The sequence below is a fragment of the Oncorhynchus nerka genome, linkage group LG22, assembly GCF_034236695.1.
Source record: "Oncorhynchus nerka isolate Pitt River linkage group LG22, Oner_Uvic_2.0, whole genome shotgun sequence".
Lineage (NCBI taxonomy): Eukaryota > Metazoa > Chordata > Actinopteri > Salmoniformes > Salmonidae > Oncorhynchus > Oncorhynchus nerka.
Window position 1 is genome coordinate 17,073,753 of NC_088417.1, and position 110,602 is coordinate 17,184,354.

General features: G+C 43.1%; 2 protein-coding genes, 1 long non-coding RNA gene and 1 pseudogene across 4 annotated transcripts; all 4 read left to right on the forward strand.

Annotated features, from left to right (window-relative positions):
• The first annotated feature begins 14,345 nt into the window (after window positions 1–14,345).
• Window positions 14,346–91,077, forward strand: LOC115104909 (LIM zinc-binding domain-containing Nebulette-like). The gene is made up of 7 exons (XM_029626313.2): window positions 14,346–14,588; window positions 16,164–16,258; window positions 37,768–37,852; window positions 51,828–51,935; window positions 87,608–87,785; window positions 89,225–89,376; window positions 89,584–91,077. Exons 1-7 carry the CDS (start codon window positions 14,520–14,522, stop codon window positions 89,758–89,760), a joined length of 864 nt encoding a protein of 287 aa, XP_029482173.1. The 5' UTR covers window positions 14,346–14,519; the 3' UTR covers window positions 89,761–91,077.
• LOC115104911 (uncharacterized) lies at window positions 64,318–74,262 on the forward strand. The gene is made up of 5 exons (XR_003859823.2): window positions 64,318–64,459; window positions 64,758–64,868; window positions 65,077–65,184; window positions 67,004–67,114; window positions 74,016–74,262. It is a non-coding gene; the product is annotated as an uncharacterized LOC115104911 (long non-coding RNA).
• Window positions 83,783–87,601, forward strand: LOC115104910 (nebulette-like; annotated as a pseudogene).
• Window positions 91,078–98,646: 7,569 nt separating the features above from the next.
• On the forward strand, window positions 98,647–106,678 carry LOC115104912 (signal sequence receptor, alpha). 2 transcript variants are annotated; one of them, XM_029626314.2, is made up of 9 exons: window positions 98,647–98,853; window positions 101,599–101,732; window positions 101,824–101,920; window positions 102,250–102,512; window positions 102,807–102,883; window positions 103,024–103,102; window positions 104,171–104,264; window positions 105,119–105,133; window positions 105,561–106,678. In XM_029626314.2, exons 1-9 carry the CDS (start codon window positions 98,784–98,786, stop codon window positions 105,626–105,628), a joined length of 897 nt encoding a protein of 298 aa, XP_029482174.1. In that variant the 5' UTR covers window positions 98,647–98,783; the 3' UTR covers window positions 105,629–106,678. The 2 variants fall into 2 exon arrangements, with proteins under 2 accessions (XP_029482174.1, XP_029482175.1); XM_029626315.2 differs by lacking the exon at window positions 105,119–105,133 and having other exon boundaries at window positions 98,657–98,853.
• The last annotated feature ends 3,924 nt before the right edge of the window (window positions 106,679–110,602 follow it).

Sequence of the window (110,602 nt, forward strand, 5' to 3'; positions counted from 1 at the left end):
TATCTTGAGGATTTACTGAGTATGTCAGTGCTGCCAAATGAAAGCAGAACTAAAAAGGCAAAACACTTGTTTCTCAGGGGACGTATAATGAAAACGAACCATCGGTTTGGCGGGCCAAATTGAACGTCGCAACTAAATATTTATGACAGTTAGAATAACATTGAAGATGAGGTTCCGAGCAAAAATGAATGATGTTGGTTGCCTTAATCATTTCACACGTACGTCATTTGTAATGTTGCTCTTGTATGTGGTTGTTTTTGTGTAGCTAACTAGATACGGATAATCTACCCCCAAAATATGGTTCAGGTTCGGCACCGAGGTAAAGTTAGTTTTATATTGGATATTCAGATTTCTCAATTCCATAGCAAAACAGGGAAAGGGGAATACCTAGTCGGTTGTACAAAAAGTGTGTATATTCTGAATCAGAGGAGGATGGAAAATATTCACACTTTTTTTGTGTGAATTTCAATTTTTTTTCTATCTTCAATTTGTTTTTAAATACAAGTGTGGATTGTTCTCCATCTTCAGCTGATTCAGAATACACCTTTGTTTTTCTATTGATTCTACCGAATATCAACATTTAAAACTAAGAGCACAAGCTTTTTTGTGACTTTATCAAATCATCAATAGCCTATAGTCACATCATGCAGGCCATATACACTATATATACAAACGTATTTGGACACCCCTTCAAATGAGTGGATTCGGCTATTTCAGCCACACCTGTTGCTGACAGGTATATAAAAATCAAGCACACAGCCAGGCAATCTCCATAAACAAACATTGGCAGTATAATGGCCTTACTGAAGAGCTCAGTGACATTCAACATGGCACTGTCATAGGATGCCACCTTTCCAGCAAGTCAGTTCATAAAATTTCAGCCCTACTAGAGCTGCCGGAACTGTAGCGGAGAGGAGAACAGCATCAGGCAAGGATAACAGGATCTAATCGTAACAAGCGGCTAGACACGTAGACTGACTGCGCAATGATTACAATCTGGCAGTGTGGAAGTGGCAGGGCTGAGTATTTGTAGAGGTCTTGATTATGGAACAGGTTGCAGCTGGTGGGGATCTGCTCTGACTCCAGTACACCTGTCTCCACCCACACAATCACACACACACACAGAGAGAGGGAGAGCGTACTGGGGGAGTGGCGGCAGGTCAAGGAGACACAGGATGAGCAGTAGAGGGCGTTGCAGGAACAGATGTGACACTCATAAGGATACAGTATATTGTCCGCTAAATGAACAAACTTATGGCATGGCGCATAGCCAGATAACATACAGTAGGCCAACTTATATTCTGTTCTTCTGAAATACATGTTCTTCATATCTTGTTTCTTTAGACCTGCCTAAAATAAATAATGGATTTATTGTGATGTTGTATATTCAATTGATTTATTAGACTTTTGTAAATGTAGATGTTCCAAAGGAGCGCATCAGAGGTTTCTATGTGGCTTGTATACCTGGAGCCTGGAGATGCTAAACGTGTTTATGTTAATTAATGTTCAATTATTGTGAGCCGGCAGGCTTTTGCATGTCAATAACCTGCTAACAAAATTTCATGGCCGCAACAGCCCTACCCAGACACATCAAAGATACAGACGTCCTTCTGAACTGAGCTGCAGGACAGGAATGAAACTGCTCAGAGATGTTACCATGAGGCCATTGGTGATTTTTAAAACAGTTACAGAGTTCAATTGATGGATGATTAATGTGCAGGTAGAGATACTAGGGTGCAAAGGAGCAAAAATAAATAACTGTATAGGGATGAGGTAGGTGGATGGACTATGTAGAGGTGTAGTGATTTGTGAGCTGCTCTGACAGCTGGTGCTTAAAGTTAGTGAATGAGATATGAGTCTCCAGCTTCAGCGATTTTTGCAATTCATTCCAGTCATTGGCAGCAGAGAACTGGAAGGAAAGGCGGCCAAATGAGGAATTGGCTTTGGGGGTGACCAGTGAAATATACCTTCTGGAGCGCGTGCTACGGGTGGGTGCTGCTATGGTGACCAGTGAGCTGGGATGAGGCGGGGCTTTATCATGGTTGCATCATGGTATGGGTATGCTTGACATCGGCAAATACTGGGAAGTTTTTTCAGGATAAAAAGAAATGGGATGGAGATAAGCACAGGCAAAATCCTAGAGGAGTTCCTTTCTTCAGTCTGCTTTACACCAGACACTGGGAGATTAATTGACCTTTCAGCAGGACAAAAACCTACAACACAAGGCCAAATCTACACTGGAGTTGCTTACCAAGAAGACAGTGAATGTTCCTCAGTGGCCAAGTAACAGTTTTGACTTAAATCTGCTTGAATATCCATGGAAACACTTGAAAATTATCTAACCATGATCCCCAACACATTGACAGAGCTTGAAGAATTATGAAAATACATTGAACAAAAATATAAACACAACATGCAAAAATGTCAAAGATTTGACTGAGTTACAGTTCATATTAGGAAATCAGTCAATTGAAATAAATCCATTAGGCCCAAATCTATGTATTTCACATGACTGGGAATGCAGATTTGCAAAGATACCTTTAAAAAAAACATCTGAAAAAGTTGGCAAAAAGTGTGGCATGGGCCCTCAAAATACCTTTTGTTTATCCCATGTGTGTGTTGTTTTTGTCGCACTGCTAGGTTTTATCTTGGCCAGATCGCAGATGTAAATGAGAACTTGTTCTCATCTGGCCTACCTGGTGAAATAAAAAATCCTCAAAGTTCTACAACTGTACCATTGAGAGCATTTTGACTGGCTACATCAGTGCCTGGTATGGCCCTCAATCACATGGTGCTACGGAGGGTGGTGCGGACAGCTCAGTACATCACTGGGGCTGAGCTCCCTGCCATCCAGGACATCTATATGAGGTGGTGTGGTAGGAAAATCGTTAAAGACTCCAACCAGCCAAGCCATAGACTTTTTTTCCTCTGCTTTCGCACGGCAAGCGATACCAGTGCATCAAGTCAGGCTCTTGAGCAGCTTCTATCCCCAAGCAATGAGACAGATGAATAGCTAACAAAATAGCTACATGGACTGTGTTAACCTTGTAACTTTCTTGACCTTTTTATTTTTTGCACTGTCTCTATGCACACACACAATCATTTGATCACTCACACATAATATGCACATACATTTATACTGAATGTACACACACACACACACACACACTCAAGCTGCTGCCACTCTGTTTATCTTAAATCGTGTTGCCTAGTCACCTTACCCCTATACATATCTACCTCCATCATTCCAGTATCCCTGCACATTGTAAATATTGTATTGGAACTGACCCTGTATATAGTATGCTTACTTACATATTGTGTTCTTATTTCTCGTGGGTTTTGTGGAATGTTGTCTCACCCCTCTTCAATGGCCGTGCGGAGTTGCTGGAAATTGGTGGGAACTGGAACACGCTGTCGTACACGTCGAACCAAAGCATCCCAAACATGCTCAATGGGTGACATGTCTGGTGAGTATGCAGGCCATGGAAGAACTGGGACATTTTTAGCTTCAAGGAATTGTGGACAGATCCTTGTGACATGGGGCCTTGCATTATCATGCTGAAAAGTGAGGTGTTGGTGATGGATGAATGGCATGACAATGGGCCTCAGGGTCTTGTAACGGTCTCTCTATGACAGTTTCTGACAGTTTCTGCAGAAAGTATTTGGTTGTGCAAACCCACAGTTTCATCAGCTGTCTGGGTGGCTGGTCTCAGACAATCCAGCAGGGGAAGAAGCTGGATGTGGAGGTCCTAGGCTGGCGTGGTTACACTGTGCCTAAAATGACGTTGGAGGCGGTTTATGGTAGATAAATTAACATTAAATTCTCTGGCAACAGCATGCCATTTTCACACTCCCTTAGAAATTGAGATATCTGTGGCATTGTGTGTTGTGTGATAAAACTGCACATTTTAGAGTGGTCTTTTATTGTCCCCAGCACAAGGTGCACCTCTGTAATGATCATGCTGTTTAATCAGTTTCTTGATATGCCACACCTGGCAGGTGGATGGATTATCTTGGCAACGGTAAAATGCTCACTAACAGTGATGTAAACATATTTGTGCACAACATTTTTGAGAAATAAGATATTTGTGCATATGGAACATTTCTGGGATCTTTTAATTTAGCTCATGAAACATGGGACCAACACTTTACATGCTTTGTTTATATTTCTGTAATGAACTAATGTTGCACAACACAGTTGTATAAAGCTTTTAGGGTGGGTTGCACCCACATGGTTTAAATTAATCTATGATTAGAGCTAATGTAGGTTTTGTAAATCTAGGTTTATAATTAAGCAGAGATTTGTTGTACCACTTAATTTTTATGAATTTAAATTCCTCAGGTATGTCCTCCTCAGTCTCCTGCCAAAGTTATACAGAACTGCTACTGCAATAATGATTGTCAGTGTAGTGTCCATCCTCGTGCGGAGCCCCTCCTGTAGGCACTGTAATAAAGAAAAAAAAATCCACACCAAAAACTCTAAGACATCTTGCCAGGATATGAGATGTGTTGTATTCTCTCTCTTCAGATGTCTGGCAGTTTAAACAGGGAAGGCTAAGGTACCACACGACAGGCATATCCATTGTCACGGAATAGTTCTCCATTCTCGCCACCAGGGTTGGGAATAGGAATGTGTGTACAGTCTATTGCCCCTAGTACACCTGGGAATCTAGCTGTCTTGTAAAATCCAGCTGCTGTTTCTTCTGTAGGATTGAACCTTATGTACTGATTCTTCAGACTGGCAATAGCACTGGACACTCTGATTACAATCCTCCAGACAGTTGACTTGTGGAATCCAAAAAGGTCCCCATCCACCATCTGGAAACATCCAGTTGCATAGAACCGTAGGGCCACCAAGAGCTGAAGTAGTGGGGGTACAGCTGCTTTTCTATCACTCCCATGCTTAATGGTTGATCCAACCTTTCTTTCCAGTTGCATTACAGAGTCCTTGGAGAAGCAGTATCTCCTTGAAAACTCATCATTATCATAAAATTCAACAGGATTTAAACTGTTTCTAAATATTCTCTGAGGAACTCTATCGTTTTGGTCTCTCTGCAGTAGATATGCTGCCATTTTAGCAGTTGAACCATAGAAGGTGGCAGTTTAGAATTCATCTCCAATCTAAATGTATATTCATTTTTTTTTATTGAGCATTAGGTGTAAAATCTATCTAGGTTTAAAGTGAAAACAACTTATATTAGAGGAAGGATTTAATTTAACTATGATTAATTTAAAACTAAGTTTAACATTTGGTGCAACACGATTAATAGATTAACCTTGATTTAACCCAGTTTAAGAGTTAATCCATGTTGGTGCAACCCACCCTTAGAGATTTACCTAAGAAGGCTCACAGCTGTAATTGCTGCCAAAGATGTTTCTGACATGTATTGACTCAGGGACCTGATTACTTATTCAACGACTATATGTTAGTTATTTAATTCTATTCATCTTTAAAAATATATATATTTTTTTAAAGTCTTCCACTTTAACATTAAAGACAATTTTATGAAGATTGTTGACAATTAAATAAAGTTTAATCCCGCTTTGTAACAATAAAATGTGACAATCCAAATGTTATGAATACATTTGCAAGGCACTGTACACGCTTCGCCTTTGTACACACAGTACATTGTTTTTCATTTGACAATAACTTTTGTCTTGTTATGTATGTAGTATTGTTGATCACTTGTTGTGTTAAATGTAGTGAAACATTGGTTCAACTCATTATATATGGTAATAGAGGGAGATTGGGGGATAAGGACACTTTGCCCCTTGTAAAAGATGAGCTACCTGTCCGTCAAATGCATGTTATCTTGTAATAGCAAAGACATCCTTTTTAATTAGTACGCACAGTTGGTGCTGGACAGACCAAAGGACCTTAGATATAGAAGAAGAGACAAAGAAGGCAAAATATTGGATAATGCTCCTAGTATGAGTAAATATGCTTTTCATACGCTATTTAATGTGTTTTTATAGTGGTAATGTAACAATAATTATTGCCCAAGCAAAAGGCTAGTCAAGGTCTACAGTGGGAGGGGGCTGAGAAGAAACAAGGATTTCTGTAACTGACTGAACCAATGAAGTGTAATACCCACTGCGTTCGGACCAGCCAGGATGCAAGTGTCATCTTTTACTATTTATACCGTTCTACAGCGTTCACGTTTTGGATAATGGTTAGGGACTGTACATTTCGCACATTGGGTGTAGAATTGGATATATTCACATTTTATTTTTACGCTCTTACGTAATTTATGGTTAACTACATGTTAGGAATGCGTTTGCAAACAAAACCATACACCCGCGTTGCATGCTGGGAATGAAGTTGAATATTCATGAGCTGAAAAAATACACGCGTTTGCATTGGCTAGTAAAGTAAATTAGCGAAATACAAATTCGGTTTCGTTGTTAGTGGGGATAAATTGACGGCTTGACCTATACATATGGTTCTGGGTTTAGTTCGTTTTTGGGAGATTTAATGCAGGTAAATATTTGAGTATATATTGTTTTCTGAGGTTCCAACTATTAAGTATATGTGTGTGATAATATACATATCCGTCTATGCAAGTTACGTGAAACCGGTTACTTATATTTTCCAAAAGACCAAATCAAATTCTGTAGAGAGCGGATTGGGGTCACTATCAAGCACTCCTGACTGACAATTATCAATCGTATGAACCCACTGCAATCTGACCAGTTGAGAGTCCAATGCTGTGCCATGCATATTTATAAATGGACATGGGACGCATATAGTTCATTTTTCGTCATGGTTGGTGAAATTGTAAAAACCAGTATGGAAACTACATATTTGTTCCACCATTGCATTTGGTACAATTATTGCTGGCTGAAATTGGTACAATATTCTTTTGAAATATGTGTGATCTATTATTTGGAGAACTTGGCAGTGCATTAGAAATAAGCCTCTACCATAGACAGCCGGGACATCATAAGGCACACGTTGAATATAATAGCAGAACAGATTTCGTGAACTATCACAATGAATTCCCAACTTTTTTAATGCAATTTTTCCGAGATATATAAATAAGAAGGTGCCGTATTTGAGTTGTTGAACGAAACAGATAATGTAACCGACTGACGTATACGATGTATCAGACTCAATTATTTTACCATTATCAGCCACTCGGGAGCGCACCATTACCGTGTTATTTCTGAGAACACTGGTTTCTAGCGTCTCTGGCATTATCACTATTATGGGCTACAGTGCTGTGTCATGAGTGATGAGTCAAATGACAAATTAACATTTTAGGAACAGGTGGCTTAAAATAATATAGGGATAGACTTTGCTTTGCCTTGATTTTCAATAGGTTATAATATAACATCTTAGTAGGCCCTTGCCATGCTGCATCCTCTTCCATGGCTTAGATCCTGCTGCCTGTTACAATCAATAGGCCTATCTATTCCTCAATAACCTCTATTTACCATAACACTTCATGGATTGACTTCTGCTCTTATATCACTTTAGGACCTCACAGGATTAATCTTGTACAGCTCTCTCTGTCGAACTGTCTGGTTTCTCCACTACTATTAACCATGTTGACCAATCAATCAGCTCTGGTCCCAGAGACCCACAAGGTGTTGAAGGCTTTTTTTCCAGCCCTAAAATAACTGATTTTCTGCAAAAAGGCCTGCATGTCACGTATTTCTGTAGGACCAGGGTTGGGGAACACTGGATTATACAATCTGATGACAAACAGCGAGCTTTTACTGTACCAGTGAGTTACGGTGACCTCATCTTCTGTGATGCTTTATTGGATGCATCACTATATTATGAGCTGTGACGTGGACATAAATTGGAGTGTGACATTGTACGGTTGGACTAGTGTCATAAGAAAGAAACAATGTAAATTCCATGATTGCAGATCACTGATGAGCATTTTATTATCCCCACCAGACACTGTCCACAAAAGGATCATTAATTTGATTCTGCGGCACGAAGTCGTGTCCCTGCAATGCTTCATCCCAGCGATGGAGTTTGTTTTTCTTCTGGATCCTGCTGGAGAGCTACTGGGTAGGTAAGCTTTTGCTTCAACCCCATCATTACACACCTCGTTAATGTTAATCAAGGTTCTAATGAGCAGTAGAATCATGTGTCCTAGCTAAGGGTTGGGGAGAAAGCTTGCAGGAGGGTAACTCTTCAGAAGGAGGGATGGGTAAACCTAGACTACACATTTCCTACATCTGAGAAGTTGTGGTGTAGGCTTATTAAGATTATATGAAAAGGTGTTCAAATCTTATAAATCGACACCACTTTCATGCAAGTCCGAACTAATCACTGTGATTTATTTTCTCAGTGGATGCTAATGAATTTCATGCTTAAAGATAAGGGTGACTTCATCTGCTCGTGGGAAATGGGGAAGTGGGAAGTCCGACATGAATGTGTTCACCTTCCATTGAAGTCCGAAAAATAAGATTGTAGCTAGATAGCTAATACTAAAGTTAGCTAGCTTGCTTAAACTAGCAACATTCTCCACATTGATAAGGTTGCAATTGTCAAAAAATGATTTGTTGTCATCTTTTGGTTTACAGGGTAAAGGTCAGTGGTGAAACGTCACAACTCTGCAACTTGAGTAGGGTAAAAACTTTTTCTCAGAGGTTCTGACTTGGAGGGTCGTTCAAGTGAAATGATCCGCTGGGAACAGTCCTTGCTATCTGGGATTCTTGGGACATCCCCATTGAAGTAGAAATTGAAAATGGTTAAGTACGGGTTATGATTAAGGTTAGGTTTAGGGTTGGAGTTGGGACATCCCAGTGAACTACGAGCTTCCGATAACACGTGAACGTGGAATTTAGACCTGGAACAAAGTTTGTATATTCTTTATAGTTTACTCTTTTATTTAATATGGTTATAAACTTCTATGTACGTTGCTACTCTATTGCTTTTTTGCTGTAGGATACATAGTTTAATAATTCCACTCAAGATGTAGCTTTTGTACACACAGTACGTTGTTTTCATTTGACAATAACTTTTCTCCAGATATAGGCTATAAAAAATATATATTCTCCTTATAGATATCTTGTGTGATTTCTAGTGAAAAATTGGTTAAACAAGTCAATGTATATGGCAATAGAGGAGGGAGATTGAAGGATAAGGACACGTTAGACAAGCTTAAATAACACCTACCTATCTCTCTAGTGCGTTATGATAAGGGATAATCAACGAGGGGCTATTCGTTCTATGGAAAATAATGAACAACGTGGAAGGTGTGCCCCACGACTTGCTAGCGGAGTGGAACTGACCTTCCACGGAGTTGCATTATTTTCCATAGAACGCACAGGGCCCCAAGAAATAGACCTGCTAGTTTAGCTAACAAACCCATTCTAAAAATAAAATTCAACAATGCCAATGATGTTTTCAACTGCCAAACTATACCTTTGCTATTAGAATAATTTTTATACATGTATATATTTTTATTTTATTTATATGCATATACACTACCAGTCAAATGTGTGGATGCACCTACTTATTCGATGGTTTTTCTTTATTTGTACTATTTTCTACATTGTATAATAATAGTGAAGACATCAAAACTATAGGGAAAAAAGCTAATCAAAATATATTTTATATTTGAGATTTTTCAAAGTAGCCACCCTTTGCCTTGATGACAGCTTTGCACACTCTTGGTATTCTCTCAACCAGCTTCATGAGGTAGTCACCTGGAATGCTTTTCCAACATTCTTGAAGGAGTTCCCACATATGCTGAGCACTTGTTGGCTGCTTTTCCTTCACTCTGCGGTCCAAGTCATCCCAAACCATCTCAATTGGGTTGAGGTTGGGTGATTGTGGAGTCCAGGTCATCTCATGCAGCACTCAATCACTCTCCTTCTTGGTCAAATAGTCCTTACACAGCCCGGAGGTATGTTTTGGGTCATTGTCCTGTTGAAAACAAGTGATAGTCCCACTAATCAAAAATCAGATCGGATGGCATATTGCTGCAGCATACTGTGGTAGCCATGCTTGTTAAGTCTGCCTTGAATTCTAAATATATCACTGACAGTGTCACCAGCAAAGCACCCCTTACACCATCACACCACCTCCTCCATGCTTCACGGTGGGAACCACACATGCGGAGATCATCCGTTCACCTACTCTACGTCTCAGAAAGACACGGCTGTCTCAAATTTGGACTCATCAGACCAAAGGACAGATTTCCACCGGTCTAATGCCCATTGCTCCTGTTTCTTGACCCAAGCTCGTCTCTTCTTCTAATTGATGTCCTTTTTGTAACAATTCGACCATGAAGGCCTGATTTCACGCGGTCTCCTCAGACACATCGCAACATCAACTTTTCAGTTACTCTGTGAAGCATTTATTTGGGCTGCAATCTGAGTTGCAGTTAATTGGTGATGTCTGAGGCTGGTAACTCTAATGAACTTCTCCTCTGCATCAGAGGTAACTCTGGGTCTTCCTTTCCTGTGGCGGTCCTCATGAGAGCCAGTTTCATCATAACGTCTTTTGGTTTTGTGACTGCACTTGAAGAAACTTTCAAAGTTCATAACATTTCCTGGATTGACTGACCTTCATGTCTTAAAGTAATAATGGACTGTCATTTCTCTTTGCTTATTTGAGCTGTTCTTACCATAATATGGAATTGGTCTTTTACCAAATAGGGATATATATATAAAAAAAGTCAGTAAAAAAAAAGAAATGTCCCATTTTCAGGACCCTGTCTTTCAAAGATCATTTGTAAAAATCCAAATAACTTCACATTTCTTCATTGTAAAGGGTTTAAACACTGTTTCCCATGCTTGTTCAATTAACCATAAACAATTAAAGAACATTCACCTTTGTAACGGTCATTAAGACACTAACTGCTTACAGATGGTAGGCGATTAAGGTCACAGTTATGAAAACTTAGGACACTAAAGAGCCCTTTCTACTGACTCTGAAAAACACCAAAAGAAAGATGCCCAGGGTCCCTGCTCATCTGCATGAACATGCCTTAGGCATGCTGCAAGGAGGCATGAGGACTGCAGATGTGGCCAGGGCAATAAATTGCAATGTCCGTACTGTGAGACAGCGCTACAGGGACACAGGACGAACAGCTGATCAACACTTGCACAGGATCGGTACATCTGAACGTCACACCTGCGGGACAGGTACAGGATGGTAACAACTACTGCCCGAGTTACATCAGGAACGCACAATCACTCCATCAGTGCTCAGACTGTCCACAATAGGCTGAGAAAGGCTGGACTGAGGGCTTGTGGGCCTGTTGTAAGGCAGGTCCTCACCAGACATCACTGGCAAACAACGTCGCCTATGGGCACAAACCCACCTTCGCTGGACCAGACAGGACTGGCAAAAAGTGCTCTTTACTGACGAGTCGCGGATTTGTCTCACCAGGGGTGATGGTCGGATTCACGTTTATCATCGAAGGAATGAGCATTACACTGAGGCCTGTACTCTGGAGAGGGATTGATTTGGAGGTGGAGGGTCCGTCATGGTCTGGGGTGGTGTGTAACAGCATAATCTGACTGATCTTATTGTCATTGCAGGCAATCTCAACACTGTGCATTATAGGGAAGACATCCTCCTTCCTCATGTGGTACCCTTCCTGCAGGCTCATCCTGACATGACCCTCCAGCATAATGCTACCAGCCATACTGCTCGTTCTGTGTGTGATTTCCTGCAAGACAGGAATGTCAGTGTTCTGCCATGGCCAGCAAAGAACCCGGATCTCAATCCCATTGAGCACGTCTGGGACCTGTTGGAACAGAGGGTGAGGGCCATTCCCCCCAGAAATGTCCAGGAACATGCAGGTGCCTTGGTGGAAGAGTGGGGTAACATCTCACAGCAAGAACTGGCAAATCTGGTGCAGTCCATGAGGAGGAGATGCACTGCAGTACTTAATGCAGCTGGTGGCCACACCAGATACTGACTGCTACTTTTGATTTTGACACCCCCTTTGTTCAGGGACACATTATTCCATTTCTGTTAGTCACGTGTCTGTGGAACTTGTTCAGTTTATGTCTCAGTTGTTAAATCTTGTTATGTTCATACAAATATTTACACATGACAGTGAGAGGACGTTTCTTTTTTTGCTGCAGTTTGTGTGTGTGTATACCACCCCTACCTTGTCACAACACAACTCATTGGCTCAAATGCATTAACAAGGCACACCTGTGCATTGAAATCCATTCCTGGCGACTACCTCAAGAAGCTGGTTGAGAGAATGCCAATAGTGTGCAAAGCTGTCATCAAGGCAAAAGGTGGCTGCTTAGAAGAATCTCAAATATAAAATATATTTTGATTTGTTTAACACTTTTTTTGGTTACTTCGTGATTCTGTTATTTCATAGTTTTGATGTCTTCACTATTATTCTACAATGTAGAAAATAGTAAAATAAAGAAAAACCCTGGAATGAGTAGGTGGGTCCAAAGTTTTGACTGGTACTGATAGTATTCAGACGCTTTGCTATGAGACTCGAAATTGAGCTCAGGTGCACAGGTGGACTCCAACTTGATTGGACATGATTGTGTCGAGTCACAGATCTGGGGAAGGGTACCAAAACATTTCTGCAGCATTGAAGGTCCTCAAGAACACAGGGGCCTCCATCATTCTTAAATGGAAAAAGTTTGGAACCACCAAGACTCTTCCTAGACCTGGCTGAACTGAGCAAACGTGGGAGAAGGGCTTTGGTCAGGGAGGTGACCAAGAACCCGATGGTCACTTTGACAGAGGCCTAGAGTTCCTCTGTGGAGATGGGAGAAACCTCCAGAAGGACAACCATCTCTGCAGCACGCCACAAATCAGGCCTTTATGGTAGTGTGATCAGACGGAAGCCAGTCCTCAGTAAAAGGCACATGACCGCCTGCTTGGAGTTTGCCAAAAGGCACCTAAAGACTCTCAGACCATGAGAAACAAGATTATCTGGCCTGATGAAACCAAGGTTGGATGTGCAGCAACACTCCCAATCCAACCTGACAGAGCTTGAGAGGATTTGCAGAGAATAATGGGAGAAACTCCCCAAATACACATGTACCAAGCTTGTAGCGTCATACCCAAGAGGAATTGATGCTCTAATCGCTGCCAAAGGTGCTTCAACAAAGTACTGAGTAAAAGGTCTGAATACTTATGTAAATGTAATATTTCCGTATTTTTATTTGATTTATTTTTAAAAACCTCCTTTTGCTTTTTTGCTATGGGGTATTGTGTGTAGATTGATGAGCAAAAAACAAACAAATTTAATCCATTTCAGAATAAGGCTGTAACAAATTGTGGGGAAAGTCAAGGGTTCTGAATACTTTCCGAAGCCACTGTGGGTGTTCCTCTTGCCCAGATGTGTTACTGCCGTCTGAACAGTGATGGAAATGGCATCTTCCGTGGATCTGTTGGAGCGGTAGGGAAATTGGAGTGGGTCCAGTGTGTCTGGCATGCACTCCCCAAATGATTGAAACACAGGTCAGCCTGTTACAATCAATGGGCCTCTCTATTCCTCAAGAACCTCTATCTCCCATAACACTTCATTGATTGACTGCTGCTGTTATGTCACTTCAGGACAGACCTGTGGGGTGGAAATGGCTTGCAGTCGACCATAATGAGAGAGTGAGTAATTTGGTATGGGTATTGTACTGAAAATATTTTTAAAATGGGAAATTATTGCAAATTACAAATGCACATGGGGATGCACACCCACTTTTTCAAGTGGTTTGTTGTGAATGGGATTTCTAGATCTGTTGTGTATGTGGTCGTGCGTATATTTCGTGACTAACTTGCACTCATACAAACAAAAGCCTCAGTATGGGATCCTTTGATCTTCTTCCCACTGAATTTGTTATGTAATGCTGCCAGTCTCTTTGTCTTCACACAAATTACCATGGGACATTTTCTGCCTGTGCTCATCTTTCAGTTGTGCTGCTGGTCCACAGATTTAGGATTGTCATGGATGATGTAAACAAGGATGGTTCTACAGAGAATGATGAGTCTTTTTTAAATGAAAAGATTGCAAAGTAAAAGATATAGAATGAAGGATTGTAAAGATAACCGTTCATGTGATGCTTGGTCATTGACACAACATAAACAAGTCAAAATTGCTTATCTTTGGTTGCCTACGACAACAATTTTAGCCTACCCATCAGCTTTCAACAGTACATTAAATGGAATAGGCTTATGTTGAATTTCATTTGCTGCCTAGTTTGGTCTCTCTCTCTCTCTCTCTCTCTCTCTCTCTCTCTCTCTCTCTCTCTCTCTCTCTCTCTCTCTCTCTCTCTCATAAGGAACGCAGGAACATCATGGCTTGGCGCTGTCGCTGAATCAAGCAGCTTGGATCGTGGTAGGTGCTGTGTCACACAAGCAGCCACAGTTTACGTCTGTTCAATTGTAATGCGGCATCCGCTCAGGACAGGATAGTGACTGCGAACTCTGAGAGACGCGCTACTTTGTTTATTTCTACCGACTTGACCTCGGGATGTGAAGTAAAGCTGTTACCAGATTTCAAATAACTATTTTCACACTAATACATTTGATTTATTGTCGCGGGGAATAAGACGCATATTTGAAAATGAACCCTCCGTGTGCGCGCTGTGGGAAAATTGTCTATCCGACGGAGAAAGTCAACTGCCTTGATAAGGTGAGATAATCATATGAGTGCATTGAAATTGTGATAATGTCTATATCAGAATTGACTACAGTGTATTTCAGCAGCCTGTTGGTGGATTTAAAAAAACTTTGATTCAAACTTCTCTTTGGCCACATAGTCTAATTATACAGAACAACGAGTGCACTGCTAAACACGAAACCAGAATGAATAGCCTACATTTGACTATACCAAAAGTTTTTTAGTGTGGTTTTGCTTAGCTTGTGTTACTCTCATGATATGCGTATTATAATAGCATATCTATTGTAGTATACACTCTCAGAAAAAGGGTTCCATCTCCTATGAGGAAAGCTGAAGAACCATTTTAGGTTCTAGATAGCACCTTTTTTTCTCCTAAGAGTGTTGGAGGATATTGAGCATCATATTGACATGACAAGGGGATGGGCTAGCCTACAAGTTTACCCTTTATCCCCTGAAGGACATATTCTCAGATTTGCTCAATAGGGAATGACTGGCATTTTCTTGCATCTGATCCTTTAATTTCTTTTTACCTGCTCTTCCTTTTTGTGCACTTGAACAAAATATGAATTCTGGTTTATGGTTGAATGTGGCCTACAACTAGTTAATGATCGATTTAATATTCACTTTGCATTATTTGCACTTGCACTTTGCATTATTTTTGTCTATGTCAGACCTAGGTCTATACTACCACCACTACTACTACTACTACTACTACTATTACAGTTTAATAATAGAAAGGTCCTTTAGGACTGAGCGTCTTATGTCGAAGTTGTCAAACCCAACCCCTTTATCTTGACCCCTTTTGTAAACCATCAACCCTTGGCTCTACTTTTTCCGCAGGCCTGCCCATTACCTAAACCCCAAACCCTTGTCCTGGCCATATGGCCCTATGGAACCCATGTGGCCCACTTTCTGAGGACGTCACACACACATTACATCACGCACATGCGATCCACGTGAACACATCATGGGCACTGAATACCGTATGGCACCCATCCAAACAAATCCATGGTGGAAACGCCAGTGGACAGTCGTAGCACCAGTATATCTGCAACCAAATGCATGTCCTATTGTAGGCGGACAGCTCAGAACCCTATACACCAGAGACATATATTCTTAGTAAAATTATTTACTCAATTTAGAATCAGTAATTTACTCAGAATGAGTTGAAATAGATAACCTTTGTTTAGTTAATAAACCTTTCTTCTTGAGGACCTTATTAATTCACAAACTGGTCATTTCTGTTTAGAACCACTTGGTTGTGATAATAGAAATCTGGAATATCGGTCATCTCTGCGCCTCCCAACTAATTGAGGGGTGGCAGGTAGCCTAGTGGTTAGAGCGTTGAGCCGATAACCAAAAGGTTTCTAGATCAAATCCCGAGCTGACAAGGTACAAATCTGTCGTTCTGCCCTTGAACAAGGCAGTTATAACCCACTGTTCCTAGGCGGTCTTTGTAAATAAGAATTTGTTCTTAACTGACTTGCCTAGTTAAAATAAAAGCCATTATTCATTCACAATGATCAGATTTGAGCACCAGTGCAAGGTCAATCTGACTTGAAATATAATTTGTGTTTTCTTTTCCAGAATTGGCATAAAGGATGCTTCCACTGCGAGGTGTGTAAGATGACTCTGAACATGAAGAACTACAAAGGCTACGATAAGAAGCCCTACTGCAATGCGTGAGTGTCGTTGCTATAGCTAATTATTTGCTTTGGTTTTAGGGCTTGTCAGGGGTCTTAAATAGTTTTGTTGATTAAGTGGTAGATGTAGCGTCTGGACACGTGGGAATTAATGGGCAATGCATGTATAGTGTAGGTGATTTGGAATCATGCTCTCGGAATGAGGTGGGCCTGCCTGACACTTTGTCGCCCTCAGATGCTGAGGGTGTCCTCTTGGTCTAATAGTTAAGGCGTTGGGTTGGTGAGCTTGAAACCCAGATTCAATTCCCACCGGTTACACATGAACATAGAAAATGGAGGTGAGTCCAGATGAGAATTTCCTTTAAAAAAAGTCAGTGTTACAGTACAGGAGAGATAGTTCATTCATGCATGTGAGAGAAAAGGCCCTGTCCTCGTCTCCAAAGCCTGGGTGATCTACCAGTAATCTCAAGCTTGTTACATCTGAAACACACACATGATGTGTATGGTTTTCCCTGGCTCTTCTTTAGGGCAAAGCTCTCAGATGAGAAATAAAAGAGTAGGCTGGAGACTGGCCTGTTGCATAGAACAACATGGAAACTAGGTCCTTCTATCAGAGAGCACAACAAGTCTATTTCAGTCCCCCAGCATGAAAGGAGATGGAGAGCCAATGCTTCTGCCTAGTTTTCTGCTTTGTGTTTCTCTTTACCATTCAGAAAAACAGCCCTTGGCTTATAACAGGCTCTTGTAGCACACGATTCATACACAGGGAGGGAGAGAGGGGTGGATGGAGGGAGGGATGGATGGAGGCAAGAAAGGGAGGGATAGATGGAGGGAGGGATAGATGGATGGTAGGGAGGGAAAGAGGGATGGATAGAGGGATGGATGGATGGATATACACACAATTACAGGAGTGCAATTACTGTTTCTTCTTTCTATATAAAGCACAGCCCATGTGCTTGGTTACCTCTACCAAGCTCTTGTTCAGAACTGCAGGGTTACCTCTACCAAGCTCTTCTTCAGAACTGCAGGGTTACCTCTACCAAGTTCTTGTTCAGAACTGTAGGGTTACCTCTACCAAGCTCTTGTTCAGAACTGCAGGGTTACCTCTACCAAGCTCTTGTTCAGAACTGCAGGGTTACCTCTACCAAGCTGTGGTTCAGAACTGCAGGGTTACCTCTACCAAGTTCTTGTTCAGAACTGTAGGGTTACCTCTACCAAGCTGTGGTTCAGAACTGCAGGGTTACCTCTACCAAGCTCTTGTTCAGAACTGCAGGGTTACCTCTACCAAGCTCTTGTTCAGAACTGCAGGGTTACCTCTACCAAGCTCTTGTTCAGAACTGCAGGGTTACCTCTACCAAGCTGTGGTTCAGAACTGCAGGGTTACCTCTACCAAGCTGTGGTTCAGAACTGCAGGGTTACCTCTACCAAGCTCTTGTTCAGAACTGCAGGGTTACCTCTACCAAGCTCTTGTTCAGAACTGCAGGGTTACCTCTACCAAGCTGTGGTTCAGAACTGCAGGGTTACCTCTACCAAGCTCTTGTTCAGAACTGCAGGGTTACCTCTACCAAGCTGTGGTTCAGAACTGCAGGGTTACCTCTACCAAGCTGTGGTTCAGAACTGCAGGGTTACCTCTACCAAGCTGTGGTTCAGAACTGCAGGGTTACCTCTACCAAGCTGTGGTTCAGAACTGCAGGGTTACCTCTACCAAGCTCTTGTTCCAAACTGCAGGGAAGGGGAGTATGCACGCCCACTTAGCTGAACAAGTGTGGGTGAGATTAAGGGTCAGATTCTGGTGCTAGTGTGGAAGTGTCGATGTATAGTGCAGTTTGTTCAAGAAGAACACTTCCAGCATTTCAATAATAACATTTTAAAGTGAATTTCATCTGCTATCCTTGTATTGTTATTGATAGGGTTGTGTGTTAATGTGGTCCATACCACTCTTGCCAATGAGCAGATTCATTGTAGCCTTCATTTGAACAATATATACGGCATAGACAATATATATTTGCTGCATTAGAAATGCCCAAACAGTTTTTCATCAAAGTCTTGTTTTATGTCATTTCAACATATTTATTTAGAGAAGTCCCCAAGAAAATACTGTGTTATAGAGCCATACAGGTGAGTGTACCGAAACACAGCCTCTAAGTCTGCAAACAGAACACACTTTGTCCTAACCTCCTCACACACCCAATAGCATTTACTTTATGGCTGCTTTGGGTGAAAATGACTCTGACTTTTTGGGCCATAAAGCTGTTTCTTCTCCCAGTGGGGGAGACTAATACTGTGTTTCACCCAAGCCCACCTATTGAATACTATACCTCTCCATAGCCTCTAGAAGCCTTTAGTGTTCTGACTATATTCCCTACGTGACGGGGCCAATAGAAAGATCATAGCAACGGATGTTGAACTGTGCCTGAAAACAAACAAATGTTGTGTATGTCTGTGCATGACACCCTTTGTCATGGTGATTAGTGTCAGTGAAATGAAGCTGTTACTCAATATGTTGGAGTGGTTCACTCTTTTAAGCATCACCTCCATGGTTTCCAAACCTTGGGTCAGTACCTTAAAGGTTCTTATAATAGGGACTCTCTCTCTCTCTCTATCTCTCTCTCTCTCTCTCTCTCTGTCTCTCTGTCTCTCTCTCTCTCTCTCTCTCTCTCTCTCTCTCTCTCTCGGGAAAAGGTAATGCTACTTAGCCTTTGACGTCCAGGGTAAAGCTTCTCTTCCAGAGTCTCGGGACAGAATCTACTAAATTGCAAGAATGAATGCTTTTCCCACTGGCTTCCTCTGTGTCTAGGTATTATAAGCCCTTGGTTTCTCTAGTATCTCCCTATATGCATGCATCTGTTTGTCGCGTTTTAGCTCATGATGGGTTGTAATAAACTCTCAAATCTTACAGGTTGTGCATTTACATTTTCGGCATATTTTAGTCTCATACCGAGTGACTAACAGTCAGTCCTGGGTTGGTATGAGACCCAGGAGTCACTCACTCCAACGTTCACCTCCGCTTAAGCGTAGGTCAAGGAATACTGCGAGGTTAATTACATGTCAGGGGATGAGAAAATATATCATCTGCCATTCCTGTCTCTTTTAAATGAAGCTGTGTGACACTGAGTTCCCAGTTCATCATTCATATTTAAGCATCCACTCCTGCATATCATTATTGCAGTGTAGAGGAAGGCTTATGTTCAGTCATGCCAATTCCATCTTTTAAATGCACATTTCTCTATAAAATATTTACATTTAATTAACATATCTTTTTAAGTTAGAATAATTAGATCATGTTATGTAATCTGACTTCTCAATAGAAAGTGGTGATGCAAAGATGAATCCCATTTCCGAGTCTGTCTGGTGTACTGTGCCTTACAGTTTTAAACCAAACCAAATATTGTATTTCCATAATATATTTTTATTTAATGCCTACAGTACACCATAACTCTACCATATGAGCCAGTGATAATTGAATATCAATTGTATGAGAATGGTAATGATGACATTAGTGATTTTCAACTACTGCCATTGAGGGATATGACAAATACCCCAAAAGTATCATTTCAAATGTCATTGTTCACCACACATACAGGAGTTGACAATGCCATTTGTCATGCAGACAAGAGATATGAGGGAAACTTATGTAACTCTCTGACTAATCTTTTATGAGAGAACCCAGAAATGAAAAGCTGTGAAAAGGCAGAGATCTGAGTATCTTTTAGAGAAGATACGCTCCAGAATGTTATGCATGAATAGTTGAACAAATGAAAGCAAAGCCATTAGTTATATGTTGCATCAAAGTATGTGATTTTGACCCAATTAGGTATTTGATCAAATACAGCCAAGTTGCTCTTTATTTATTTGATATTATCCCCCCAATCTCTGTCACAAAGCTTTCCTGCTGCACAAGGGATGCATCTCAATAGTCAAAAGAGTCATCCTCACCTCATCTCTTTTCCTCTACTTATTAAACTAACATGCTGCTAAATGGAATATATATTATTATTATATATTATAACATCAAAGAATGAGACAGGTGAAAGCGATTTCCAGGTCATTCCATTCTAGCATCCTCCATATTGCTATACAACTATATTTTCAGATCAGCAAAGATGAAGGAAAGGAGACGAGGAGAGAAAGCCACTTAAGACAATTGAGAAACACCTGGGGACTAAAAGACGTACCAGTGAAGTGGCTCTCTTGATGGCTGAGCTCAATGATCAGAGAGTCTATATAATAGAGTGCTGTATCGTGTTCATTTGGATTACTGAGGCCTGAGCTCATTAAAGCAACACCTAACGCAAAACCATCCAACAGCCCAGAAAACATCAGAGACGCAGGCTCAGCACTCTCCTATCTGTGTGAAATTAGAGAAAACAGGTGACTAGCGAGCCATTGAAAAGGAAGGCATAGGGGCTTTGCCGCAAGGGTTTGAAAATGAGTTTTTTTAATCTACATATGTAGAATCTTAATTTGACCAGTTTCTCACAGCATGAAAATAATCCTGCAGTGTCAGGAAATGTGAATTATTTTGTGGATAATAATGGACATTTTTGTATTGGTTGATTATATTTTTTGTTTGGGCAAATCAAGTCTGACATTTAAAAGTGGAAATTACAAACGGCAGGTAGCCAAGTGGTTAGAGCGTTGGACTAGTAACCGGAAGGTTGCAAGATTGAATCCCTGAGCTGACAAGGTAAAAAAAAAAATCTGTTGTTCTACCCCTGAACAAGGTAGTTAACCCACTGTTCCTAGGCCGTCATTGAAAATAAGAATTTGTTCTTAACTGACTTACCTAGTAAAATCAAATTTAAACATTTAGAAGCCGTTTTGAACCTTGAATACTGTACAAGGTTGCATTTCTTGCTGTGCAGGAAATTTCCTTCAACAACAGGGTGATCAAATTAAGATACTACAACTGTATGATGGGATTTGACATTGCAGCTTGTTTCTGATGGGAAAGATTAGTTCATTTAATGTTATGTTCATTTTATTCTGCTGACCGCAGGTCTAAATGTCTATGCTAATGTCTTAAAAAGGGAGAAGGAACCGAATGTCAAACTTGCAGGTAAATCTTGCATTAATGGCAGTGAGAGTTGTTTTTATTTATATATATATATATATATATATTTCTTTTTTTTTGTACCCTTTTTCTCCCCAACTTCGTGGTATCCAATTGGTAGTTACAGTCTTGTCTCATTGCTGCAACTCCCGTACGGACTCGGGAGAGGTGAAGGTCGAGAGCTGTGCGTACTCCGAAACACAACCCAACCAAGCCGCACTGCTTCTTGACACAATGCCCACTTAACCCTGAAGCCAGCCACACCAATGTGACGGAGGAAACTCTGTACACCTGGCCACCGTGCCAGCGTGCACTGTGCCCGGCCCGCCACAATGGGACAAGGACATTCCTGCCAGCCAAATCCTCCCCTAACCCTGACAATGCTGGGCTAATTGTGTGCCGCCCCATGGGTCTCCCGGTCGCGGCCGGCTGCGACAAAGCCTGGACTCAAACCCAAAATCTCTAGTGGCACAGTTAGCACTGTGATGCAATGCCTTAGACCACTGCACCACTCGGGAGGCCCCGGCAGTAAGAGTTGTGTGTCAATGAATTAAGTAAGTGCAGATCTCAACCTCGCAAGGCTGCCGGTCCAGACGGCATCCCTAGCCGCGTCCTCAGAGCATGCCCAGACCAGCTGGCTGGTGTGTTCACGGACATATTCAATCAATCCTTATCCCAGTCTGATGTGCTCACATGTTTCAAGATGGCCACCATTGTTCCTATTCCCAAGATAGCTTAGGTAACTGAACTAAATGACTATCGCCCCGTAGAAGTCACTTCTGTCATCATGAAGTGCTTTGAGAGACTAGTCATAGTCAAGCACCATGTCACCTCCACCCTACCTGACACCCTAGACCCACTCCAATTTGATTATCGCCCCAATAGGTCCACAGACGACACAATCGCCATCACGCTGCACACTGCACTATCCCATCTGGACAAGAGGAATAACTATGTAAGAATGCTGTTCATTGACTACAGCTCAGCATTTAATACCATAGTACCCTCCAAACTCGTAATTAACCTCGAGACCCAGGGTCTCGATCCAGCCCTATGCAACTGGGTCCTGGACTTTCTGACGGGCTGCCCCCAGGTGGTGAGGGTAGGAAACAACATCTCCACCCCACTGATCCTCAATACTGGGACCCCACAAGGGTGCGTTTTCAGCCCTCTCCTGTACTCCCTGTTCACCCATGACTTTGTGGCCATGCACGCCTCCAACTCAATCATCGAGTTTGCAGACGACACTACAGTGGTAGGCTTGATTACCAACAACGACAAGACGGCCTACAGGGAGGAGGTGAGGGGAGGGTGGTGTCAGGAAAATAACCTCTCACTCAAAATCAACAAAACAAAGGATATGATCGTGGACTTCAGGAAACAGCAGAGGGAGCACCCCTCCATCCACATCGACGAGACAGTAGTGAAGAAGGTGGAAAGTTTAAAGTTCCTCGGCATACATATCACAGACAAACTGTAATGGTCCACCCACACAGACAGTGTGGTGAAGAAGGACAACCTCAGGAGGCTGAATAAATTTGGCTTGTCACCTAAAACACTCACAAACCTTTAAAGATGCACAATCGAGAGCATCCTGTCGGGCTGTATGACCGCCTGGTACGGCAACTGCTCCGCCCACAACCTCAATGCTCTCCAGAGGGTTGTGTGTTCTGCACAACGCATCACCGGGGGGGAAACTAACTGCCCTCCAGGACACCCACAGCACCCGATGTCACAGGAAGGCCCAAAAAGATCATCAAGGACAACAAGCACTCGAGCCACTGCCTGTTCACCCCGCTATCATCCAGAAGGCAAGGTCAGTACAGGTGCATCAAAGCTCAGATCGAGAGACTGAAAAACAACTTCTATCTCAAGGCCATCAGACTGTTAAACAGCCACCACTAACATTGAGTGGCTGCTGCTAACATGCAGACTCAAATCTCTGGCCACTTAAATACATTTTTTAAATCAATTTATTACATTTATCACTAGTCATTTTAAATAACGCCACAATAATGTCTACATATCCTACATTACTTATGTCAACAGTATATATTGTATTCTATACCATCTACTGCATCTTGCCTATGCCACACTGGCCATCGCTCATCCATGTATTTATATGTACATATTCTTATTCATCCCTTTACATTTGTGTGTGTAAGGTAGTGTAATGGTAGTGTAATGAACACAATGGGAGACAGAGAGCTGGTTTCAAGACAGGGCGCAGCAGATGTTTATTGTAAAGGATCACAGGAGGAGGCAGGTAGCTGGGTCCAGGGGCAGGCAGAAGGTCATACACAGGGGGTCCAAAAAGGCAACAGTAGAGGCAGGGAAAGGCTAGTAACGTCGTCCAAGAGGCAATAGGTTGATAACAGGAAATCCGATAAAGTACAGGCAGGAAATAGGCAAAAGGCGTCGTTAGTGAGGCAGGCAAAAACTATCATACACAGGAGGAATAAATTGCGGGGAAACCAGAGCTCCGAATAGAAGTGTGTCACAAAACAAACAATTCCTCACAATGGGGTGCAAAGAACTGAACTAAATAGTGTGTGATAATGACATACAGGTGTGTGAACAGGTGATCAGAATTACGTTACAGGTAGTCGTTCTGAATGTGTTAGATTACTCGTTGGTTATTACTGCACTGTCGGAACTAGAAGCACAAGCATTTCGCTACACTCACATTAACATCTGCTAACCATGTGTATGTGACCAATCAAATTTGATTTGATTTGAAGATTTGGCCCAGAATGTCCAAGATAATGTCATGTCACCACCCTTACTGGCTGCTCCAGTAGACCTAGTAGTGTCATTTAGAATAAGCCTCTCGGCTAAGCCTATATGAATAGCGAACGTCCTTCTCTGTGGCTTTCAAAGGGGAACACTGGCAAACATGTACAGAATCTGGAATGTTAAATCCCATCATATAGAAAGTATATATCATATTTTATTTGGTTTAATATTAATTTATTCAAATCAACTAAGTCTCAGTTAACAGTATTAGCTAAGGTGTCTTTAATGATGATGATGATGCAGTCTTAACAATGAATAGCCAACCCAGTATCACAGATTTTTGTGAAATATACACAAATTGGTTATTAGAAATTTGTGACAGGCACACGAAAATATACTTTTTTTGTGTGCAGTACACGATTTTGTATACAGTGAATTTCAATCACAGATAAAGACCAACTCAATAAAAGACCAATTTAATTTGACCCTTTTTAAAATAGATTTCTTAAATAATTTCCATCAGTGTAAGTGCTAAGAACCCTATTTAGAACCCCCCCTGTCACATTCTGACCTTTATTTCCTTTGTTTTGTCGTTATTTAGTATGGTCAGGGCGTGAGTTGGGGTGGGCAGTCTATGTTTGTTTTTCTATGATTTGGGGATTTCTATATTTCGGCCTAGTATGGTTCTCAATCAGAGGCAGGTGTCATTAGTTGTCTCTGATTGAGAATCATACTTAGGTAGCCTGGGTTGCACTGTTTGTTGTTGGGTGATTGTCTATGTTGATTGCTTGTTTCAGTGCAGTTCGCATTAGCTTCACGGTTGTTATTTAGTTTATTGTTTTTGTATAGGGTTTCAGTGTTCAGTGTTTTCTTTATTAAAATTAATGATGAACACATACCACGCCGCATTTTGTTCCTCCGATCCATCACGCCTCTCCTCTTCAGATGAAGAGGAGGACGGACGTGACCCCCCCCCTTCTCTCTCTCTCTCTCTGCAACTGCTGAGGTTGTGATGTGCTGTAAGGGAAAGGATGTACTCAGCAGGCACCAAGGGCAAGTTGGATTATTCGGTGAAAGTCGTCATTTTAACCTCTTATCTCAGAGTAAATCATCCCAAAACAGCTTTTAATCACCTCGGCAGCCGTGTAGATAATAATACGTCTCTCTGGCTCCCCAAAGCTTTTCTGTAAAGTAATTACATTCAACTGTTTTTATCCTTTTGGGTACGTTACTGTACCTGTTTAGCCTCGAGAAGAGAGCCTGTCTATGCACCACAGGTTCTCATTTTATCTGTGGGAATACATGGTTTTTGAAATGGAGTAGGGATATTTAAGTGGAAGTTCATACCCTGATGAAGGCTCTTTAGCAAACAACTTGGTCAAATAGAAACTCACATCAAGAAGAAATGAGTGTATGCAACTTTCTTATTCATTTGTATATGTGGAGGTCCTGAGATGTGTCTGTTTTGGGGGTCATCGCCGGGATGAAATTCTGTTGTAGAACATATGGACCAGCACAGAGTAGCTATAGCTCCAGAGTAGACCTGTCCTGTCAGGGGGAATACAGCCCAGCTTCAACAGCTCCGTTGTGGGGGAAAGGACACAGGGGCCATGGATTCACCCTTTGGGGGACACACGTTTGCTGGCTATAAGCCTGATGGGATATAATACATGTTATATGTAATGTACAGTCTACAGAGTGGCTGAGGCATAGTCCTCCCTTAGTCCATTCTATCTACTATGTACCCTATACAGTACCAGACAATGTAGGGTTTTATCACAATAGTGTTTTTGGAGCATTAGCCTGCATTCCTGCTTGGTGAAATACCCCTCAGGCAGTATAACATTCAGGAGGATTACTGTCTGCAGTGTCCACGTTTTTGTGTTGAGGTTAGTTACACGGCTGCCAGTTTAAAACCTTTTACAGCAGTGGGCTAAATCAGGGTCATGGTAGTCATAAACAAATCTACTTTCAAACAAAAGTATGCACCTCACACACATGGTTATGGGATCAAAAAAGAAGACCTGTACCATGTCAGATATAGAATTGAGATTTGAGTTTGCATCTCAATGTTACTCTTCATATACATCACAGGAGAAAAACTGTTTGACATAGAAACACCGGATTTTCGGCGGGTTAAAAAATCAATCGTATTAGAATTATAAATAGTAATAATATTATTTGTGACAAACATGAAAAATATTATTCATATTCCACCCATGAGGCAACTAGGTCATGTGACGGCAGGAAAGGGCTACAAGTCCTTGGCGATAGCTGATGAGAGGAAAGACGATGCTCTGGTCTTTCTATGCTTTTTGCAGCAACCAGCATAACGACACTTGGAGCTGACCTCATGTTTAGTCCGCATGGCTGAGCATCACACAACTGACGAGAGGGGTTCACTTGTAAGAGGAGTAGAAAGAGAGCATCTTGAATGGGCGGAGTAAACCACACGTCCTTGGGAGGTTTTATTTCAGCCGCCGGAAGCATACAGAGGGTGACTGGTCAGGATGGATGTGAAAGTCATATTCCATACATGCGATAACAGCATTAAGATCGTAATAAGCTGTTTCAGCGTGCACAGTCACAGAACAGCCAAGAGAGAGAGAGCACAGATTTAGCCTGTTATTGATTCAATTCATTCAGCATTGCTTAACAAGGTATGGATGATGGTTTTGGTGTACATGCATTTATTTGTGTGTGTGTGTGTTCAAAAATGAACATTAAGAGGGATGGCTGTCTGTCGCTTCCTCTGTTATCTCCCAGCAGGCCAAGGGAACAGGAAGTTGGAACCCCCACCCCTAGACATCAAAGCAACCATTGTTTCTCTTTCACACAGGAAAACAAAACAAAACATCCAAGAATAGGACCAACCTAGTGCTGCTGCAGACTGGGAGGGTCACCCACAGACAGCATAATGCCACAGTAACATTTAAACAATGTCCTCCACATCGGTCATCACAATCCGGCAGCCTCAGAGCATTGTAAATCTCTGCCGTTTCACCGGAAGGACAAAGAAACGTTCAACGTGAACAGGATGTCTCCGAGTGTGTTATTGGAAACATTGTTTGGAAATACATGGGGGTTATATTTAGGCCTGATGCGCATGTGAGAACCAAATGTTTCAGTCATGTAAACCAAGCGGTTTCTGTCTTACCAGGGGGGATGCAAAGACCCATTTAGCCTTTTCTCATTTACTCAGTGTTGATTTGATTTATTTATTTACCAGGGATTATGAGTGCAAGCATTGAAGTCTAAATGTATAACATTATCCGATTGAAGTGGTGCGTTTTGTGCAATTAGCTGAAACACCCCTCCAGTGCCAATTATCAACCAGAGTAATGAACTTGTAGATTATGATGCAGTTTTTACATGTTGGAGATGAGAAATACACTGAGTATAGAAAACATTAAGAACACCCGTATGTATCAAGAATGATCCACCACCCAAAGGACATCCAGCCAACTTGACACAACTGTGGGAAGCATTGGAGTCAATGTGGGCCAGCATCCCTGTGGAAACCTTTGGACACCTTGTAGAGTCCATGCCCTGATGAATTGAGGCTGTTCTAAGGGGAAGGGGGAGACTCAAACCCAAGGTGTTGAGTTCTGGGCAGAGGTAGACGGGTTGCCCGATTTGGTTTATATCGAGTAGCAGGCTTATTCGTGACTGCAGCTTGGCACTACTGTCCTCACACACACAGAGTTGAGTAATGAGTCAGCCCTGATAGATGGATGACCTCGAGACAGAGGAAAAGACAGACACTAGGAGAGAGTGACTCTGGAGTGAGCAGCACCCAGTCAACAGCAGCCCACATTGATCCAAACTCCTCTAATTAGACCCCCCCCCTCCCCCCACACACACACACACACCTGCGTCTAGGTTTAATTCTTGTCAACCCTATCCAGCTTTTGTGCAGGTTTAGAATAGGAGGCTCATTTGACAGTAAAATAAAATAGACTATTTTGAATGTGAATGGAATGGCTTTCTGATACTCTCCTGGCTGGCAGCCATGTTTTTCTGCCCTGCTGAGAGGAGCAAATATTGTATTGTGTGTGGAGAGGTACAAGAGAGACTTAGAACCCCCCCACCTAATCCATTCCACCCCTAACCTGCCCAATAAACTTGCTTCTAAAATAGTCCCTTTCAGGATACACTCTAATTCTCAGGGTTGAAAGAGACATGAGCGTGTGCGTGTGTGTGTGTGTGTGTGTGTGTGTGTGTGTGTGTGTGTGTGTGTGTGTGTGTGCCGTTGCTACGGAGACCACTTTCATCCCGATCATTCTTCACTTAGTGTTCATTTGAGAAGTATACTTTAGTTCTGAACTATCTACAACGGCAATCAACAATCAATTGTACTGTATGCCTCTTGATACAAATTCACATCTGGACCATTGATTGGGTTGGTAAGTGACCCTGATAATAAGCTCTCTTTGAGGACCTTTTTACTTCCATTGTCAGGATTATCAATCAATCGTTATTTGTGACTGTTCTCCTGAAGGTCTGATGATCCATTTTGAATGTCCAGCTCTGGTTTGCAGATGTATTGCAGAGTCCAATATTGAACACTAAGCATCATACAACCTGGCTTCTAACACTATAAATAAGACCCTGGGAATAATGACATTTTAATGCCTTGTTGACTTCCACATCTGCCCTTGTGGATAAGCAATATAATGCAGGCTGCAGCACTCAGAATAATACTGTGTGTGTGTCATTTCTGATAGAGGACATGCTAGTTAGTGCATATTTGTATGGTTGTATAGTAAGCAATATGTCTGTGCTTAAGCCAGCATGAAATGTGTGTGTGCCCTTGTGCTTCAATTGAACTGACTAGCTGTTTCCTGGGGTGGTTAAGAAACTCTCCCACATTAAAGGGCAGCAAGCCAAGTCATCGTATCTTTCCATACTCTGCAACCATCCCATTTCTCTGTCCTGAGCCAACACAGTATGCATTAGACATTATTTGACAAGGTCAGTTGATTGAGAACAGTTATTTTCTCTTTTTAAAGAACAACCTGGGCAACAGTCACAGTGGAGAGGAGAGGGGTGGAAGGAGACAATTGGAAGCTTGTGTTTAGAATTATGATTTTGTTATTGAAAGACCTCTATTAGATACTGTAGCGTTTCCCAAACTTCCCCAGTAAACCCTGTTGTTACACTTGTTTGATCCAGGACTAGGTCATCAAGCCCTGAATGATTTGAATCAGGTGTCCTAGGACTGAAATATATCAAATACAGGAAATTACGGAGGAGCTTTGGTTTGGTGTTCTTTCCTCTATTGGACAAGCTTGGTAAACCTGTCCCTCGACATAACAGTCCCCACAATGTACAGAGTGCAATTTAGAGATTCACTGAGTTAGAGCTAGGGCTGTTGCAGTGATGCCATTACCGCCACACCGGCGGTCACAAGCCATGAAGGCAGCCAAATTCCATGTGACCGTTTAGTCACCATAATTAGGCTTCTCCAAGCTCTGATGCTGCTGCTGGTCATTAGTAGCCTACAAAGCCTTCTAACTGCCTGGTACTCAGCACTCTATTGTCCCTCTACTCACTCTGACATCAATGCAAATGTAATCAAAAATTGAATCAAACACTTCATGAGAACCGATGAGCTCATGTTGCTCAACATTGCTATAGGCTATGCAAATGTGTGAGAAAACTGACTGATGGCCTCTAATAAAAAGAGGAGGATCCCATCAGCTTTCTATAGGCTAGGCCTAGTATATTTATTTCTCAACCTTCCTAATATTAAGCACATTGCTTATATTTACAATCGCCTACCTGGCTGGCATGAAAATGAACCACGGGTAAAGTATCCTCCATTCGCTATTTAAGTGCATAGATGGTATGTATTTTTTTCCCGCTGGCCCTGTTTTGATACAGGTGCATGATAATGGTTCATTCAAAATCAAAACAAATATCACATATATGTATTATTTAGTATATGTAAAGACCAGATTAAATCAAGAATAGTCTGATGAGTGAAAATATTAGCCTATCACTTGTGAATTATATATTATCACTTGTGAATGATGCCCAGCATTAGAAACGATGCCTTTTTTTGCGACTTGTTCTAATCATAGTCACACACCTCATGTAGCCTAGCCCAGAGGCCTATATGTTTTAATAAGGTTTGTATCACAACTAAAGTGGCCAAATAACTTTAAGCACATTCATCCGCTCTACAAGGGGTGTAGAGCAGTACGGTAAGCAGTACCGGAGCGCCAAGTCTAGAACCAAATAGGCTCTTTAACAGCTACCCCCAAGCCATAAGACTGCTGAACAATTAATCAAATAGCCACCGGACTATTTACATTGACCCCCTCCCTTCCATTTGTACACTGCTGCTACTCACTGTTGATTATCACCCCTACCTACATGCACAAATGACCTCAACTAACCTGTACCACCGCACACTGACTCGGTACTGGTACCCCCTGTATATAGCCTCATTATTTATTTATATTTTTTATTTAACCTTTATTTAACTAGGTAAATCAGTGAAGAACAAAATCTTATTTTCAATGACAGCGGGTTAACTGCCTTGTTCAGGGGCAGAACAACCAATTTTTACCTTGTCAGCTCGGAGATTCGATCTAGAAACCTTTCAGTTACTGGCCCAACGCTCAAACCATTAGGCTACCTGCAGTTATTGTTATGCTATTGTGTTACTTCTTATTATATTTTACTTCAATATTTTCTTAACTCTTCTTGAACTGCACTGTTGGTCAAGGGCTTGTAAGTAAGCGTTTCACAGTAAGGTTTACACTTGTTGTATTCGCCACATGTGACAAATAAAGTTGAATTTGTTTTTTTTAGGGTGCATTATGGCCACAAAGGGAATGGCTCCATGAAATTCGAGGCATTATCAAGTGCTTGTCAAATTGTGAATGAGAGACTGATGAAGTGTGAACAGCCTGCGCAAAAAAACGAAGCAGAGCTCATGCCTTTCAAATTACTTTTTTCAAATCATCATTAGAGTCTCATCATGCAACCTAACAATGTATTACACATCAAAACATATAGCCCAACGTTTGTAGAACAAATAAGTTACATTAATAACTCTAAATTAAGCATATAGGAGAACCTGTTAACCACACTACACAGAAGATTTGCATGTGTGCACTCCCTCAAATCATTTGGAGAAAATATCCTTTCTATTTTATTCAGCTTTGTTCAATTGTATTCTTCATACTATAAAATAATACAAAATAATGCCACGGAATTATAAGCAAATATTTTCTGCTATTGAACTAGTGTAGCCCACAGCCATTTGGCATAGCCACATCTGAACCTAACATAAGGACAACTCAGAGTATCAGAGTATGCTATTCTTTTCTTCTGAAATAGACTACATTTTCTTCATATCATGCTTGTTTAGAACTGTCTAAAATAAATAATGGATTTATTCTGAAGGTGTAGGTTATATTACATGGATTTATTATACTTTTTAAAATGGCTTGTAAGCTATGTCTGGAAGCCAGGAGTTGCTAAATGTGGTTATGTTAATTAACGGTCAATTACGATGAGACCGACAGTTATTTGCTTGACAATCACCAGCTGATGACATTTTGTGACCCGCCACAGCCCTAGTTGAAGCATCCCAAAACAAGGAGCAAATGTTCAATTCCTACTATGATATTTTGTATAGTGAGCATGCAGTTGATGTTGAAATCCACACCTTGCTCCCGAGACAGCGGCTATGCTGGGAGGTTTAACTACAAGTCTGGTTGGAACGTGTGGTTGGAACGTGTGGTTGGAGCGTGTGGTTGGAACTGGGCACACACTGGCTGAATCAATGTTGTTTCCACGTCATTTCAATGAAATTACGTGGAATAGACGTTGAATTGACGTCTGTGCCCAGTGGGTGCTGAAGTAAAAACAGTGTTACCATTGTGAGTGGATGTGCTTTGTGCTTGTATGTTGCTGTCCGTATATCCAGTTTGTTCCTTCAACAGAGGTGATTTGTGCTCAGCTGCAATCCAGACTATTTTGTTGTGCCAACATGTATTTCTTTGTCTCCATTCTGCTCCAATAAAGCAATATTACCACCAGATGGGGAGAAAACAGACATTGTCAGAACCTCAAAGTAGATGAAAACGAGGGACTTCACATTTCAGGAGGCTTTTTAGTGTTATTTTAATGGTGTAGTCCAGGGATAAACAGCTTATTGTAGGCCTACCTCTCATTTTTATTCTGGCTGAGGAAGAGGTACCTTGGCTGCTGAATGAGTGTATGACATCCCACAGAGTGGGCCTTTGTTTCAGGGGATTGGGTTGCACCGCCCGAACAAAGTGTCCAGAGTTGCCAATGGAGACTGGGGCCACTGAAGTGTAACTCTAGGCCTGGAGAGGGGGAGGTAGGGACAGAGCCCACTCTCTCACACACACACACACACACACACTGCCCCTCTCTCCTCTCCCCAGGGATTTTAGCTAAACTAGCCCAAGAGACGGTAACCAAAGCCCCACATGAAACCTTTCTCTGAGCCTCTGCTCCTGTGACAGAGAGAGAATGCTTGTTTTGAAGGTACTCTAGCTACAAGTTCGGTTTTCCGGAATAGTTCCACTTGGGCCAAGTTGTTTACTGTGGTTTACCTGTCTTTCTTGCCATCTTCTAGATGCCCCGTTGCAGGGCTATTCAACTCCAGGTCTGAGGGGCCAAACCTTTCTTGTCAGGGACTTATTCAGACCTGGGACACCAACTGGTGGTAGAAAAGAGAGCCAGTAGAATGTTGACCCTCCAGGCCTGGAGTTGAATAGCCAGGGATGGAACAATACTGAATTCTCATGCGCAGTACCAGTGGTGCAAATGGTATGGGAATAGAGGATGAGTCAGAGATACACTTCCTGGTCCTCTTGTTCCTGCTCCTCCCCCTATATTGTTTAGCATTGTTTACAGGAAGTAATTGCTGTGGGGATAGTGAGGCTACATACCGACGTACTATTGGCATCACCCCAAAAAAAAGTGACAAAGCCTGGGGTGTTTCATTACAACACAAGTTGGCTCTTGCTGAGTGAGTGTTCTGTGCGGTCGTTAAGGTCATACTTAGGTCATTTGATCATGTGATCAGAAGGGTCTAGAATTTTAGACAGGTAGCAGGACAACACATCCATGTTGAGGAAGGCACATCCATCAAATTCTATATTGTGTAAGACGGAAAAACACAAAAAAGGATTGTTATGTGGCTACTTTGAAGAATCTCAAAATGATTCCACATGTATTATTTCATAGTTTTGATGTCGTCACTATTCTGCAATGTACTGTATATCGGCAGCATCACCCTTTGAGAGAGATGGCAGGGAATGAGACTGAAAGAGAGTGGGAAGGAGCACCCCTCAAAACATCTAGAGCTCCGGTTGAAAAGAGTGGTCAAACTGAGCAGCTGAATATCCTCCGATCTTGCTAAAAACCTTGCCATCTGTCCAACACTGCACACTGTAGCGTCCAGAGTCTGAATGAGTGAGATTCTGGATCCAGGGAGATAAAGTAGTCAGTTGTAGTCGGCCCCGTAGTCCTGCAGCCAGGGGGGATTCTCAGGTGAACTGTTAGAAGTGCTCCACAGCAGCAAGCTCTCTTCAGCTGTCGAACTGAATAACAAACGGTAGTCTTTTTTATGATGAATAATGTCAAAGGTATATTGTTTCCCTGGTGCTTCAAAATGAAACGTATCGGTATGTAAGGTCCTGACTAGAATAGCCAGTAGAATGCTGAGCTTTATGACCGACGTCATTCTAGATATCTGTCGGCTGCTGTCTCTGCTTCTGTTTAAGTCGGCACACAATCAAGCCAGTGATCTTATATCAGTGATATACTGAAAAAATCTATAAACGCAAACATGTAAAGTGTTGGTCCCATGTTTCATGAGCTGAGATCCCAGGAATGTTCCATACGCACAAAAAGCTTATTTCTCAAAAATGTTGTGCACAAATGTATTTACATCCCTGTTAGTGGTTATTTCTCATTTGCCAAGATAATCCATCCACCTGACAGGTGTGGCATATCAAGAAGCTGATTAAACAACATGATCATTACACAAGTTCACCTTGTGCTGGGGATAATAAAAGGTCACTCTAAAATGTGCAATTTTGTCACACAACACAATGCCACTGTCATGCCCTGATCTGTTTCACCTGTCTTTGTGATTGTCTCCACCCCCCTCCAGGTGTCGCCCATCTTCCCCATTATCCCTTGTGTATTTCAAATCAAATCAAATGTATTTATATAGCCCTTCGTACATCAGCTGATATCTCAAAGTGCTGTACAGAAACCCAGCCTAAAACCACAAACAGCAAGCAATGCAGGTGTAGAAGCACGGTGGCTAGGAAAAAACTCCCTAGAAAGGCCAAAACCTAGGAAGAAACCTAGAGAGGAACCAGGCTATGTGGGGTGGCCAGTCCTCTTCATATTCCTGTGTTCTCTGTTTTGTATGTTGCCAGTTCGTCTTGTTTGTCAAGCTTACCAGCGTTCGTCCTGTCAGCTCCTGCCCTTTCCCCTGCCTCTCTCTTTCTTGTCTTCCTGGTTTTTGACCCTTGCCTGTCCTGACCTTGTACCCACCCGTCTGACCAATCTGCCTGTCCCTGACCCTGAGCCTGCCGTCCTGTACCTTTGCTCCCCCTCTAGGTTACTGAACTCTGCCTGTCCCTGACCCTGAGTCTGCCTGCTGTCCGGTACCTTTGCTCCCCCTCTGGGTCACTGAACTCTCCCTGACCCTGAGCCTGCCTGCCTTGACCTGTCGTTTGCCTGACCCTGGTGTTACAATAAACATTGTTACTTCACACGGTCTGCACTTACCTTGATTCCTGATAGCCACAGATGTTTTGAGGGAGTGTGCAATTGGCATGCTGACTGTCCAACAGAGCTGTTGCCAGATAATTTAATGTTAATTTCTTTACCATAAGCCGCCTCCAACATTGTTTTAGAGGATTTGGCAGTACGTCCAACCGGCCTCACAACCGCAGACCACGTGTAACCAGCCCAGGACCTACACATCCGGCTTCTTCACCTGTGCAATGTTGGTGACCAGCCACTTGGACAGATGATGAAACTGAGGAGTATATTATTCTGTAATAAAGCCCTTTTGTTGGGGAAAAACTAATTCTGATTGGCTGGGCCTGGCTCCCCAGTGGGTGGGCCTGGCTCCCCAGTGGCTGGGCCTGGCTCCCCAGTGGCTGGGCCTGGCTCCCCAGTGGCTGGGCCTGGCTCCCCAGTGGCTGGGCCTGGCTCCCCAGTGGGTGGGCCTGGCTCCCCAGTGGCTGGGCCTGGCTCCCCAGTGGCTGGGCCTGGCTCCCTTCAAGGCCCCCCCAAGCTGCTCCCCTGCCCAGTCATGTGAAATCCTAATTTATTTATTTAAATGTACTCATTTCCTAATATGAACTGCAACTCAGTAAAATCATTGAAATTGTTGCATGTTGTGTTTATATTTTTGTCCAGTATATTTGACTCTGTTTCATATCTATTTATCTCTTGAGTTTCTGAGATCAGGGCATGTCAGAGTAGAGTTTGTAGTCATGGTGAATGCCAGAAATGAAAACATGATCATGATGCAGGTGGGTTTTTTAAACTTTGTGTTCTGAAGATTCTGCATCTTTTTCATTTCCCTCCTGAGATAATCTTGCCTTGCCTGCATACAATATGCACACACAACAGTGTTGCTTGGTATGTCCTTGAATCAGAGTTCATCTGTGCTTCTCTGAAACTTCACAAAGAAACATTTGGCATTTGCCAAGGTAGGGAGGCCTGTGACAAATATTTGCACTGGGTTCCATGTTATTAGCTCCGCCCCTGTGTTCTATACACGTTTTATCATTTTCTCTCTCTCTCTCTCTCTCTCTCTCTGTTGCTCTGTCTCTCTTTTTCTCTCTCGGTTGCTCTGTCTCTCTCTCTCTCTCTCCATCCCTCTCTCTCGTTCTCTCACTCTCTCTCTCTCTCTCTGTTGCTCTGTCTCTCTTTTTCTCTCTCGGTTGCTCTGTCTCTCTCTCTCTCTCTCTCTCTCTCCATCCCTCTCTCTCGTTCTCTCACTCTCTCTCTCTCTCTGTCGCTCTGTCTCTCACTTTTTCTCTCTCGGTTGCTCTGTCTCTCTCTCTCCATCCCTCTCTCTTGTTCTCTCACTCTCTCTCTCTCTCTCTCTGTCGCTCTCTGTCTCTCACTTTTTCTCTCTCGGTTGCTCTGTCTCTCTCTCTCTCTGTCGCTCTGTCTCTCACTTTTTCTCTCTCGGTTGCTCTGTCTCTCTCTCTCTCTCTCTGCCTACTAATCTCCCTCAGTCATCTACAACAATCAACTAATCGCTCTCACTATCTGTTCCTCTCTTCCCGTTCTACCTCTACCACCCCATCCCCAACCAGTTCCCCCTGACATCCTCATTCACAGCACAACCAGGTCCCCAACCAGCTCCCCCTGACATCCTCATTCACAGCACGACCAGGTGCTCAACCAGTTCCCCCTGACATCCTCATTCACAGCACGACCAGGTCCCCAACCAGCTCCCCCTGACATCCTCATTCACAGCACGACCAGGTGCTCAACCAGCTCCCCCTGACATCCTCATTCACAGCACGACCAGGTGCTCAACCAGTTCCCCCTGACATCCTCATTCACAGCACGACCAGGTGCTCATCCAGTTCCCCCTGACATCCTCATTCACAGCACGACCAGGTGCTCAACCAGTTCCCCCTGACATCCTCATTCACAGCACGACCAGGTGCTCAACCAGTTCCCCCTGACATCCTCATTCACAGCACGACCAGGTGCTCAACCAGCTCCCCCTGACATCCTCATTCACAGCACGACCAGGTGCTCAACCAGTTCCCCTGACATCCTCATTCACAGCACGACCAGGTGCTCAACCAGCTCCTCCTGACATCCTCATTCACAGCACGACCAGGTGCTCAACCAGTTCCCCCTGGCATCCTCATTACATTTGCATTATACATTTGTTTTAAAATAATCTTTATTCAACCAATTTTCACTTTACACAGACCAACTAAAACATTTTAATGAACCAAACTTGCAATCTTGAAGTGCAAGAAGACTGATATTTTGTGCGTGTGTGCGTGTGTATAGTTTGCTTAGTTGAGTTGTCTTTCCATAATTCATATCAAAAGGTTGTGGGAAGAACCTATAGTGTTTCCCAGGAAACAGGGATATGTTTGTCACTGTTGTTCAATTCATTCAATGGCTCCTTTGTCATGTTTTATGAGATAAACGTCATTGGGTCATAGCTGAACTTTCCTGAGGTTTTGTTTAGTCATTTTCAATAGGCCATTGTTTTAGGAAGTTTCATCGGCACCTATTACGTTCCATTCCCATTCTGTTCTCAAAACAGCGCTTGAGTTTTTTTTTTTTTTGGGGGGGGGGTTGTTCCATGGGAGCATTTTTTATAATTGCTTCTAAAAGTTGGCCATATGCCAACTCAGTTTTTGTCATTTCTTGGTCTGACAAGCTATAGATTATTGTGAATAACCAAAATGTAAGAGATACCCTTGCACTCAATAGACATGGTACCTTAACTCTTGGAAATCAATTCGGTGACTTCCTACTTGAATATCAGGACGGTAAACATGAAATTGTCTCCATTCTTTGCCATTAGATTACAAGAGTGAATAATGTATGCAGAGGTGAGGAAAAGTCTTATCTTAGCAGTGATTTGTTTTCATTTAACTGCTTTTGGTGTTGCTCTTACTTTTCAGGGCTGTATGATCCACTTCTGTAAAAAGTCATGATGACGATGATACAATGACTCCTTCTCTCACTCCAGGCATTACCCGAAGCAGTCCTTCACCATTGTGACTGACACCCCAGAGAACCTGAGGCTGAGACATCAGAGTGAGTTACAGAGCCAGGTGAGACTCCCTGCATTTTGGTACATGTCGTCAAATGCACAACACTTTTGAGGGGCTGGATACATTGTGTAATAATGAAGGAACTAGGATCCAGACTTTGTCATCACAGAAGTGTAATATGTACAGGTGTAGGATCTTAATTTGATCACTCTCTTGTTCCTGAGAATGTTCTTGCAGAGTAGCTTGGTATTTACATAAATTCACTGAAAACCCACACTAACACACAGTTATACTAACAGTATTTCACTTTTCATGTAACCTACATTTAACCACCAATTTAAGAAACATTATGCACTAAACATTCAAATCCTGTTGTGCTATGACAACATAGGTCAAAATAGATCCTACATCTGTAGCCACACCAGTGAAAAGCCACACCTATGTTTTGTTCCTTTGTTATCCCTCCCTTCCTCCTTGTATTTGGCAGTCAGAACCCACATTACCTGTACAGGGACATGCAGCCAGTGCCCATCTGTCAGAGACACACACCACACCACACCACACCACACACACACAGCACACACACACCACACGCACACACACACCACACCACACCACACACAGCCCACATGCACACACACACACACCACACGTACACACACACCACACACACATCAAACCACAGCACACACACACACCACACGCACACACACACCACACAGCACACACACACACACACCACATGCACTGCACACACACACACACACACACACACCACACACACCACAGCACACACACACCACACCACACACACACACACACCACACCAAACCACACCACACACACACCACACCACACGCACACACACCACACCGCACACAGCACACAGCACACACACACCACATGCACACACACACATACCACACACACACACACACACCAAACCACACCACACACAGCACACACACGCACACACACACCACACCAAACCACACCACACACAGCACACACACACACCACACGCACACACACCACACAGCACACACACACACACACACACACACACACACCACATGCACACACACACCACATATACCACACACACACACACACACACCACACACACACCACACGTACACACACCAAACCACACCACACACACACACACACCACACGTACACACACACCACACACACACCAAACCACACCACACACAGCACACACACACCACACGCACACACACACCACACCAAACCACACCACACACCACACCACACACCACACCACACACACACACACACACACACACACACACACACACACACACAGGGTGTCCACATGCTGGGCCCCTGGGCAGCACACAGCCTAGTGCAGGAGACAGGAACGTCAAAGAGAGTGAGGAGTAGGAGTGCTGCATAGAGGAGGAGAGCTCACTCACAGAATCTGTTTGGTTTGCTTTACCCTGAATCTCTGGTGTACAGAGAGCTGTATATCTTTCATTCTACAGTCATATACACTGTGCCTGGATCCACAGATAGATAGCTTTACATTTATTCATTCACCTTTAAGTTTCATCACTGATCACAAACAAGGCTCTCAGCGATTCCTCTGTAATGATTAGTCTTCTGACTGTCAGAATCATCAAGGCACTCTCATCATCCTCTTCACACAGACTAAGGGATTGTATCACTTTTATTAATCATCAGCGGCTTTCATTTCCCCACTCTCATATGGGCTCGTATTCATAGCTGCTGATCAAATGATGTAATCTATAGCTGCAGATGATGATTGTTAGTTACTGATATGTACAAAAGCTGAAGAAAACACACACATCCAGGTAATATTTTGCAGGTACTGGAGTTACATATATATATATTGCATATACATATAAATATGAATGAAAACGCTGCACACTGCTGTTCATGCTCCCATATGATTTTATTGATACAGCGTTTCGGCCCTTAGGTTTTCATAATTGATTTATACAATGGGTGGGTCTCATCCTGAATGCTGATTGGTTAAAACCACATTCCAGCCGGTGTCTATTCCACAAGTTACCACCAACTAAATCTATGATGTTAACCTCTTACCTCTACCTGGGACGCTTGCGTCCCAACTAGAGCTCTGGAAATGCAAATGCGCTACGCTAAATGCTAATAGTATTAGTTAAAACTCAAAAGTTCATTAAAATACACATGCAGGGTATCAAATTAAAGCTACACTCGTTGTGAATCCAGGCAACAAGTCAGATTTTTAAAATGCTTTTCGGCGACAGCATGAGAAGCTATTATCTGATAGCATGCACCAATACACTACAACAGAAAAGCACAGCAGGGGATGTAAACAAAATAATTAGCATTTCGGCGTTACACAAACCGCACAATAAAATAGAAAACAGTCATTACCTTTCACCATCTTCTTTGTTGGCACTCCTAGATGTCCCATAAACACTATTGGGTCTTTATTTCGATTAAATCGGGCCATATAAAGCCAAGATATCGTTATATGTAGACTGTGTGATAAACGAAAAAACAGCGATTTCACAACGTAACGTCATTTTTAAAATTCAAAAAGTAGACGATAAACTTTCACAAAACACTTCGAAATACGTTTGTAATGCTACTTTAGGTATTAGTAAACGTTAATAAGCGATAAAAATCAACCGTAGGCGATGTACATATCATTAGCTGTCGTCTTGGAAAAAATTTCAGGAGAGAGCTCTTCCGGAATGATCTGGGCGGAGACCGGAGGTACGTCGTGCCCCTCTTTCGGTTCAACCAAGAATCAAAGAGGATTAAATTCACAAGATACTCGACTGCATGGGGATGCTGTGGGAGTTGAATGCTCGGTCTTATCTAATTCGGCTCACTGTTAACAATTGCTGGAAGTGGCGCAAGGATATTTATTTCCATTTTCTGTGATCAGGTTTTCCTGCGCTTTCCGATGTAACGCACGTTATGTAATAGCCACAGTCGTGATTTAACCAGTTTTAAAAACGTCCGAGGGTTTCCTATACACACATTCTAACCATATGAACGTACTATATTCCTGGCATGAGTAGCAGGGCGCTGAAATGTTGCGCGATTTTTAACAAAATGTTCAAAAAAGTAGAGGGTAGGAGCAACTAGTTAAAATGCCTATTTACTCTGTTCCATCTGACTGAGCAATCCACTGTCTCATCAGCCCAGCCAGGCAAGTTATAAACTTGATCTCCACTATAAAAAGCATCTAGACATTATCTCACATTTCTTTTAGACTAACATTTAGTTTTCAACAGCAGAGATTTGTATAGACCTTGTTGTCTGTCTCTTCGACATCTGCAACATTGTTTCAATATTCAAATTCGATCTCCAGCTGTCCCATAGTAATACACATATCGGGACGAGACAGACAGGCAATCAGCGTTTCTCATCCAGTCGAAATCATGAATCAGCATAATTGTTATGGATATATACAAAGAAATGTCAATTGAAAAAATATAGAACAAAACGTGCAGCTAGTTTGCAGTCTTTCCAGCTTCAGTTTGAAGTGATTGTGTTAGCTGTGTTGTTGGCTAGCTCTCGACCAACAGTGTCCTGACGAGAGAGCACATTTTCAATGCCAGGTGAAACCACGCATCATTAGATCATTGTTATGGATGTGTCCAAATAAATGTCACTAGAAAACAGCAAATGGAGCTACTTATAACGCTCGTCTTCTTCCTCCTCTGAGGAGTAGGAGAGATCGGACCAATGCGCAGCGTGGTAAGTGTTCATAGCTTTTAATGACGTACTAGAACACTGAACAAAACAATAAATAACAAACCAACAGTCCCGTAAGGTGAAAGACAAAAACACTAAACAGGAAATAAGCACGCACAACTCAAAAGTGAAACCAGGCTACCTAAGTATGGTTCTCAATCAGGGACAACGATTGACAGCTGCCTCTAATTGAGAACCATACCAGGCCAAACACAGAAATCCCAAATCATAGAAAAAAGAACATAGACAACCCACCCAACTCACGCCCTGACCATACTTAAAACAAAGACATAACAAAAGAACTAAGGTCAGAACGTGACACTTCTGTTGTTATTCTGGCTGCCCTTTGACATGACTGTAAGTTAGCTGTAGTAGGCTAGCTAGCAAGCAAGGGATAATTTTTAATTTTTTAATTTACCTTTATTTAACCAGGCAAGTCAGTTAAGAACACATTCTTATTTTCAATGACGGCCTTGGAACAGTGGGTTAACTGCCTGTTCAGGGGCAGAACGACAGATTTGTACCTTGTCAGCTCGGGGGTTTGAACTTGCAACCTTCCAGTTACTAGTCCAACGCTCTAACCACTAGGCTACCCTGCCACCCATAAGAGCGATGCCAGCCAGTATGGCAATGGAACATTTAGAACAAACGACTGGCTCAAGTCCGTAGATGCAGATCAAAAAGACTGAACAACTAGGTCGCGACTCTGGCAACCAAACCGATAGAACGAACGACCACCCGGCTTGGGTTGCAACCCTAGATTTGTGTCGGGACTATATTTTGTGGAAAGACTAAATAGTTTGAATAAATTAATCAAAAAACGTTTTTAATGAAAATATGTAAATCATTGGTAACCTGTTGTATAAAAGTGATAATGCCCTCGAAGCCGGTGCTTGGAGAATATATTGGATATATTGGCACAACACCGTTATCACTTAAATGGATGCCGATGAAGACCAACGGGTCAAAACATTGTGTCAATTAAATAACCTGGGAGCATACGTTTTCCTGTTTTACTAATATGTGTCATTTAGCAGAGGCTTTTATCCTAAGCGTCTTATAGTGCCTGCATACATCATTTTCATATGAGAGGGAATCTAACCCACAATCCTGACGTTGCAATTACCATGCATCTGAGCCATACACAGCCCCTTCACTGTTTGTCAACATTCATCCAACTTTATCAGTGGATCAGGGTTTACAATGTGCTGTGCACACACACATACACACACTGTGTGGATGGGAAAAGAACACCTTGTCTCTGCTTCGCACACCAGCAATTCATTCTTTGACCTGTTTTTCGGAGCACATTCTCAATGGCAGCGGCACGTCAGTAATGAGGTCATTTAAACTTGATGTAACTCATCTGAGGGGCCAATAGGGTCTCTGGCTCCGCTGGAGATTTCCCTGGGTAACGTATGGCTCTATTTACATGGCCCCCAAGTGTAAAGAGAGATGATCATGTTGAAAATCAAAAGTTGTTGAAGAAAGGAGTATCTCTTTTTATCCTTCTGCTTCTAGCTATAGATGGGCATACTGGATACACATCTAGTCTTATACATCACATTCTAATCTTTTAATGTAGTTTCTAACTACGCCAACCTTTGTCGCTGGATACACCTGTTTCTTTCTCTGTTTAAAGGATAACGGAATAACGACAGGATAGGAGGAGCAGTAGGGAGACAGAGTAGAGGGAGCACGAAGTGCGTAGGGCTCACAGGGGATCGAACCAGGATCCCCACTACAATATTGTGAGAGACCGTCTACAATCAATCATCTTCTACCAATAGGTTTTCTCAACCTTCATTTGGTAACAAAAATGTGGTATAATATTTGCTGTATCTTGGGCCTACATTAGAACATCAGACAGCCTATTAAGGGCGGGTTGGGAGATTATGTAGTATAGAGGACATTGTCAGAACAAGTTTTTGTCTTCTATGTCAGGGGGACAGTCATACAGCACTCACTCCCTCTAAGCTGGACTCTCTAGGTGTCTCCGTTAGCTGACTGTTAGCTTTTAGCCTGAAATAAGATAGGTTCTCTGGGTGTGACCGATAGCTGACTGTTAGCTTTAAGCCTGAAATAAGCTGGGCTCTTTGGGTGTGACCGTTAGCTGACTGTTAGCTTTAAGCCTGAAATATGCTGGGGTCGCTGGGTGTGACCGTTAGCTAATTGTTAGCTTTTAGCCTGAAATAAACTGGGCTCTCTGGGTGTGATCATTATCTGACTGTTATCTTTTAGCCTGAAATAAGATAGGCTCTCTGGGTGTGACCGCTAGCTGAAAAAATTCACCAAAACAGCCTGTCCTGTGGTGCATCACTGAGGCCAAGCTTCCTGCCATCCATGACCTCTATACCAGGCGGTGTCAGAAGAAGGCCCTAAAAATGGCCACAGACTTCAGCCACCCTAGTCATAGACTGTTCTAGTCATAGACTGTTCTCTCTGCTATCACACGGCAAGCGGTGCTGGAGCATCAAGTCTAGGTCCAAAAGGCTCCTTAACAACTTCTACCCCCCCAGTTCATCAAATGGCTGCCCGGACTATTTGCATTTATTTTACGCTGCTGCTACTTGCTGTTTATTATCTATGCATAGTCACTTTAACACTTCTTACTGTAGATGTACACTATCGTTCAAAAGTTTGGGGTCATTTAGAAATGTTCTTGTTTTTGAAAGAAAAACACATTTTTGGTCCATTAAAATAACATCAAATTGATCCGAAATACAGTGTAGACATTGTTAATGTTGTAAATGACTATTGTAGCTGGAAACGGCAGATAAAAAAAAAGAAGGAATATCTACATAGGGGTACAGAGGCCCATTATCAGCAACCATCACTCCTGTGTTCCAAAACGGGCCTTCTTTAGACTAGTTGAGTATCTGGAGCATCAGCATTTGTGGGTTCGATTACAGGCTCAAAATGACCAGAAGCAAAAACAAAACGTATTCTAAAACTCGTCAGTCTATTTTTGTTCTGAGAAATGAAGGCTATTCCATGAGAGAAATTGCCAAGAAACCTGAAGATTTGCCAAGAAACCTTTGCGCATGGAATAACCTTCATTTCTCAGAACAAGAATAGACTGACGAGTTTCAGAAGAAAGTCCTTTGTTTCTGGCCATTTTGAGCCTGTAATCTTACCCACAAATGCTGATGCTCGAGATACTCAACTTGTCTAAAGAAGAAGAGTTTTATTGCTTCTTTAAGCAGAACAACAATTTTCAGCTGTGCTAACATAATTTCAAAAGGGTTTCTAATGATCAATTAGCCTTATAAAATTATAAACTTGGATTAGCTAACACAACGTGCCATTGGAACACAGGAGTGATGGTTGCTGATAATGGGCCTCTGTTCCCCTATGTAGATATTCCATAAAAAGCCGTTTCCAGCTACAATAGTCATTTACAACATTAACAATGTCTACAGTGTATTTCTGATCAATTCAATATTATTTTATTGGGCAAAAATGTAGATTTTCTTTCAAAAACAAGGACATTTCAAAGTCACCCCAAACTTTTGAACGGTAGTGTACAAATTACCTAAATTACCTCAATTAACCTGTACCTCTGCACATTTACTCAATACCGGTACCGATGTATATATAGCCTCCTTATTGTTATTTTATTGCTTCACTTTTTCAACTTTATTTGGTGAATATTTTTTTAACCCTTATTTTTCTTAAACATGCATTGTTGGTTAATTACGGGCTTGTCAGTAATCATGGGGTGGCAGGGTAGCCTAGTGGTTAGAGCGTTGGACTAGTAACTGCAAGGTTGCAAGTTCAAATCCCCAAGCTGACAAGGTACAAAGGTACAAATACAAGGTACAAATACAAATCTGTCTTTCTGCCCCTGAACAAGGCAGTTATCCCATTGTTCCTAGGCCGTCATTGAAAATAAGAATTTGTTCTTAACTGACTTGCCTAGTTAAATAAAGGTAAAAACAACTTTTTTTTTTTTTTATCACAGTTTGGCCTGTTGTATTCGGTGAGTGAGACAAATACGATTTGATTTGACACCGTTAATTGTATGAAGAACTAGGATAATGGAAGTGACTCACTGACAGAATAGCGCCTGCATATTTTTGTATGTGTTTGACATGTTTGTGTTTGGTAACATGTTTGGGCATCAGATTATTGGCTTACTGGAGGGGAGGGACAGAATGACACACACACACACACACACACACACACAGAGAGAGTTCCACTAAGTGGTTTCCTAAAGGAGTCAAGCTATGTCACAGACCAGGGAGAGGGGCATCACACACACACACACACATACACACACACACACACACTAGTACGTGAAATACAGATGTCTATCAATCACTCCAGTCTCTCACTTTCAGAACTAGCTCTTGCACGTTGAGTGTTCATCTTGTCATTGATTCATCTTCATGTGTGTTTTGTCCTATGAGTGTGTCTGTTAAATACGCTCGTTTCTCTCTCCATGTGAGAGAGGAGACACTGTCCTGGCCTCGTGCCTGATGCACTTTCAGCTTTTGTCCGTTAACTGGCCGAGGACAATACTCCCTCTCTGTCCCCTAGCTGGATGAGTGACCCTGACACAGTCACTGAGCGCATATTTGCCCCTGCTCATATTGTCTGGTGGCCAAGCACCCACCACAATGGCTGTGTAGACCACTCTGTGTGACCAGATGATCTGAAATACTATGAGTCAGAGAAACCATGTGAGGTAGCCATCCACCCCTCTAAAATCAGCCCACAATTCTTTGCAAACCCAGTCAGTGTCACCAACTTATACTGATCCCAGTCCATAAAACCAACCGAGCGCATCCTCAGTGTAAAACAGCATCCTCAGTGGAGAGCAGCATCCTCAGTGGAGAGCAGCATCCTCAGTGTAAAACAGCATCCTCTGTGGAGAGAAGCATCCTCAGTGGAGAGCAGCATCCTCAGTGTAAAACAGCATCCACAGTGTAAAACAGCATCCTCTGTGGGGAGAAGCATCCTCAGTGGAGAGCAGCATCCTCAGTGTAAAACAGCATCCTCAGTGGAGAGCAGCATCCTCAGTGTAAAACAGCATCCTCTGTGGAGAGCAGTATCCACAGTGTAAAACAGCATCGTCTGTGGAGAGCAGCATCCTCTGTGGAGAGCAGCATCCTCTGTGGAGAGCAGCATCCTCTGTGGAGAGCAGCATCCTCAGCAGCCATGTCTTTGTTTTTTATTGCTGTCTCTATCGGTGCTGTCCACAGTTGCAGTAATAAAAGAGACCGTTATTACCCAACATTGGCATTTACCGGCCAGTGTCGTGTAATAACGGACTCTTTCTCTCTTCCTCCCTCCTCTCTCTCTTTCTCTCTTCCTCCCTCCCTCTCTCTCATTCTCTGTTCCTCCCTCCCTCTCATTCTCTGTTCCTCCCTCCCTCTCTCTCATTCTCTCTTTCTCTCTCTTTCTCTCTTCCTCCCTCCCTCTCTCTCATTCTCTCTTTCTCTCTCTTTCTCTCTTCCTCCCTCCCTCTCTCTCTTTCTCTCTTCCTCCCTCCCTCTCTCTCTCTTCCTCCCTCCCTCTCTCTCTTTCTCTCTTCCTCCCTCTCTCTCTCTCTTTCTCTCTTCCTCCCTCCCTTAAAATTAACAGTAAACATTATACTCACAACAGTTCCATTTCAAATGTCATATTATATCTATATGCAGTGTTGTAACAATGTGCAAATAGTTGAAGTACAAAAGGGAAAATAAATAAACATAAATATGGGTTGTATTTACAATGGGGTTTGTTCTTCACTGTTTGCCCTTTTATTGTGGCAACAGGTCACAAATCTTGCTACTGTGATGGCACACTGTGGTATTTTCACCAAATAAATAATTATTTATGGGTTTGTGTAATCTAAAGGAAATAAACTCAGCAAAAAAAAAAAATCCTCTCACTGTCAACTGCGTTTATTTTCATCAAACTTAACATGTAAATATTTGTATGAACATAGCAAGATTCAACAACTGAGACATAAACTGAACACGTTCCACAGACATGTGACTAACAGAAATGGAATAATGTGTCCCTGAACAAAGTGGGGTCAAAATCAAAAGTAACAGTCAGTATCTGGTGTGGCCACCAGCTGCATTAAGTACCGCAGTGCATCTCCTCCTCATGGACTGCACCAGATTTGCCAGTGCTTGCTGTGTGATGTTACCCCACTCTTCCACCAAGGCACCTGCAAATTCCTGGACATTTCTGGGGGGAAAGGCCCTAGCCCTCCCCCTCCAATCCAACAGGTCCCACCCAGACGTGCTCAATGGGATTGAGATCCGGGTTCTTCGCTGGCCATGGCAGAACACTGATATTCCTGTCTTGCAGGAAATCATGCACAGAACGAGCAGTATGGCTGGTAGCATTGTCATGCTGGAGGGTCATGTCAGGATGAGCCTGCAGGAAGGGTACAACATGAGGGAGGAGGATGTCTTCCCTGTAACGCACAGCGTTGAGTTTGCCTGCAATGACAACAAGCTCAGTCCGATGATGCTGTGACACACCACCCCAGACCATGACGGACCCTCCACCTCCAAATTGATCCTGCTCCAGAGTACAAGCCTCGGTGTAACGCTCATTCCTTCGACGATAAACGCAAATCCGACCATCACCCCTGGTGAGACAAAACCATGACACGTCAGTGAAGAGCACTTTTTGCCAGTCCTGTCTAGTCCAGCGATGGTGGGATTGTGCCCATAGGCGATGTTGTTGCCAGTAATGTCTGGTGAGGGCCTGCCTTACAACAAGCCCTCAGTCCAGCCTCTCTCAGCCTATTGCGGACAATCTGAGCACTGATGGAGGGATTGTGCGTTCCTTGTGCGTTCCTGGTGTAACTCAGTTGTTGTTACCCTCCTGTACACCTGTCCCGCAGGTGTGATGTTCGGGTCTCATAGTACGGATATTGCAATTTATTGCCCTGGCCACATCTGCAGTCCTCATGCCTTCTTGCAGCATGCCTAAGGCATGTTCACGCAGATGAGCAGGGACCCTGGTCATCTTTCTTTTGGTGTTTTCAGTAGAAAGGCCTCTTTAGTGTCCTAAGTTTTCATAACTGTGACCTTAATTGCCTACTGTCTGTAAGCTGTTAGTATCTTAACAACTGTTCCAGAGGTGCATGTACATTAATTGTTTATGGTTCATTGAACAAGCATGGGAAACAGTGTTTAAACCCTTTACAATGAAGATCTGTGAAGTTATTTTGACATTTTTACAAGTTATCTTTGAAAGACAGGGTCCTGAAAAAGGGACTTTTTTTTTTTACTGAGTTTGTGTCTCTGATATGGTCATACATTTGGCAGGAGGTTAGGAAGTGCAGCTCAGTTTCCACCTCATTTTGTGGGCAGTGTGCACATAGCCTGTCTTCTCTTGAGATCCAGGTCTGCCTACGGTGGCCTCTCTCAATAGCAAGGCTATCCTCACAGAATCTGTGCATAGCTTTCCTTAATTTTGGGTCATTCACAGTGGTCTGTTTAGGGCCAAATAGCTTCATCTCTCTGTAAGTGATTTGTTATGGAATGTTTGCAGTCCTGTTAAGTACTTAATTTAAAAAATGTAAGTTGTTTTTTGGGGTATCTGTACTCTACTAATTTATATTTTTGATTACTTCTACTCCACAACTTTTCTCTCTCTCTGTCTGTCTGTCTGTCACGACTTCCATCGAAGTTGGTCCCTCTCCTTGTTCGGGCAGCGTTCGGCGGTCGACGTCACAGGTTTTCTAGCCGCCACCGATCCACTTTTAATTTTCCATTTGTTTTGTCTTCATTGTACACACCTGGTTTCCATTCCCATAATTATAGGTTCCTTATTTAACCCTCTGGTTCCCCCGTGGTTTTGTGCGTGTTTGTTCATTTGTAAGTTAGTCTGTATTTGTGAACTTGATTATTTTCCTTCTTGGAATTTTGTTGTTTTGAGTAAAGTTACGTGAATTATTAATCTCTGTGTCCTGCGCCTGACTCCGCCTTACCTGCTACACCTAGACGCCTTACTCTGTCTGTCTGTCTGTCTGTCTGTCTGTCTCGCTCTCTCGCTCTCTCGCTCTCTCGCTCTCTCGCTCTCTCGCTGTGCTTACTGACTGTAACAGGGGAGCAAAGCAGAGCATTTCTCATCACTACCCAATAGACACAAGCTTCTTCACACCAACTGAGATGCCCTGTTAGTGTCTATATCTATATATCTGTTTCAATCAAAGCACACTGGTACACTTTGAAATGTCTGCATAATGGATGTATTACGCAATGTACGAGTTCTGTACATGTGACATTTTAATGTGTGTATCAGTGAGTCACCCAGCAGAAGCAAGCGCTGAGAAGACTGGGGGTGGCAGGTAGCCTAGTGATTAGAGGCATCAACTGGAGGGATGCCAGTTCATATCTGGCGGGAAGTGAGCTGGCATCCGGAGGGTTGCTGGTATCAATTCCTAGATTACATTTTGCCCTTGAGCAAGGCACTTAACCTCCCACAGCAACAGCTCCCAGTGCGTGGCAGCTCCCGCACCTCCTTAAAACCTGTATGTGTATGTGAGAGGTTTGGTTAAAAACAGAAGTCAAATTTCGGTTGGACCTTGGGTGCAATTGACCAATAAAGTGATATTAATCTTATGAGAGGACCTGAGAACGTATTTCATTCATATGATGTGTAACATAGACCGTATTTATGTGAGCTTCTAGCTCCTGGTAGTCGGTATGCAGACTTTTGCTCCAGCCCTGCTATGTGTGAAATCTCAGAGGAACGAACTGCCCCTTCGTCCCAGCTGTTTCCTTGTGCTGTCAGTATGACATGACATGAATGGCGGGCATATTTATCAGCCCGTGTTTTTCAAGCTCTAATTTGATAGGCTAATGATATGAGTAATAACTCACTGGTTGAGCCTTACATAACGGTAGCAAAGCCCCAGGATAAAAGACTATTAATACTGAAGGACAGAATATCGCCAATGATAGGCTACTTTGGGGTGAAATCCGTGAGAAAGTTACAGTTGCACAAATATCGTGCCCCCAAAACATGCTAACCTTTCACCCTTAACAATAACAGAGGAGGTTAGCATTTTTGGGGGGTATGATATTTATTTCTCTATAACTTTCTCACTAATGATTATTCATGATTTTATTCATGATTATACGTAACCATGGTAGCATCCACATTAATGTAGAAGTGTTCAGAAACATATTCTATTGTTATTTACAATAACAATGACTCCAAAATGACATAATACGTTATTTACCATTAATTTATATTGTGCACAACCTAACCCGAAACACAACCAAAACAAACTACTAATGCAGCCAACATGTTTGTAGAGTAGTCATTGTGTGCTAGGAATATGGGACCAAATACTCAACTTTTGACTAAATGTAATACACTATAAGTGAATTTGTCCAAATATTCATGACACCTTCAAATGGGAGGACTAGATAGATAAATTGCTTTCATTTCTAAATGGTTAAACAGATGTGTATGAAAATACCCTCAAATAAAAGGTGACATTATGTACTGTCACTTCATAGAAATAATTTGATCTCACATCCAAAATGCTGCCGTATAGAGCAAAATGAAAGTTTTAGCTTCACTGTCAAAATATATACGTAGGGGAGTGTATGTCAAACGTTTTCATGTGTCCTGCACCACACCCAAATTGCCCTTCGGGGACAAAAAAGTTCTAGTGAATTGAATTGAGGCTATATAATTATGTTAAGTTTCTTTACAATCCTATATAGCAGTCTAGTGATGTATAAATGATTCCTAGTATAATTATTCTGCACATTAAGATAACGATCAGGTGTGAACATTAATACTTTGTCAGAGCTTATGTGAGACTACAAAGTGTTGGAGAATTAAAGCTCTTGAAACTCCAAGAGGCTAGTCAAGGATGAAGATTGGTCTAATTTGTGTTTAATATGTTCCCTACATAAAACTATTCTATAGCATGTGGGTTTCTACAACATGAAAGGCTTTGAATCAATAATCATTTTGTTGGAATTGTTGTCTTGCTCTTCAGTGATAAAAGGAACTGCAAAACAACTGCCAATTTCAATTCAATTCACCCCCTTTATCTTCTGTTTTTTTTCAGAGAATAAATGGAACCAAGAACAAACTTAAATTGACCAGTTTATTTCCAAACAAAACATGTATTTTTAGACTAAGCTCTTTTTACCCCGGTATCTTCACTTCAGAACAGTAGGCTCTCCACTTTCCCATCACAACACTTGCCAGACTATTGTGCTGAAGTTTAGAATCACTGTCGAAAGGCAGCATTTTCAGATGGCAAAGTTTTACAAATAAGTACTGTTTTCAAACCTCATCCCTGTCTCTTGTTTCAGGTGAAATACAAAAAGGACTTTGAGGATAGCAAAGGCAGAGGCTTCAGCATTGTATCGGACACGCCAGAGCTGCAGAGACTGAGAAAGACACAGGAGCAGATCAGTAATGTATGCTTCGTGAGGTCACGTTCTCTATACCCCTTGGTCACCATGGTTACCCCTCCTTCCTCTTCCTATCCTTGTGTTACCTCATCAAACCTCTGACCTTATCCGGGTGTGGGTGTCCTGTTTGTATTGCTGTGGGGAGTCTGTTACAATGTTACATAATGTGGAGGAATGGAGGAGAGGAGAGGAAAGTGTGTGTGTGTGTGGAACGAAAGCCTGCTGGGAAGTGGAGCCTGAAAGCTGGACCAGTGTGTGAATCAGAGGGTGTATTTTGGTCACTGAGCGAAATCACGGGTTTGCACCACATAAGCACTCAATATACACTGAGTGTACAAAACATTAGGATCACCGTCCAAATATTGAGTTGCACTCCCTTTTGCCCTCAGAACAACCTCAATTTGGGCCTCCCGAGTGGCGAACTGGTCTAAGGCACTGCATCACAGTGTTTGAGGCGTCACTACAGAACCAGGTTCGATCCCAGGCGGTGTCACAGCCAGTCGTGACCAGGAGAACCATCAGGCGATGCACAATTGGCCCAGCGTCGTCCAGGTTAGGGGAGGGTTTGGCCGGCCGGGATTTCCTTTTGCGCTTTAGAGACTCCTTGTGGTGGGCTGAGCACCAGCAAGCTGACTTCGGTTTCCTCCGACGCATTGGTGCGGCTGGTTTCCGGGTTAAGCGAGCAGTGTGTCAAGAAGCAGTGATGCTTGGCAGGGTCGTGTTTCGGAGGACGCATGGCTCTCAACCTTCGGCTCTCCCGATGAGTGATGAGACAAGACTGTAACTACCAATTGGATATCACCACATTAGGGGGTAAAAGTTCAAAAAAGAAATGAATAAATAAAATAAAAAAGAACAGCTTCAATTCATCGGGGCGTGGACTCTACAAGCTGTTGAAAGCGATGCTGTTGACTCAAATGCTTCCCACAGTTGTGTCAAGTTGACTGGATGTTCTCTGGGTGGGGGACCATTCTTTATACAAATGGGAAACTGTTGAGCTTGAAAAACCCAGCATGGTTACAGTTCTTGACACACTCAAACCGGTGTGCCTGGCACCTACTACCATACCCTGTTCAAAGTCACTTAAATCCATGTCTCAATTGTCTCAAGGCTTAAAAATAATTTTTAGCCTGTCTTCTCCCCTTCATTTATACTGATTGAAGTGGATTTAAAAGGTGACATCAATAAGGATCATAGCTTTCACCTGGAGTCACCTGACCAGTCTGTCTTGGAAAGAGCAGGTTTTCTTAATGTTTTGAACACTCAGTGTTTGCTGCTCTTTCTCCTTCTTCTCTTATCGGCTCATATGGTCTCCTATCGACTCCTATATTCTCTTTACGACTCATATCGACTCTTATATTCTCTTAATGACGCCTATCGACTCCTATATTCTCTTTACAACTCCTAATCTCTCTTCTGTATTGCAGACTCCATTGAAATAATACAATAACAGAATGTCTGTTTACCTTTTTCATAATGACACACACTACAGTATACACACACACACAGTACACGCACACACTACAGTACTGGTAAGTGCACGAGGGGCCTTCATACGGCCTGTATCAGTTTATGTAGATGACACAAAACATGTAAGCGGTGCGAGTGAACATCCTTGTCCAATCCCTCCAATCAAGAGTGTGCTGAGACCAAATGTGTTGCTAAACGAATTCAACACTTCTATCAGGTGAGCAATCTCAAGTGCTTCAGTTACCTCAGGTGCATCTCAATAGTATAATGTGGCTTCGTCTCGTCTCCATCAGCTACATAAGATAGAGTGGGTGAATGCACACGGTGGATTCCTACCAGGGACTTACTTTCTGCTGTTATGTGTTTTCACATCAGTGCAAAGGAAAGGAGAGGACACTGCTTTAAACTGATGATATGCACCGCTGGTCTTGGGTCGCTAGCGTACCTGTAGACGTCCAGTCATTGCACTAACGCTAGTTAGCATTGGCTCGCGAAACTGCCTCCAACTTCCTTCATACTGCAAGCAGACATAAAAACGCAGAGACACAAAATGAATTGCCAGAGTGGTGTAGTATCCCTTTAAATACAACACACTCTTAACCTTCCCCATACTGTATGTGCTCTCACTTATCTGATCTGATTTAAGTGCACACAGGTCCTTCTGGGGGAAGAGAGTGTTACGGACGCCGTCGTCCCAGAGGCATATTGACCCACTGCTGAACCAGGTAAGTGAGCCCCACTCACTGCCCAGGGCCACCATATTATTTACATTGACCCCCCCCCATTTAATTTTTACACTGCTGCTACTCACTGTTTATTATATATGCATAGTCACTTCACCCCTACCTTACATGTACATATTTCCTTGACTAACCTGTACCCCCGCACATTGACTCGGTACCGGTACCCCCTGTATATGTCCACGTTATTGTTATTTTATTGTGTTACTTTCTTAACTCTTCTTGAACTGCACTGTTGGTTAAGGGCTTGTAAATAAGCATTTCACGGTAAGGTGAAAGGTGGCATTTTGTATTCGGCGCATGTGACAAATAAAGTTTGATTTGAACTCTCCTGACTGCATGATCGTGTTATTCCACTGTGTAAACCCACCCGGAGGGTATTACCATAGCTACATCTACCTCCTTCATTAGCTAACACATCAGAGAGCGAGGAGGGCAATCTGAAACCTATGTGTGGTTCTGTTATTAGCCAGCCCTCTCACAAGGCTCACCTGACAGGGAGGTAAGGAACTAAAGGAAACGTGGATGGAGAGGAGGGAGGAAGATAGAAAGGAGGGAGGGAGTGGGGAGAGGTTTTTATCAGGCCCCTTTAGGTCAGTGAAGTGCTGGTTCATATAAGGACCATATCATAGACTCTGGTATGACGTCTGTGTTGCCTTCGGCTGCTTAGAAGAGAAATCAGTGAAGAGTGAGTCTCAAGGCCCTGCAGCACTACAGGCATCGGGCGTCCAGCATTGAAATCAATGAAAGCTGCTGTTTTTCTCTCATTGCGTCGACAGCGCCGAGCTCAAGAATCGCAGAGGTTCAGTTCTCGATGGCTGACGCTCGCGTTAATTTTATCTTGTGAATTAAAATAATGAGAAATACAGTTGATTTTGGTTGGTTTCTGTGTAGCAGGAGCGTCACATTGAATGAAATGTTAGTCTGCAGAGGTTTTTTTATTGTCAAAGTGGTATTTTATTTTACGTTTCAAGGCAGTTTGGTTTGATTTTAATTAACTTTTTAAAATTTCATATTACCTCTGGAGGCTTTAGAAAATTCTGTTAGTTGTTCACTGATGAGGTATCCTGAAAAGTGGTTTCAAATATGAGTATGTTAATGCTGCTGAATTTAAAAGCAGGCAATTTCATAATCTAATCCAAATACAAGCCTAATAAATCTTTCTCATTCAACATCCATTGAATACCTTTGTGTGTCATCTAGCACTTGGCAGGTTTTCAGGGCCTGAAGAAGTAAATATTTGTTTCTGCTAATGCTAGTTAGTGGATAATGCTACATTAGCTTCAGGTTTAGTTGCTAATGCTAGTTAGCAGTTAATGCTACATTAGCTTCAGGTTTAGTTGCTAATGCTAGTTTATTTACCTACCCTTCACACAAGTACAACAACTACATGGTTGACTTGTATATGAATGCTGTGGTGGTACTGAGACAGGATTGAATGGCTTCTGTTTCTTCATCATGGCTAATATGAAGCTAAGAATACAAGCCACCCAAAATACACATCCACTCCCCAGAATCGGTCCAGAATCCTCTGGTGTGATTTGAACCACATCTTGGTTGTTACAGTCTGTGTTTAGAAGCACCACGCCTACCAGTCTTACCCTGTTATCAAATCCCAAACATCATGGGAAAACATGAATGTGGCTATTTATAACCCCCCCCCACACACCCACACATGCAACAACAACTTCATCATACATACACATACAGTAGCTGTTATGAGTTATCCCTAATTTGAACATAACTGGATAGCAAGTTAGCAACTAAATCCTTCTCATGTTGCATTGAGTTTATGGGACTCCTTTTCCTTCAATGTAACCAGGATACAAAAACAGCTTTGGGATTGGTTGTTTATTGTGCTGCTGTCCATAGGATGGGTGCTAGTCTTACTAGTTGTCCCATCCCTGTTTCCCCCCTCAGTGATCTCTATGGCTACTTTCCCATAACTCTCCTCTTACCCCCAGCAACTAGTTTGCAGTGTGGCATTTGGGACAGGTCTCCCTTCTAAAATATAATTTCAATCTCAATAGGATCACCTGTGTGAATACAGGATGAATAAATTATGAATAAAAATACATTTGAGCTGTTGTCCAAGTCTATCAAGAAACAAACACAAGGTTAACTTTGGTTGCTGTAAATCCTTGCTTCTCATACGCAGGGCCATATTAACCCAGAGGCTTACAGAGGCCGAGAACTTGAAAAACATAAAGGTCCTTTAATGACAGTAGATAGCCTACTGCCACTCTGCTGATAATCAGACAGGGAGAGGAGAGGAGGCCCAAGTGGGTTCCACGAACCTGCTGCCTTGGTTGGGTGCATGATTTATTAGGGGGAAAAAAGAGAGAAAAAACATCATAGCTGTTAACCAATTAGGGCACAGATGTAAGTGTAACAGGGGTGATACGGAGTCCCAGCAAAATAAATAGTGGGGGTACCCCGTAGTCCTACCTGTGAAACATGAGTCTATCACAATCATTGAACATTAAAAAAACATAATGGTCTTGTTCATGCCACATTAAAAGGTAATACATTTTTACATTTAATTGACATGTTTTTACGATAAGACTAGGCTCTAAAGCCCCGGGCCTATGATTTCTTAATCCGGCTCTTCTCATACGCCATCCCCAATGTACTGCTAACGGACCAAGGCAGTGCATTTACCATCAGTACTTAGTAAGTAGTACTGACGTGATCGAAAGCACAGACTTTTATGGTTCTGATGTTAAATGGGACTAAATGCAATGTGCAGCACTGACCACACGATCATCCCTAAGGGATTTTGTTGAGTTTTTCTCCAAATGATGTTGACAGAGCTTCAAATGAGACATAATGATGGGTCAAAACTTTTACATTTGATCTCTCGATTTTGGCTGTTTGTTGCCCCTATAAAATGGTTGAGTGAACGTTGCGGCCAGATGGTTGACCTATTTAGCCAACATCTGATGCCCCCCTAAAAAGCTAATACAAATCCTTTTGGCTCATGCCACCCTGTTCATGCTCCTGTATTGACAGGCACAATTCCTAAGGCCCAAACCTCCGTCCACAATGTACAATCCAGACCTGCTGGTTCAAATAGTATTTGTTTTCTTCCAAATACTTTGAGCCTGTCTGGAGTGCCAGGTGGGTGGGGTTTGTAGTGCACATTTGGGACTATTCCAGTGGTTCCATTGTGCCGGGCAAGCTCAATCAGGTGCAGCTAAAGTATTGGTAAGAAAACAAATACTGATTGAACCCAATTCTCATGCAATCTCATTGTCTTCATAAATCACCCTGTAAAGAGCAGTGCATACTGTGAGCCACATTACCGAAACATCATTACCTCCAACATATAATCTGCCGAAGCGACCTGTAGTGCAATGTAGGAGAGAAGCCTAATAAATGATTGTCACTGTGGGGCTCATCTATCTCTGGAATGTTGTGTGTCGCAGGAGAACCCAAACAGCACAGGAGAACCGAAACTCAGATCTACAAGGTTCCTCCTCTGCTAAGATGTTCTTTGCTCCATAGGACTACAGCCAATTAACTACAGTGATTGATGGTTGTATTGCCACTCAATTGGCTTCTCTGGGCCGTATGAATAACGGTCAATGACAGAGGGAGGTTTAGCCCACTCAACTGTAAATGAATATTGATGAACTTGCAATATCATCCCAGTTTACCTTTGTTGGAAGTTGTGGCAGAATTGTAAAAGTCTGTGATTGGCCGGCAATGACACTTGGCTGTCAGTGATGACGGTTTTCCACAGTAACGGCTTTGTCTGTGTTGAGTTGCCCAAAGCTTTTCCTGCTGTTTAGTACAATCTAGTGCTGATTGGAGAGTAGCAGTTGTGGTTAGGAGGGTGGACATGAGGTACTGATGGTGATGACGGATTTCAGTCAGAAAAACTTAACCCTTAACAGTATCCTATAAAATTGACAGTGAAAGCATGTGGTTGTATTAGATATGTTAGATGTGTTATTTTTCTTAACTGCATTGTTGGTTAAGGGCTCGTAAGTAAGCATTTCATTGTAATGACACCTGTTGTATTCGGCGCATATGACAAATACAATTTGATTTGAATTGACCCCACTAATAGCCATTCGATGCTCGACAAATAGTGTTGCATTGTTTTGAGCCTTTTTGTGTCTTCTAAATCAGCTACCATAGCTCTGCTCAGTGCCTTTGAGATAAGAGCTGAGGCACATGGCCACACGCAGCAAGAATAGAGCCTCCTCTGACTGCCCATTGACTTTCATTTTGCCAATAGGGAGTGCAGACATTGTGCTAGAGCTATTGACTGGCTAAATGTTATGCCCACGGCATCTAGTTTTGAAACAATGGCATTTTTTCAGATTAGAATGTCCATGTGTTGTATTCGTTTGCCATCTCTTTCACTTTTCGGGGTAATTTAAATGGATGAAAGCAAGGGCACTGAGAACAATGCAGAACAACTTGATTTGTTTGTCTTTTTGAGAATTGTCATTGCTGACGACTTTACACCTACAAGTGGATTTCCTCATATTACATCTTGGCAGGATACATAATAACGACAAGTGTTGCTTGTTGCAACATGAGTCACTGGGCCGAATTGTATTTCCTCAATAGACTCACTGTGATATCAGGACTCCAAATCTAGCTGCTCTTTGTGCCATACAAACCCAATGCAACCCTATAGTAGTCAAGTCTAAATGAGGGGTATTGAACGTTAATATCCATTATTCGTGTCCTGCTGCATCCAAACAGCTTATTTGGACACTTGAGTGGGAGGATGGGAGTCTGGTCATGTTCTTTTCATGCCAACTCCTCCAAATCTGCTTTATTGACTTCAACAGTTCACTACCCTCCCCTGGTCTCTTCATGCTGTCATTGTTACCCAGCTAAGGCTGCTGAAGGTTAATGAGGGTGTTGCCTTTTTGGACTTGCACTTGTTATCTCAAATAATAAAAATACGTTAAAAAAATGCTTTTGAGACCAAAAACTAGTGTGACGATTGACATTTTAGAGGGGTTGTCTGGATTGAGATATTCCTTCCAGTGTTCGACACCTTTTCGGAACTTCCTACCTTTAAGACTGGCCCTCTGATACACATGTACAGTATCACCAACAATAATGCCCCAAGTGGGGTCTAAATCGGAAAAGCAGAGATGATAAATGAGTACCCAACATCGAGTCGAGAGGGAGAGTTGAGCAGGGGTGATAAGGAGTACCCAACATCGAGACGAGAGGGAGAGTTGAGCAGGGGTGATAAGGAGTACCCAACATCGAGTCGAGAGGGAGAATTGAGCAGGGGTGATAAGGAGTACCCAACATCGAGTCGAGAGGGAGAATTGAGCAGGGGTGATAAGGAGTACCCAACATCGAGTCGAGAGGGAGAATTGAGCAGGGGTGATAAGGAGTACCCAACATCGAGTCGAGAGGGAGAGTTGAGCAGGGGTGATAAGGAGTACCCAACATCGAGTCGAGAGGGAGAGTTGAGCAGGGGTGATAAGGAGTACCCAACATCGAGTCGAGAGGGAGAGTTGAGCAGGGGTGATAAGGAGTACCCAACATCGAGTCGAGAGGGAGAGTTGAGCAGGGGTGATAAGGAGTACCCAACATCGAGTCGAGAGGGAGAGTTGAGCCAGAAAATAAAAGCATTCTGACTCTTTTTTTTGTTATTATTTTTTAAAACATTTATTTCACCTTTATTTAATCAGGTAGGCCAGTTGAGAACAAGTTCTCATTTACAACTGCGACCTGGCCAAGATAAAGCAAAGCAGTGCGACAAAAACAACAACAGAGTTACACATGGGATAAACAAACGTACAGTCAATAGAAATAGAAAAAAATATATGTACAGTGTGTGTAAATGTAGTAAGATTAGGCAAGAAGTAAATGTATGTAAATGTAAATGTAGTAAGAAGGCAATAAATAGGCCATAGTGGCGAAATAATCACAATTTAGCATTAATACTGGAGTGATGGATGTGTAGATGATGATGTGCAAGTAGAGATACTGGGGTGCAAAAGAGCAAAACAAATATAATAATAACAATATGGGGATGAGGTAGTTGGGTGGGCTATTTACAGATGGGCTGTGTACAGGTGCAGTGATCGGTAAGCTGCTCTGACAGCTGATGCTTAAAATTAGTGAGGGAGATATAAGTCTCCAGCTTTTTTGCAATTCGTTCCAGTCATTGGCAGCAGAAAACTGGAAGGAAAGGCAGCCAAAGTAGGTGTTGGCTTTGGGGATGACCAGTGAAATATACCTGCTGGAGCGCGTGCTACGGGTGGGTGTTGCTATGGTGACCAGTGAGCTGAGATAAGGCAGGGCTTTACCTAGCAAAGACTTATAGATGATCTGGAGCCAGTGGGTTTGGCGACGAATATGTAGCGAGGGCCAGCCAATGAGAGCATACAGGTCGCAGTGGTGGGTGGTATATGGGGCTTTGGTGACAAGATGGATGGCACTGTGATAGCTACATCCAATTTGCTGAGTAGAGTGTTGGAGTCTATTTTGTAAATGACATCGCCGAAGTCAAGGATCGGTAGGATAGTCAGTTTTACGAGGGTATGTTTGGCAGCATGAGTGAAGGAGGCTTTGAAGGAGGCTCTTAGGCTGGTCACGTCCATCACCTGCCTCAAAACCACCGATTTTGTGTATTTTACTTTGTTTTCAGTCACCTGGATGGAAGGTACATCGGAGGAAACGGTCACCTTGATGGAAGTAATGTGAGAGGAACGATCACCTTGATGGAAGGAACGTCGGAGGAAACTATCACCTTGATGGAAGGAACGTCGGAGGAAACTATCACCTTGATGGAAGGAACATCGGAGGAAATGGTCACCTTGATGGAAGGAACGTTGAAGGAAATGGTCACCTTGATGGAAGGAACGTTGAAGGAAATGGTCACTTTGATGGAAGGAACGTTGAAGGAAATGGTCACCTGGATGGAAGGAACGTTGAAGGAAATGGTCACTTTGATGGAAGGAACGTAGAGGGAAATGGACACCTGGATGGAAGGAACGTTGAAGAAAATGGTCACTTTGATGGAAGGAACATTGAAGAAAATGGTCACTTTGATGGAAGGAACATTGAAGAAAATGGTCACTTTGATGGAAGGAACGTCTGAGGAAACATTGTCGGGAGATGCAGCGGTGAGTGAATGTGGCGCAGGTGGTAAAGCTGAGGTGAGAACGCTGGCTGGCATTGCCCCGGCCAGTGTGTCTTTCTGATGAAGCTGAGGTGAGAACGCCGGCTGGCATTGCCCCGGCCAGTGTGTCTTTCTGATGAAGCTGAGGTGAGAACGCCGGCTGGCATTGCCCCGGCCAGTGTGTCTTTCTGATGAAGCTGAGGTGAGAACGCCGGCTGGCATTGCCCCGGCCAGTGTGTCTTTCTGATGAAGCTGAGGTGAGAACGCCGGCTGGCATTGCCCCGGCCAGTGTGTCTTTCTGATGAAGCTGCGGGGGGAATTATACCTACTGTAGCTAAGTGCTTTGTTTTCCTGTCAGACCTCGGTTGCTAAGCACGTCTTGCGCAGACACAGTGTGTACGTCTCCAGGAGGTGCCGTGTTCTGACAAGCGACATAAGTAGGATTCCTCCTCTGTGTTCTCTGATGTATCCTGTTGTTGTTGTGGGAGGCTGTGGCAGGATTCACTGCAGTGTCCAGTAATGAGATGTAGCCACCTGTAAAGGGTTTGGAGGAAAGCCCTTGAGGGATTTAGTCATGCCTACACCTCAGCACCACAGATGAAGAGGCGTGTGGCCTAGTCTGGGGATAATTCATCTGGACTGAAATGAGTGTGAGCCCTATTTTGTGCTCAACACCACTAGGAGAGAGAGTTATATTGGAAGGTAAACTCAAAGAGAGGTGTGTCTGGAGGCTGAAGGGGTCCTAAAATGTACACTGTAGGCAATACAGCCCACTGGACACAGACGTAATTTCAACATCTAGTGCTTTGTAGCATTTGGTTCAGTTGTGAACCCAAAAATATGGAGACGGCTACTTCGGTGCGCTCACACAGGAGTAGTAAAGGCCCAGTGCACTACTTTTGTGAAAAATAAAAAATTTAACATTCTGATTTATCAGGGGGTGCTGCAGCATCCTCAGCACCCCTACGTGGAAATGACGTTGATTCAACCAGTGTTTGCCCAGTGGTAGAGGACTGTCTCTTCTATAGCTAGAGAGCAACTGGGAACCAAAACGAGCATAGAAATGTGTAGATTAGATCATAATTCCGTCCCTCTACTCCAAATCAGAAGGTCATTTTAGAGTAACTATGGTGATACGATGCTTTAAATGATTTATGTTCTTTATGGCTGTCAAAGTGAAGGAGTGTGTGCTTCCCTCCCATTAAATAAGAAGAACGAGATCTAGAGAAGTATAACGTAGGCAGCTATTTTGGATTTCAGTTGCTTATCATTCAGACGTCCCCACCCCCTCATTTCCCCTCTTAACTTATTGAGAAAAAAGTGTGTGTGGGGGGGGGGGGGCAGGATGGTTAGAAAGGTTTTGAATATTTCCTCGTTGTCTCTTAACATAATAGACCAATTAGTTTGCAACATGAATCTGCTTAATTACAAAGTGTCCATCTGTGATGCAGAACAATTCCGACATGTCTCAACATGCTCCCTAATTAAGACACCCACAACTAAGTGGAGATAAAACTTTTAGCAACTGCTGGCCATAAAATGTAACACCAGAGTGGAGAGGCACTCTGGCTTTTTGAATACTTTTGGCAGGATGAAAGACATGGTTGCAGGACATAAAGGATTAACACTATATTACTTCATTGTAACTTTCTTCTGTTGCATGTTCAAGAGGGGTCTCTTTTCCTCCCTTCAGCTTCTGAGTTCCCTGGTTGAATAAATGGAAAACCTGCTTCAGTCTGCTTCACACCAGACACTGAGTGGGGAATTCACCTTTCAGCAGGACAAAAACCTACAACACAAGGCCAAATCTTTTATTTTACCTTTATTTAACTAGTCAGTTAAGAACAAATTCTTGTTTTCAATGACGGCCTAGGAACAGTGGGTTAACTGCCTGTTCAGGGGCAGAACGACAGATTTGTACCTTGTCAGCTCGGGGTTTGAACTTGCAACCTTCCGGTTACTAGTCCAACGCTCTAACCACTAGGCTACCCTGCCGCCCCAAATCTACACTGGAGTTGCTTACCAAGAAGCCAGTGAATGTTCCTAAGTGGCCAAGTCACAGTTTTGACTTAAATCTGCTTGAATATCCATGGTAACACTTGAAAATTGCTGTCTAGCCATGATCTCCAACACCTTGACAGAGCTTGAAGCATTCTGAAAAGAATATAATGGCAAATATTGCATAATCCAGGTGTGCGAAGCTCTTAGAGACTTACCCAAGTTATTTGATTCAGGGGAGTGAATACTTATCTAATCAAGGTATAATTCATTTGTAAGAAATGTTAGACTGTTTTTGACATTTTGACATTACAGATTATTTTGTGTAGATCGTTGACAAAAAATGACAGAATCCCAATTTTGTAACAAAATTACTTATGATACCCACTGTAATTCAGAGGAAACGCTTCGTTACTGACATACATTCATTACATCAGTATTAAACGTCAGTGTACCTGTCCATCTAATGGAATAAAGTCTGAGCTTTCTAAAATTAAGCAAATCTCTGCCTTTGTTATCTGACTGATCCAAAGCTTTTTTACCATGAATTAGTCCACTGTCAGAAGTTTATTTATTTATTTTCTGTTGTTGTGCAGCACTCCTCCTATTCTCCTTTGTTTGCTGAACCACAGAGGACGACCTCAACTCACATCCATTTCTTTGCTTTACAGTTCAAGGACAAAGGTGAGAAAGTCTCCTCTGGTTCGGCTTACTCTCAACTCCCTGAGACATTTTACATTACATTTAAGTCATTTAGCAGACGCTCTTATCCAGAGCGACTTACAAATTGGTGCATTCACCTTATGACCTCCAGTGGAACAGTAGTGCATCTAAATCTTTTCAGGGGGGGGGGTGAGAGGGATTACTTTATCCTATCATAGGTATTCCTTAAAGAGGTGGGGTTTCAGGTGTCTCCGGAAGGTGGTGATTGACTCCGCTGTCCTGGCGTCGTGAGGGAGTTTGTTCCACCATTGGGGGGCCAGAGCAGCGAACAGTTTTGACTGGGCTGAGCGGGAACTGTACTTCCTCAGTGGTAGGGAGGCGAGCAGGCCAGAGGTGGATGAACGCAGTGCCCTTGTTTGGGTGTAGGGCCTGATCAGAGCCTGGAGGTACTGAGGTGCCGTTCCCCTCACAGCTCCGTAGGCAAGCACCATGGTCTTGAGACGATGGAGACAGAGAGAGCTCAAGAGCTCACAGAGACGCAGAGCAAGGTGAGCGCAAATTTTCCTCAGAGACATGAATATTAATGCTAATGGGAACATTGGAAGTTTTATATGACTAGTTATAAAATCTTTATGAATATATGACAGTATCCCCAAACACGCCAGACACATTTTTGGTTGTATTATTAAGCAATAAGGACCGAGGAGGTGTGGTATATGGCAAATATAGCACAGCTTATGCACGACGCGATGCGGAGTGCCTGGACACAGCCCTTAGCCGTGGTATTTTGGCCATATATCACAAACCCCCATGATGTATTCATTGTCTTTTCTTCTACCCTCCAAGTACAAAGAGAGCGGGAAGAAAAATATCTCCCATCCGGTCTAGCTGATACCATGGATACCCAATCTGTCAGAAATGTGTCTGAACTGCAAAGTCAGGTGAAAAGAGCAGCAGGTATGCCATTCTCTTTTGGGGGATAGTTCACCCACAGTTCACATACATGTTCTTACTTTAATGACAATGTTAGAGAGACAAGCAGCTTACAGATTTTTACACTGTTAAGATGTTTACACCTCTGATACGGACTGAAGTCTATCGTAGTTTATGTCATTTATCTGTGTTGGTTTGAATCCCTACATTGGTTTCAATAATTGTCTTTCAGACGAAGTACAAAGAAGGCAGTGAAGAAGAAGGCAAAGTCTCTCTACTCTGTGATGCGAAAGACTCTGGAGACCCAACATGCCAAGCGGTCTCCCAGCTCCAGAGCCAGGTACAATACAGTAGCCCTACAGCGCTGACCACCACTCATCACACTTAAAGGACATCTCTGTTTCATCAGTAGCACCGCTAATGAAATAAGAGCTTGGGCGTGAACCCTAACTTCTACTTATTTTCTGTAGTCATGCATTGATGTCAACAGCTACTGTACAGTCGTGGCCAAAGGTTTTGAGAATGACACAAATATTAATTTACACAAAGTTTGCTGCTTCAGTGTCTTTAGATATTTTTGTCAGATGTTACTATGGAATACTGAAGTATAATTACGAGCATTTCATAGGCGTCAAAGGCTTTTATTGACAATTACATGAAGTTGATGCAAAGAGTCAATATTTGTAGTGTTGACCCTTCTTTTTCAAGACCTCTGCAATCCGCCCTGGCATGCTGTCAATTAACTTCTGGGCCACATCCTGACTGATGGCAGCCCATTCTTGCATAATCAATGCTTGGAGTTTGTCAGAATTTGTGGGGTTTTGTTTGTCTACCCGCCTCTTGAGGATTGACCACAAGTTCTCAATGGGATTGAGGTCTGAGGAGTTTCCATGCCATGGACCCAAAATATTGATGTTTTGTTCCCCGAGCCACTTAGTTATCACTATTTGCCTTATGGCAAGGTGCTCCATCATGCTGGAAAAGGCATTGTTCGTCACCAATCCGTTCCTGGATGGTTGGGAGAAGTTGCTCTCTGAGAATGTGTTGGTACCATTCTTTATTCATGGCTGTGTTCTTAGGCAAAATTGTGAGTGAGCCCACTCCCTTGGCTGAGAAGCAACCCCACACATGAATGGTCTCAGGATGCTTTACTGTTGGCATGACACAGGACTGATGGTAGCGCTCACCAAGCTTTTTTCCGGATGCCCCAAACAATCGGAAAGGGGATTCATCAGAGAAAATGACTTTACCCCAGTCCTCAGCAGTCCAATCCCTGTACCTTTTGCAGTCTGTCCCTGATGTTTTTCTTGGAGAGAAGTGGCTTCTTTGCTGCCCTTCTTGACACCAGGCCATCCTCCAAAAGTCTTCGCCTCACTGTGCGTGCAGATGCACTCACACATGCCTGCTGCCATTCCTGAGCAAGCTCTGTACTGGTGGTGCCCCGATCCCTCAGCTGATTCAACTTTAGGAGATGGTCCTGGCGCTTGCTGTACTTTCTTGGGCGCCCTGAAGCCTTATTCACAACAATTGAACCGCTCTCCTTGAAGTTCTTGATGATCCGATAAATGGTTGATTTAGGTGCAATCTTACTGGCAGCAATATCCTTGCCTGTGAAGCCCTTTTTGTGCAAAGCAATGATGACTGCATGTGTTTCCTTGCAGTTAACCATGGCTGACAGAGGAAGAACATTGATTCCAAGCACCACCCTCCTTTTGAAGCTTCCAGTCTGTTATTCGAACTCAATCAGCATGACAGAGTGATCTCCAGCCTTGTCCTTGTCAACACTCACACCTGTGTTAACGAGAGAATCACGGACATGATGTCAGCTGGTCCTTTTGTGGCAGGGCTGAAATGCAGTGGACATTTTGGGGGGGATTCAGTTCATTTGCATGGCAAAGAGGGACTTGGCAATTCATCTGATCACTCTTCATAACATTCTGGAGTATATGCAATTTTACATCATACTAACTGAGGCAGCAGACTTTGAAAATGTATATTTGTGTCATTCTCAAAACTTTGGGCCACGACTGTAGGTTTCCATCCATTTGGTGACAGATTTCATGTGAATATTTAAAAACTTCCGTTGCATTTTCAACTCTACTGGTTTTGTGTGTGTGTGTGTCTGTGTGTGTGTGTGTGGGTGTGGGTGTGGGCGGCAGGCCAAGTACAAGGAGGCAGGGAAACAGCAGTTCTCCACTCCGCTCTACTCAAAGCTTTCAGAGACTTTGGAGACTCAACACGCCAAAGAGGCCTCCCAGCTACAGAGCGTGGTGAGTCACACACACACACACACACACACACACACACAGAGTCAGGATTAACATGATCTGTTTTCATATGACGTGTAAGGTATTCAGACCCCTTTTCCACATTTTGTTACGTTACAGCCTTATTCTAAAATGTATTACAAAAATAATAGGTGCATCTTGTTTCCATTGATCATCCTTGAGATGTTTATACAATTTGATTGGAGTCCACCTGTGGTAAATTCAATTGATTGGACATGATTTGGAAAGGCAAGAACCAAGCCATGATGTCAAAGGAATTTTCCCTAGCGCTCCGAGACATGATTGTGTCGAGGCACAGATCTGGGGAAGGGTACCAAAACATTTCTGCAGCATTGAAGGTCCCCAAGAACACAGTGGCCTCCATCAGGTTTGGAACCACAAAGACTCTTCCTAGAGCTCGCCGCCCAGCCAAACTGAGCAATCGGGGGAGAAGGCCTTAGTCAGGGAACCCGATGGTCACTCTGACAGAGCTCTAGAGTTCATCTGTGGTGATGGGAAAACCTTCCAGAAGGACAACCATCTCTGCAGCACTCCACCAATCTGGCCTTTATGGTAGAGTGTGCAGACACAAGCCACGCCTCAGTAAAAGGTACATGACAGCCCGCTTAGAGTTTGCCAAAAAGGCACCTAAAGACTCTCAGACCATGAGAAATAAGATTCTCTGCACTGATGAAACCAAGATTGAACTCTTTGGCCTGAATTCCAAGCGTCACATCTGGAGGAAACCAGGTACCATCCCTACGGTGAAGCATGGTGGTGGTAGCATCATGCTTTGGGGATGTTTTTCAGCGTCAGGGACTCGGAGACTAGTCAGGATCGAGGGAAATGAATCTCGGAGCAAAGTACAGATGAACGGATCAAAGTACAGAGAGATCCTTGATGAAAACCTGCTCCGGAGCGCTCAGGACCTCAGACTGGGGCGAAGGTTCACCTCCCAAAGGACAGCAACCCTAAGCATACAGCCAAGACAACGCAGGAGCACTGGGATATTTACAGTCAGGTAAGGCAGCATGACAAATTTATGCCACCAAACCTTTTGCAAAAAATTACAATTTAAAAGACACATTACCTGGATCCACAGAAATCAAAGAGATGTCCTTTTCAGGTGAAATACACAGAGGACGGTAAAAGAAAAGCTTTCCAGTAACCTTTATTCCTTGCTGCCTGAAACAGCGAACACACAATTTGCCAAGCAGCAATCAGAATTCTGAAGTGAGGTGTTCTGCTCAGATTAATTTAGTTTGACTTTGACCGGTCTACAATATACCTCTTCCACGCTTTGTCTGTGTCATAAAGTACTCCATCTACTGTATAGCTCAAACAATATCTCATTATGTTGACATCAGTGTGTGTGTGAGCGTGTGCATGTGTGTCAGGGCACACAAGGGCGGTATTGAAGCTATGGAACATTTTCTTCTGCAACGTGACCCTAATGAACTACCTTCCAGTGCATGCATTATAACATTGGCTGAAATAGTACTCACACATAACTATTTCATGTTTCTAAATGATTTCTTTATTCAGACGAAGGGTACTGCTATGGGATCCCCATAGCTCCTAACTATGCTCATTTGTATGTGGGTTACATGGAGAAACAGTCTATTTTCAATCCTCTCAAAAATGTTTTCTTGCCTCACATCATTATTTGGAAACGGTATATTGATGATATTTTTGTTCTATGGAGGGGTGATGCAAAACAGCTCCAGGCGTTCCATGCTTTTCTTAACTCCTGTTCTGAGCATCTGAGATTTACTATGCAATCTGATACACGTCTAATCAGTTTTCTTGATCTTCTGATCTTGTGTGAAGATAATGTTCTATACACTGATCTTTACAGGAAACCTACTGATCATAACAGTTTGTTGGGGGCTGATAGTTGTCACCCACTTCCCTTGAAAAATGGTTTGCCCTACAGCCAATTCTGTCGAATCAAAAAACAATCAGATTTCGACAGAAATATGGCTAAGACGCAAAGAAAGTTCAGGGAGAGGGGCTACAAAAATGATCAGATTAATATTGCCATTGAGAAAATTAAAAACAAAACGAGACATGCCCTTTTTCAGGGTCAGTCTCGCAAAAAGACGCATTCTTGTGTTCTAACTACCCGCTATTCAAAGCGTTCTGAACAAATTAAGGGAATTGTTCACAAACATTGGCACATTCTAAAATCCGATGATAGTCTCGGTGATGTGTTTTCGGACCTTCCCTTGGTCGTATTCTCGCGGGGCAGAAATCTCAGAGACTAATTGGTACACTCTCATTGACCACCCCAAGATATTCCTGAACAACGTCTATTTGCGCCCCTATTGCTCAATGCAATGGCACTTATAAATGTAGATCCTTCAAACACCCACAAACAGGGACATCGATCCCAATCAAAGGTGTTATTACGTGCTCCACTAAGGCAGTTATTTATCTTATAACTTGTCCTTGTGGTAAAAAATTATGTGGGTAAAACAGTGCGCAAATTAAAAGTACGTATCTCAGAGCATCGTAGAACCATTAGGTGTAAAAACTTTACTCACCCAGTTGCAAAAACTTTACTCACCCAGTTGCGGCGCACTTCTTGGAGGCAGGCCACTCGATTTCGTCTCTGCGTTATATTGGCAATGAACATGTCACCCTCCCTAGGAGAGGGGGTGACCTTGATAATTTATTTTTAAAACGAGAGGCTGCCTGGATTTGTAATTTAAAGACCCTTGCGCCCTTCGGTCTCAACGTAGACTTTGATCTGAAGCCATTCTTGTGATTATTGTGACTTTGCCATTGTAATTGTTTGTAAGCTTGTGTAGTCTAAAATGAATTTATGATCGTATGCTATCCATTTGTTGTTTGTATGCTGTTCTTTGTATGCCATTTTAATATTTGATAATTAACCAATGATATTAGGCCACTCTTGGCCATTATTACAGACACCTGTGTCTTTTGACACTATATAAACGAGTCATCCTGCAGTGTTTGTGATTATACCCTGGTGAAGACAGCTTGGCTGTCGAAATGTTGGTAATTACATTTTTGCATCTGAGCTCCTAGAGTGTGCGGCTCTCTTTTATTTTCAAGGACATTGGTGGCACCTTAAATAGGGAGGAAGGGCTTGAGGTAATGACTGGAGCAGAATGGTGGAAGGGTATCAAATACATTAAACATGGTTTCCAGGTGTTTGATGCCATTCCATTTGCTCCGTTCCAGCCATTATTATGAGCCGTTCTCCCCTCAGCAGCCTCCACTGGTGTGTAGTTATTAATTTAGAATATGTTACTATAGGAATAATTTGTCTCTTTGAATTCACTCATCTTGATTTTCATATTGAAAAAAACACTTAATTTTGTGGGGGGTTTTGCAAAACTTTAGCAAAATTACAAAAGTGACACGCAGGAACTGTCCATCTGCTTGTACGCACAACTCCCTGAAACCATCCTTACATGTTATGTTTCAACCTTTTCAGCACCCTTTATATAGCATAAGGTATGTCATGACGTTGGCCTGGGGGTAGGTTTATGACAGTCATAAATACCTCTTCCCCCCTTTTTCCTCTCTCTGCCCTACTGATGTTACATTTGCAAACAACTTGGTTAACATAGAGATTCTGGGAACATCAGAAGGTGGGGGGAAATGAACTATATTCTGGTAATCTGACCAATTGAACATATGCGGTGGTACTTATTAATGAATATGATGTCAGTTCGGTTGTCATCTGAGACAATCTCATCAATGATAAGATGACATAAACTCTACAGTGGAAAGTCTACACATCAAAGTTATCAGATTCACATGGAATTGTTGTTCAATTTAAATGTTTGAATATGAAATTATTTGTGATGGGATGAAATGTGATTTTAGCTTCTAAAATGTGAGATTTGGGTTTTCATGAGTGAATTAGGCCCGACTCAGTGGCCCACCCACGTGAAGAGACATAGGTTGTAAACTATGAAACACACCCCTTTTCTCCCTTCCTATATAAAGCCTTGACGACAATATAACCTCCTGTTCCGAGGATGTGAGGACGACGGTCCGATGTCAGAATGGTTCAGATAATAACTACAGAACGAAGCTAACATCAGCGTGAGCTTTGGTTGCGAATGGTATGAACTTTGAACTATTATTCACTACAGAAGTGATACCTCCTGGCCGTTGAGTTAGCAACAGCAGCTGCAAACGAGGGTTAGGAAGGAACAGACAGAGTATCCCGTCTATCACACAATGACGTTACTACAGCATATCCAAATGACAACCAGAGACATTCTTCAAAGGACTCGGTTTGGCAACACGGCCTTCCATCTACCACCAACCTACCGAAGCGCAGCTCAGAGTAAATATTTATTGCATTTTCCTTTTCCAAATGGGCGGTCATTTAGAATGCATAAAATATTGTATTTACGATAGCACAGCTTCTTCCTTTGGTTCTCAGTCTTCCCGCTCTTTCACTCAAACCCAGACCCTTTTCTTTTGTGTAACAAGCTGTCATATCTGCTAGGGACGTTTTCCTTTATGACGTAATTTATAATCAAGTTCTGATTAATTATGTGTATGTGTAATTCTGTGTGATTAGTTAGGTATTTAGTAAAGAAATAATTAAACACAATTTTGCATTGCTGATTCAACTTTTTAGCCAGGGTTCGTGAAGATAACCAAGAATTTACAACTTTCAGATGAGACTGAATTAAGGTGACGATTAATATTGACTGCTATTGATGTAAAATATTACTAGGTCTTTAAGAGTTTATTCGGAAGATAACAGCTCTATAAATATTATTTTGTGGTGCCCCGACTTTCTAGTTAATTACATTTACATGATTAGCTCAATCAGGTAATATTAATTACGGATCAATTATTTTAAAGAATAGCATGTCATATCACTTAATCCGGCATAGCCAAAGACACGACAGGTATTTGCTTGTTAATAATTTCTGTAGCATCTACAGTGAGGGAAAAAAGTATTTGATCCCCTGCTGATTTTGTACGTTTGCCCACTGACAAAGAAATTATCAGTCTATAATTTTAATGGTAGGTTTATTTGAACAGTGAGAGACAGAATAACAACAAAAAAATCCAGAAAAACGCATGTCTAAAATGTTATAAATTGATTTGCATTTTAATGCGGGAAATAAGTATTTGACCCCTCTGCAAAACATGACTTAGTACTTGGTGGCAATCACAAAGGTCAGAAGTTTCTTGTAGTTGGCCACCAGGTTTGCACACATCTCAGGAGGGATTTTGTCTCACTCCTCTTTGCAGCTCTTCTCCAAGTCATTCAGATTTCGAGGCTGACGTTTGGCAACTCGAACCTTCAGCTCCCTCCACAGATTTTCTATGGGTTGAAGGTCTGGAGTCTGGCTAGGCCACTCCAGGACCTTAATGTGCTTCTTCTTGAGCCACTCCTTTGTTGCCGTAGCCATGTGTTTTGGGTCATTATCATGCTGGAATACCCATTCACGACCCGTTTTCAATGCTCTGGCTGAGGGAAGGAGGTTCTCACCCAAGATTTGACGGTACATGGCCCCGTCCATCGTCCCTTGGATGCAGTGAAGTTCTCCTGTCCCCTTAGCAGAAAAACACCCCCAAATCATAATGTTTCCACCTCCATGTTTGGGGATGGTGTTCTTGGGGTCATAGGCAGCATTCCTCCTCCTCCAAACATGTTGAGTTGAGTTGATGCCAAAGTGCTCCCTTTTGGTCTCATCTGACCACAACACTTTCACCCGGTTGTCCTCTGAATCATTCAGATGTTCATTGGCGAACTTCAGACATGCATGTATATGTGCTTTCTTGAGCAGGGGGACCTCGCGGGCGCTGCAGGATTTCAGTCCTTCACGGCGCAGTGTGTTACCAATTTTTCTTGGTGACTATGGTCCCAGCTGCCTTGAGATCATTGACAAGATCCTCCCGTGTAGTTCTGGGATGATTCCTCACTGTTATCATGATCATTGCAACTCCACGAGGTGAGATCTTGCATGGAGCCCCAGGCCGAGGGAGATTGACAGTTCTTTGTGTTTCTTCCATTTGCGAATAATCGCACCAACTGTTGTCACTGGTCACCAAGCTGCTTGGCGATGGTCTTGTAGTCCATTCCAGCCTTGTGTAGGTCTACAATCTTGTCCCTGACATCCTTGGAGAGCTCTTTGGTCTTGGCCATGGTGGAGAGTTTGGAATCTGATTGATTGCTTCTGTGGACAGGTGTCTTTTATACAGGTAACAAACTGAGATTAGGAGCACTCCCTTTAAGAGTGTGCTCCTAATCTCAGCCTGTTACCTGTATAAAAGACACCTGGGAGCCAGTAATCTTTCTGATTGAGAGGGGTCAAATACTTATTTCCCTCATTAAAATGCAAATCAATTTATAACATTTTTGACATGCGTTTTTCTGGATTGTTTTGTTGTTATTCTGTCTCTCACTGTTCCAAATAAACCTACCATTAAAATTATAAACTGATCATTTCTTTGTCAGTGGGCAAACATACAAAATCAGCAGGGGATCAAATACTTTTTTCCCCTCACTGTATATAGGCATTATAAAGGGTTTATGAAGGCTTCATTAAGCCTTCAAAGTGGTAGTTAGTTTACAGTGGGACAGACAACTTTGCTGGTGGTGTGAAGGAGAGGGTGTGTGTGGGTAGTAACATTCATAAAACATTCAACACCACCACTACAACAACAGTCCCAGTCCCCAGCTGTGCTCTCGCTCTCACACACACACACAATCTGCATCATTTAGAGGGAGGCCCATGTACATAACAGTATGTAGCAGAGAATAGAGCGAAGTTAGCCTTTTCATATATGTTTTGATTGTGTGGTCTGTTGTTGATCTCTGTATGTGTCTGAGTGCCTGCGTGCATGCATGTGTGTGCCTGTATACCTTTGCTTACCTTGTTTCTCTGTTTCACAGGTTGCCTATAGGAGTAAAACTAAGCATTACATCTACATTGATGTCCTGGGAAGGATTTGATATCGAGCATGCCAATGTGGCCTCCAAACTCACTAGCCAGGTAAGATGTCAACTACTCTTTTTAAAACCAGGTATTCTACCATTGACTGGAGAATTAGCTTGTCTCCAACCATGTAGGAAATTAATTGAGGATAGGAGACAATGGTAGGAGATGATTTACGAGTATTGGGACAAGACCATGCATCTCGATACTGTTCTGGCCTTCCCCTTTAGTCACTGTTAATGAAAAGGAGATTTAAAATATATATATATATATATATTATTTTACTAGGTAGGCTAGTTGAGAACAAGTTCTCATTTGCAACTGCAACCTGGCCAAGATAAAGCAATAGCAGGTCGACACATACAACACAGAGTTACACATGGAATAAACAAAACATACAGTTAATAATACAGTAGAAAAAAAAGAAAAAAAGTCTATATACAGTGAGTGCAAATGAGGTAAGATAAGTGAGTTAAGGCAATAAATAGGCCATGGTGGCGAAGTAATTACAATATTGTCACGTTCTTTCAAAATCGAACCCAGAAGCAGACCAGGACAAGGAGAGTAGGAAGAAGGTGAGTATTTATTTACAAGTGAATGTGAATGGGTAGATATATCCAGGTGGCGTAGCGGGCAGCGGTGGTTGATGAGAGTAAATAGGTGGATCCAATGGGGTAGCGGAATCCTCCTCCGACCAGGCGGGAATGGGGTAAATGATCCGGGTGAGTAACTGAAGACAGAACAAACGGAGGTAAGTTTAAGGCAAGCAATACGTAAAAAACAACAAAACAAATTCTATCCAACTTGAGGCTGATACTATGGCACAACATACTGTTCATGGCTAACGATCCGGCAGGGAATGGATGTCAGGTCAGAGCTTTTGAAGGGGAGAGGTGATGATCAGGACAGGTGTGCAGATTACTGATGGGATACAGGTGCGGGTGAACATCGATCTCCCAACAAGCTAATTCGCCCGGCAACCAGACAGGGTGCGTTCCAGGACACCGGAAACACACTCCAGGACAGAAACACAGGCAAACACAGACTCAGGAAGCGGGATTCGTGACAGTACCCCCCCTCCGACGAACGCCACCGGGCGGACTACCTGGAGCGCCAGGGTGGAGGCGGTAGAAGTCACGAAGCAGGTTGTCATCAAGGATCTGGCGCCGAGGAATCCAACTCCTCTCCTCTGGACCATATCCTTCCCAATCCACGAGATATTGGAAACCTCGACCCCGCCGTCTGGAATCCATTATGCGGCGCACCGTGTAGGCAGGACCACCTCCGATCATCCGAGGAGGAGGAGGACGAGGAGGAGGGGGCAACAGAGGACTGAGGAGAACCGGCTTGAGGCAGGAGACATGAAAGGTGGGGTGTACTCGAAGCGTTGCCAGCAATTTGAGTCGGACCACAACAGGGTTAATGATTCTCTCCACCACAAATGGACCAATGAACATGCCAGGTCCGGTGGCAACGACGAATGTGGGCCTGGACAGAAGGAACCGAAAGATCCCTCTCCTGAGAAGGAAACAAGGGAGGTTGGTATCCGTACAGGCATTGGAAGGGGGACATCCCAGTGGCAGATGAAGGAAGGGTATTATGGGCATACTCGACCCAGGGTAATTGAGATGACCAAGAGGTGGGATCAGAGGAGACAAGACAACGCAGCGTGGACTCCATCTTCTGGTTGGCTCTCTCCGCCTGACCATTAGATTGTGGGTGAAATCCAGAAGTGAGACTGACTGTAGCTCCAATGGCCAAACAGAAGGATCTCCAGACAGCAGAGGTAAACTGAGGACCACGGTCAGAAACAATGTCACTGGGCAATCCGTGGACCCTGAAAACCTCCCTAACCAGGATCTCGGACGTCTCCGTGGCAGATGGAAGCTTGGAGAGAGGGACAAAATGAGCAAACTTGCTGAATCTGTCCACAATGGTCAGAATGACCATGTTCCCAACAGAAGGGGGCAATCCCGTGACAAAATCCAGGGCCAGATGCGACCAAGGTCGCCGAGGAATAGGTAGGGGGTGAAGAAGCCCAGAGCTGGGCCGATTGGTACTTTTGTTCTGAGCACAAACAGGACATGCGGCAACAAACCTCCGGGTATCTTCTCCCATGGCAGGCCACCAAAATCGTCTGCGCAGTAGCGCCATAGTCCGAGCAACGCCAGGGTGATAAGCTATCTTGCTGGCGTGGGACCACTGAAGAACAGCAGAACGGACCGACTCAGGCACGAACAACCGACCGGGTGGACCGTTACCGGGGCCGGGCTGCGTCCGAAGGGCTGCCATCACATCCTCCTCAATCCTCCATGTAACGGCTCCCACGACAAGGTTCTGGGGAAGAATAGTCTCAGTCTTGGCCCCACTCTCATCCGTCTTGGAGAACATCCGGGACAAGGCGTCCGCTTTGCCGTTCTTCGACCCAGGTCGGAACGTCAGGGAAAAATTGAAGCGTCCAAAAAACAAAGCCCACCTGGCCTGACGGGAGTTGAGACGTTTAGCCGATTGCACGTAAGCCAGATTCTTGTGGTCAGTCCAGACCACAAACGGTTGCTCCGCTCCCTCCAACCAGTGACGCCACTCCTCCAAGGCAAGCTTCACAGCGAGAAGCTCCCGGTTACCCACATCGTAGTTTCTCTCAGCTGGTGAAAGACGACAAGAGTAGAAGGCGCAGGGATGGAGTTTACCGTCAGTGGAGCTACGCTGGGACAGGATGGCGCCCACCCCCACATCAGACGCGTCCACCTCAACAACAAACTGACAGGAAGTGTCAGGTTGAGAGAGAATCGGCACGTTGGTGAATCGTCTCTTCAAGTTCAGAAATGCTTGGTCTGCCTCAGGAGTCCAACAGAAAATTCTGGTGCAAGACGTCAGAGCAGTTAAAGGGGCAGCCACCCGGCTGTAATCACGGATAAACCTCCGATAGAAGTTCGCAAATCCCAGGAATCTCTGGAGCTGCAATCTCGTACCGGGCCGGGCCCAATCCCGAACCGCCCGAACCTTCTCTTGGTCCATCTTGATCTCACCCCTGGAGATGATGTACCCGAGGAAGGATGTAGTGTGGGCGTGAAAATCACACTTCTCTGCCTTCACAAACAGACGGTTCTCCAATAACCGCTGCAGGACCTGCTTAACATGCTGGATGTGGCTGGAAAGCTCCTTGGAGAAAATCAGGATGTCATCCAGGTAAACGAACACAAACAGACCGATCATATCCCTCAGCACGTCATTCACCAAACTTTGGAACACTGCTGGAGCGTTGGAAAGTCCAAACGGCATCACCTGGTACTCGAAATGTCCCATAGGTGTATTGAATCCAGTCAACCACTCGTCCCCCTCTTTGATCCGAACCAGATGATACGCATTGCGTAGCTCAAGCTTCGTAAACACAGTAGCACCCTGTAAAGAATCGAAAGCGGAGCTCATCAAGGGCAAGGGGTACTTGTTCTTGACCGTAATATCATTCAACCCCCGATAATCAATACACAGTCGAAGAGAGCCATCCTTCTTACTCACAAAAAAAATCCAGCTCCCAGGGGTGATGACGAGGGACGAATGAAACCTGCAGCAAGAGACTCCTTTATGTAGGTCTCCAGGGCTTCCCGCTCAGGTCGAGAAATACTGTATAACCGTCCCTTGGGAAAGGCAGCTCCAGGGAACAGCTTAATTTTACAATCATAAGGTCGGTGGGGAGGAAGTGACTGAGCTTTCTGCTTACTGAACACCTCACCCAACTCGTGATATGTTTCAGGAACCAGGGACATATCAGGAGGAGCAGAATCACTGACCCGACCGGGGACAGCATGAGAACAGGCAGTCCTGGGGCAGTTAGCATGGCACTCAATGCTCCAACTAGTTACCTTACCAGTCAACCAATCGAACGAAGGATTGTGTTCTCTTAGCCAGGGGTATCCAAGAACCAGAGGAACATGGGGGTAAGGCAAAATGAAAAAAGAAATAACCTCTGAATGATTCCCCGACAACAACATCTTAACTGGTTCAGTCCTCATAGTGATCCGTGCCAGACTACTGCCGTTCAGAGTGGTTGCTTCAATGGCTTCCGGTAATTGCTCCTTGGAAAGCCCCAGCTGTTCCACTAAGTCGGCATCAATGAAGCGGTCATCGGCACCTGAATCGATGAAAGCGTTAATCGCTAAACTCCGATTCTTATTTATGAGGGTAGCAGGAAAACGAGGTCTGACAGGGCTCTTGAGAGGTTGAAACTGGCTCGCTAACAAACCTCCCAAACTTAACGAGCCGAGCAGTTTAACAGGCGCTGAGGACAAACGGAGATGTAATGTCCCGAGCTACCACAGTAGAGGCAGCTGTTGGTCTCACGTCTACGTTGGCGCTCGTCCTTAGTTAACCCGTGCCGCCCCACTTGCATAGGTTCAGGATCTGGCGGCAGGACTCCTCCACTAATCCCGTGTGAGGGAAAATGATCAACCCGTTCTGGTCCACTTCCTGACCCGAATGGTAACCGAGTCTCAGATTGATTAGATGGACCCCACTGCTTCTCCCTCCTTCTCTCTCGGACTCTATTATCTACCCGAATAGCTAAGGTGACCAAGCTGTCTAGGTCACTAGGCTCTGGATAGGAGATCAGCTCGTCCTTGAGTTGCTCCGACAACCCCTGGTAAAAAGCCGCTTGCAGTGACTCCTCATTCCAACCAGTCTCCACAGACAATGTCCTGAACTCGATCATAAAGTCTGCCACACTGCGAGCTCCTTGGTGAAGAGTGAACAAACGTTTAGCTGCGTCCTTACCTCGGACTGGATGGTCAAAAAGCTTTCTCATCTCTCCCGTGAACTCCTGGTATGAAGCCATGCAGGTCTCCTGTCGTTCCCAAACGGCTGAAGCCCATTCCAGAGCTCTTCCACGCAGCAGTTCAATAACAAAGGCTATCCTAGCCTTGTCAGTGGCGTAAGAATGGGGCTGCAGATCAAACACTAACCCACACTGCATAAGAAAAGAACGGCATCTTCCCAAATCCCCTTCATATTTATCAGGCGTCGGTACCTTGGGTTCACGGAAGGAAACCGCACCAGACACGGCAGGTGAGATGGGTGAAACAGGTGGTGAATGAATCACCGGCAAACTGAGCTGATCCTGGATTTGTGTCAAGCTAGCAGATAAATTCTGGATTGAACCCGCTATCTCCTGTAGCGCCGTCTTGTGTTGTCCCAATGTCTTCCCCTGCTGGGTAATGGCATGGCAAACGGAGTCCAGGTCCGCTGGGTTCATCCTTGGCCGGATCGTTCTGTCACGTTCTTTCAAAATCGAACCCAGAAGCAGACCAGGACAAGGAGAGTAGGAAGAAGGTGAGTATTTATTTACAAGTGAATGTGAATGGGTAGATATATCCAGGTGGCGTAGCGGTGGTGAGTTGATGGGAGTAAATAGGTGGATCCAATGGGGTAGCGGAATCCTCCTCCGACCAGGCGGGAATGGGGTAAATGATCCGGGTGAGTAACTGAAGACAGAACAAACGGAGGTAAGTTTAAGGCAAGCAATACGTAAAAAACAACAAAACAAATTCTATCCAACTTCAGGCTGATACTATGGCACAACATACTGTTCATGGCTAACGATCCGGCAGGGAATGGATGTCAGGTCAGAGCTTTTGAAGGGGAGAGGTGATGATCAGGACAGGTGTGCAGATTACTGATGGGATACAGGTGCGGGTGAACATCGATCTCCCAACAAGCTAATTCGCCCGGCAACCAGACAGGGTGCGTTCCAGGACACCGGAAACACACTCCAGGACAGAAACACAGGCAAACACAGACTCAGGAAGCGGGATTCGTGACAAATATAGCAATTAAACACTGGAATGATAGATGTGCAGAAGATGAATGTACAAGTAGAGATACTGGGGTGCAAAGGAGCAAAATAAATAAATAAATACAGTATGTGGATGAGGTAGTTGGATAGGCTGTTTACAGATTGGCTATGTACAGGTGCAGTGATTTGTGAGCTGCTCTGACAGCTGGTGCTTAAAGCTAGTGAGGGAGATGTGAGTCTCAAGCTTCAGAAATGTTTGCAGTTTTTTCCAGTCATTGGCAGTAGAGAACTGTAAGGAAAGGCGGCCAAAGGATAAATTGGCTTTGGGGGTGACCAGTGAGATATACCTGCTGGAGCGCGTACTACGGATGGGTGCTGCTATGGTGACCAGTGAGCTGAGATAAGGCGGGGCTTTACCTAGCAGAGTCTTGTAGATGACCTGGAGCCAGTGGGTTTGGTGACGCGAGTGAAGCATGGGCCAGCCAACGAGAGTGTACAGGTCGCAGTGGTGGGTAGTATATCAGGCTTTGGTGACAAAACGGATGGCACTGTAATAAACTGCATCCAATTTGTTGAGTAGAGTGTTGGAGGCTATTTTATAAATGACATTGCCGAAGTCGAGGATCGGTAGGATGGTCAGTTTTACGAGGGTATGTTTGGCGGCATGAGTGAAAGATGCTTTGTTGCGAAATAGGATGCCGATTCTAGATTTAATTTTGGATTGGAGATGCTTAATGTGAGTCTGGAAGGAGAGTTTACAGTCTAACCAGACACCTAGGTATTTGTAGTTATCCACATATTCTAAGTCAGAGCCGTCCAGAGTGGTGATGCTGGAAGGGCGGGCAGGTGCGGGCAGTGATCGTTTGAAGAGCATGCATTTAGTTTTACTAGCATTTAAGAGCAGTTGGAGGCCACGGAAGGAGAGTTGTATGCATTGAAGCTCGCATTGGTGTCGTCTGCGTAGAGGTAGATTCAGAGAATCACCAGCAGCAAGAGCGACATCATTGATGTATACAGAGAAGAGAGTCGGCCCTAGAATTTAACCCTTTGGCACCCCCATAGAGACTGCCAGAGGTCCGGACAACAGGCCCCCCGATTTGACACACTGAACTCTATCAGAGAAGTAGTTGGTGAACCAGGCGAGGCAGTCATTAAAGAAACTAAGGCTGTTGAGTCTGCCGATAAGAATACAGTGATTGACAAGAGTCGAAAGCCTTGGCCAGGTCGATGAATATGGCTGCACAGTAATGTCTCTTATCGATGGCGGTTATGATATCATTTTGGACCTTGAGCGTGGCTGAGGTACACCCATGACCAGCTCTGAAACCAGATTGCATAACGGAGAAGGTACGGTGGGATTCGAAATGGTTGGTAATCTGTTTGTTAACTTTGCTTTCTAAGACCTTAGAAAGGCAGGGTAGGATAGATATACAGTGGGGAGAACAAGTATTTGATATACTGCCGATTTTGCAGGTTTTCCTACTTACAAAGAATGTAGAGGTCTGTGATTTTTACCATAGGTACACTTCAACTGTGAGAGACGGAATCTAAAACAAAAATCCAGAAAATCACATGGTATGATTTTTAAGTAATTCATTTGCATTTTGCTGAGGGGAAAGGTGAGGCAGGGGAAGAAGGAATGGCCTTGACTTTGATTACCTTATGTGGGTGTCTATCTAATCATTTCTACTGACCCTGTGCATACTCACATATCTCTCTGTCTCTCTTACACACTCTTGCTCTTTCTCTCTCACACACACACATGCACACACACACTCATAACACATATCAGCTGCAGTACAATGATACATTTGAGAGGGTCAGAATCCCCAGTACAACCACTAGCGGATGTGTCCTTCTAACACACACAGGCTGACCCCCCTCTCCAGCCAGGTGGGTCTCCAACATGTCCTGTCCATCCCCACCCCAGTCACGTGCACTTATTCCCTTTTCACACTATCACACGGACCCAAACTGTAATGTGCTGGCTCCGATTTGTTCCCCACATTGTCCTTTCTAACACAGTTCCCCGTTATGGTGGATGGGTTCAGCAGGACGTGTTGAGATAGAAGTATGCTATGTAGAACAATCATGTAGAATAAGGAATCATATCATTCTATTTGTGGCCTTTCTATCTGCAGTGTTCAACAACGTTTTGGCCGCTGAAAGTTGCCATAGCCACAGCTCAGCTCTGCTTGGCTCAGTAGTGGGGTATTACAGTGCACCCTCCTACAATGTCCCTACAAAACAACCTGTAAATGCTACACCCCCTCAACTCCTCTCCTGTCTCTGGGGTTTGTTCCATTGAGCTTCCTCTGTTTTATTTCTCTCAACGTGCACTTAGCTAAAAATTCAGGCTGCTGCGTTAGCAGTTACCATGGGAACCTTTTAAAGGCAAATTGAGGGTTTGGTGTAAACTAGAAAGAGTTGAAGCGGGGTCCTTTTGGATGAGAAGCACGTCAGACGTCTTAGGACTTGAGAACAAATCGCCAGTGTATTCAACAGGGTTGGGGTCAATTCCACATTTTTGTTCAGTCAATTCAGGAGGTGGATTGACATTGAACTTATTGAGTTGAAGATATCCACATTAACAACAAAGGACCATTTTTAATTGACATGAATTGAAAGGGGAGTCGACCCCAACCGTGTTGTACCACTGTGGGATGAGTGAGGTAAATGCCATATTTTTTGTCTCATAGAATCCTCACCTTGGGTAGAGGCTGAAATGGAACCAGACACATTTGTCATATTTTAAGTTCTCAGTACTTTAAATGTGACACACCGCTAAAGAATCACATCTGTTTTGTGAGAAAAACAAAATCATCTGAGAACACCCACTCTGTTTTACACTAATACTAATCAGCCCAGAGTCATTATAATCAGGCAAAATAACAGGCAGCAGATGGACTGTCAGGACCCGTTCAGCCTCAGGGCTCCATTACATAACAGCAACGCTCACAGACTACGTATGGCCCTCCCTCATCACTTATAGATGGGCCCAAGCTTCGTTTGTCTTCATCTCTCTCTTATGAAACCGCCTCATTAAACATTCATTTTAGAGACTATAACGTGCCTGTCTATGTTCTGTCGAGGCCTTCATTTGAGACCTTGGTCAAGTTCATTAGGGCACACAGTAGCATGCAGTTTTTGTTCATTTTGTACTAGCTGGACATTCTATTAGTTCTCTGAGATACATTGGAATAGAAATGGTCAAGGTGTCACGCAGGGGAGGAGACAATGAGAGGAAACTTCTTCAAAGGGAATCTTTTTGGGTCCACAGGCTGAACACACTGCCTCCTCTTGGCCTTAACAAGGAGTTTGACTTGAAACCGTTTTTATCGTTTCAAAATGTCCAAACGATTGTGTTTTTTATCCTAATTAAATATTGCATGTGTATGTACATACAGTTGGAGTCGGACGTTTACATACACTTAGCTTGAAGTCATTTAAACTCGTTTTTCAACCACTCCACAAATTTCTTGTTAACAAACTATAGTTTTGGCAAGTCTGTTAGGACATCTACTTTGTACATGACACAAGTAATTTTTCCAACAATTGTTTATAGACAGATTGTTTCTCTTATTATTCACTGTATCACAATTCCAGTGAGTCAGAAGTTGACATACACTAAGTTGACTGTGCCTTTAAACAGCTTGGAAAATTACAGAAAATTATGTCATGGCTTTAGATGCTTCCGATAGGCTAATTGACATTATTTGTGTCAATTGAGATGTACCTGTGAGTGTATTTCAAGGCCTGCCTTCAAACTTCGTGCCTCTTCACTTGACATCATGGGGAAATCAAAAGAAATCAGTCAAGTCCTCAGAAAAAGAATTGTAGACCTCCACAAGTCTGGTTCATCCTTGGGAGCAATTTCCAAACGCCTGAAGGTACCACATTCATCTGTACAAACAATAGTACGCAAGTATAAACACCATGGGAGCACACAGCCGTCGTACCGCTCAGGAAGTAGACGCGTTCTGTCTCCTAGAGATGAACGTACTTTGGCGCAAAAAGTGCAAATCAATCCCAGAACAACAGTAAAGGACATTGTGAAGATGCTGGAGGAAACAGGTACAAAAGTATCTATTTCCACAGTAAAAACGAGTCCTATATCGACATAACCTGAAAGGCCGCTCAGCAAGGAAGAAGCCACTGCTCCAAAACCGTCAGACTATGGTTTGCAACTGCACATGGGGACAAAGATCATACTTTTTGGAGAAATGTCCTCTGGTCTGATGAAACAAAAATAGAACTGTTTGGTCATAATGACCATTGTTATGTTTGGAGGAAAAAGGGGGAGGCTTGCAAGCCGAAGAACACCATCCCAACCGTGATGCACGGGTGTGGCAGCATCATGTTGTGTGGGTGCTTTGCTGCAGGAGGGACTGGTGCACTTCACAAAATAGATGGCATCATGAGGGAGGAAAATTATGTGGATATATTGAAGCAACATCTCAAGACATGGGTAAGGAAGTTAAAGCTTGGTCGCAAATGGGTCTTCCAAATGGACAATGACCCCAAGCATACTTCCAAAGTTGTGGCAAAATGGCTTAAGGACAGCAAAGTCAGGGTATTGGTGTCGCCATCACAAAGCCCTGACCTCAATCCTATAGAACATTTGTGGGAGGAACTGAAAAAGTGTGTGCGAGCAAGGAGGCCTACAAACCTGACTAAGTTACACCAGCTCTGTCAGGAGGAGTGGGCCAAAATTCACCCAACTTATTGTGGGAAGCTTGTGGAAGACTACCTGAAACGTTTGACCCAAGTTAAACAATTTAAAGGCAATGCTACCAAATACTAATTGAGTGTATGTAAACTTCTGACCCACTGGGAATGTGATGACAGAAATCAAACCTGAAATAAATCATTCACTCTACTATTATTCTGACATTTCACATTCTTAAAATAAAGTGGTGATCCTAACTGACCCAAGACAGGGATGTCTTACTAGGATTAAATGTCAGGAATTGTGAAAAACTGAGTTTAAATGTATTTGGCTAAGGTGTATGTAAACTTCCGACTTCAACTGTATATTACTGTAAATATTGATCACATTCCTTGTGTATGATCATATATTTTGATACATTGAATGTTAATATTGTGAACCTATGTTATATATTTTTAACCTCCTGTTTCAGGAAGTGATGTCACTGAGTATTGCCCCTATATATAGGACCTTCTACCCCCACCTGGGATATGGATGCCTGATGAAGACCTAGGGGTTGAAACGTTGTTGTAAATAAATATCACCTGGGAGAAAGAGCAACAGTGTGCAGTGTTTTCCTTTCTGTTTTCCATGAGTTTGCCTACAACTCCAGCACCTGCGGAAAGTACCAGGATGTGAGTATGTTCTTCAGCTTTGGCACACAGTAGCAAAACGTTTTGCAACAGGGAACAAAAACAAGTATTTCTGACATGATCCTTTTGATGTCTTGTTATTGCCAAGCTGACCTGAGTCTGTCAGTGTTTGACTCTTCCAGGCCTCCTGCAAGCAGACAGCCCTGCTGAGGGAGAACTCGTATTGAACAGTGTCCGAGACACATCAGAACTACTGCACGCCTCCTACCTGAAAGCTGTCTACAGTCAGTTAGGGATAACTCTCAGTACAGCATCCCACCACGCATTGCACTTTATTTTACACCACAGAATGGGATATGTGCTTGGATGGTGTGTCAAACTCACTCAACTTTATGCAGAAGAAGTACAAGGATGAGGCGGAGAAACTGAAGGGCTCATATGTGTTCGACACCCCTGAGATTGAGAGAGTGAAGAACAACCAGAGAAACAGCTCAGTGAGGGACACAGTACACACATACACACACTTTTATGCAGTATTATCTGTCAACACAGTTACCCTTTTGCTCTACCCCTCCAGTGTCAGTACACTTGGGACTCAAAGCTGCTGAAAAGCCTGATGTCTTCTGTCACCGACACTCCGGAAATCATCTTCGCCAGGGAGAACAAAGGAAATCAGTGATGTAAGATGTGATCCATTGTTCTACACAACCATGTACCGTACATGTAGTCGTTGGGCTGGATGTATGCTCCAGTATGTTGCTGGGAGGGTATTGCTCAGCCTCTAGCAGAAAAGGCTGTACCTAAATCTATTTACTTCTTTTTCTTATCGTAACAAGGTCTTCAACTATCAACAAGAGGATGAGTGATGGTGTCATTTGTACAATGAGCACGTAAACAGGGCCACTGTAATATTGTGTGACGGCTCTGTTCCATGTCCAGGTGAAATACAGAGACTGGATGGGGAGCGGGACGGTAGTCATGGAAACTGTTGACATGGAGAGGGTCCGCAGAAACCAGGAGAACATCAGCTTGGTGAGAGGTTAAACCTTGTCTGACCTTTGACCTCACAGGAAGAGCTTGTTTTGAAAACAGGCCTCTTTGTTGTGTCTGCCTGTCCCTTTTCATCTGGGTTTGTTTGGATTTTCTACAGCTTCAATGGTGCTAACTAAAAATCACAAACCGCAGACACACTGAACAACCATTCAATCAAATCCTGGGTTGTTATTTTACAATTCAACATTTTAATTCACTCCATTCCATGTAAACTCCTGAAAGATGCAAGCCCACAATGATTTTTGTACACTAATTTGGTCTGAAACTCTGTCCTGTCCTGCCTGACACAGACAGCCTTTCACACTGGCCCTGGTCCAGTCTAAGTCATTACAGCCATTAGTGGACCCTGCTGAACAATCCCCCATTGAGGGAGTGGAGCAGACTGAAGGGACACGGGGGCCCAGCCTGGCAGCCCAGACAGGATCTCTGGCGCCATGGTGACTGAACCGGGACACTGTTTTCACCCAGATGCCAATCACTAATGATACCCAGCAAGCTAAATTTCTCATGGGACGTCATAATGATGTCATTTTCTGGTTGCAAACTGGTTTTCTGGTTGCAGAGACGGATAAACTCTGAGTTGTGAGTGTTTTAATGTTGTGTGAATATTGTGTGTCCACAGGTGAAGCATAAAAAGCAGCTCCAGGCCCCCAGTGTGGGTGTCACCTCAAGAGTTGGAGAGAGTCCGTCAGAACCAGGAGAACATCAGCTCAGCAAGTCACATAGGATGCATCTTAAATGGCAACCTACAGTATATGTTAGCTCTGACCAAAAGTACTACCACTACTATGTAGTGGAAATGGCCTTGGTGGGAGTGTGCTAGTCAGTATGACCACCAATTACTTTTGAGCTATTTTAGATTATTGAGATGCAACCCGACCTACTTTTGTGCGTTGCAGGTGAAGTACCAGCGCGGGATGAAGGAGATGAAGGGGCGGTCCTGCGGCGAGTTGGACACGCCCGGACTGAGTAATGTCAGGGAGTCACAGAACGACATCTAACACAACTGAAGCGCACCGCATGTGGGACTGCTGCACTTTTAACCCACACAGCTAAAGAGTTAACAGCATGGCTGTTTCCTTGTTATGAGGGAGCCATCATGAATGTACTGTACTGTGTCTGTGAGCGTGTCTGTGTGTGCGTTACTAATAAAATGATTTTTACATGGTTTCTTGTGATGAATTGTTTTGCATACTGACCAAAATACACCCGTTGCTCTCTGACCAACATGCACAAAGGTTGTGTGTGTGTGTGTGTGTGTGCTTGACAGACGATTTGCCTGGTGTAACACGATTCCACAAATGTGTAAATGTACATCAATAATGTTCCTCTCATTAAGCTGCCACACACAACTCTTGAGTTGTTATCGCGATACTAAAAGTGTACCACCCATTTTTGCTTTGGCAGGCAAAGTACCATGAGGACTTTGAGCGCACGAAGGGCCGAGGATGCACCCCAGTGATGGAGGACCAAAACATGGAGAGAATGCACCACCGGAACAACCTGATGATGAGCGAGGCAGCCTACAAGGGAGTACACCATCAGGTGGTAGAGATGGACAGGAGACCTGGAGGCATCATCGTAGGTGAGTGGCACACAAAATGGCGGGTACCACCCGTCCTCAAAAAGGATTTGACCTTAAAGTACGGGAAATTTGATAATTCATTCAACTCATCTTTTAAGAATTTGTGATGTCCTTCAAACAAAGTTACAATGAAATTGCTGTCTAGTGTCTATCAATTATGGGTTGTTCAGTGTCAGTCAGGATACAAGCCACATGAGGTTGGTGGTACCTTAATTGGAGAGGACGAGCTCATGGTAATGGCTGGAGCAAGAATGAATGGAATGGTATCAAACACATGATTTCCATGTTCCGTTCCAGCCATTATTATGAGCTGTCCTCCCCTCAGCAGCCTCTACTGATACAAGCCCAGAACTAGTTGATTTGTTTTAATTTTTTAATGCTGATGCCCAGATAATTCAAATGGACACTTTACAATAACTATTTACCAAAGATAGTATTTGATATAAAAGGGAAATGTAGTTACATTTGTGGAAACAGAAAATATCCATTGTGATAGGTTTATCACTCTGCGGGCAGAAGTTCCAAGTTTGGACGTATGTAATCTACATGACTTCAGCGGTGTATTTCTGTTTTCCTTTCCTTTGTATTCCTGTTTTCCCTGCTGTCTTTTCTCTCTAAATGACCTTTCCCCTGTCAATGACCTTAAGGATCAGTGGACGGACCTGGCTCCATCTTTGACCTTGTGCAGGGTAACGTTGAGTCTAAAAGTTTTCAGAGACAGTCTGGTGCTACAAACTTTACGGGATGTTTTCATCTCCCCTCACACCTTATCTAGACAACTGTACGTCACCCTCCAACCAGACCTTTATTTCTCTACCTGAGTACGCCACTCATCTCTTCTACGTTCAGTTGAATTTCATCTTCCTCATGTTCTCTTTGTTCTTTCCATTGCCTCTGTTATTTTCCTGACTTTTATTTTTCCTACTGTCTCTTTCGCCCTCTTGTGGCAGTGCCCGGCAGCAATCTCAGTAGTCGGTGCTCTCGCAGGCCCAGTCAGTTATCTCGCTGGCTTCTGCCTCTGACCTGTGGGACAAAAGCCTGTGTTTGCAGCAGCAGCTCCTCACTGCAGTCCCAGGACAGAAGTAGTAAGCTCTGTCAGAAAAATAAAAACACACGGTGGAAGGAGAAGACATAATTTATTAATATATTCATTCATTCATCCATTACTCTCAGTACCTTACTCTATCCCCGTCTCTCTACCACCTGACCTCTACCACCTGACCTTTACCACCTGACCTCTACCACCTGACCTGTGGTAGAATGGCATGGTTCCATTCTGATTCCTTTGTGATGTGATGTTCTATCTATCACCTAATATGCACAGTGAAACTCTTAAGGATATGGTATTTCTGCTCAAAAACCGTTTGAGCACTAAATGAAATGTCTTAAACATTTGTCATGAATGTCTTTGTATCTTCCTGTTTGTCTTTGACTACCAGCTCCTGTGCTACCTGGGGCGTACCATCAGAGTGCCCAGCCGCAACAGCCGGGGTACGGCTACATGCACCAGACCAGCATGTCCTCTGTGAGGTCTCAGCAGTCCCCCCCATCTGTCACCATGGTTCCAACGCAAACAGTCTATTCTTCTACAGTAGGTTTAGTTAATTCATACAGGATCGTATTTGTATGCCATGGCCAATTTAATTAGGAAACTATCCAAAATATGTCACTCATTTGTTTACAATTATTTTTGAGAATTCACACAATCAATGACTTGTGTGCCCTGATATTTATGTTGTACAACTAACTTTGTATACACAAACACACGATTAACATTGTTGCCATACCTCCCATTCAGAGAGTTTACCGGGCGCTCTACGACTACGCAGCGCAGGACCACGACGAGGTGTCCTTCCGCGACGGTGATGTAATCGTCAACGCTCAGCCCATCGATGAGGGCTGGATGTACGGCACCGTTCAGAGGACCGGCAAATCAGGCATGCTCCCTGCCAACTACGTGGAGTGCTTCAACTAAGGGCCGCATCTCAATATTCTTTAAGCGATTTCCTTTCCTCTCTCCTTATCTCCTCTCCTCCATCAGCACTGATGTGAAAACAAAAAGATTGGATAGGCGGAAGGGATAAGGCGGACTGGATGCCTACTGGGAAATTGACTTCCACCAGTTCTTTTAATTTCAGTACAGTTGAAGGAGAGGATATGAGGAAAGGAGGCCATTCTAGATTATTGAAATGCACCCAAGGGGCTAGCCTTACCATGGTTTGGTGGAGTCCTCTCCCCAAGTGTCTGTTTGAAGTCTAGTCCTGGAGGGCTACTGTACATGAGCAGAGATAAAGGAACTAGGTGGTGTTGTTCAGTTTACTCTGTCTAGACTACAGACCCAAACTATCATAGCTACTGTACATTACCCGCTGAAAATGGTCATGGAAAAGTGTATCATGTAATAATACGTTTTGCTTTTGATTTAATTTAAAGCATTGGTGGCTTGTCCCACGTGAACAGTTAATGAAAAAATATATATAATTCAATCAGAGAATTGTAACCCTCAAATAGACAACATTTAGCCGACAAAAAATGACCTATTCAATGGAATACATTTACCACTTTCTGGGAGAAGTCGAAAACATCATGATTCCCACACTTGAAACCACATTTGAATTCGTTAAGCAGTTTCTAATTTTTTCACACAAACGTTGTGTTGACTTCATGATTCCAAACGTGCATTCTTGCAGCACAAGACCAATAATGTTTTCGACTTATCCTGGAAAAGCGGTTAGTGGGTTTGCTTGAATAGCGCCCAACCAGTCCTCCAGCACTGGAATAGGGAGGGACCCGCTTTCTTCTTATACTCCTTTGTATTTCAATTATTATATTTTGCATTTGGACATCAATACTAACTTTGTTTCATGTACAAATTAGGGGAGAGGGAGTGAAGGAGAAATGACATTTTCAGGACAATCCTGAGTGATTGCCAGACAGCTTCATTCTGTTTCGGTCTGATGACATAAAGGTTTAAACCAGCTCCACAAGTAAATATAGTTGATACAAACTCTAATTGAGTCACACCATCTCACCTCTTGCTTTGAGTTCAGTGGAGTGTTTACATCTCAAATACCAGTTTAGCCTCACACAGGCTTTAATTAGATGATGTCCTCTTCGCGCTAACTAGCAACATGGTTGTCATATGTTGCCATCTAAACAGTGTCAAGTAAGAATGGTACAGTGCCTTGCGAAAGTATTCGGCCCCCTTGAACTTTGCGACCTTTTGCCACATTTCAGGCTTCAAACATAAAGATATAAAACTGTATTTTTTTGTGAAGAATCAACAACAAGTGGGACACAATCATGAAGTGGAACGACATTTATTGGATATTTCAAACTTTTTTAACAAATCAAAAACTGAAAAATTGGGCGTGCAAAATTATTCAGCCCCCTTAAGTTAATACTTTGTAGCGCCACCTTTTGCTGCGATTACAGCTGTAAGTCGCTTGGGGTATGTCTCTATCAGTTTTGCACATCGAGAGACTGAAATTTTTTCCCATTCCTCCTTGCAAAACAGCTCGAGCTCAGTGAGGTTGGATGGAGAGCATTTGTGAACAGCAGTTTTCAGTTCTTTCCACAGATTCTCGATTGGATTCAGTTTCTGGACTTTGACTTGGCCATTCTAACACCTGGATATGTTTACTTTTGAACCATTCCATTGTAGATTTTGCTTTATGTTTTGGATCATTGTCTTGTTGGAAGACAAATCTCCGTCCCAGTCTCAGGTCTTTTGCAGACTCCATCAGGTTTTCTTCCAGAATGGTCCTGTATTTGGCTCCATCCATCTTCCCATCAATTTGAACCATCTTCCCTGTCCCTGCTGAAGAAAAGCAGGCCCAAACCATGATGCTGCCACCACCATGTTTGACAGTGGGGATGGTGTGTTCAGGGTGATGAGCTGTGTTGCTTTTACGCCAAACATAACGTTTTGCATTGTTGCCAAAAAGTTCAATTTTGGTTTCATCTGACCAGAGCACCTTCTTCCACATGTTTGGTGTGTCTCCCAGGTGGCTTGTGGCAAACTTTAAACAACACTTTTATGGATATCTTTAAGAAATGGCTTTCTTCTTGCCACTCTTCCATAAAGGCCAGATTTGTGCAATATACGACTGATTGTTGTCCTATGGACAGAGTCTCCCACCTCAGCTGTAGATCTCTGCAGTTCATCCAGAGTGATCATGGGCCTCTTGGCTGCATCTCTGATCAGTCTTCTCCTTGTATGAGCTGAAAGTTTAGAGGGACGGCCAGGTCTTGGTAGATTTGCAGTGGTCTGATACTCCTTCCATTTCAATATTATCGCTTGCACAGTGCTCCTTGGGATGTTTAAAGCTTGGGAAATCTTTTTGTATCCAAATCCGGCATTAAACTTCTTCACAACAGTATCTCGGACCTGCCTGGTGTGTTCCTTGTTCTTCATGATGCTCTCTGCGCTTTTAACGGACCTCTGAGACTATCACAGTGCAGGTGGATTTATATGGAGACTTGATTACACACAGGTGGATTGTATTTATCATCATTAGTCATTTAGGTCAACATTGGATCATTCAGAGATCCTCACTGAACTTCTGGAGAGAGTTTGCTGCACTGAAAGTAAAGGGGCTGAATAATTTTGCACGCCCAATTTTTCCGTTTTTGATTTGTTAAAAAAGTTTGAAATATCCAATAAATGTTGTTCCACTTCATGATTGTGTCCCACTTGTTGTTGATTCTTCACAAAAAAATGCACTTTTATATCTTTATGTTTGAAGCCTGAAATGTGGCAAAAGGTCGCAAAGTTCAAGGGGGGCGAATACTTTCGCAAGGCACTGTATATGAAGTTGGATTGTAAATCTTAAGATTTCTAAACTATTGTGAACACTTGATTCATAAGCTCATAAGCTATAAGAAAAACAGTAATGACAGTACACGCTTGGAAAAAGGGCTCCAAAAGGGTTCTTCGGCTTTCCCAATAGGAGAACCCTTTTTTGGTTCCAGGTAGAACCCTTTTTGGTTCCAGGCAGAACTCTTTTGGGATCCGTGTAGTACAAGGAACCAAAAAGGGTTATTCAAAGGGTTCTCCTATGGGAACAGCCAAAGAACCCTTATTGGTTCTAGATAGCACATTTTCTTCTAAGAGTATGCATGTTATAAATGGTTTATAATATCTTAAGGCAAAATCCATGCACACTATTGTGACCATTCAAGGACTTCATTTCTGGGTACATGGTAGCTGGGGATTCTCTCTTTACTGTGGTTTTGTACATTACATTTTATTACTGAAAGTGGTAACAAATGAAAATGTTGTGAAATGCTAATATTTATTGGCCTTTAAGAGACAATAACGGAACAGCAAGAAACCTCAAGCTTGGTGTGTTGCTTATTCAAATCATAAAGCCTTTTTTGTCCAATGGTTTCTCTTCTAGTAGTTCCATTTTTGATTTTTTTTTATGTCTCTCTAAAAAATGTTTACTCGGTTTGTACGCCAACACCGAGTTTTATTGAGGTGTCACTTTTTCCTCAGTTAACCATTTGTTACATTTTTGGGGGGGTCATTAATTGCAGTGTGTCAGGAGAGAAAAATAAAAATCTTTGTCGACAATGATTTTGTAATTGGTTAATTTAAACACCTTTTGACAAGCTACGGAGGATTATACATGGTCAGTGTATTACATTTAACAATACCACCGTTTGTTTAAGGTTATTGTGCATAAATGTTGGTTGTAGCTTGACTTATTATATATCTTACTATGTCTAGTATATTGACAGCTAAGTGCAAAGATCACGGCAGGCACTGACGATGCATCATAATTGACGCATCACAATGACATCCATCCACATTGCATCATAATTTCTAGGCCATACGTTTATGTACATGAGAGCAGCAGGTAGGAAATGCACTACTACTGTAGAAAAATAGAGATGACAGTTATGATGATATCATGTCAAGGATAGGCCAAGTTGTAAGGATTTATTATCCAAAAAATGTAATACCTGAATTCATTACTTGTTAAGATGATTAAATACTGCATGTTTATTTTCCATAAATATAGCACAACTCACCTGCCCCATTTGATCATCTCAGCAATAATTGTAATATTCACCTAATGTTTCAATCAATTCTGGTTTAAAAAATCCATACAAATGTTACATGAAAATATCCAGAACGAATCATGCCTTATGTATCAGGTAATTCTGGGTGGACTCTCATCAGGTCTGAAAGGACAGTGAGTGAGGGACTCAGTGTGTAATTGGACTAACACATAAAATACCCTGATACACTTGTCATTGAACAGTATAACGAAATGGACCTAGACCAAACAGATCCTGTGGACTACCTAGGCCAGCACCTATCATCAGAGCACCTATCATCAGCACCTCCAAATGAACTAATCACAGACTCACAATGTGTCCACCGGGGGCAGAACATTCCAATAAATGGGAATCACGCTGTTACTACTCAAACACAACCTGAGATGGCTTCATCCTCACCCGTAAGTTTATAGGTTATATAGGAACCATATTGATTGTACCAGGATGTGGACATGGGGTTAGGGTGAGGGTTGTGGTGATTTGATGTGGTTGGATTTGGATTTGGTTGTGGATGAGGCTAGGTTTAGGGTTAAACCGGGATGTGGTCATAGATAGATAGATAGTTTATTAGTCACATGTACAGGGCTGCACATGTAATTGTGTGTGGGAGGGGGGGGGGGGGTAGGAAGTCGGGGAGGAGGAGGACAGGAAGAGCATAGTGACTATTCAGGACAGGAAGAGCCTAGTGACTATTCAGCAGCCTGATGGTCTGGGGGTAGAAGCTATGAAGCTAGGTTGTGGTTGAGAGTTAGGGTTGTACCGGGATGTGGACCTGAAGCTAGGGTCAGGGTTGTGGTTGGAGCTAAGGTTAGAGTTGAACCAGGATGTGGACCTGAAGCTAGGGTCAGGGTTGTGGTTGGAGCTAGGGTTAGCGTTGAACCAGTATGTGGACATGAAGCTAGGGTTGTGGATGGAGCTAGGGTTAGAGTTGTGGATGGAGTTAGGGGTTAGAGTTGTGGATGGAGCTAGGGTTAGAGTTGAACCGGGATGTGGGCATGAAGTTAGGGTTGAACTGAGATGTGGACCGGGAGCTAGGGTTAGAGTTTTGGATGGAGCTAGGGTCAGGGTTGTGGATGGAGCTAGGGTCAGGGTTGTGGATGGAGCTAGGGTTAGAGTTGTGGATGGAGTTAGGGTTAGGGTTGAACCGGGATGTGGACCGGAAGCTAGGGTTAGTGGTATAATACACCCTGGTTGTGTTTAGGCGTCAAACAGAAGAAAACCTGAAACAGGGAGGAACTACCTTGACTTGTTCAATAGCAAAAGTTCCTTTTCGTTTTCTGTATGTACTCAGTCATTTTGTTTTCTCATCCGTCTAATCACCTGATTTACTTCATGAGCTAGAAAGTGATCATTCCTCAATAGCCTAGATAAGTAGGTCTTTATATCTTTCAACCCCATAAACTGTCCACAGATGCAAACGACTGTGACAGATTTGGTTTGCCATGCCCCTGCTCATGACCCCACCCCTGTCCCTGGCAATGACCAATCCAAACATTTTCTGTGGAGTGAGCTTCTGTACGTGTCAGACGAAATCGCCCACCTGCGCCAGGTGAGCCACTGTCTGGCCGAGTACGAACGGGTGCTGAGTCGGCTGGAGTTGGAGAACGCCCAGCTGAGGAACATGGAGTCGGACTTGCTAAAGAGGGCCGAGGTCAGCGAGAGAGGCCTCAGGCTGGCCAGGGAGAGCCGCCGCTACAACGACCAGGAGATCTACGACCTGAGAGAGGCCAACTGGGTCCTGGCTCTCACCACCGACAGGCTGAGAAAAGCCTGCCGGGAGAAGGATAGGTGTCTGGTGGATTGCCAGAACAAGCGGAGTAGGAAGCCTGGGAGAATGCTACCGTTTGTTGAGGAAGGGGAGAGGAGGTCATTGCTGGACCATGGAAATAAGGGAGGTGAGGAAAGTGAGGAATGTGCTATGCAGCCTCCAAAATCGGTGGAGGAGAATGGCTCTCTGCATGAGAAGGGGGTGGGTGAGAAGGTGAAGCTCTACAGCAACTCTATAGCAGACTACAGTCTTTACCTACATCTCAAAAGGAGCGGCGGGGATCCGTGCTTTGAGATGCAGCTTCCATTGAGTTCAGAGGGGCCAGGTGTGTCTCAAGTGTTCCTTCTTCTAAGACAACTAGAGACCGAAGTCTACAGTCCGGGTAAGACTGATGCAAGCAGGATCCAAGCCATCTGGAACTTTGGTGCCAGCCTGGAGAAATTGCATAAAACATTGAAAGGAGGAGAGATAGACGATGAAGTGGAATATGTGATTAAGGATGATCAGAAAGGCTCTCCATGCACTAAAGACAGTATGGAGGAAGAAGCAGAAGAACTTGAGGAGTCTGAATTCATTGAAGAGGACTTTGTTGAGGTCTGTAGGCATATTCATTCATCCATTATCCCTCCCATCATACATTTGAGCAAATGATCCATCTCTCACTACATCTTCTTTCTCCATAGGCTGTTTAAGTGGACGACAGCTGTGAAACACTGTGACTGCAGAAATGACTTTTGAAGACATGCAGAGAAATATGTATTTCTTGACTCATTCTCCTTTGAACACCATCTTACTTCACTTCCACTTTACAACCCGGGAGTGTACAATAAAGGTCAAGTCACACATCTAAATGCCTCTGTGTACTATTTGATGGGAAATGTAATGTATTCATTTGTTTTAAAGAAATATAGGCTTACAAAATGAAGATATCTACCCACTTCCTCTCACAAAAAGTAAATTCAGGTAAATCCCTTCAGATGTGATGATGATGTGTATACAGTACCAGTCAAAAGTTTGGAAAAACCTACTCATTCAAGGGTTTTTCTTTATTTGTACTATTATCCATATTGTAGAATAATGGTGAAGACATCAAAACTATGAAATAACACATATGGAATCATGTAATAACTAAAAAAAGTGTCAAACAAATATCTGAGATTCTTCAAAGTAGCCACCCTTTGCCTTGATGACAACTTTGCACACTCTTGGTATTCTCTCAAACCGCTTCCCCTGGAATGCTTTTCCAACAGTCTTGAAGGAGTTCCCACATATGCTGAGCACTTGTTGGCTGCTTTTCCTTCACTCTGCAGTCCAACTCCTCCAAAATCTCAATTGGGTTGAGGTCGGGTGATTGTGGAGGCCAGGTCATCTGATGCAGCACTCCAGCACTCTCCTTATTGGTCAAATAACCCTTATACAACCTGGAGGTGTGTTGGGTCATTGTCCTGTTGAAAAACAAATGATAGTCCCACTAAGCGCAAACCAGCCGGGATGGTGTATCACTCAGAATACTGTGGTAGCCATGCAGTATGGCTGGTGGCATTGTCATGCTGGAGGGTCATGTCAGGATGAGCCTGCAGGAAGGGTACCACATGAGGGAGGAGGATGTCTTCCCTGTAACGCACAGCGTTGAGATTGCCTGCAATGACAACAAGCTCAGTCTGATGATGCTGTGACACACCGCCCCAGATCATGACGGACCCTCCACCTCCAAATCGATCCCACTTCAGAGTACAGGCCTCGGTGTAACGGTCATTCCTTCGACGATAAACGCGAATCCGACCATCACCCCTGGTGAGACAAAACCGCGACTCATCAGTGAAGAGCACTGTTTTCCAGTCCTGTCGGGTCCAGCGACGGTGGGTTTGTGCCCATAGGCGACGTTGTTGCCGGAGATGTCTGGTGAGGACCTGCCTTACAACAGGCCTACAAGCCCTCAGTCCAGCCTCTCTCAGCCTATTGCACACAGTCTGAGCACCGATGGAGGGATTGTGCGTTCCTGGTGTAACTCGGGCAGTTTTTGTTGCCATCCTGTACCAGTTCCGCAGGTGTGATGTTCGGATGGACCGATCCTGTGCAGGTGTTGTTACACGTGGTCTGCCACAGTGAGGACGATCAGCTGTCCGTCCTGTCTCCCTGTAGTGCATCTCAAAGTACAGACATTGCAATTTATTGCCCTGGCCACATTTGCAGTCCGAATGCCTCCTTGCAGCATGCCTAAATCACGTTCACGTAGATGAGCAGGGACCCTGGGCATCTTTCTTTTGGTGTTTTTCAGAGTCAGTAGAAAGGCCTCTTTAGTGTCCTAAGTTTTCATAACTGTGACCTTAATTGCCTACTGTCCGTAAGCTGTTAGTGTCTTAACGACCGTTCCACAGATGCATGTTCATTAATTGTTTATGGTTCATTGAACAAGCATGGGAAACAGTGTTCAAACCCTTTACAATGAAGATCTGTGAAGTTATTTTTACATTTTTACAAATTATCTTTGAAAGACAGGGTCCTGAAAAAAGGACCTTTCTTTTTTTGCTGAGTTTATGTTTCAGTAAAATTGGATTTTTACCATTTGTAGCAATGGTTATCAACTGTACTGCAGGGATGGAACATAAGTCGCAGAAAATTGAGGTTGTAGTGGCAGCTGCAGAGAAGTATTTGGGTGTGCGAGACTTGACAGAGTTTTATTTTTTTAACCAGGCAAGTCAGTTAAGAACAAATTCTTATTTACAATAATGGCCTACCCCGGCCAAACCCTAACCCGGACGACGCTGGGCCAATTGTGCGCCGCCCTATGGGACTCCCAATCCTGACTGGTTGTGATACAGCCTGGAATCAAACCAGGGTCTGTAGTGGCACCTCTAGCACTGAGATGCATTGCCTTAGACCACTGCGCCACTCGGTTGGCCTGACGTAGGACTAAATATATTTAAATAGTGGAACATTTTTGGGGGGTGAGTGTAGTGTTAGATGGTAGGATATTTGTTTGTTTATTTATTTTTTCAATAAAAGTGTAAGGGAGTTGTACTCGAGTCTAGTAGGTGGCAGTAATGCAACGTTTATTGGATGCCAACCGCGGTTAAACCTAATCGAAGAAGAAGTAGCAGCTAGGCTTCAGGGAATCACTACGTTTCATAGTGAAGGAGGCTTACTGATTTCACATCAAAATGATGACATTTCTACCTAAACTGCTTTTGCTAGTATTACTAGCTTTCCCGGCAACGATTATCATGAAAGGTGAGTCTATCGAACTGGAATTAGGTTGACTAGCTGAATTGAAATAGCTTTGGCTATTACAGCTAACGTTAGCTTTATGGAAGGCCACTGTCTGACAGTGTCCCATGCGCATTTTGACATATGCAAATATTATTTTCTGCTAGTACGGCATTGTAACTACTGTCCTTCTCAAATAAGTTTTATCGGTTTCGATACTGGTTACATGTTTTAGTACCTATTTATTTCAAATGTAATTTAATAGATTCTTGCTAAGTCAAAAGTGGAAGCTACGGTAACTACAGTAGGTAGACTGACGTGTCCTTACCAGCCAGCTTGCTGCTAGCTGTCATTCATGTAGCCAGCTATCTAGGTTTACTAAATAAGTTGCTAATTTGTATCTACACCATCACCTAGTTAAATTTATTTCTGTTGTGCTGATTGTCCGTTTAATCTAGCTAACTATCTGTACGTGTGCACTTTGGGGGAATGTGTCTAGCTAGTACTACTAGCTAGCAGTTAACGTTGTCGATCATGAACAAAATGAGAAACGCAACATTTTTCAAAGGTTTCAATGAGTTAGTTCATATAAGGCAATAAGTCAATTGAAATACATTAATTAGGTTCTAATCTATGGATTTCACATGTGAATACCGATATGCATCCGTTGGTCACATATACCTTTAAAAATAAATTAAAAAGTAGAGAGGGCATGGCTCCGAAAACCAGTCAGTATCTGGTGTGACCACCATTTGCCTCATGCAGCTCGACACATCTCCTTCACTTAGATTTGATCAGGCTGTTGATTGTGGAATGTTGTCCCACTTCATTGGCTGTGCTAAGTTACTGGATATTGTTGGGAACTGGAACACTCGGTCTTAAATGTTGATACAGAGCATCCCAAACATGCTCAATGGGTGACATGTCTGAGTAGGCAGGCCATGGAAGAACTGCAACATTTTCATCTTCCAGGAATTGTGTACAGATCCTTGCGAAATGGGGTCCAGCGTTATCATTCTGAAACATGAGGTGATGGCGGCAGATGAATGGCATGACAATGGGCCTCAGGATCTCGTCACGGTATCTCTGTGCATTCAAATTGCCATCGATGAAATGCAATTGTGTTCGTTGTCCATAGCTTATGCCTGCCCATCCAATAACCATATTGCCACCAACATTCACATCAGCAAACTGCTTGCCCACGCAACACCATACACGTGATCTGCGGGGGCCAGTTGGACGTACTACCAAATTCTCTTAAACGACGGCTACGGCATATGGTAGAACAATTAACAGTACGTTCTCTGGCGACAGCTCTGGTGGACATTCCTGCAGTCAGCATGCCAATTGCACACTCCCTTAACTTGAGACATCTGTGTCGTTGGGTGACCCAACTGCACATTTTAGTTGCTTTTATTGTCCCTAGCGCAAGGTGCACCCGTGTAATGATTCTGCTGTTTAATGAGCTTCTTGATATGCCACACCTGACAAATGGATGGATTATCTTGGCAAAGGAGAAATGCTCATTAACAGGGAAGTAAATCAATTTGTGCACCAAATTTGAGAGAAATTAGCTTTTTCTGCATTTGTGGACAAAAGTGGACCAACACTTTACATGTTGCATTTTTTTATATTTTTGTTCAGTATATTAATAGTCTGATTTAATCAACAAATTGGGTAGTCAGATTAAAAAGGTTAAAGGTACAAGACTTTGTACATATCTGGCTATGTTGACAAAATCACTATATATCCCATCGAGCCAAGAGGGGAAAGGCTGCCCGTTTTCACAGTTCCAAGACCAGTCAGAAGCGTCCAGCTAACTAGGCGCCGATGACGCTGGTGCATCTCCAAACTGAACTTAAGTAGCAATGATATCCTTCGCCACCATTGTCTGACGACACGACAGATGGCTTGAAACAGTCATGACTATTCCACAAACAAATCATTTAAGTTTCTTTCTAGAAAATGTCTTATTTACATGATTGTAAATGGCAATGAGGATGAAAAACTAGCATAGTTCAGCTAGTTTATCCAGGGAAAACAAATTCTGACAGAATATAGCTGGACGCACATGAACATTAGACTAATTCAGGACACCGATTATAGTTTTTATGCCCTGATATCAGGATCTGGCAGCAAAGTTTTGATTAAACGATGGAAACTAATACATCAGATGACAAATATTTGAGAGCGAATCCATATATAAACCCAAAATCAGCTGTATTTGCCAATAGTAAAACTACTCTTAAAACAATGTTTGAGTGAACCTGAATCTAAAAAAATGTATAGTGAAGTCGCTTCTAGACACTGTAGACTCCTCCTCTTCACCATTCTATGCCTATTCTTCATCTCCTGTCACTCAATTCACATCAAAAACCATGATTTCAACATGGGACAAGCAGCCCTCTATTTTTGTCAAAGCCTGAAAATCGTATCTGTTGTTGTGATATTGTAGCCAGCAGTGTTTTGCTTGAGTGGTTCAACATTAGAAGCTTGCGATATGAGTCATTTGATAATTCAATGACTTTTGCTAGGCCTAAAACCTGTGACTGTAATGAACACAAGATTTGTTAAACCACAGTTTTAGTCCCTTGATAAGATATTCGCTATGTAGCTAAACGCCCTTGATGCAGCCATGGTAGGTCTGGGGATGTGAACATATTAATAGGATTCATTTTGACTCAGTGACTTCTCTAACTCAAGTTAGTTTTCACAAAATTTGATTTTGTGAGATTTTAAGTTGGATGTATTTCCTTACAATCAATGCAGGGCCATTGGTGGCAGCCCAGGATGCTACTGAGGACGAGGAGGCGGCTGATGAAGATGCTGTGGATGATGTTGACGTGAACGCAGAGGATGAGGATGACGAGGCCGAAGTTGAAGATGATGAAAATACGGAATTGGTAAGAGATTAGGCTACTTTTGTCTACCTCCCTATGCTTTTTTTTTTTGTGTAAAAATAAATAAACGCAATGTCTCTTTTGTATATTTTAGACAGAAGAAAAAGAGGAAGAGGAGGAGGAAGCCGTAGGAGGAGATGTGAAAGCCTCCCCCAATGCTGACACCACCATCCTCTTCGTCAAGGGAGATGGTAGGAGTATGGGCACAGACTAGGGCTCGTCTCTGCATGTTGAATTTTGCACATAATTTCCTCATGATTGTTTTGAACTGCTTGTTTTCACTTCAATTTTAAGACTGACTTGTATTTGTAGATGGGTTGACTTAGCTACGATGCTTAGGATATATGTTTCAACCTCATTTGTTGGTGCATTCATTGCACATTACACTGAACAAATGTCTACTCAATTACTTGAACGAAAAGGAATTTATCTGATTCTGACAAGCCTGTGTGCTTCAAATTCACCTTAAAGCCACCACTCCTACTCTTCTGTTGCTCTTTCTCCTGTTTTTTGCCTTCAGACTTCCCAGCTAACGACATTGTGAAGTTCCTGATGGGCTTCACCAACAAAGGCAGCGACAACTTTGTGGTGGAGTCGCTGGACGCATCTTTCCGCTACCCGCAGGACTTCCAGTTTTACATCCAGAACTTCACAGCCCTGCAGCTGGGCATAGTGGTGCCTGCCGGGCGCCAGGCCACATTTGAGTACTCTTTCATCCCTGCCGAGCCCATGGGCGGGCGCCCCTTCGGCCTGGTTATCAACCTCAACTACAAGGACAGCAACGTAAGTGGGCCTTGGCTCTTGTCTGTGATTAGTCAGCCATTCTTGATAGGCAATCATTTGTGAAAAAAGACTCAAGAATGGTCATGGGTGTTGTTTTTCAGTTTCCTTTTTCTTGGCAAGTGTTGAGATATAACTTATAGCTGTGAAGCTTCTTTCATTCATTTTTTATAGTGGTGTGTGGCTGACGTCTTTCCTTTGCTTGTGAGGTTGCACTTTCATATGAAATGGGGAAAGATGAATGATAGTTCACTAGCTGGAGGTGATATCTGAGCCTCTCCCTTGCTCCTCTCTCAGGGTAACTTGTTCCAGGATGCTGTGTTCAACCAGACAGTGACCATCACCGAGAGAGAGGACGGACTGGATGGAGAGACGTAAGTGAGACTAGATGGGCTAGCCCTGTGTTGGAAGACTTTCAGAAGGGCTAAATGAAACCACTCTATTGGGTATGGCTGCCAAACAAACAGCTGCCACACCAGGTGTCTTAACTCCTCTCTGTCTTCTGTATCTCTAGGATCTTCATGTATGTGTTCCTGTCTGGTTTGGGTCTGCTGGTGGTGGTAGGCCTTCATCAGCTGCTAGAGTCCAGAAAGGTAAAGCTACAAACCCGACGCCACTGAATGCAGAAGAATAATAGATTAAAGCTGCGCTATGTAACTTTTTGGGTGACCTGACCAAATTCAGATAGAAATTAGTTGTAGTTCTGTCATTCTCATTGAAAGCAGGTCTAAGAAGCGGTAGATCTGTTCTATGTGCACTTTTTCTATGCTTCCCATTCTTAAGTTTTGTTTTTGCGTCTTCTACTTTCTGTTTTGAACACCAGCTGAAAATACAATATTTCTGGTTATGGTCAATGTATTTCACAGTGGTTTAGATGGTACAATGATTCTCAACACTACTTGCTTTTTTTTGTCACTAACTGGAATTCCTTGAACTATTAGAATTTTAGCTACCATGAAGTTGCGGAGCGATTTCTGCGTAGTGCAACTTTTAAGCATATTTTTCCTTTGTGTGTGCTTTCCTTGTTTTTCCGAGAGTGATACGAAGACCGAAAGATATGTACTTTCGATAGCTTTGCTGAAGCAATGCACCATGACCTGATTTACATAGAATGTTGGTAGATGAGCAGTCCAGAGAGAGAGGAATTAGGAGATGCCTCTTCACATTCATCAGTGGGATTCTCCCAGTTCAGATGATTGTCAGTTGATGAGTCAATGTCCTTTTTTCAGGTTGAACACAGTGAGAGTCAGAAAAGGATTCGAGCTAGTACCACTACCTTTCTGAGGAACATGGAGGTAGATAGGGAAAGAGGCTGGTTCGGTTTTAGCTATTTCGTTGAAAAGCAAGAATGAGGGCAAAATGTATGTATGCTCCACCATCACTACTACTACTACTACTACTACTAGGAAATGAATTAAAGTATAAGGACTAGGGGAACAATGTTGAAAAGGGTGTGGAAGATGGGTTTTGGAGATTGTGTTTCAATGTTGTATTGATAAATGTTCAAGTGTAACCCACACTAGAACATTTCAGAAGACTGAGGGGGATAAAGAGTTAAGACAATTTTAGGGTTTTGTTTATGTAGAAGTCTAGTGAAAGTATAAGTTTTGTGGCTTCCTCAACGGTTCGGTCACTCTTGTGTTCTCCCCCACCCGGTGCAGAGGAGGCGGCCAGCTGCCAAGGTGGAGATGGGCACTTCTAGCCACAACGATGTGGACATGAGCTGGATTCCCCAGGAGACCCTTAACCAGATCAGTAAGTCCTCACCACTCACTCATTCAACATTATGCTAACTAGTAGCCACAGGGGAGCTAACTGTTTTATGCTAGCCATTAGCCACAGGACATTATGCTTGCTAGTAGCCGTAGGGGAGCAAGCTGTTTATGCTAGCCATTAGCCACAGGTCATTATGCTAGCTAGTAACCATAGGGGAGCAAGCTGTTTATGCTAGCCATTAGCCACAGGTCATTATGCTAGCTAGTAACCATAGGGGAGCAAGCTGTTTATGCTAGCCATTAGCCACAGCTCATTATGCTAGCTAGTAACCATAGGGGAGCAAGCTGTTTATGCTAGCCATTAGCCACAGGTCATTATGCTAGCTAGTAACCATAGGGGAGCAAGCTGTTTATGCTAGCCATTAGCTACAGGTCATTATGCTAGCTAGTAACCATAGGGGAGCAAGTTGTTTATGCTAGCCATTAGCCACCAGGGTGCCAGCACCTTCAACAGCTGAGCCTAGGTTACTAACAGTATAAAGTGAAATATATGGGTATATCTTAGATTGGGCTGCATTTTTTTTTAAGCTACAGTGTCAAATGAAATGCTTTTAAGATGACTGAAGTGTAAGCATATCCTAGCTGCTATGCCCCGTCCTTGCTGTGGTCCTCTTTCTACAGCCTACATGCTCCTTGTGCAATCCCCTCTAGTTCACCAACTGCTGTCAGCTTTGTAACGTTGCAATGTTTCCATAGATGCCTGTTGTCAACTTTGGGGATATTTTACTTTTCTAGAATTCTCTCTGTTTGTCTGGTGTTTCAAAACTACCTGTTCTCTCTCTGGGCATGGGTTCATTCTCTTTTCTCTCTCTCCCTCTTTCCTTGCGTCTTCAGTGCAGAGTCGGCGAGGTGAGGCTTCCCTTTCTATCAGGAGTGAGCGGTAGTAGTTTAGCTAAATGTTAAATTTGCTCTAGTTGTAGTCCTAAAGAACGCATCTTTTCGACTCAACAGTGAATTAAATTAGCATATTCAGAAGCACTGATATCTCAATCATTGATTCATGTTATTCTCTGTTGTAGCATCTATGGTCAGTCAATTGGCTATGGTCACTGACGTCAGTCCCTAGAGACACTCCTCATAGGTCTGAAAGGGTCAATTTGATATAGACCTCATTGCCATATTTGCCTATGTGGAGTTTCTACCATAACTCAACTTATTCTTACAGATCTACAAGCTGCTAGGTGTTGATTGTAGAATGCGCCTATGCAAAAAGAATGACATCTAAAAAGGACACCACCTGCAAACCTTCCCTAAACCTCTCCTGTCGTTTCCCCAGACAAGGCTTCCCCCAGACGATCTCCCCGCAAGCGGACACAGAAGCGCTCTGCTGGTTCGGACGAGTGATGGGCCCCCACCGCCCAGTTCTGCCAGTCGCGCCTGACGCAGCCATAGCGCCAACCTTGTCAGCCAGGGAGAGGCAACAGCCATCTCTCACCACAAAATCTCTTCACAAGAGGCCGGTTTCTACCGCTAAACTAGACAATAAATACCAAACGGACCCATTTTTATTTTTATTTTGTTGAGGCGTTATCACAGGTATTGTGGTGAAGAAATGGTTTTGAGTAAGTTTTTGTGAAGATTAAAGTCTTGAAAAATGGAGGGGATATTAGAGCTAGGGAAATGATAGTGGGGGATGATATACCATGTTTTTTTTCTTTTAGGTAATTTTTCGGTTGTGACTGTCTTTCATTTTTTTACCTGTGGATATCTTTTTGAGGCAGAATAGTTTGTTTTTGGTATTCCGGAGAGCCATGATTACACACACCTGGTCTGTAAAAAAAATATATATATAATGTTTTGCACTGGTTAATATCTACACATTTGTGTTTCTGTCACATTGTTCTCTGCTGCTTCGTGGCACAGAGGATGGCCGGCTTCGAATCTTGTCATTTGAAGTGCACTGCAATGTTTGGCCATCTTTCACGGCTTGGATGATTCGGTGAAGACATGAGGACACATTTGTCCTCAATGTGCCTGTAAAAAAAAAAACTTTAAAAAACAAACATGTTTTGTGTCATTTACTGTAAATTTGCATTCTTTATATTCCAAGGCTTGATTTATTTCATCTACACCTATGAATTAAGTATTTAATTTTTTAATCTGAGGATCTGAATACAGCACGTGTGTGTGTGTGTGTGTGTGTGTATACTGATGAGTGCCCTGCAAAGCTAATTTACCATCTTTCTGTTGTGTGATTCATGGAGCTTTTTAATGACCATTTGAGAATAGATGGATCCCAAATAATTTTTTCCCCCTCTGCATATGAACTTGTAATGAAAACATATTGTAGCAACAACAAAAGAATTTTTTTTACAGCGCAGTATGAATGTGTTCATTTTGGACACTGGTGCAGCTTGATGTAGAAAACAGAAAATTAAAGTGGAGATGTATGTGCTATGTCTTTATTTACTGCAGTGTGAACTAATACATATTTTGTCTTCACTCTTGCTGAACACTCAATGAATTCATTAAGTAATTGATTCGTGTATAATGGGTAGAGCAATAACCGCACAGCCCGGGATTAAAACAAACCGCACTGTGCAGAAATTGCATTTAGTCAAACATAACCTTTTTAAAAGTTAAATGCGATGTCTGTGCATTGTAGTTTGTTTGAATCCTGGGCCAGTATCTACAAAGCATCTCAGAGTAGGAGTACTGATCTAGGATCTGATCAGATAATCTTATTCATTATTATCCTTAGAGATACACTACATGACCAAAAGCATGTGGACACCTGCTCGTCGAACATCTCATTTCAAAATCATGGGCATTAATATGGAGTTGGTTGCCTCTTTACTGCTATAACAGCCTCCACTCTTCTGGGAAGGCTTTCCACTAGATGTTGGAACATTGTTGAGGGGACTTATGTCCCTTCAGCCGCGAGCCTTAGTGAGGTCGGGCACTGATGTTGGTGTGCCAATTCATCCCAAAGTTGTTCGATGGGGTTGAAGTCAGGGCCATTTAAGTTCTTCCACACCATTACTATTGAAAGTCAACTTTGGGTACGAAAAACGGTGCCACCTCTTTCTACATTTTCTAACACAAATGGGGTTTCATTCTGGTCATGACTGAAATATCTAGTTTGTCAGCTAATGGTGCTTTCAATACAACTGGGAAAACTAATTCAAATCATGACGTCAATAATCTTCAGGTCGGAAAGTTGGGAGCTCTAGAAAAAAGACAATGTTTCCAATTTAGTATTCCGAGTTGGAACAAAAATGTTCCCGTATATTTTTTCTATTTTTTTTGCGTTCCCAGTTGTTTTGAACGCACAAGTCTGAAGTCGTTGATTTCCGAGTTCCCAGTAGTTTTGAACTCAGCATAAACTAGCCACTGTAGCTAGCCAGTAACGCCTCCAGTAGCCCTGTGGATATCCCTTCAAATTAGTGGATACTGCTATTTCAGCCACACCCATTGCTGACAGGTGTATAAAATTGAGCACACAGACATGCAATCTCCATAGACAAACATTGGCAGTAGAAAGGCCTTACTGAAGAGCTCAGTGACTTTCAACGGTGAACAAGTCAGTTTGTCAACTTTCCGTCCTGCTAGAACTGCCCCGGTCAGCTGTAAACGCTGTTATTGTGACATGGAAATGTCTAGAAGCAACAACGGCTCAGCCACACAAGCTCACAGAATGGGACTGCAGAGTTCTGAAGCGCGTAGCATGTAAAAATAATCTGTCCTCAGTTGCAACACTCACTGCCGAGTTCCAAACTGCCTCTGGAAGTCAGCACAAGAACTGTTTGTCGGGCCGAGCAGCCGCACACAAGTCTAAGATCACCATGAGCAAAGTCAAGCGTCGGCGGGAGTGGTATAAAGCTCGCCGGCATTGGACTCTGGAGCAGTGGAAACATGTTCTCTGGAGTGATGAATCAAGCTTCAACATCTGGCAGTCCGAATCTGGGTTTGGCGGTTGCCAATAAAATGCTACCTGCCCCAATGCATAGTGCCAACTGTGAAGTTTGGTGGAGGTGGAATAATGGTCTGGGGCTGTGTTTCATGGAGACTAGGCCCCTTAGTTCCAGTTAAGGGAAATCTTAACACTACAACATGAAATTACATTTTAGACAATTCTGTGCCTTTGTGGCAACAGTTTGTGGAAGGCCCTTTCCTTTTTCCGCATGTCTATTTCCCCGTGCACAAAGTGAGGTCCATACAGAAATGGTTTGTTGAGATCAGTGTGGAAGAACTTGACTGGCCATCACATAGCCCTGAACTCAACCTCATCGAACACCTTTGGTATATATTGGCACACCAACTGCATACCAGGTCTAACCAGGCCTCTTGTGGCTGAATGGAAGCAAGTCCCCACAGCAATGTTCCAACATCTAGTGGAAAGCCTTCCCAGAGGATTGGAGGCTGACCAACTCCATATTAATACCCATGTTTTTGGAATGAGATGTTTGATAAGAAGGAGTCCACATACTTTTGGTCATGTAGTGTATCTCTGGACTTGTGGAATGGTGTGCGTGTATGAAGTGAGTTGTGTATTTACATATGTCTTGTCTGTATTTGAGAAATAAAGAGTCAATATGTACAACGTTTAATATACATTACATGACATCTTAACCACACAAGTATACATTACATTTAAGTCATTTAGCAGACGCTCGTATAAATAATGTATTCACAGGACCTGAGTTTGAGAACCTGGAGTATCCCTTTTGTTTATTTGATCGTCCGCAAGAAATCGTCCAAAGCTTCAGGTTAGAGGGTCGTTCCACGAAATGAGTTCCCTTCGTGTGCCTTTGATAGTTTAAGTAGAAATTGTGCCTGTTATATTACAGTGTTTTTCAATCGCTAGAACCCATTTCTCAATACTTAGGTCACTTTTTCAAAACTCTTCACACAGTTCTAACCAACTTTCAGCTTGGCACAGCAGTTCATTTCACATCCAAAATGCACTAAAACTACCAAAACACTTCATACATCTCAAATCAACTCATTCTTCCATAACACTAGCAAAGGTTGTCACCCAACAAGCACACTTTGTCACTCATAAAACAATGACCTAAACAACAATAACAACAGGTAGCATTACACAATGTTTTCATTACAAAACAAAAATGACACCTCTCTACTGTTTAGAATTCACTGCAGTAGATGTAACAGGAATTAATCAGACATGATGCAATATGCTTCAATATGTTTTGTCATTTTTTGTCATTGCGTGATTCCAAAATACAAGAATTTGTATATACACCATCTACAGATACAGTAGCAATACTAGTCAACCCTGTCTTCTGCATTTAGCCACAGGTTCTCATCCACATCACATCTTATGTCATCTTGGGCAATACACCTAGGAAATAATATTTTGGCATGCCTGGTCCATCCCTGGCAATCTTCTGCAGATATGTTCAGGCATCCAGCGTTCATTGCGTCCAGGAGGGACATTTGATCATGTGGATGGTGGTCATAAACCTTAAATTCCTCTATGGGTTTGAGGAATGGAGAGTAAGGTGGGAGGAAAAGTGACACCATCCTGGGATGGGCTGCAAACCACTCTGTGACTGCATGGGAGTGGTGAAATGCCACATTGTCCCATAAAATTACAAACGTTGGCCGATTTCGCCTCACTGCAACCCTTTCCTCACCTGGCACAAGCAACTCAGGAACCGTTTGTAATTGCCTTCCATAAAGGTCATCCAGGAATGAAATGAGACGCTCAGTGTTGAATGGCCCAATTTGCGGTTTGTGTAACAGCAATCCATCAGAGGATATTGCTGCACACATTGTGATGTTGGCACCCCTCTGGCCCGGGACATCCACCCCTCTGGCCCGGGACATCCACCCCTCTGGCCCGGGACATTCACCCCTCTGGCCCGGGACATCCACTATGGCTCTTTTCCCAATCACATTCCTTCCTCTCCGCCGTGTTTTGGCCAAGTTGAAACCAGCCTCATCCACAAAGATGTATATGTGGCGTGTTTGCCTGGCTTCAATCTCTATGACTCTCTAAAATAAGGCAACATAAGGCAATATAAGAGTTAGGCTATTACGGTAGTTCACATTATACCTAAAAACATGCCATTGTGTGCCTCTGCTGTTTGGTTTTGTTCAAAACCAGTTCTGTATTTTATAGTCATCTTACCTGGACATATTGGTTCCTGAGTTGCTTGACTCGTTCAGAGTTCCTCTCAAAGAGGACAGTGTACAACTGCTTCATCCTGACTTGATGTTGTTTCAGGACTCTTGAAATAGTTATGCTTACATTGTGAATATTTCTAAATGTAATGTTGTCTGCCAACACTCTGTCCCGAATCTCTGTGAGTTTTATGCCATTGCTTCTAATGATCATATCAACGATTGCAG

Bases quoted from the DNA above. Each gene is read 5' to 3' on its own strand.
- LOC115104912 (XM_029626314.2), top strand. From the start codon at position 98,784: ATGATGACATTTCTACCTAAACTGCTTTTGCTAGTATTACTAGCTTTC. The intron at 101,921-102,249 runs GTAGGAGTATGG...TTTTGCCTTCAG, and splicing joins CCTCTTCGTCAAGGGAGATG to ACTTCCCAGCTAACGACATT. The intron at 102,884-103,023 runs GTAAGTGAGACT...CTGTATCTCTAG, and splicing joins GACGGACTGGATGGAGAGAC to GATCTTCATGTATGTGTTCC.
- LOC115104909 (XM_029626313.2), top strand. From the start codon at position 14,520: ATGAACCCTCCGTGTGCGCGCTGTGGGAAAATTGTCTATCCGACGGAG. The intron at 14,589-16,163 runs GTGAGATAATCA...TTTCTTTTCCAG, and splicing joins AAGTCAACTGCCTTGATAAG to AATTGGCATAAAGGATGCTT. The intron at 89,377-89,583 runs GTAGGTTTAGTT...CCTCCCATTCAG, and splicing joins AAACAGTCTATTCTTCTACA to AGAGTTTACCGGGCGCTCTA.